The 112,913-nt window shown below is 43.2% G+C and overlaps 1 protein-coding gene and 1 long non-coding RNA gene across 12 annotated transcripts; one reads left to right on the top strand and one right to left on the bottom strand.

Annotated features, from left to right (window-relative positions):
- Positions 1–47,512: 47,512 nt before the first annotated feature.
- LOC308577016 lies at positions 47,513–68,646 on the bottom strand. 3 transcript variants are annotated; one of them, XR_014003336.1, is made up of 5 exons: positions 67,760–68,349; positions 66,154–66,236; positions 56,164–56,396; positions 52,886–52,995; positions 47,513–51,029 (listed from the first exon to the last, which is right to left on the bottom strand). It is a non-coding gene; the product is annotated as an uncharacterized lncRNA (long non-coding RNA). The 3 variants fall into 3 exon arrangements; XR_014003337.1 differs by having other exon boundaries at positions 56,164–56,292; XR_014003335.1 differs by lacking the exons at positions 47,513–51,029; positions 52,886–52,995; positions 56,164–56,396 and adding an exon at positions 68,615–68,646 and having other exon boundaries at positions 65,553–66,236; positions 67,760–67,975.
- A 1,843-nt stretch (positions 68,647–70,489) lies between these two features.
- Positions 70,490–111,467, top strand: SHOC1 (shortage in chiasmata 1). Of its 9 annotated transcripts, none has more exons than XM_081176064.1 (28): positions 70,490–70,711; positions 72,558–72,630; positions 73,852–73,981; positions 74,582–74,669; positions 77,372–77,544; positions 78,174–78,354; positions 78,666–78,777; positions 80,065–80,161; positions 80,334–80,438; positions 82,002–82,391; positions 82,575–82,679; positions 83,571–83,960; positions 84,225–84,692; positions 87,766–87,897; positions 89,175–89,351; positions 90,099–90,206; positions 95,270–95,451; positions 95,864–95,936; positions 97,090–97,159; positions 97,279–97,463; positions 98,212–98,329; positions 99,144–99,255; positions 102,788–102,909; positions 104,537–104,630; positions 106,301–106,432; positions 107,801–107,950; positions 108,676–109,615; positions 111,123–111,467. In XM_081176064.1, the coding sequence occupies exons 2-28, from the start codon at positions 72,586–72,588 to the stop codon at positions 111,224–111,226; spliced, it is 4,983 nt and encodes a 1,660-aa protein (XP_081032190.1). In that variant the 5' UTR covers positions 70,490–70,711; positions 72,558–72,585; the 3' UTR covers positions 111,227–111,467. The 9 variants fall into 9 exon arrangements, with proteins under 9 accessions (XP_081032190.1, XP_081032195.1, XP_081032193.1 ...); XM_081176067.1 differs by lacking the exon at positions 70,490–70,711 and adding an exon at positions 71,738–71,893 and having other exon boundaries at positions 111,126–111,467; XM_081176066.1 differs by lacking the exon at positions 70,490–70,711 and adding an exon at positions 71,741–71,893 and having other exon boundaries at positions 98,215–98,329.
- The last annotated feature ends 1,446 nt before the right edge of the window (positions 111,468–112,913 follow it).

Raw genomic sequence — 112,913 nt, 5'->3', positions numbered from 1 at the left:
TTAATGGGATACCCCAGCATTTGGAGGGGTAGGCGGAGACTACAACCTTCCCTCCGTCCAAAACAAAGGATTACCCCAATGCCCAGCCGCCAACCGAGCAAATGCTTGACAGTCTGGGCCCCAGGTGCTGGCTGCTTAAATAGGCAAGGGGTGAATCTGAGGGAAGTCCACCGTCAGCTCCGCCGGCTCCGCCCCTGGCACAGCCCAAGCCCCCGCCTGCACCCCCATTTGCCAAAGCAGGGAGCAGGCCAGGATATGGTTCCTGATAGGCCAATCAGGAAGGGCACAGCCCAGGGTGGATAAAAATAATGATTTTTAAAATAAAAAATTGGATTTTTAAAATTTAAATCGGATTTTAAAAACATTTAAATCAGATTTTTAAAATAAAATGCTTTTGGAGGAAAAATAAAGATAGTTTTCTATTTTGGTTAGAGTATAGTCCAAAGGCTATTCATCAGGAAATAAGGATTTGTTTTAAGTTTTTCATGTGTGCTAAAACTCAGTCTAAGGTTGTTGGGTTGTTTTTTTTTTTAAAAAAAACACCGTTTAACCACATCAGATAGATCTGCTATAATGTTATTGTTTTATTTAAATAAATTGTTTACATTATTATTAAGGAAACGATTATTTTTCTTCTTCCAATAAAGTACAGCAGAAAAGTTGTGCAAATACAAACAGTTAACTTCTTAAACATTGCAATAATTTCATAATTATCTGTCAATGTATTTCTAATTGTATAATCAAATCGGTTATTTTTTATATAACTGTAAAAACTACTCTGAAAATTTATTATTCCAAAAATGAAACCTTCATCTGGTTGTAAATATTAAGATTATACCAGCAAGAATGAGTCTTTCTGTAAAAAAAATAATAATATTTAAATCAAGTCTTACTGACTAGTGATTTAAGTCTTACTGACTAGTGATTTAAATTGATTTGTTTTAAATCTAATCCACCCTGGCACAGCCAGTTTGAATTCCCTCATCAGGGCCCCAGTGAAGCCTCCTCTGTCCTGCAATGCCGCCCGCATGAAAAAGGTGAGCTGGCTTCTTGCATTTCCTGATCATTTCCTTGCATTTCCTGATCCTTTCCTGGCTAAACCACTGTCCTTGTTTTACGCCTATTTTGTCTCTTTGGAGAAGACTTAGGGGGAAAGATGTGTGGCCACTACACTAGAGCAGTGTTTCCCAAACTTAAGTCTCCAGATGTTTTGGACTACAACACCCATTGGCCAGGGGTGGTGGGAATTGTAGTCCAAAAACAGCTGGAGACCCAAGTTTAGGAAGCCCTGCTCTACAGCTCACTCGCTTCCCTTTCATCATCATCCCATAACCACCTGTCAAGACAGGAAACATTGCTGAGCTTGTGAGCTATAGCTATTCTGTAATAGCACAGGTTCAGTCTCTAGCCTAGCATCTTCAGTTAAAAGTAGCAGCCGATGGGAAACTGTGGCTCGGACCCTGGACAATAACTGCCAGAGTTGACAGAGCTGGACTAGATGGGCATTGTTTGAACTGGTTTAAGTCAGCTTCCTATGTTCCCTTTGCTTCGTTGATGGTGGGGCAATGACATTACTTCACACAGTGTTTATGTCTAAGGGAGGGAACATAGAAAGAACATATATGGCGCAACAGCAGCTTTCTGCTTCTGATAGGAACTAGTTTAGCTCTGAGTTAGCAGCCTGAGTAAACTTGCGGGGTGATGTCATCTTAATGGTTCAGTGGCAGCTATGCAATCCGTCCAAGGAAAATACAGTTTCTGGAAAGGCCCTTAGACCTTCCTCCCAACCTTATTTTTGAATTAACTGGGTAGTAGAGATGGGAAAGCGTTTTTCATTCTGAATGTGTTTGAGTAGTTCACAAACTATTTTTTTTTAATAATAATGTTTATTAAGGTTTCACAAACAATAAAAAAATTTCCAAAATTTAAACATAAGAAAAACTACAAAAATACAAAAACAAAACACATAAAAAATACCCAATAGAAGACAAAGTTAACAAAGAAAGGGAAGAAAAAAGAAAGAATAAGAAAAGAAAAACCAAAAAACAAAACAGAGAATAGATTAGTGTTTTCAAATCTTATACTCCATTCACTAGTTTCTTGACCTCCTTGCACCGCCCATTTTGTATTCCAGTTCAGATATTGATTCCAGCAAATCCTTACCCTCTAACATTTATCCTCACTCAATATATTAACCTATTAAAATTATCAATTTTCCAATTATCAATCCCTATTTACATTTTCTTAAAAATCTTTTTACCAATACCACTTATTTTCCATCAGACATCATTTTAACATTCCTTAATTTTACAGTGCTTCTGCAAATAATCCTTAAATTTCTTCCAGGCTTCCTCCACCGACTCTTCTCCCTGGTCACGAATTCTGCCAGTCATTTCTGCCAATTCCATGTAGTCCATTGAGTAGTTCACAAACTAGTCGCAGATTATGCAAAACCCTGACTTTGATTATGTATAAACACCTTGGTCTTATTAAAAAGAATTCCATTTTTGCTCTTAGTTTGAATAACTAAACATTTGAAATTAATGGGGGGGGGGTGGAATCAAAGAAAGATGTAGATAAGTTTTGAGATTACCTTTTCCTTAAAAAGCATGCTAATGGGAATGAAGGTTCTCGTTCATCAAAATTGTGCATGCAGGGGAAAAATAGATATTAAACACAAGTGTATGCAAGACCCTCCTCCCTCCTCTGCAACCCCCCAGGACCGTGATAATATAAATGCAAATGTATAGTCTTTCTAAAAACCAAATGCAGCACATCCAGTACATTTGATTTCGAAATCTGACTCTACTCTTGTTTTCACCCTTTCTGATTTTTGAAATGCTTTTTCTTACAGCCTTTCGAGAATCAAATTCATATAAATATATTGAGTTTCCAGTGGAAAAATCTAAACCACAAACTCTTAATGCCTTTCCTTTCTCAAAGTCTACCTAGTAGTTCTAAAAGGCAACAAACGCTCGCTCAGTTTCCACCTAACCCTCTCACATCACACATATTTCTGGTGCCGCTCTTCCAACGGTTTCTACTCATCAACAGCACAGTTAGGAGGAACTGTGAGATCACCTCAGGAAAAAATAAGTGCCACAACAACACAAAAAGTGATGCTCTGAGCCCCGATGCCCACTTTCTTTCCAGAGCTTTTGTTGTAGTGCACAGCTTCTAGAGTTAGCATACCCGTGTGAGTGTGTGGAAATGCCATGCAGGTATCACGGCAGAGGTATGGAAAAGCGCAAACCAGAGGAGATTCTTAGAACAAAAATACTTAGATATTGCCTCTGCTATGAAGTATGATGTCATGTGGTTGGTCAAAAGGTAATGTTATCTTTGATAACATTATCTTAGAGAAAAATGAATAGCTTTGTGGGACACACTTTATTTTATTGGCAGGAAAACTGTTGCCCTCCAGAGCTTGTTATAAAAGGTAAAGGTAAAGGACCCTTGGATGGTCCAGTCAAAGGCGACTATGGGACTGTGGCTCTCATCTTGCTTTCAGGCTGAGGGAGCTGGCTTTTGTCCACAGACAGCTTTCCGGGTCATGTGGCCAGCATGACTAAACCTCTTCTGGCACAATGGGACAGCGTGATGGAAACCAGAGCGCACGGAAGCGCCGTTTATCTTCCCGCCACAGCGGTACCTATTTATCTACTTGCACTGGCATGCTTTTGAACTGCTAGGTTGGCAGGAGCTGGGACAGAGCAACGGGAGCTCAGTCAGTTGCGGGGATTTGAACCACCAGCCTTCTGATCAGCAAGCCCAAGGGGCTCAGTGGTTTAGACCACAGCGCCACCCGCTTTGTTATATTACAATTCCCATCACCCTTGACTATTGGTCATGCTGGCTGAGTCTGACAGTGTGGAAAGGGAGGGCTTCTGCTAGAAATCACACACACACACACACACACACAGAGAGAGAGAGAGAGAGAGAGAGAGAGAGAGAGAGAGAGAGAGAACACTTGATCCTTTCAATAGATTTGCATATCGACACCTGTGGTCCGGAGAACTGAAATTTCAGAAAGTTTTGAGTATGTGGTAACTTTCCACTGTGTATCTGTGACGCAAAGGAAATGTTACTTCACTTTATATATAAAAAAGACACAACTTGATGATGCTAATTTCATCACATCCATTAGAATGTCAAATCTGATGTGTGAACCTGAGACCTGCTCTCAGTCACCGGTGTGACTCACAACTAAGATGGCGCTATTTCTTCATCAGGTTGGCTTTGTATTGCACACCTGGCTCTCTCTCTCTTTAAGTTCCTCTTGTGTGTTGAGTAACATAGATTTCTCCTTTGATATATATGTGCCTTTCAAACTTTGAGATTTTCATAGAAACTTATTGTAATTGTACAATCACAGCATGTAGGTGACAAACCAAGGCTGCGTCCACATTAAGGTGATAATGTGTATGTGGGTCAATTTTTCATGTGCACCTTTGTGTGCTACTTTTATGCCTCCGAAATCTATTTCAATGTTTCCTGTCCACACTAGTGTTCGCACTGTGTCTTACTGTCCCCTCTCGTCAGTTAGTACTTCTTCATCCGCTGGAAGTTCTAGAAAACCAATCTCCTTCGTGAGCCTGTACCAAGATATTTGTTTACCTGTGCACGTGCACCCTTTTTTAAAAAATGTCAATGGATTTGCACAACAGTGAACTTCAAACAAAGCAAACATTTCAAGAATGTTTCAAGGTGTACAAAACAGTGGATTTTCTCTCTCTTTTTTTAAGAAACATGTTTTTCAATTTGCTGGTTCCATACAAAGCAACAGTTTCAAACGTAAGACTCTGTGTTACAGCTGGCTGAACAGCAACAGAGAGGCAAATAACAGCCAGTCAAGAGTAGGTGTGACTCCAATTTCTACACACTCACCCAGCACCAACAGTTTAGAGAAGAAAATCAAAAGTACATTTCTGTCAGGGACTGGGCAGAGGAGGAATGGTGGAGACCACATCCACATCCTCATGCTTCCAGGGAGGAGGAAGAGGAAGACAGTACAGTGGTACCTCGGGTTAAGTACTTAATTCGTTCCGGAGGTCCGTTCTTAACCTGAAACTGTTCTTAACCTGAAGCACCACTTTAGCTAATGGGGCCTCCCGCTGCTGCCGCGCCGCCGGAGCACAATTTCTGTTCTTATTCTGAAGCAAAGTTCTTAACTTGAAGCACTATTTCTGGGTTAGCGGAGTCTGTAACCTGAAGCGTATGTAACCCGAGGTACCACTGTATATATTTACAATAGGGTTTTGTGGGAGGTCATAGCTCAGGGGCAGACGAGGGGGAAAGTTGGGAAATAATGGGAGAGGAGAAGGAGGGGTGACAGCTGACAGATATGGTGTCTTTAGATAGCATTTCAGACCTTCCTCCCCCAGAACCTGGCAAGCCTTGGAAGTAGGAAAGCAAAGAGCTCAAAGACAGAGGGCATGTAACAGCACCCCGTAGAAGTGACGAATGAGGAAGTGGGAGAGACGGAGGGGGTGAAGATTCACGTGGGACAAGGCCATTATTCCAAGAGGCTGTATCCCCAAGCCTCTCTCTGTAAAGAATGAAATAAAAAGAGGACAGTAAGAAACCTTCCCTTGTCTTTATACTTTCCTGGGCAACCAGCCAGGAGCCACTGACAGCATCCTGACAATTTCTCACATAGCACGCATGTCCAAGGCAGGACAGGGAGAGCAAATGAGATGGGGGAACAGGGGCATGAGAGAGTGTTTCTTTTCCCACCTCCTATACCAGCTGATTCTTCCTGAAGTGTCAGTTTTATTTCCCGACTAATTGAAACTGGAAGTAGGGGGCGTGGTGATAGTACCCAATGAAAGATTGCCACATGTAAAAAAAAAAAAGACGGCCCACACAATGTGCTTCAGTGATACGAGATTTGAAAGGGGCTCTCTGTAGCTAGCGATCAGGTGATTGGTAGTCACAGGGGTCCTTCTTGACGGTGTGCCCCCAGTGCCAACCAGCTTATTGGTGCTGAAAGCATATCTGCAAAGGAGGTTGCTGTAACCTCGGTGGAACTTTGCCAGGTATCAGTCACTTGGTGTGACTGGGGTCCCACCCAGTGGAGTCACAATGGGGAGGCAGTGCGCCCCAGGTGCCATGTCTGGGGGGTGACAAGAAGGCACCCCGCAGGGGCTCATGGTGGTGCAAGCAGCCACCGCAGCCGCATGTGGAGGATCCTCCATTCACAGCTGCAGTCACGAGCAGAGGATCCTGGCCCTAGCAGCCAACCGCTATGTACAGCACATGTGTGACGTCACACGCATGTGCTGTATGTAATGACGCCACACATGTGCTGTACATAGCGGTTTGCTGGCAGCGCCACTCAAGTGCCGAACAGACAGCGGTGGGATCCCTCCGTCGTCGCTACAGCCGCGTGTAGGGGATCCTCCGTTCACAGCTCTAACGGCGACTGAGGGATCCCGGCATCATCCGCACAGCGCTGGAGCAGCACCACCGGCAAACCATTATGTACAGCGCATGTGCAGCGTCGCTATGTACGGTGCATGCATTGTACGTAGCGCCACAGCACATGTGCCCTACGTAGCGATGCCCTGCCCCGGGTGTCATGATGCCTTTGTTCGCCCCTGGTCCCACCCATCTGTCAACTGTGGGAGGTAGAGAAGATAAATTTCTCACCACTAGATTAGGCAGAATGAGGCAGTTGCCTTAGGCGGCAGATGCCGGGAGGAGGAAGTGAAAGCGTAAGCTGGAGTGCGGAACTGCCTAGCCTGTGGTGTGTCTCCAAAGCTTGATGCCTGCTCTCAAATTTTGTGGAAGACACTGTTCTCTCCCCATTGTTTAATTCAGAATTAATTCCAGTCTAATTTACCTAAGGACATGGAACGTGAGAAAGTGATATCCTGTACTTTGCCTCGGGCAGCAGAGTGCCCGAGCTGGCTGGTCCTGAATTTCCTTTCAACTTTCTCAGAGCGTAAGGAAAGCCATGGTGGATCAAACCAAAGGCCCGCCATGGTCCAACATTCTGTTCTCATTAGGTGCCTATAGGAAGCCTCTAAGCAGGACCTGAGTGCAACAGAATCTGGTATTCAGAGACATACTACCTCCAACTGTGAAGCTAGAGCAAAGCCAGCAAGGTTGTGTGCATGTGCAAGAGACTGCACACTGGCCATGCCCCCGAGCTGAAAATGGCTTCATTTAGCTTCCTTAATTTCCCTTGTGGAGCTTTCCTGCTTCACTGAAATAACTCCACAGCTTCATTCTTGGTCCTTTTGGAGTTTCTCACTATCCCTTTTTGTTTTAACTGTCCTGAACAATTCAGTATCCGGAGCACACTTAGCCAGCTCACTGCTCAGCCCTAACTCTAGGCCATTTATGAATCACACCCCAAAATAGCAATAGTTTGGAAGTGCCCTGAAAGCCAATAAAAGGAATCATCTTGGTTCTTTTGTCCTCCTTATTCCCTGGAGCCAATGCTACACAGGCTATTCAAACACGTGGAAAAGGTCACTCGACTTATTGCTTCTCGCTGCTCTTTTCTGGGAGCAAACTGCAATGAACACCTTAATTAAAGTGTCTTGACTGATGGCTCCTTAATTAAGCTGCTATATTAAGACTTAACTGTATAGGTAGGTAACTCACAATTTCAGAAAGGCCTCTATGCCTGGCAGTATACATGACTTTGAATGCAACATTAATGTTACACGGCGTGAAACGTTAATCGAAACCCAGTGTTCTTTATAGTACATTCCAGTGTACACATCATGCAATCAGGTCTTTATATATGCATACAACTGGAGCTTGCAGCATACAACAAGCACACATATTGGAGTGGCCCTGTTCTGTGTGCCAGCCAGCCAGCCAAGCCTTCATTCAAGATACTCCATTGCATTCCTTTTCTCCCCGTAGTTTTCCAGCCCCCCCCCCCATTGAAGACTCAGCGTTCTTTGGCCACTGAACAAATTCAGCTCTTATTAGACTGCTTTTTGGGGGGCTGGAGTTGCTCCCTTGGGTTGTTTTTTTTTTTTACTCAAACTTTTCAACTTCTGCAGGTAGAATGGCTTTGACTCGTCCCCCAGGACAGAATGTAGCAGTTGTAAGTGGGAGAAACAGCAGTCTGTCCCACCCTTGCAACCAGAGCTTGACACTGCAAACAATGGACTGTCTCATTCTCATGCAGGGATAGGGAACCTGTGGCCCTATGGAAGCGCTTGGACTCCAATTCCCATCCTCTCTGGCCAGCATGGCCAATGGTTAGGGATGATGGGAGTTGGAGTCAAACAGCATCTAGGGCCACAGGTTCTTCTAAGATGAGGTGGGCAACCTTTTCTCGGCACACAGCCAGGCTATTTCAATTCTCAGTCACAAATCAAATTTAAGAAGCCTAACTGGAAGCAAAATTCTAGCCAAATAATGTACAGTGGTACCTCAGGTTACATATGCTTCAGGTTACATACGCTTCAGGTTACAGACTCTGCTAACCCAGAAATAGTACTTCAGGTTAAGAACTTTGCTTCAGGATGAGAGCAGAAATCGTGCTCCGGCAGCGCAGCAGCAGCTGGAGGCCCCATTAGCTAAAGTGGTGCTTCAGGTTAAGAACAGTTTCAGGCTAAGAACGGACCTCCGGAACAAATTAAGTACTTAACCCGAGGTACCGCTGTACAGAAATTATGGAAATATACCAGGAAGGATGCTTGACAATCGTGATTTGCATAACACGCTGATCTGAAGCCTATTTGCTCAGAAGTGTCTCATTGTTTTCAGTAGAATTTCCACATGAGTGCTCTTGGAGTCACTGTGTTTCATTGCTGGCATAAGCAATGAATAAGTCTCCATGGGACATAAGCAACACATATCGAGTGCATCATCTTAGACGAGAGCCAAGTATTTCAGACTGTATCTGTTAGTGTCAAAGATTGAAAGCAATCACAGGCACATGTTACAACAGCGATGGATAACACACAATCGATTCCCATCATGAGGACATGCAAAAGCATCGCGAGGAGGAGAAATTAAAAACTGACTATGCTAAAACACGGACTTGGATGCACCAGGCAAACAGGGATGCCTGTAAGGGTTTGGGCTGGTTGCTCTTGTATCTTTTAATCTATCACAACAGCAATCTAGTTCACTCCCTGCCCAAGGCAGAACTGTGTTACCCACAGGCTCCTCCCGCCATCAGCTGCTTGCCATCCAAACCACAGCATCCCATAAGGCAAGAGCAGGAGCTTTGCAGAAGGATCTCTCCCAGAGCAAATGGCTCACGGTATTTAAAGTACCGGTAACTGTTTTTCCTTATTGGGATGTCCCCATATGCCACCATCCGCTTTCAGGCATGATAGGGCCCCCCCCCCCCCAATCTAGCTGCACCACTCTGAATTTTTTTCTTGGCTTGTGCTTGTTTCAGCTACCTTCTCCAGTGCTCAAACATATGTGTCCCCATAGTTTTAAGTGAAGTTCTGGGTTTTAAAGGGGGGGGGGGAGCTGGAATATCTGAGCACATCTCTCATCTTACTTCTTTTTCAGCCTTGAATACAGTTCAGAACTAGGAATTGATTCCAGTTGTCTCCTGTACTGTTCTGTTCAGCAGGTGCTACTGCCCAGCTGATTTGTTGCAGGGTAGCAGTAGTTGTCTGCTGCAAATTTGTACATGTAACTCACAGTATATACATAAAATTATTGCAAGGGGGCTGGGGTGGATAGAGGAATATTGGCAGCAAACAGAAAATAAAGACAAGAGGACCTTCGTTCACACCCAGAGGTACCATTCGGCCAGGGCAGGATTTGTTAATTATTTAGTCATACTATTGAAATCAACAGACTTATCTATCAGTATTAGTGGGTGTACTCTGAGCACGATTGCCTGTAGTACCACAGTTTTTTTGGGGGGGGCGTAATCTCCAAGCCTGATGCAGCAACAGGCTATTTCCACAATGGCTAGGGCCACTCGGGAGAGGTCATGTTTCCTGCCTTGGACATCCTGCCTTCCTCGCACCCCGTTCCAGATGTTTGGGGAGGTAGGTGTTGCTCAGCCTGTGAAGGAAGGACACTTTGCATATCCTGAGATCCCCATTCTCAAAACACATTCCAGTCACATTATGTTGGGAGCCGCCCAGAGTGGCTGGGGAAACCCAGCCAGATGGGTGAGGTATGTATAAACAAACCAACCAACAAACAAATTTGTTGTTGTTGTTGTTTAGTCATCTAGTCATGTCTGACTCTTCGTGACCCCATGGACCAGAGCACACCAGGCACTCCTGTCTTCCACTGCCTCCCGCAGTTTAGTCAAACTCATGCTTGTAGCTTTGAGAACACTGTCCAACCATCTCGTCCTCTGTCGTCCCCTTCTCCTTGTGCCCTCCATCTTTCCCAACATCAGGGTCTTTTCCAGGGAGTCTTCTCTTCTCATGAGGTGGCCAAAGTATTGGAGTCTCAGCTTCAGGATCTGTCCTTCCAGTGAGCACTCAGGGCTGATTTCCTTAAGAATGGAGAGGTATGTATAAACAAACAAACAAACAAACAAATACTAGAACCAAATTCCAGTGAGGAACTCCAGAACAAAGTAATTAAGCCCTTCTTCCTGTCTCTTTCCGATTCATCCCTTGCTGCACCTTGCAACATCGGCTTCTGAAATAATAGTCTGCTTTGGAAAGCAAACCCTCTGTTAAATGAGCACATGAAACAGGAATGATTGCAACTCTCTTAGGAATGATTGCAACTCTCTTGCTAACAGTTGCACAAGGGAGGGGAGTTTTGCAGCATCCTTCCCGTACGTGATACTTCATACCCTGATGCACCAGAAGGCTTTTGGAAACAGTTGTTGCAAGAGTCTTAAGTCACTTTGTGTATCTAAGAGTGAGTTGTACAGACTTGTTCAAAATACCAGAGATGACAATTACAATTGTCCTGTCTCTGGAAGCAGCACAAACACAAACATTGATTCCACACCTGGATGTGTCTAATCTAATGAAACATGAGTGCTCCTCCGCATGGTGCAAGGAAGCTTGTTGTCTTGACACCTGCTGCTGGACGAAGAACTTGGACTCCTGTACTCCCCCCCAACCCCAACCCCCCAAAAACAACAACCCCAGAGTCCTTTCTGTTGGGGATAATTCAAATGGAAATTCCCAGGTGTCAAAAAAGGTTATTTATGCATGCCACTACTGCGGCCCGAGTTTCGTTAGCCCCCAAATGGAAAACGAGTGAGGTCCCAACTAAAGAAGAATGGCAACTTAAGCTGATGGAATATGTGCAGTCTGCGGACTTACCATTTAGAATAAGGGGGGAGGACATTCATTTAAAGGAGATTGGAAAATGTTTATTGTATATATGGGGGGGACTGTGTACACTTGAAAATGTTGGCAGAATTAAGTTAAATTCAACAGTGTAAATAGGTCTTGATGGATATAATAATGGAATACCGAATGGTTTAGTTTATGTAAGATATGCAGGGATTTATGATATGCAAAATGAACCACAGAAGAAGAAGGGAAGTCATTGATATTTTAAGGATGTTTAAATGAATATTCTAAATTGTAAAACAGAAAATTTAATTTGAGAGAGAGACACAGAGACAGAGACAGAGAGAGGGAGAGAATGAACTCGGACTCCTAGTTTGGTTTCTGCCCAAGCCTTTAATGCCCAAATCATATCAGTACATAGACAAGGTGCAAGTTACAAGGTGCAGCAGATACCATACGTAAGAAGCACAATTTCCCCAGGGCAGACATTAAGCTTGGTAATTTCCCTGGGTCCCATGAAAAAAAAATGGTGCTATTCTGGCTATTTTCCATCCATGCCATCAGGACCTAGTGTATTGTCAGTATTTATTTTATCTATCAGCCCTAGAATTTCATCTCCTGTCACCACTATGGTTCATCAGACTCACTTTCTGCAAATGTTAGTTCAGCCACTGGGATCTGCCTTGTATCTTCTACTGCGAACAAAGATGCAGAGAATTCATTCAGCTTCTCTGCAATCTCCTTATCCTCCTTTAGCATACCTTTGACTCCCTTGTCATCTAAGGGTTCCACAGCCTCCCTAGATGATCTCCTGCTACTAAGATATTTGAAGAACTTCTTAGAATCACAGAGTTGGAAGGGACCCTGAGGATCATCTTGCCCAACCCCCTTCAATGCAGGAATATGCTGCTGCCCCATATGGAGATCAAACCCACAACCTTGATGTTATCAGCACCACACTTTAACCAACTGAGCTTGTCGTTGGTCTTAATGTTTTTAGCAATTTGCTCCTCAAATTCTGTTTTAGCATCTCTCATTACCCTGCAGTGTGTCCATTTGAAACAGATGTAGGTGGCTCAGGCAATGTCAGGTGTATCCACACCTGCCCAATAACACTGCAGGTGGACATACGGTATACCAGGACCCCAATGACCACTTCCTTATTCATTCCCCCTGGGTATGTGCAGGGAGAGTAGGGCATAGATAGCCTAATCGAGGGGAGGGTTTTCACACACATATCAAGTACCCGCACCCATCCTTGTGGACAGCAGGATCCAGTATCAATCTAGATTGAAAGTAGCATGTTGAGAACAATCATGGGTGATTCCAGATTGAGAAAGGCTACATTTATGTGCTACAAATGAATTAGTGTGTATGCAGCCCTGGACCCCAAAGCTATTAAGTCCTTCTGTACCTCAGTTGGTCATCATTCTTTGTCTAAAGATATAGAGAGCTTAAGCATTTCTGACAGGACACGTTGCTGTGTCTATATAATATGGATTAAAATCAAGGCTGAGGATCAGGCTGGGCCTCTAATGAGATTGAAGTAACAAGCGTCTAGTTTTCACTGAAGAGGCAAACATGCCTCTCCATAGTCCCACTTCAGATTGAAGGTATAAATAAGTATATACGAATATTTAGCAGGGGGAAGGGGTAGGGAGCAGCCCCCATATATTCTGTAAACTGCCCAGAGTGGCTGTGGAAACCCAGCCAGATGGGCAGGGTATTCTTCTTCATCATCATCATAATCATCACCACTGAGCTACAGTCCCCCACAACAGATTCAATTTAATATTTGGGTCTGATCTGTCTATTCCCCCATCCGCCGCAAAAAAAGTTTTGAGTGCTGTAGTCTGAAAATCACAACCAAAATATGGAATCTATTTCCCAGAAAGTACACTGTGAGCATTGTGAGACTTTGCAAAGATCTACCAGTCAGCCACTGCAAGTGCTTAGGAAGTAGGCGGCTGAATTTTGAAACGGCCGATGTTATCTCACAGCTGGAAGTGTGTTATTTAAGTAAACAAACAACTGAATTGTCACAACCAAGTTTGAATCCCGAAAGATTGTTCACTACTTCCCAGCCCCCTAAAGACTGACTACGATTTGGGGGAGGGTGTGTGTTCTTCCTGGCATGATTTATCTAAGAACTAGTTAAGAAAAGAATAAATAGGCTCGCTACATCAGACAAAAGATCCACACCCTCCAACATTCTGCTTTCTGTAGGTCTTGGAAAGATGCCTCTAGTGGTTCGCAAGCAGCGAATGAAGGCAGTAGCTCTTCCTGCTTTTAAATCTCAAGCACCCGCCAATCAGATGAATAAGTGAGACCTGCAATGAAACATTGTGAGTCTCTGTGACGTACCACCTGAATCAATCTCAGGGACCACTAGTGGTCCATGGACCACACTTTGGAAACCCCTGTCTTTAATCACACCAAAAGCTTTGAAGTCCACTAGAATTCCTCACCATGCTGGATGCTAAGCAAAGTGGGAGGGGAGAATATCTGCACTAGTCAAAAACTCATTTTTGTTTTATAGTTTTAGAAGGGGGTGGTTGTGGGGATGTGGCTATGGGAACTGTCATGAAAAGCACCTACACAACCAAATTTACTACCATTTCTTGTAAGGCATTTGCCTGAAGGACAGGTATATTTATGCAGGGTACTGACAGCTGCATTTTGGACTAATTGTAGTTTCTGGGTCACCTTCAAATGTAGCCCCACATAAAGCACATTGCAGTAGTCCAAGCGGGAGATAACCAGAGCATGCACTACTCTGGCGAGACAGTCCGTGGGCAAGTAGGGTCTCAGCCTGCGTACCAGATGGAGCTGACCTGCTGCCCTGGACACGGAATTAACCTGCGCCTCCATGTACAGCTGTGAGTTCAAAATGACTCCCAGGCTAAGCTTGTAAACCACCTTACAAACAAGAAAGATGAGTGAGAAGAGTTTTAAAGTAAATAAGCATGAAAACAAACATTTTCTGCGCAGGTTGAGGTTCACATCTTTTAAACTCCCCCTTGTATCTTTCATTGACCTCATTTATGGCATTTTGATCTCTCTGGACATGGTTTAGGCTTGAGGGGATAGCTGCAGATCTTGGCTGCAATCCTGCAATGCCGAGGCTGCAGTACAATTAGGTGCTATCAATGGGACGCGGGTGACGCTGTGGTCTAAACCACTGAGCCCCTTGGGCTAGCTGATCAGAAGGCTGGCGGTTCGAATCCCTGCAACTAGGTGAGCTCCCGTTGCTCTGTCTCAGCTCCTGCCAACACAGAAGTTCAAAAGCACCCCAATGCAAGTAGATAAATCGGTACTGCTCTGGCGGGAAGATAAATGGCGTTTCCGTGCGCTCTGGTTTCCATCACGGTGTCCCATTGTGCCAGAAGTAGTTTAGTCATGCTGGCCACATGACCCGGAAAGCTGTCTGCAGACAAAAGCCGGCTCCCTCGGCCTGAAAGCAAGATGAGAGCCGCAACGCTATAGTCGCCTTTGACTGGACTTCACCATCCAGGGGTCCTTTACCTTTTATAACAAGCTCTGGAGGGCAACAGTTTTCCTGCCCATAATATAAAGTGTGTCCCACAGAGCTATTCATTGGTCTCTAAGATAATGTTACCTAAGATGACGTTACCTTTTGACCAACCACATGACATCATACTTCATAGCAGAGGCAATATCTAAGTATTTTTGTTCTAAGAATCTCCTCTGGTTTGCGCTTTTCCATACCTCTGCCGTGATACCTGCATGGCATTTCCACACACTCACACGGGTATGCGAACTCTAGAAGCTGTGCACTACAACAAAAGCTCTGGAAAGAAAGTGGGCATCGGGGCTCAGAGCATCATTTTTTGTGTTGTTGTGGCACTTATTTTTTCCTGAGGTGATCTCACAGTTCCTCCTAACTGTGCTGTTGATGAGTAGAAACCGTTGGAAGAGCAGCACCAGAAATATGTGTGATGTGAGAGGGTTAGGTGGAAACTGAGCGAGCGTTTGTTGCCTTTTAGAACTGCTAGGCAGACTTTGAGAAAGGAAAGGCATTAAGAGTTTGTGGTTTAGATTTTTCCACTGGAAACTCAATATATTCATATGAATTTGATTCTCGAAAGGCCCTAACAAAAAGCATTTCAAAAATCAGAAAGGGTGAAAACAAGAGTAGAGTCCGATTTCGAAATCAAATGTACTGGATGTGCTGCATTTGGTTTTTAGAAAGACTATACATTTACTTTTATATTATCACGGTCCTGTACAACTAATACAGGTGGGGGTTGCAGAGGAGGGAGGAGGGTCTTGCATACACTTGTGTTTGATATTTATTTTTCCCCTGCATGCACAATTTTGATGAACGAGAACCTTCATTCCCATTAGCATGCTTTTTTAGGACAAACACCAGCTCCCTCAGCCTGAAGAGAGATGGGTGCCACAGCCCCATAGTCACCTTTGACTGGATTTAACTGTCCAGGGGTCCTTTACCTTTTTTATAGCTATCAGTGAATCCCATGCCATACCTCCCCATCTTATTATAAAGCACATGCATTCACAGCGAACTAAGGCATTTCACTCCTACATTTGGGACAGTTCCTAAGCTTCTGCATAGTGATAGCAGCAGTAGGCACTATATTTTCACTTATTTAATCAATTTATAGACTGCTTCATATTAAAAATCCAAGAACCTTGGACTTGGTTATCCACAGCACCTCTAGCAGCACAACAGGAGGGTTCCGACCCGCAAAAAGCATAAAACATCTCTTCTCCTTTTGCAAAGATCATTTCACTGAGACGAAACCACAAGGCATGCCTCAAATAAACATTCAGCTCGAGAACCTCAAGACAAACTCTGTTCGCTCCAAACGCTGTTTAGCTTTCTCCTTACGAAGTCATAACAAAGAACTTCACAAAATGCAGCCTTTCCTTGTGTGCACGAAAAAGTGCTCGTAACTGAGTGATGGATATGGCTGGAGGTTTATAAGCAAGCAACGCGTCTGCTTTTAAATGGGATTAACATCGACAGATTTGCAAACACACCATTCTCCCAAACCTTTATTGCCTTTTAAGCTTTTTTGGCATGTCAGCCTCCGATTCCTATTTCCTAACCATGACAGCTGAGGAGTCCTTCCCAATTTTACATTCATGATGAATTCTTCACTTAGTGGCTGAGAGGTGAGATAGGATCAGGTGCCTTTAGCACTGCAATTAAGGGAACATTCATCATCTCACCTGGGCAGCAAGTCTTTGACTTCCTATCTACAACTAAGGCTGCAGTCAGCTGTGTATGAGTGAACTCCCTGAAACACCCTGGAACTGACTCCTTTCTGTCTCAACATGCATAGGACTGCACTGCAAGACTGCAATCTTATGCACTTACTTAAGAGTAAGTTCCATTGAAGATAGTGGGGCTTGTTTTAGAGTAAAACGATACACAGGACAGAATTCAACAAATCTGTTGCCTATGTTGTAAATACAAAATATGCCCTTTTCCCTTATGGGGTATCCAAGAGCCCATATAGAGTCCTTACATAGGTTCCCTATTGGTAGGAGAGAATACCAAAGGCCAACCAGAGAATATTGAGAAGCAAAGCAGCTAGTAAGCTTGATCTTTATTGATCTGTTGCAACAGGGTACTCCCCTCACCTGCAGGAGAGAGGAGGAACCCAGAAAAATGCTGTGCAAGGGCTTATAAAGACTTTTGAAATTCCCATCCTGTAGATCAAGACCACCCCCAGAAACCTCATACATACATCACAGCAAAGGTGGTCTAAAACAGAAATTTGAATATCTCCTTGTTTATCTCTTGTCTGGCAGGTTACTTGATTGGATTGCCTGGGGAGCCTGGCCAGTCTTTTGTAATGATAAATACTTAGTTCCTGGGTCATGTCACAGGCTCACACCCTTATTCAAACACAGACATACCCTTAAGACAGGATTTGTGAAGGAAAAGACAATGGGGAGGCTTTTCCATTTTGACCTTGCAGAGAAAGCATTTGGTCAGTTTAGGAATCAAAATGGTTCCAGGTTGGTCTTCCTGTGCTGATCTATGTATGTGCGGTTATGAACATTACCATATATCTAAGACCATAAAATTCCTATCACACCTACATGGAGCAATCTCAACTCGACCAACAGAACTGTTGCCTCCCTCTCTTCCTCCCGCACCCCCTAAATCTGTCCTGCAAGGCTAGAGGAACCTCCTGAACGGGTCTAGGGGCACATGTAATAATAATATATAATAATGTAATAATATGTAATAATAATATATTATTTATACCCCACCCATCTGGCTAGGTTTCCCCAGCCACTCTGGGCGGCTTCCAACCAAATATTTAAAACAATACAGTATCAACCATTAAAGACTTCCCTAAACAGGGCCACCTTCTTTTAAAATAGTTGCTTATTGCCTTGACATCTGCTGGGAGGGCATTCCACAGGGCAGGCGCCACTACCGAATGTTGGGAAATTTCCATTCCACCTTTAGTTGCAGACATGGAACTGTTGCATGTCACATGTCTGTTTACATACCAGCACAGCTTGCTGGGAACTTCTGTTGTGTGTATAGCTTTTGCTTTAGACTCTCTCTCTGAAGAGACGGCAGTGAGAGACGACATGTTTTCTTTGTCCTGATTTATGCTGAATAAATCTTTAGCTGTTAGTGTGTTTTCGCAAGCCTCACGTCTGTTCTGTTTGCGCAGGATGCTCTGATAAGGTAGCGTGCTCAGGCTTTTAGAGTCTGAGTCGCTGATTTACATCGCACCAGAGATCGGGGGATCATCATGGCTGGAAGTGCATGATCCAGCTGGGGCTAGCCAGCTGGCATCTCAACCCCCGAAGGATGTCGACACCGAGAAGGCCCTCTGCCTGGTTTCCTGTAACCTCACTTCTCGCAGCAAGGGAACCGCCAGAAGGCCCTCAGCGCTGGACCTCAGTGTCCAGGCTGGACGATGGGGGTTAAGATGCCCCTTCACGTATACAGGGGGAGGAAAGCCCTGTTGCACCAGCGGACCTCATTCCCCACACAGATACCTCACAGAAATATGCTGAATTCCACCCATAGGATTGGTCTGCACATACCAGAGAGTAATTGTGGACAATATTTAAAAGGAATCTTGAGTTCCGCACCCTTGCTACTCCCACATGTGAAGTTTTATTCAACGTTATGCCAAGCAGGTAATCTTGTGGTTTTATTGCTTTATTCTATTTGAATGTACCTGCTGTTGGGAAGAGTTATAAATTACAGTCAACCATCCAATTACAGGCACCAGCCCATCAAAGTTAAGCGTTTCAAAATCCCATTGATTTAAAGGAAGGGTTTAGGGCTAAACTACACATGACATGCAAATACATTTAAGAAAGTCCTTCCAAAGAGAAGGGGTGCTTAACCCTCTGCTGCCAGCCATTTTCTCACTCGCCCCTCCAGCTATTTCCCTCCCCCTTGACAATTACCCTTTTAATGCAGGGTTACTTTTGAAAACACCTGAAATGGTGTGGGGTGGTGGTGAAAGCAACTTGGAAAGTGCAAGTTAAGTCATCCCTCTCACCCATCAATAATCTCTTAATAATAATAAAATTTATTTATACCCCGCCCTCTCCGGCCAGAGCCGGGCTCAGGGTGGCTAGCACCAGTAAAATTACAGTAAAAACATAATGGGGGGGGACCCCAATTGAAAATACAGGTTAAAATGCAATTTAAAATGCAGCCTCATTTTAAAAGTAGGCCATAGATTAAAACCATAAGGGGAGGGAAACGTAAGGGTCAGACTGAGTCCAAAACAGGTTGCTTTTCATATATACACACACACATACACAATACATATATATATATATATATATATATATATATATATATATATATATACACACACACACACACACACACACACACACACACACACACACACACACATATATCCATCCTTATGGAGCTTTGCGTGTTAAAATGTTGGTTTGCCCCAAAGCAACTTAGCAATTCCCCCAGCGCAGTGAAAGGTGCTGAAATATGTCAGCTTTATGAACAATAGTAATAGTGCCAAAGAATAATACCTGCTCAGACACTCCCCCTATTTTCACACAGGATGCTTGCTGTGCCAAAAAGCTTGAAGGGGGAATTTTCTAGCTATTCCTAGAAAACACAAGATATAATTAAATCTATTTATTTAAAAACACCCGGGGCTTCAGGTGTTGCTGGATCCAAGCTCTCATCAGCTCCACTAGCCTGGACAGTAGTCAGAATGATCAGAGTTGTAGTCTAGAAACATCTAGAGGGCCACAGATTCTGCATCCGGCATGTATAATGTCACTTCATCTGGAATTATTGACTACCCTGCAGTGCAATTTGATTTTCCTTACTAAAATTACCCCTGGCAGCATAATCCTCGTCCCTTCCAACTCTCCGATTCTATGACTCATTAAGCCTCAGATGCCCTTCTTATACAACTTCAGTTTTAACTGCAAGTGTTAAAAATGTTCTTCAGTCTTCAATGTAAAAAAAGAGAAATTCAGTTTTTAAAATATGTGGATGACACCTGAAATATCTGTGTAGCTTTTGTTTGTTTGTTTCAATTGGTCTCTGTGGCTATATTCAGGTTGGCTCCTACTGGAGGGCAACAATCATTCACTACAAAATATGTTCTCATTGAGACAAGCAAGGCCAGATTATGTCACGCCTGTGTTATTCAAGGTCATTCACTCCTCCTAACTGGGAAAAGCTCCCATTTCACTCTGACAGAGCTTCCTTCAGATATGCAAATAGGAGACACACCAAAGCATCTAACGCTGGGTGGATCAGCAACTCTAAGATTATTTCCAAGCTACACTGTGGTAATTTAATTAGGAAATGCCGGGACTGAACCTGATATTTTTTGCACGCAAGGTGCATTGTATAGCCCCTCTCCAAGTTGTCCTTAGTCACATTCATGCCACTATTCTTTGCCTAACCTGCCAGCAGACCTAGCCCAGCCATTAGGCAAGGCGAAGATGCTGCTTCAGGCAGCAGAAGCGCCCCCCCCCCTCGTGTGCTCCACCACTGGCGGAAAAGTACTGCTGCAATTGACACTGATTTGGAGCAAGATCGCATCCATTCTGGGCAAGATCTCAGCCCAAATTGGGACGACCTTCCCCCAAATGGTGGTGCTGCTTCTCTGACTGCAGTGGATGCAGCACGGCATGCAGCTGTGGCAGAGCAGGCGGTGGCGGGAGCAGGCGGTGGGAGCAGTGGCAGGGCAAAGCCACAGTTCTCGTTTTGCCTCAAGTGGCAAAACAGGATGCATGACCCAGGTGGGGCTGTTCTGAAGGCGAGATGAGATAACACCCTGTATGTCACCCTGCGCTCTTTGGAGAACGGGCAGGATACAAATTTAATAAACAATCTTCCATTACATGTTGACAATCCACACGTTCCTAGCGCATCAAAGAGAACACTTTAGTGCAAGAACCTTTTGCAGACCAGCGGCTGCATCCCTGCCTGAGCAACTGTCGGGGGGCTTCATGCCAATGTAGTGGTTTGCAATGGAATACTGTTTATTCAATTTGTATCCTGCCCTTTTCTCCTAAGAGCTCAAAGTTAAATACAGTGGTACCTCGTGTTACATACGCTTCAGGTTACATACGCTTCTGGTTACAGACTCCGCTAACCCAGAAATAGTGCCTCAGGTAAGAACTTTGCTTCAGGATGAGAACAGAAATCGTGCTCCGGCAGCAGGAGGCCCCATTAGCTAAAGTGGTGCTTCAGGTTAAGAATAGTTTCAAGTTAAGAACGGACCTCCGGAACGAATTAAGTACTTAACCCGAGATACCACTGTACATGCAGCTCATCTTCAGAACAACCATCTCTGGCAGGCAGGGGCAGTGCATTCCATTTTGCTGCTGGAGGAGAAATGAAAAGTGTCACTTCACACTTTTCTCTTGCTGCCACCATGCATCATGCCCCTTGCCCTGCTCATAGGCCCACCTGGAGAGGCCGTGAGGGACGCATGTGGCCCTCGTGCCTGAGGTTCCACACCTCTGTCTAGTGCAACCCTTCACCCCGGATGTTCTGCTTTACTACATGTCAGGAGTTTCTTACAAAGAAAATATGGCAGGCAGCCCGTTTACTTGCATCGTGAAGTGGTATAAGCAGAATTCTACCATCACCCCCTTGATTTCTGAAGTTCAGAGAGAAGTTCCATTACTTATGTATGACTAAAATGGGAACACCCGTGAGGAAGATCTCAGAGAGCAAGAGGGAAACCACTAGGTTTGCAGAAGTACAATCTGAGAAGGAGCAGTCAAATGAATTCTGAGCATGCTCAGTGTCGCCAGGAAGTTGACCAACTGGGGGACAGGGAATAGAAAACAAGATGGGCTGGGGAATTCAACCAAGTTTTGGAGAGAAAAGCATGGATTGCTAGCTGCCTGGCATAGGGAAGAGCAGCCAGGTCTCAGTTGCCCTATTCTATTACAGTGGTACCTCGGGTTAAGTACTTACCGTATTTTTCGCCCTATAGGACGCACTTTTTCCCCTCCAAAAATGAAGGGGAAATGTGTGTGCGTCCTATGGGGCGAATGCAGGCTTTCGCTGAAGCCTGGAGAGCGAGAGCGGTCCGTGCGCACCGACCCCTCTCGCTCTCCAGGCTTCGCGGACCTCTCCGCAAGCAACGGGAGCGCTCCCGCTGCTTGGGGAGAGTTGCCGGCATCCCGAAGCCTGCGCGTGCTGATCTCAGCACGTCCAGGCTTCGCGGACCTCTCCAAAAGCAGCGGGAACGCTCCCGCTGCTTGGGGAGAGTTGCTGGCATCCCGAAGCCTGCACGTGCTGATCTCCGCGCTCAGGCTTCGCGGACCTCTCCGCAAGCAGCGGGAGCCACCGCTAGGCTCCCACGGCTTGCAGAGAGCTGCCTGTTTGGGGGCTGGGGTCGGGGGAAGCTCGGGCCGCCCCAGCCCCGCGCCTGGGGGGGAAATAATTTTTTCCCCTTTATTTCCCCCCCAAAAAACTAGGTGCGCCTTATGGGACGGTGCGTCCTATAGGGCGAAAAATACGGTAATTCGTTCCAGAGGTCCGTACTTAACCTGAAACTGTTCTTAACCTGAAGCACCACTTTAGCTAATGGGGCCTCCTGCTGCCGCTGCGCCACCGGAGCCAGATTTCTGTTCTCACCCTGAAGCAAAGTTCTTAACCTGAAGCACTATTTCTGAGTTAGCGAAGTCTGTAACCTGAAGCGTATGTAACCTGAAGCGTATGTAACCCGAGGTACCACTGTACTGTACCTGATTCCACAAAATGTGTGGAGTTGCTCAGCTATTGCTCAGCAGAACTGTAAAACTGCTGCTGCCCTTAAGAAACACGCCTGCTATTTCTTCCCCTAGCAGTGCCTGTTTTTATCTGACTCCCCAACTAGGGTGTTGTTGTTGTTGGGTTTTTTTTAAAAAAAGAAAAGCAAGTCTGACAAAGCAAGAAGCCTCACCTGCAACCTGGAAAGAGGGCACCGCATAAGAGAATTTCTGCGAAATGGATGTAGGAAGGAGGAAGGCAGGTTTGGGAGCATAAAAGGAGAGGGAGTGAGAATGGGAGTCTGGATGTTGTTGGAGATTATTATCAAATATTTGCCCTAAATAAAAAACGAGACCAGCTTGGTGCCCATCCCAACTCAAATAAACCCATCCCACAGTTATTTGATTATAGGTCTCAGTAGGTGGCAACCCCACACGTCCACCCCTGGCTTCAAGCCACTAGTTAAAAGTTGTGAGTGGATCAAAGCAGCCTTCTCCCCCCCCCAATCACAATTTAGTCTTGCATTGTCCCTACATGATGAATATCCATGTGTTTCTATGCCAGTGGTTTTCAACCAGTGTCCCGTGGCACCCTGCGATGCCTTAAATGATGGTCAGGGGTGCCACGGGCAACACTGGCTTCTGTCCCTCTTTCCTTCCCTCCCTCCTCTGATGCCTTCTCATGCCTCTGCTTCCCAAAGGTTTGCACAGCAGCCCTGGCTATAAGGGCTGTGGGGGGGGGCAGCTCAGAGCCCAGGGATGGCTGCAGCAGCTGCCCGGAGACTCTTAAGGAGGGGAGAAGAGGCTGAGGGAACAATCCACAAGGGTGGGTGTTTGAGGGTGAGGGGCTGCTGGCTCTGTAGGCAAGGGCTGACATAACTGGGCTCCTGAGCCCCACAGGGATGCTGCAGAAAGAATGTAGTTGGTTAAAACCTCTGATCTATGCCCATTCAAACTGCCAGTCATTTCATGAATGGCAACTTCGAGACTGTCAGTATTTCGCAGGACAGATTCAGCTGTATGCCAGGAAATTAGGTTTGCACAGTTAAGGTGGGTTAAAGTGTTCTGTTGCCCCAGCTCAGTCAGTAGAGCATGGTACTCTTAACCTATGATTTAAATCCACTTTTTTAAAAAAAGAAACTGGCTTTTTGCTGTTAGGAAAGTGACAGGAACATGCATTGAAGAGTGTTGAATGTAGTAATGGTTAATGGCAAGACTTATAAAAACCATGCAAGCAAATCATTGTTGCGTGGCCACCCTGCAAATTTATCAGAACAAATGAGCATTTGTTCAAGCAAATCAGGATGATATGCAGGCTGTCTGTAGAAGCCCTATCAATGTTTTTAATGTGTCTGCAAACACAAGTTGTCCCAAACATGTATAGAACCAGCGTCTAGATCTTGGAGACACCTGCACATCCACCTTGGAACTCTAAAATGGTTATCTCACACAGGAGATGTCTTGTTCATAACTAGTAATATCAACTAGAAAAAGTGGAGCCGGAACTCACCATGAATGCCTCCCTTGTTCTCTTATAATGGCAATGGCACCCACCTGAGAGGTGCTGGAACTGAGTCCCAATGAGTTCTGGCTGGGGGGGGGGAGCCCTGGATATCAATACATCCCCATAACACTTGCACAACTATAGGACTAGCAGCGCAACAAAGGAGATAGCTGGAAAGAGCATTTGATTTTCCCAGGGACAACATGCAGTTTTGCATACAGTGGTACCTTGGGTTAAGTACTTAATTCGTTCTGGAGGTCTGTTCTTAACCTGAAACTGTTCTTAACCTGAAGCACCACTTTAGCTAATGGGGCCTCCTGCTGCTGCCGCGCCCGCCAGAGCACGATTTCTGTTCTTATTCTGAAGCAAAGTTCTTAACCTGAAGCACTATTTCTGGGTTAGTGCAGTCTGTAACCTGAAGCGTATGTAACTTGAAGCGTATGTAACCCGAGGTACCACTGTATTGTGAAAACACCAGAAAGACTTCCTTGATGATGAAAGTTATTGAGTGAGTAAGGGACTAGATAACTTAGGACAGGCGTCCCTTCAGGTCTGGCATGCTCACCTGCTCCTAAGTCTGTCCCTGAAATCTGGGACATACTAGTAGCTGTCATTCATCACTCTGTCCCAACGAAGCAACATGGGACCCACTTGCCGCCTCTTTTATCTGCGTGTTTCTCTCTCCTTCCTTCCTTCCTTCCTTCCTTCCTTCCTTCCTTCCTTCCTTCCATTTCCCTCGTTCTCTTTTTCTCATTCTCTTTAAAAAAAATCAACAAAAATGAAAACAGTGATCATAGGCGCCAACTCTTTGGTGCCCTGGGTGCCCGAGCACCTACAAAATTCCCCATGAAGGGGCCAGGCAACCACAAATTTTTGTGCCAGGGCCATGCACACTGCATGGCACCCACGGCCCTGGGTACCCACTGTTGCGGGGCCAAGTTGGCACTCTTGACAGTGATGGTGCAGTTAGCATGATACCACCACATGTCAGAAGTTGACCCACTCTGCTGCTATTCCATTGGAGTTGGGTGTCACGTGTGCACAAAACATTCCATCCAGAAGATTCCTTAAAAGGCAAGTGCAGGTTTCCTGGTGGGTGATCCTGATCTCCCAGCAGCATTTCTGATCAAGTCATGTGGCCTTGTCTATCTATGTTTGCCTGTATTATATCATAACGAGCATCAAATGCTTGTCTCACCTGAGCTTCCCAAATCTTGCACACCTTTCCCCAACTGCTAATTATACAATGTGCCTTTAAAAATGTTCTTTAAAGAAGACTGATAAATCTTTGGTTGCCTGGGTGTGCATGTGTGTGACGTTTATTCTGTTACGCTATGTTCAATTGCAAAATAAAATGAAAGCCGGGTGCATTACTCACATCCATTTGATGAAAAGGCATTCTCCTCAGCATTTCAAAGTTTCTCAGGCTCTTATGTAACAATTGATCGCAGGAACTGGAAATTAAGTGCCAAGCCCTAGTCAAACACAACAGACTGGGTGAAATGACTGCTTTGCCTTTCAGAGCATTGAAGGAAGCACGTAATTGTCCACTGCCTTTCCCCACAGTAAACTACAGGTAGGAAAGGACATTGCTTGACATGTCTCTTCTTGCCTGGTGATCAGGAGGCGGGGGATGGATGGACCCATAGCGTCTCAAGTTCTTGCTCAACAAACATAATGGAATTCCATTCATTTCCACAACAAGTTACAATCTCACACCCACTCACCTGGAAGTAAGTCCCATTAAATTCCATGGGATTCACACTTGAATAGATATGCATGGGATTTTCTCTCCTGTCTCTCCCCCCACCCCGGCTTCCTTTATATTTTATGCAACTGCTTCCTTCTCATTTCAAATGACTCAACTGCCTTTTGCCTTGTATTCTTTTCCTTTTCATTCTTTCCATGTTCCTTTATGATTTTGCTTTTCTTTTTCCTTTTGCGTTCTTCTAGCCCTCTTCATTAGGGACGCGGGCGGTGCTATGCGTTAAACCACAGAGCCTAGGACTTGTCGATCAGAAGGTCAGCGGTTCGAATCCCCACAACGGGGTGAGCTCCTGTTGCTCGGTCCCCGCTCCTGCCAACCTAGCAGTTCGAAAGCACATCAAAGTGCAAGTAGATAAATAGGTACCACTCTGGCGGGAAAGTAAAAGGCATTTCCGTGCGCTGCTCTGGTTCGCCAGAAGCGGCTTAATCATGCTGGCCACATGACCCAGAAGCTGTACGCCGGCTCCCTCGGCCAATAAAGTGAGATGAGTGCCGCAACCCCAGAGTCGGTTACGACTGTACCTAATGGTCAGGAGTCCCTTTACCTTTAGCCCTCTTCCTTATTTGTCGCTCATTCTCACCCATTTCCTCTGGAACAAGCCCTGTGGTATGGTCTCCCACCTGATATTTAGAGGATTCCCCTTAAGAATGGAGAAGAACTGAGAAAATAAGAGGCACATAAGTGGTGCAGCCTAATTCCATTACATATCAATTTTGCATGCATTCAAATAAAACCCATGCTGTTCCTGTTTTTGTGAAAAACTTTTAAATAGCATGCACTGTTGTACACATTTCCTCCTAAAATACCTCCTAAAATTGGTAGAAATTTCTCTGTAACACATGTATTTTTGAACTGAAACTGAATCACAAAATTTGGCAAAGCTGATTGTGAGCTGCATTCTGACCCACATATACATCGAATTAGGTTGGTTCACTTTAAAGTGTGGACGAAATGAAATTCTCCTCTATTAAGCAATCAAGATGTTCTCAAACTACAATGCAAAGTAATACTTTCCTCCTCCACTTTCCATTTCACCTTCCCTGCCTCTTTATTGTTTTGGTCTCATGTTTTGTAGACCATACTTGGTGCCAGATTTACATATAAACTAAACAAGCTGTAGCTTAGGGCCCCACTCTCTTTGGGACCCCCCCCAAAAAACAAAGAAAAAAATGGGTGTACATTTCCAAAATATAAGATAAAAAACAAAATAAAACCTACATACAGCAACAGTGTTTTGTGTTGTGTAGGCTCCTATTTTGTTATGTGCAAATGGCTTTAGATACCTATAACGTCTATAAATTACCATAAAGCATATGTTCAACACAAAAAACAGCAACAATTTGTTGACAACATAGGGCAGCTGGACATATACCGTAAATGTCCCCATTACCTTCAGTAGCTTAGGGCCTCATCAAACCTAAATCCGGCCCTGACCATAATAGGCCTGCAGCTGGCCTTTGCCCCTAGTTTGGCTAAGGAGCCCATCCATCAGACAGCATGGAACTTCTTAGGCTTGTTGAAAACAGCTCACCTTCAAGGGATCAAGTCTGAAGGAAGACCCAGTTAGGTGTGTGTGGGGGGGGGGGTTGTCCAGGTCAAGTGGCCTTACCTTCACAGTAGGGCTCAACAACTTTGAGTCTCATTTCACCTCAAAAAACTTCTAGAAATATGGCAACCCTAACTTTATTATTTATACTCTGCCCATCTGGCAAGATTGGCCAATCTCGGGCAGGCGTGGAGGCAGGGTCCCCCCTGGGGGTGGGCCTGACAGAGCAGGGTAAGGTTTCCTTACCCTGGCCCTGGCCCCTGATTTCTTCCTTGTTAGCAGAACCCAGACCCGGGCGAGGAAGGAGGAAAATCATGCAGTATGATGACGGATCCTGCTAATGAATGGCTGCGTGATTCAGCACCCAAATATCACTTTTGATAAAGAGACTCTTTTCAGGCCCAACAGCATCCTTCTCTCAGCACAAGGAAATGGAAGGAGGCAAGTTCAGAGCAGTGGCTCATGAAAAACATAAGTATCTTCTTAGTGCAACTACATCTAAGGCATCTATCTGAAGAAGTGTGCATGCACACGAAAGCTCATACCAAGAACTAACTTAGTTGGTCTTTAAGGTGCTACTGGAAGGAATTTTTTTATTTTGACTATGGCAGACCAACACGGCTACCTATCTGTAACTACATCTAAGGCAGGTATGGAGAACTTGTGATCTTCCAAATGATGTTGGAGTACAATTCCCACCATCCCAATGGCCACACTGCCTGTGGATCATGGGACTTTATGTCCAACAGCATCAGGAAAATCACAGGTTCCACATCCCTTGTTTTAAATGTTTCTAAGTCAGGAGAAACTGAATAATTCAACCATGTGATGGATTTGATACCATGTATACAACTGGTCAGGGACGCGGGTGGTGCTGTGGGTAAAACCTCAGTGCCTAGGGCTTGCCGATCGCATGGTTGGCGGTTCGAATCCCTATGGCGGGGTGAGCTCCCGTCTTTCGGTCCCAGCTCCTGCCCACCTAGCAGTTCGAAAGCACCCTTAAGTGCAAGTAGATAAATAGGTACCGTTTTATAGCGGGAAGGTAAACGGCGTTTCCATGTGCTGCGCTGGTGCCGGCTCGCCAGAGCAGCTTCGTCACGCTGGCCACGTGACCCGGAAGTGTCTCCGGACAGCGCTGGCCCCCGGCCTCTTAAGTGAGATGGGCGCACAACCCTAGAGTCAGACACGACTGGCCCGTGTCCTTCACCTTTACCTTTATACAACTGGTCATCCTCTTGCTGGATCAACAAAGCTGGATGGTGTGATCCAATATCAAGCACAGATCCAGCCTACATTAGCAAATGATATCACCTAATTTGCCCTAAACCAGATGAATGTGCAAGAAGATTTGAGTGCACAGAGACTAACCTGATGGATAAGGGCTATAGTAAGGATAATGGTGTACAAGCCAACCTTTTTGTGCAATGGCGTGCAGATATAATGATGGAAAAGAAAAAGGAATGCCTCATATTCACATTTCACAAATAGAAGACATTTGAAAGGTGTCAAATAAATGACTTGTGCTGTGACCCAAGAAGATCCAACACTGTGAGAGTAATAAAAATCCTTGAAAATAAAAGGATTTCCTTTGAAATAATAATAATGAAAAAACCTGACCTGCTAACTTTTCAGAGGATGGAGCAGAATTACAGGAATTTGTGAACAGGAAATCACATGAATATATAATTGTGAGGTTTCACAAAACAAATAATTCCATCCTGTTTCATTTCTTAAGAACTTGGACAAGTACATTTACCTTGACTTTTGTTTCCTCGCTTATCAGCTGCATACTGATGTAAAATCTGTTTCCTAGCTTTGATCACCATGACATTTAAACTAGTGGTTAAAAATAGCTGCTTTGAACCTTCCTTCAACCCTTTTTTCCTAACAATATTTCTTAACTTTATTTTTGGATTGCTCTAGTCTAAACTGCAATCAAATTCCTTAACCTGGACCTTTGCACTTTTATTCATCCTGTCCGGAAAAAGGTGAAAACAAGAGGAGAGGAAAGGATTTTCTAATGAATTGCAGCCTTGCTTATGAGCTCCAGAAACAGGCTGCTAATTATAAAAGTGTTTGATTATTTAACAACATTATATACTGCTTGTTTGAAATAACACCTCAAAGCGGTTAAATGAAAAGATAACAGTATCAGTAAAAACAGTTAAAAGCAAGTATTTAAAACATTTAAAAATAATTAAAACAGACCCTCCAAATGTCCCTATTTTCAAGGGATGTCATTGATTTACAGAAGCCGTCCTATTTCTGATTTGATCTCGGAATTTCTTACTTTTACTTAGGATGCCCCTATTTTCATAGGAAAAATGTTGGAGGGTATGAAGTTATCCGACCCCCGAGCAGTCTGAAGGCAGTCCTGTATAGGGAAGTTTTTTTCAATGTTTAATGTTTGGCTATGTTTTTATATATGTTGGAAGTTGCCCAGTGTGGCTGGGGAACCCAGTAAACTGTGTAGGGTATAAATAGCAAAATTATCATAATGGATGTCCCTATTTTCATCGGACAAATGTTGAAGAGTATGATAAAATAGACTGAGAAGGGGAATGGCCTGTGCAGAATCCAGATGGCCAAATAGGCTTGAAAGGTGGCATTCAGACACTAGGCTTGAGTTTCTACATCCCTGCTTTAGATATTAATATACCCCATTATTTCAAAATGGGGTAAGGCAGCCCTGGCACAGCTCTGGACCTCTGCTCCAAAGTCCTATCTAACTGCCCCACAGATTTGGAAGAGACCTGTTAATAGTACAACCGAAAGATGGGGGAAAGAAGACTGGGTAAGGTCCAAGTCTTTTTGAAATTTTGCATATTAAATACAGTCGTACCTCAAAAGTCAAACGGAATCTGTTCTGGAAGTCTGGAAACCAAACGGTGGCTTCGGATAGGCTGCAGAAAGCTCCTGCAGCCAATCGGAAGCCGTGGAAGCCCTGTTGGACATTCGGGTTCCAAAGAACGTTTGCAAACCAGAACACCCACTTCCGGGTTTGCGGCAATCGGGAGCCAAAATGTTCGACTTGCAAGGCGTTTGGGATCCAAGGCACGACTGTAAACAAACCCCAGCACATTTAAGAGCATTTATTTTGATGTGATAGTAGCCCACAAGAATTACAACCGAGTAGCACCACAAAGATAGACATCTTTTTCTTCTTCTTTTCTGTTATAAAAGGAAGAATTTCTGTCTTTGGCCAAGACGCATACCTTGCATGTAACCCTACATCATTAAAACAAGAGCCACTCGGGGCCACACGAAAAAGTTCCGCGACAAACGATGCCTGTGATGAGAGTCTCCCTTTTCATAAGCAAGCAAACAAAAACGAATCCAGCGGTTGCTTTTAAGATGGGGAAGGGAATATGACTCTCCAAGGACCCAGGAAAATGCAGGGAAAGCATTCCAAGGCAGAGAATACTTTAGCATCAGCAAGGATTTGAAGTCAAGCCTACAGAATATTTCACGGCTGCCTGACCAGGTTCGGCTTGTGCGTTGGAACGACTCCATTTTCTGATAGGTTAGCACTGCAAGAAAAACATGGAAATTCTGGGTTGATGAGGGTCTGACAGGAATGGATCCTAAACAGGAAGAAAGCTGAGGTATCAGAATACTCGGGTTTGCTGAAGTCTCTGGGTTTATATAAAACCGAATGGGCAACCCCCCTCTCCCAGAAAAAAGGGAAGAAAGAAAAAATCAGTCCAATAAGGACTGAGCATTTTCAATAGCTATAGACTTTCCAAGTGTCCCTATTTTCCAGGAAAGGTCCCAGATTTACAGAAGCCGTCCTGATTTGATCCCAAAATGTCCCGCTTTTCCTTAGGATGTCCCTATTTTCACTGGAGAAATGTTGAAGGGTATGGAGTTATGCAACCCCCAAGCCAAGTTTCTTAATACAACCCTGAAGCCTCTGAAGGAAGCCCTGTATGGGGAAGTTTCTTAATGTTTAATGTTTTATTAAGTTTTTATATGCTGGAAGCCTCCCAGAGTGTCTGGGGCAACCTAGTCGGGGGGGGGGGGTGTATAAAAAAATAAGATGATGATGATGCTACTGATGATGATGATGATGATGGAACAGGATGTCCCTATCTTCATCAGAGAAATGTTAGAAGGTATGTAGCTGCAGAATGTCAAATAACAGTTGAGAAAGAAAAATCGGATGGAGAATGGGACTGACCTTTTAAGGCCCAGGATGGGAACATTTGGCAAGGGCCATCGATGCCACTTACGGAGAGAGACAGAAAGAGAAAGTGCATGTGTAGGATTGCCCCCCCCCTTTAAAGATCAAGGTAAAAGTGAGATCCAGCAGAATTAATCTGAGCCTTGAGAAGCTCTGTGCACTTCTGAAGGAAGATAAAGGTCACAACCTTCAGCATCTCATGACAATGGACACAATGAGGAGGAGCGGGGCTCAGAGTCTTCATGGACACCACCAGGGAGATACCCCAAGGGCAATGTCGTGCCCTTGGGCTGCAAATTGGGGACCCCTGCCTTATGGAACAGAATATCCCGGAGGAGGCAATGGCTGGCTGGCTGGCTTGGAACCCTGAACATGAACATTGGAAACAGCCTTATACTGAGTCAAAGCCGGCTGTCTACACTTTCTACACTGAATGGCAGTGATTCTTCATGGTTCAGGCAGGAGACATTCCCAGCCCTAGCTGGAGATACCAGGGATTGAAGTTGAGACCTTCTTCCACTGACTTATGATCCTGTTAGGCGTGATAGTTGTTGTTTTTTGCTGTGTCCCACCTGTGGGTTTTTAAACATCACAGAGTTGAGCTCTGGGAGTTTTGAGTCCTTTTCTCTGGAGCCCTTTCCTCAGTCTAAACTGGGGTGTGGACTCTGGGGCCCTCTAGGTGTTTGCTGGACTCCAACTCCCATCAGCTCCAGCCAACAGAGCCACAGATTGTCATCAGGGATGATGGGAGTTGTAGTCTATCAACACTTTGATGGCTTCAGGTTCCTCACCTCTGATCTAAACCCTCCACCTCCCACCGGCTCTATTTAGGGAGGGAGAGAGGCACAAACACATCTCAGTGCGTAAGAATAATAATTAACACATAAGACCGTTTGACATCAGAACTGACATAGTGGAATATGATTTTTTGGGAGTTTTCGTTTCAAGATGTACCAGAACACTTGTTGCTGACAAACAACAATTCATTTTTTATTGGTTTTCCACAATTTATATAAACACAAACAATACACAATACAAACAAACAAACACATAAACAAACATGTATAATTTCCAATCCTTATTTCTTAAACCTTACTTCGCCGACTTCCCCATACCTCCCCTTTCTGCATCCCAGTTTCCAAATTAGTTTCAGCAAATCCTCCCCCTTAAGTTTATCTAATTTTCCCTTGTTCTTTTCTTTTACTTAACCTTTTACAGCTGTAATCCCCTTTTTTCTATACCCTCAACATTTTAGCACTCATTGATTTTACAATATTTCTTAAGATAAATTTTGAATTTCTTCCAATCTTCTTCCGCCGTCTCTCTCCCTTGGTTTCGGATTCTGCCAGTCATTTCAGCCAGTCCCATATAGTCTATCACCTTCATCTGCCATTCTTCCAGAGTGGGTAGATCCTGTGTCTTCCAATACTTTGCGATGAGAATTCTTGCTGCTGTAGTAGCATACATAAAAAAAGTCCTATCTTTCTTTAACACCAATTGGCCGACAATGCCCAAGAGAAAGGCTTCTGGTTTCTTGGGGAAAGTACATTTAAGTACCTTTTTCATTTCATTATATATCATTTCTCAGAAAGCCTTAATCTTCGGGCACGTCCACCAAAGGTGGTAAAAAGTACCTTCAGTTTCTTTACATTTCCAGCATTTATTATCGGGCAAATGGTAGATCTTTGCGAGCTTGACTGGGGTCATGTACCATCTGTAAATCATTTTCATAATATTCTCTCTTAAGGCATTACATGCCGTAAATTTTATACCGGTGGTCCACAACTGTTCCCAGTCAGCAAACATAATATTATGACCAATGTCTTGTGCCCACTTAATCATAGCTGATTTAACAGTTTCATCTTGTGTATTCCATTTCAGCAACAAGTTATACATCCTTGACAAATTCTTAGTATTGGGTTCTAACAGTTGACAAACAACAATTCATGCCCATTATTGTTAGTGAGCAGGGCACTAAACATTTTGAAGAGGGAACATTTATGAACCTACCATTAAATTTATAGATATTTAGCACCTTAATTATGGCAGAACAAATGGAAAGATTGAGGTGAAAGTGGTGCTGTGGTTTTGTAGGCAGTTATCATGCTCAAGTATAATCATGTGGTGCTCTTACGCACAAATATAATTGAAAGTGCTCATTGGCCGACACAAACACTTTTAAAAGTATGCTGGGGAATATGTTAAAAGGATGTTGCCAAGTGAGATACCCTAAGATGGGCTTCCATGGAAATTAAATTATGAGATGCAAAGATGAGAAAGTTAAGTGGTGTATTTTCTTGTGCTTAATTTAGGTCAGGAGTCAGGTCAACCACTTTGGGCCTATGGGCACATTTGGGAATTTGAGAGGATGCTATTTGGGTGCGTCCCCGCCACTGGTTGCTTCTTTCTCCCCGCCCAGAGCCACTCTCTGTCTCCAAGACAAGAGAGAAGTGAGTGAAGATGATGGAGTTTATGGATCTGGCTGATCTCACCGGGAGAATCCGTGACCAGAAAGAAGAGAAACATCAAGAAGACTGGAAGAAATTTAAAGACTATTTGAATAAATATTGCAATAGTAAAGATATGTAACCACTTGAAAGAAACAATTAGGCCTAGGATTAAACTGGAATTAAATTTATAAATAAGAAAATGTACGATAAGGAAAGTTATGTAATGTGATTAGGACTGTGATATGGTCTTTTGAAACACTGATATTGGAAACTGCTACATATAATTACTAAGTAATTCGGATGGAAGAGATTCGAGGAAGTCAAATACTATGTAAATGAAGATGGAAGGTACTTAATTTTAATTAATTAAGTGGTAATATGCTGTATGTATCTTTTTTCTTTTTTTCTTTGTTTTTATTATTGTTAATCTTTTTTTTACTATGTTTATCTACTGAAAATAATAAATATTATTTGAAAAAAAAGAAAAGAAAAGAGAGAAGTGAGTGTGTGTGAGGGAGAACATGCACACCTTTGCTTTGGATAAAGGTTGGGCAAAGTAGAATTAAAATGCATCCTGCACCCTGTCTTTACACAAGGTTCCCCGCCACCTACCCCAAAACCTGCCACCATCAAATCAAAACTTATTTTGGTAGATGGCACAGAACAATCACAACCCCAGTGCCTGCCACCATCACAATAACATTAATGAAAGTCATAGATCTTCAGGGATCTTCCACACAAGCTGGCTGGCACCTGCCTGCTTGGGAGACAATGGATGAGTTGTTGGGACTCCAGCTCCCATCAGCTGCAGCCAACATGACCACGTCAAAAGAAAGTTGGAAGCTGAAGTTCAACAACATCTGAAGGGCACCAGCTGAGCAACCCCTGGAATGAAAGCTGAAACAGACATGTTTTAACCATTATAGCAATCAGATAGCACGCACACTTATCCAGGAAATATGACCTTTTAAAAATAATAATAATAAAAGAATTGTAAACTTGTTCTAAATCAGTTATTTAAACTGGTGCTCTTTCTGGCAATCTAAATTAAATAGCAGTTAACCACACAGTAAAGGGAGTTTCTCGTATCTACTAAACAACATACCCGTTTCAGAAACACTGTTTTTATTAGCAGACTCTGAAGATACCCCATTAAGCATTCTTTTTTTTTTTTTTTTAGGGAAATAAAGGCCCTCTCCCACTCTTCCTTATTTACATCCTTCCACAAAGTGAGCTGTTTTTTAAATAAGGACAATAGTGGCTTAGTCCTAGCTTTAATACTAGTTTTCAGAGGATCAACAGGTACTGCAAGCAGCGTGACTTTGCGTAATAACTTGCTCTTATCCGACTTGTTTGTAAAGGTTCTCAGATTGATAAGATCCAGACAGCTAGCATTATTCCATGGGCAGTCCCACACAACCTTCAAAATATAGTCCCCGATCCTGGTCAAGGAAGGGCCAGCATACACATGTCATTAAATATGTTTTTGTAGCTAATATGTAGGTTTTTTTTAAAAAAAATGCACATCAGCTGGCGGAACTGACAATTAATGGAATCAGAGCAGGCCTGGAGAGAGAATATTTCCAAACGTGGAGTTTTTCTCAGCTACTCTGGAGGAAAAGGTTTAATCCCTCCACCACACCTACTCTGGTTTTATTAATTATCACGCACCTCCCGGTTGACGCATAAAAACATTGGCACATCGAAAATAACATTTAAAAACCTGTGCATTAGATGCAAATCCATATTTCTATATTCCTGTTAAGATTGACCCTGAGACTTCTGCTTAGAGGCAATGTATCTTAAAAACATTTGAGCATAATTAAGCCATATTAACTTTTGTGAATAGGGAATCAAGAGATAAAAGGAACAACTGGCAAGTTTGGCCTTGGAATTCAAAACGAAGCAGGGCAAAGGCTAATAGAGTTCTGCCAAGAGAACAAGCTAGTCATCACAAACACTCTTTTCCAACAACACGAGAGACGACTCTACACATGGACATCACCAGATGGGCAGCATTGAAATCAGATTGATTATATTCTCTGCAGCCAAAGATGGAGAAGCTCTATACAGTCAGCAAAAACAAGACCTGGAGCTGACTGTGGCTCAGATCATCAGCTTCTTATAGCAAAATTCAAGCTTAAACTGAAGAAAGTAGGAAAAACCACTGGGCCAGTAAGATACAATCTAAGTCAAATCCTGTAATGGTTCTAGGGGTAGCTCATGCGTAAATCGGCGCCACACCTGGCTGGGTTGCCTGAGTGAACCCTTTCTGTCTGGACAGCCACTCGCCTGTGGCTGTCTCAATCGCTGGCAGAATCTGTCAGTGGGCGTTTCTTGAACTTCTTTCAGCAAAGAAGCTCTTTGATGCCTAGTCTCCGCCTACTCTCCCTGCACGGAAGCCTTCTGCGCAGGGAGGGTGTGGGCAGCGGAGGACCCGTGCTCTCCCCGCTGATCCCCGGCGAGGAGTCATGGAGCCACCTCGCCGATTCCCCCATCTGCCCCCCTTCTCCACTGGTGCTACGCTGATTTCTTTCCCCAGAAGATGTGCTGCTTCTCTCCCTCCCGGTACGCTCTCCGGAATCCCTCTGGAGCCCTCCCTCTCCCTCTGGCTCCGATGGCAGCTCCCTGACAAATCCCTTATGAATACACAGTGGAAGTGAGGAACAGGTTTAAGGATTTAGATTTGGTGGACAGAGTGCCTGAAGAACTATGGATGGAGGCTCGTAACATTATACAAGAGGCAGCAACTAAAACCATCCCAGTGAAAAGGAGATGCAAGAAAGCAAAGTGGCTGTCCAATGAGGCCTTACAAATAGCGGGGGAGAGAAGGTAAGCAAAATGCGAGAGAGATAGTGAAAGATATAGGAAATTGAATGCAGATCTCCAAAAAATAGCAAGGAGAGACAAAAAGGCCTTCTTAAACGAGCAATGCAAAGAAATAGAGGAAAACAATAGAATGCGAAAAATCAGAGATCTGTTCAAGAAAATTGCAGATATGAAAGGAACATTTCGTACAAAGATTTCCATAATAAAAGACAAAAGTGGAAAGGACCTAACAGAAGCAGAAGACATCAAGAAGAGGTGGCAAGAATACACAGAGAACTATACCAGAAAGAAATGGATGTCTTGCATACCCCAGGTAGTGTGGTTGCTGACCTTGAGCCAGACATCCTGGAGAGTGAAGTCAAATGGGCCTTAGAAAGCATTGCTAATAACAAGGCCAGTGGAAGTAATGATATTCCAGCTGAACTATTTAAAATTTTAAAAGATGATGCTGTCAAGGTGCTACACTCAATATGCCAGCAAATTTGGAAAACTCAGCAGTGGCCAGAGGATTGGAGAAGATCAGTCTACATCCCAATCCCAAAGAAGGGAAGTGCCAAAGAATGCTCCAACTACCACACAATTGCACTCTTTTCACACGTTAGCAAGGTTATGCTTAAAATTCTACAAGGCAGGCTTAAGCAGTGTGTGGACCGAGAACTCCCAGAAGTGCAAGCTGGATTTAGAAGAGGCAGAGGAACCAGAGACCAAATTGCAAACATGCGTTGGATTATGGAGAAAGCTAGAGAGTTCCAGAAAGAAATCTACTTCTGCTTCACTGACTATGCAAAAGCCTTTGACTGTGTCGACCACAGCAAACTATGGCAAGTTCTTAAGGAAATGGGAGTGCCTGATCATCTCATATGTCTCCTGAGAAATCTCTATGTGGGACAAGAAGCTACAATTAGAACTGGATATGGAACAACTGATTGGTTCAAAATTGGGAAAGGAGTATAGCAAGGCTGTATATTGTCCCCCTGCTTATTTAACTTATATGCAGAATTCATCATGCGAAAGGCTGGGCTGGATGAATCCCAAGCCGGAATTAAGATCGCTGGAAGAAATATCAACAACCTCAGATATGCAGATGATACAACCTTGATGGCAGAAAGTGAGGAGGAATTAAAGAACCTTTTAATGAGGGTGAAAGAGGAGAGCGCAAAATATGGTCTGAAGCTCAACAATAAAAAAAACGATCATGGCCACTGGGCCCATCACCTCCTGGCAAATAGAAATGGAGGCAGTGAGAGACTTTACTTTCTTGGGCTCCATAATCACTGCAGATGGTGACAGCAGTCACGAAATTAAAAGACGCCTGCTCCTTGGGAGAAAGGCGATGGCAAACCTAGACAGCATCTTAAAAAGTAGAGACATCACCTTGCCAACAAAGGTCCGTGTAGTAAAAGCTATGGTTTTCCCAGTAGTGATGTATGGAAGTGAGAGCTGGACCATAAAGAAGGCTGATCGCCGAAGAATTGATGCTTTTGAGTTATGGTGCTGGAGGAGACACTTGAGAGTCCCATGGACTGCAAGAAGATCAAACGTATCCATTCTTAAGGAAATCAGCCCTGAGTGCTCACTGGAAGGACAGATCGTGAAGCTGAGGCTCCAATACTTTGGCTACCTCATGAGAAGAGAAGACTCCCTGGAAAAGACCCTGATGCTGGGAAAGATGGAGGGCACAAGGAGAAGGGGACAACAGAGGACGAGATGGTTGGACAGTGTTCTTGAAGCTACAAACATGAGTCTGACCAAACTGCGGGAGGCAGTGGAAGACAGGAGTGCCTGGCGTGCTCTGGTCCATGGGGTCACGAAGAGTCAGACACGACTAAACGACTAAACAACAACTTTTGTGAAACTTGCTTCAAACGAACATGCTTAGTGTAGTCATATAATTGCAGACCATGCTGAATTCCTCAGTTGAATACTTTTATCTCAGATCCTTCAGCTAGGGATGTCAGGAATTGAATAGGAGACGGCTGTGCCAGAAGAATATTCTCTACATCAAATGCAGGTGAAAAACAAGGCAGTATATTTCCTAAGCTCCATTTTTGAGGTAGGCCTTAAATAAATGGAGAGAACTGCTGTACTATGGAATTTTGCCTTTATTATTGTGTTCATTTCATTAGCTCCCAGGATTTATCTATGAACACAGCTTTGTTGTACTAGCTACCAAACAAACAGTGCAGTTGATAGTCCCTTCTGAATATATTTGTAGTGTGCCCTGACACGTAGAGAAACACAGTGTACACATAGATATATTAAAATCGAAGGCACGAGAATACCTTGAGGAAATAACATGCCTTTCCCACAAAGTAGCTCTTGCATTTACTAAAATTGAATTCTGATCACTCTCCTAACCACAGCATACTCAAGAGTCTTTCTTTAAGGGATCCAAAGTCCACACGATGTTTTTCTCCAGGTTTCCTTAGGCTTAGATTATTAGTATTTGCTCAGCTGCCGGAAAAATCAATATACAACTCAATAACCTTATTCCTCTTGGCAAAAGCAACAGGACTCCGAAAGAGCTTACTGTAAAGATGGCTGCCTACATTTACACACTTTGGATACCAGCTGCCATCTTCTTTCCTTCAAATGTGGACGTTTTCAAGCTAATATTGCACTTGCTTTGATTAAATTTAGTGTATTGGGGTTGTGGGGTGATTGTTATGACCCTATGATGTCGTTGCTGTTAATGCTCCTCTGCCTGCTTTTGACTGTTAAGAATCCTAAACAATGTGTGATTTGCTGTTTTACTGTGTTTTTGTTATTTGCTTGCGAATGGCTTTGAGTGGACCAGCCATCATGAAAAGGAGCAAATGATTACTTAGCAAACAAACGAGTGCATTTAAAAGCCTGTTTCCTCCTTGAAGTTTAGACCTCTCAAACATTCAATTCCTGAAAGTGAGACCTGCTCTACGGAACAAGAAATTCTCAAACTTCAGGTGAATTTTTGCTTCCAAAAAGTGTTCCATTTTATCTAAAGGTAAAGGGGCCCCTGACCATTAGGTCCAGTTGTGACCGACTCTGGGGTTGCGGCGCTCATCTTGCTTTATTGGCCAAGGGAGCCGGCGTACAGCTTCCGGGTCATGTGGCCAGCATGACTAAGCCGCTTCTGGCGAACCAGAGCAGTGCACAGAAACGCCGTTTACCTTCCTGCCTGAGCGGTACCTATTTATCTACTTGCACTTTGAGGTGCTTTTGAATTGCTAGGTTGGCAGGAGCAGGGACCGAGCAACGGGAGCTCACCCTGTCGCAGGGATTCGAACCGTCAACCTTCTGATCATCAAGTCCTAGACTCTGTGGTTTAACCCACAGCGCCACCTGGGTCCCCTCCATTTTATCCAGTAGGTCATTTAACATTATTTAGCCTGTCTTAGGAACGTAAGAAGCAGCCTTATACTGTATAAGACCATTGGCCCATCTAGGCCAATATTGTCTACACAGCAGATGGAAAACCTGTGGCTCTCCAGATACTGTATCAGTAGACCACAGTCCTCACCATTCCCGACTACTGGCTGTGTTGCCTGGGGATGATGGGAGCTGAAGTCCAAAACTTCTGGAGACCACTAGGTTGGTGAAGACTGCTGTATATACTGTACATAAAGGTAAAGGGACCCCTGACCATTAGGTCCAGTTGTGACCGACTCTGGGGTTGCGGCGCTCATCTCGCTTTATTGGCCAAGGGAGCTGGCGTACAGCTTCCAGGTCATGTGGCCAGCATGACTAAGCCGCTTCTGGCGAACCAGAGCAGCGCACGGAAACACCGTTTGCCTTCCCACTGGAGCGGTACCTATTTATCTACTTGCACTTTGAGGTGCTTTTGAACTGCTAGGTTGGCAGGAGCAGGGACCGAGCAACAGGAGCTCATTCTGTTGCGGGGATTCAAACCGCTGACTTTCTGATCAGCAAGTCCTAGGCTCTGTGGTTTAACCCACAGTGCCACCCGCGTCCCTTTTCAGTACAGTACATACTTGGTAGCAAACCTAATGGAACTCAATGGGGCTTAGTCATGAGCAGCAGTGTATAAGTTATTTCAAAAGTGCACAGTCCCTACATGATGGCCACCCCTTTCTAAGATTATACAACCTTCTGATACAATCATAAGAAGCTTCTACTCTCTTTTTTCATATAAGATATATCTTTTTGAGAATCAGCAAGGAGACAATGATAGAGTAAAGGCTTTGCTCTTGTTTTTGCAGCCAATAAATTACAGCTCACAGAAAGCAAATGACACAGAGAGAAAGCGCGCACAAAAGGGTTGTTATTTTTTCTCTTCAGAGTGTCCTCAAGGTCTTATGATATTCTCTCTAAAAGCTGAAAAGCTACAAGAATTCCAGATTGTAGCATATTTCACAGGAGGCGTTTAAACATTATTAGAATACATGAAATCAATTTTTGACATAGTTAAAAAATTGAACATTTTTGTTGTTTGTCATCTTGCATACCTTAATTTTGATGAGTAAAATTTTCAGCAATAACTATGGACCAAATTTTACTATACCATAAATTCTTAGGTAATCCTTCCACATATTTCACTTTGCTTGTGATAGCGACTCTGGCAGCTAACCGCAAATAATCAATTCTTTTCCAAACTATCTTCAGCTGGCCTATTAATAAAGGGATTGGTATCAATTATTATTTTGTTGTTAAATTAATTTCCGAGAAAACTATCTCCCCAAAAGAGCTGCCACCATGTGTGGAACCATGTGTGTGTAGCCAGCATTTTGGGGAACAGATTGGGATTAATATGCAAAAAAATCACCAATGTATAGCACCACCTAAAAATTATTTTGATAGTAGATTCTTGAGTCTTTGCTGACATTCAGCTCCAGCTCTTCCACAAATAGTGTCTACTCAATAAAGTTCTTCTTTTATTTTACTAAAACATTTCTGTTTCAGATTGCAGCGACGTAAAAGCTCAAATCAGCAAGTCAGAGGGCCACCAGGTAACTTACACCTTTGAAGGTTTTCTCTGAGGCCCAAAAAGGACAAGGTTTTTAATTCCACCACAGCCACCCTCCGACAAACATTTCTGTAGGCCAATATTGTGTCATTTCTGTTTGCAAGATTTGGCAGCATTGATACTATACTGTGTAAAGTAAGGTCAAGTTATTTTCCTAACCCAGCCTTCAACATTTCTTAGGGCAAAGGTATGTAAGAGAACCCCAGCTGATTTTTGTTTTGAACAGGAAAAACACCCCTTTGGGAAGAGGAGATTTTTAGAGCTGAGAAGCAGTGGGGAAGGAGGGGTGGCTAAATCTTTCCTTGGCTTCCCCAAGCTACTCACCCTCCCCTATGGCATTCCAAACATATGTTTGTTCTGTTCTGTATATTTGGGTGTAATGTGCAGTTAGGCACTTAGGCTCATGTTACGTGCCAGACAGCATGTACACGTGCACAAAAGCAGGCATGGTTACTTAACTCTCAAAGCGAAGCTACCGTATCTCCAGACCAGGCATGCTGTGTAAACATCTGCAAAGTTCACGCTTTGGCTTGTTACCTGTTTCCATCATGCCCGACCTTCATTTTTATCTCTCTCTCTCTCTCTAGCAAGAGTAACAAGAAGTCAACAATACAAACATTCCAAAGATATTGACCTAAAACAGGTTTACATCCAGACCATACAAGTCATGTAATAGAAATCAGTTCTCAAGGACCACTTACCTTCAGTTGATGGGGAGTGGCGATTGCAGTCTGGCACGGGCCATGGTGGCGTCAAAGGTAGTCTGTTGGCTTCCACGTGGCTGGTAGAGGACATCACTTCCCCCATTGGCGATTTTGGCTGCCGGGGCTGGACCCAGCACTCATTTGGCAGTTGGATTCCCCACCAATTCTGAACATACTCCAGGGCATGGTCCTCTTTCAAAAAAAGTCTTTAGGTCTCAGGGCTGGCCCACTCCCCCCACCCAGGAGGAGGATGTTCTGAAATACATGTCCATTAAGGAACAGGAGTTAGCCACCAAGACCATGTCCTTGCATGTAGTTGCTACCACCTTCTCCAGCAAATTCCAATGGTTCCCCAACTCCTGTGATTGCTTCCACATGTGCAGGCTGCTAAAGGGCAGCCTTGGCTTCCATCACCAGGAAGCCAATTACAGGCCCAATGGAGTGCACCTGTCACCAATGGGCAATGAGGTTTGGTTGCTGCATAAGTGCAATGGTCTTCAGGACTGGTTGCTGACGTGAGTGGTTTGGCAACGGGCTGGCAGGGATGGACCGACTCAGGTGGCCGATAAGTCATTGAGTGGGATCCTTAGTCAAGGTGGACAGAGGGGCTTTGGGAGCTCTTCCAAGGGATCAGGGTACCTGTCAGGGAACTGCCATCAGAGGCACGGGAGAAGGAGAGGGTCTCTGATTCTGCAGGGGAAGGTCCAAGCGCCACAGGGAGACTCAGCCGGGAAGAAGGGGAAGAGAATGAGTGTAACACCAGGGATCCAGAGAGCAACGGGACAGGGAGGTGCAGGGGCTCCAGGACTCTTCGTTGGAAGTTAGCGAGGAGAGCCCAAGCACCCCGCTGCCCACGCCCACCCTGCGCAGGAGACTCCCGCGCAGTGAGAGGCGGAAACGATTGGGCGTCAAACAACTCTTATGTTGGCAACGCTTTAAGAAACGCCCACAGACAGATTCTACAAGTGACTAAGGGCAGCCACACTAATATGGGCTGCGTAGTCCGGAGGGTTTAACCAGGCAATCCGATACTCAAACGGAGCAGGATTACGCACGAGTAACTCCCAACCACTACAGTACCCCATTCAAGAAGTCCAGAGGAAGGTACTCCTGTTGGGATGCCCAGGCAGGGACTGACAGGCCACAACAACCCCCAAATGGTGATCTTGGAGGGGCCATTCCAATGTGATGATCCTTAACCTAGGATTAGCCCTGCCCAATAATCAACCAGCAGACAGGTTGGATGATTCAGGGTACACACCTAATGCTCACGCCGAAACCTACTGACATCTGTCATCAGTAAAGTGGCCCATTTTAATCCAAAATTGATTGGCCTATTATTACTGCATCTTCTTGTGTTCTGTCCCCCACCATTCGTATCTTCACTGCACCTGGGGCTGCAAGATGGGTGCTGTACATGGCGACTCCTGGTAAGTTCTTCATTGATAGAGCCTCTCCACAAGCATTCTTGAGGAGCAGGAGAAGGAAACAAGCCTTCCCCTTTATTGACGAATGCAATGAGAGGTGGCCACAGCTCACCAAAGTTATCTCTTTTAGTGACCCCTTTTGCTGCTGTTCTGTGTCTTGCGAAGCGATCTGATATATCCACTTCCCATGCATTATTGATCTGACTGCAAAAAGGAATTTTGGTTTTCAGTTTCCAATGCTGTGCAATTACAAGACGAGCAGTGGTCAGTAAAAAGCATAATAATTTCTTGTGCTGAAGAGGGTTATTCATATCAATGTCTAGAGAAAGAAGTGCAAGTTGCCAGGTTGGGTTTGAAGGACTGGTTTGCGATTTTAGCAATTGTTTTAAATACATTGTCCCAGAACACACCTACTATCTTGCACCCACAACCAGGCACAGAGAAATAAGCCCACGTCGCCATATTCTGCCCAGCACATAGGGCAGATGATATTGCTAATTTTAGCAAACCTAGATGGGGTCCAGTGACACCTGAGAATGACCTCAAGGGATGCTTTTTGCAGTCTCATCAAGATCATTCTCATGGGGGTGGGTGGGGGCGGGTTGCCTAGCCAGATCCCATCCCATTTGTTTTCATCAGTGATTTCACCAATGCCCACTTCCCATAACTATCTGAGACCTCCAGGGTCCCCATAGCATGATCTATGACAGTATTGTATATCACTGCAACTACCCTGTTCAGGGTCTATTATAGAATGAATTAAAAAATATAATGGGAGTTGGTGCTATCTCTCGCTAGGTGTTTTGCAAACCTTAAGCAAGCTGAAACCAGCCAGTGCCTCTTAGTTTCCCCTTGAAGTCCTGCCTTAGTGATAGCTTTACTGTTGGGGAGTAGTTCATGAGTGTGATAAAACCCATTTCTTTCCCATTTTCTAAGCCAAGAGTATATCATGCCCAGCTTTTGAGAGGAAAATGTTTTTTGAATGTGCATTACAGATAAAGTGGAACCTCGGGTTAAGTACTTAATTCATTCCGGAGGTCCGTACTTAACCTGAAACTGTTCTTAACCTGAAGCACCACTTTAGCTAATGGGGCCTCCTGCTGCTTCACCACCGGAGCACAATTTCTGTTCTCATCCTGAAGCAAAGTTCTTAACCTGAAGCACTATTTCTGGGTTAGCGGAGTCTGTAACCTGAAGCGTATGTAACCCGAGGTACCACTGTACAGCATGTACACAGCATTGGGACTATGAAAACAGGGCAGGGGATTGTCAAGGTCATAGTGGGTTTCACCCTGAGGTTGGTTGGCTCCATTCAGTTTGATGAGTCACGATTTGTGGCAGCCTCATCTATGGGAATAGAACCTTGTTGGTACTACGTAGCAAGTGGATGGCAGAGCCAGTGTTACTCAGGACTTTGACCTTGTATCAGGTGATATCAATGCATCAAGGCAATATAATGCCTTAGTGGCATATGACATCAGGTGCGGGGCAGGCGGAAACGCAAGGCTGCAAAGGAACTCCCAAGTACAGCTGATGCCAGCAGGGCTTGCTGGCTGGTACAAGCCCTGCTTTTGGCAGGGATCAGCTGCCAGGAGCTCAAGTGGAAACACTCGAGTGCAGTGGAATCCCAGCAGAGCTTGCAACCAGCACCCATCAGCTGGTCAATGCTGGCTGCCAGCCTTGCTTGCCAAGGAATAATCAGGAGTGCATTTTAAGGCTCCTGATTTTGCAACTGCCGTCATGTATGGGGCAGCTGGACTTTGGACTCATGGGCCAAATTAGAACTGCATCTGGGCCTAATTTGATAGCTCTTTCCTACCCCGACCCTGTATATTGGTGCTGCTCTTATATAGGGTAGGTGGGACTTTCCCCCCTTCATATTATCAGTTTGGCTAATGAGAATGCCCCTGAAAATGGGAGGGGTGCTGTTCCTTGCTCATTTTCTCGTGTTCGTTTATTTATCGATCTGTCAGCTGCCCTTCAGTTTAGTTAAACGCCCAGGGTGGTTCACTAGGCAAATAAAAACTAGTACCTATTGAGTAAGCACAGCTAGGTCATGTGGTATACTAAAGACGGCTTTGACATGAAGTCCAAACAACACTCACCTTTTTACAAATTAAATGGTGCCACCACTCCTGGGCGGTTGCTTAAGGCAATATAAAACAAAGTGTGGCATTTCCGGGGTGGCGGCAGAGGAAGACTGACTGCTGTGAGTAGCCCTACTGTAAATGTGAGAGAGCTAAGCTACAGAAAGACCCACAGAGAAGGGTCCTTTTAATTTCTGCGGCTGCAAACAGAGGCCATTAAGAGCTAATGCATGTGAAGCTCTTTTACTTCTTGCTTTTGAGGCGGTGCCAAAGCGTCGTTTCTTAATCTACATCTCTGGCATCCTTCACATACTGTGCAGCCCCCTTTCTGAAGCAATATTTGGTTTTGCTTAGCACGGCAGGAATGGTGGAAAGCCATGTGCTGCATAGCAGCATGTTGCCCTTCAGGCAAAAAGCTACTGGCAATTATATGATCTCAGTGCTGAAAGAATCCAGGCGTTTGAAAGCTCCCCGGTACTAAGAGCCACCAGGAAGCAGTTGCTCGGCCCTAATCTGGTATCTGCAACCTGAGTATTTGGGTCCGTCCCATTAAGAACACATTAACAGCGCAGATTCCCGCAAGAGTATGCCAGGCTCCCTTCTCTGAAGCTCTTCCTCCTGAAGGTCTTGCTTCTTGTGGCAATACAAGAAGCTGGTTTCAAATGTAATTTTTCACATTCTCACTTTTCTAAGGGAGTCAGTGACATTCAAGGGTTTCAGTCAGGACTGACAATTTCTGCAATGATGGCTTATTGTTAATAGCCACCCATGCTGTAAGACAGAGATGACCCATGGTCCAGATGCAGCCCCAAAAACCACTTTAATTGGCCTCCATGTCAAACTTTAAACAAAGTACATTTTTTAAAAAGCTTTTGGAATAAAGCTTGGTCAGTAGTAGCCATTGTGGTGCCTTCCGTATGTTGGAGACCACAAACCTCATAATCCCTGGCCGTTAGCCACAGCTGGTCAGGGCTGATAGCCCAAAAAATATCTGGTGATTACCATATTGTTTACTCCTGTACTGGGTAATAACCTAGTATATGCTGGTATAGAGAGAAAGAGAGAGAGATGCAGCAAAGTAAAGTATGGAAATATAGACTGTAAAACCTTTAAAATGTACCATTCCAAGTAAGTTCCAAAATGTCCCCTTAAAAAGTTCCTTTCCAAAGTTTTCCTCTTCCTCCAGCACAGGAAAAGACCACATGTTTGGAAAGTTTAAAAATGGTTTACTTACAAACTCTCCAAAGGTCAGATTCATGTGCTTTTCCATATACCAGTAAAAAAAAAAATTGCACAGGCAGTAAAACTTAGCAAAGTTATGTTGGCAAATTGTGTTTTGGAAGTTGGTGTTAACTATGGATAGCAAAAAACAGGAAGCAGAGGAGAAAAATCCTATGCATGGGAGGGATGCATACAAAACCATAGTTCAGGAGTGTTTATCATTGACCAACATTCTACGGGCTGCAGGACAGCAGTGTGTGTAACTACCTACATTCTGTTACATGTGAACCACTTTGAGGGTTTCCCCCCCTCTTTTTTACAATCACGTGGTATATACATTTTATGAAATATAAAATAAATATGCACACATAAACAGGCACCCACTCACCGAGGTAATCCATGCAAGCCAACTAAGGGAAAGGGGTATACTCCCCTTGCTGGTCATCACATAATACGGGCTTCCTCAAACTCGGCCCTACAGATGTTTTGAGACTACAGTTCCCATCATCCCTGATCACTGGCCCTGCTAGCTAGGTATAATGGGAGTTGTAGGCCAAAAACACCTGGCGGGCCAAGTCTGAGGAAGCCTGATATCATATGTCTGTCTGTTGAGGTTCTTTTGCCATTGACTCTAAATTTGGTGGGGTCTGGGGCAGGGGCTGATCTGGCTCCAATGCCTTGGGTTTAACCACCTCTGCCATAGCGGCACTCCAAATTGCCAAACCACAGTTTTGCATTATACATAGAGCCATAGTTGTCACTGTCACAGCTCTGAAATGCATATACAGTTTCTGTTGCTTGCGCAGTCTTTCAAAAGCGAAGCAAAAGCCACGCATCTATATTTAACTCACATTATAGTAAATGCGGTTTCCATGCTAACCTGATTTCAATTTTCTTTCCTGATGAGCTTTTTAAAGCAAATGTGTCAGCCTCTTGCACAGAGTATTGGGAAGGATAAAGAGGATTGAAAAAAAACACTCAACAGAAAAAGTAACATGCGGTAGAATACTTTATAATATAAATGATTGATTTACATAAAGTTCTTAATCACATTTTCTGTATGTGTGTGTGACACGGTGGTGGTATTCTTATCACTGTAAAATGCCCCCCTATGGTTGAAAACCTCCCTCTCACATGTATGGATCATGTGCATTCTTCCCAAAACAATTCCACCTCTTAATCAAGTCCACTGATGCTCACAGAAGCACATACCTGATCTTGTTCATCCACATAAGGAGCCATTTTCATATTGTGATGTGGAAGCCAGCCACAGGGCTTAGCTGGTAGCCAAACCACCAATGAACCAGGCCAGTGAGGGGTTTTCAACACTGGAAGACTTGAATTACATTGTCTAGAAATTTGATGCAAATGTTGAAACAAAGAATATTCCGCTGTAGTTGTACATCTAGATTTTTGGACTACAGTTTTCTTCTAATCCCATGGTTTGCACATAGTACTAAACCAAATGAGCAAACATTTGGGCGCATGGTGTAAAAATTGTGCCTGCTTCACTTGTCCTCCAACCTGTTGCTGACATTGTACCCAGGGCTAAACCTGTATACAACTCCAAGTCCATGGTTTGTTGCGCTCCAAGCAACCCATGAGCTGTAGCAAAACATTTGTTCATGGTTTACATTTTGTAGTTTTCTTGGAGGAGACAAACCAAGAGCCCAAGTTTGCATGTAATGATAAATCAAACCATGGTTTAGCTATGGGTAGTGCAGTGGCAGCGGGAACGGGGGAGGAGCAAAACAGCTGTGATTCTGGCTCTCTGTCCACTTGTCCACTCACACCTAACCATGGTATTTCTCAATGTTACCTGCAAGCAAGACTAGTGTTGTAATGTTGCCTCAAGGCTTTATTTAATGACCTGCTTCATATGATTGTTGTGAGGTAATTTACTGAGTCAATTTTGGAGATAACATTACCTTCAGTCTTGCAAAGCTGGAAAACTATAAATCTAAATAATTACTCCACATCTTCCAACAACAGCCAATACTTGAACTGTTTTCTATTTTTGTGCGGGAAGGAACTGAAGGGATGAAACAAATATCTGCAACCCCCCCCCCCCAAAAAAAAATGGGTTTGAGTGTGGAGTAAGTAAGCCCTAAGTTAATTCCTGTTAATGGTTAAGGGCAGAAAAATGTTTTGCCTTGTTATTGTCCATCTTTTGTGGAACTTTTGAATCCTGCTTTTATTGCAGAGCTCATGGCACTGGCCAAAGATTTATAGTGATGAAACACAGAATTGAAGACATTTGCTTATGTAACAATGCAGTAAAAAGCACAAAAGCAACTGTAAAACTTCACACCAGAAAACTTGGCAAATAAGTCCTGAGACCTGAAGAACTGAGCAAGCTTTAATTTGGGACAATGGATGGAATTCAGTTTCTTGTTATGACACTTATTCCATCAGTGCAAGCATTTCCTCCCCCCACGTGCTGTTTTGGGGGTTCTCTTGACTCTCCAAAGCAGATCTGGAGGACATACAGGGAGAGGAGTGGGGCGAAAGCACCACTGAGTTAGAGGAAGTCTTTGCACTGGCATAAATTCGTGACCCAAATCTGGTCCAGGTGACTCAACAGCTCCAGAACCTATTGGCTGAATTAAGGCCTGGAACTTCTTGCCAAGGCAGTTCTTATTTCAGAAAAGCTAGAATGACCAAGCTTGGGCCAAACGACCCCAGATTTTGCAGCACTATCGCTAAACACATCATGAAATAAGCATTACATAAGCTGCTACAGTTTTCCGTCACAAAGTCCATGGGGGCAGACTGCCAAGATATTGTCATTTTGGATGGCACTCTGCACATAATCAGGTTCATGAAAACGAAAATGGATTTATAGCCAGATATCAACAGGGCCAGATGGTTGCACTTAGATCTTTATGGTGCTTCCTGCTACATTATCTGTCTCAGATAATGGCTTAAGACTTGGCTAAACATGATTTACACTTCTGGATTTGCTCCTACAGTAACCTCACACACAGCCGTTGAACATTTCAGGTGCTTTCTACCCTGCTGCAATCCCACAGGGAATGCATGAAGATGACGCAACCACATGGGTAGGGCTCCTCCCACAGGTTTTTCTCTATTGCCTCACTATTGCTTCCCAGAAAGGTGCTGATCATGCATCTCTGTGTGTGGTGGTGGGGCAACTACATTATCTGCCTTGGGCAAAGGCAGCACTCAATTGTACAGGATTGCACCATAGAAAAAGTAGGTATCACACGACGGCAGCTCCTTTCTCAGTCATCTGCACTGAATTCCAGCTCCAATTGACACACATTAATGCTGATGACATACCAAACTTAGTGCAGGTTGAATTTTTTGCCCCAAGTTGCTGCCAAACTATCTTTTTGAACATTCTTTCATTTTGAGTGGAGCTAGGAAGGGGAATGTTGGTGTTATTAATGGAATGGCAGTTCAAATATGGGCAGAGAGCTGGAGTCCTGGGCAAGAAAAGAAGGAAATTTTTATGTTTTGCTTAGCATCTTACAAAATGGAGGAATTAACTATAAACCAACTGAGATTGGTAAAAATGTTCTCTCCTTCTAGATGGAGAGAATTGTGGTAAATTCTCTATTACAACATCTCCCTATTACAATTTTTCTTCCGCTGCTTTTATCTCAAATCCTGCCCACAATTTCATTTGACTATAGTATTTTTCTTTTAATAGTCCACAAAAGGCCTCTATTCTTCTATAAAAAGTTCATCGTTTTGATCTCTTAATTTTGCTGTCAGCTTTGCCATTTCTGCACAGCTCATTGCTTTCAAAAGCCACACTTCCTTTGTTGGAACTTGCTCTTCTTTCCATTTCTGTGCATATAATGTTCTAGCTGCTGTTGTCACATACATCCATAGGTTGGCCATCTTCTTTGGAAGCTCTGTCCCTATTATGCCTATAAGGAAATATCTTGGTCAGGGAATGGGCAGAGGAGGAATGGTGGGCAGAGGAGGAATGGTGGAGACCGCCTCCCCATCCTGACCCTACCAGGGAGGAGGAAGAGGAAGACAGTATAGATTTACAACAGGGGTTTGAGGGCAGTCACAGCTCAGAGGCAGATGAGAGGGAAAATTGGGAAATCATGGGAGAGCCAGAGCAACACCTGGCTGACACGTTGTCACTTGAAAGCTTTCCTGACCCTCCACCTCCTAGAACCCGGTGAGCCTTAAAAGTAGGAGAGCAAAGAGCTCAAAGACAGAGGGCATGTAGCAGCACCCGTAGAAGTGACAAATGAGGAAGTGGGAGAGACGGGGGTGGAGATTAACGTGGGACAACGACATTATCCAAGAAGCTGGGTTCTATAGCCTCTCTGTAAAGTTTGGGATAAAAAGGACTGTAATAAACTTTTCCTTGTCTTATTCTTTCCTGGGCCACTGACAGCACCCTGACAGTTTTTTGGGAAGACGGGTGCATTACTTTCTGAGGGGAGCAGCATATGCCAGGGGTGGGCAAGGCCACAGGCAAATGTGGGGGGAGCAGCAGATACAAATTTATATGGTAGGCTAATTTCATGCATGCTCCATCCAGACAAGCAAGATAAAACTATCAGAGTCCAAGGGTGCTTTTCAGGCAGGCAAAAGCACCCAGCTGAATGTATGAAGCAGGGCTGGGAAAGGGTGTGAAAGTCACAAAGGCCACAAGGAGAGGCGTGGAGAGTCAGTGGAGGGTCACATCTGGTCTGTGAGCATGGGGTTCCTCATACCTCCTTTGAAGCACCACAATATTTCTTTTCTGACTCTGCTGGAACTGACTACAGCACAGCTAGTGGGAGACAGACTTTGCATTGTTATTGTCATCACCACCACTGTTTTAGTTTAGGATTCATTCAGCCCCTCATTCAACTTCCTGTGGCCCTTACGAGCTATGTCATCATCAGTATGCTGATGACAACAATCAGCCTTACTTCCCATTGGTCCTAGATAAAGCTCTCTCTCATTATTTCTGCAGTCTGGCAGAAATAGACCCCTGGATGCAAACCAGTTGGCTCCAACTCTGCTCCAGCAAGATTCAGGGAGATGGTGGCTGGAATAAAGAAGCACTCTAAGGAGCTGGGAATCAACAGATGTGGCTTGCCATCCTTCAGTGCTGCTGGCTGCTATCTTGGAAGCATGCTGGCTGCAGCCTGACTGCCCGTTAATGACCACAATGAGAAACACTTTTCAGCATGTTTAAGAGAGCTGAGTGCTTTCCTGGAAGCGGCAAAAGTTCCTGCCTGTTTTTTATGTCCAGTGGAGTCCAAAATAGACGTCAGCAAAACATTTTAAGATAAAAAGAACTGGGTAGCATACCGCCACTTAGAGATAGCAGAATATAGCTCTCTACCTCCTAAGACATCTCAGCAAGCAATCCCCGACATCAACAAAATGAAAACAAATGCCAAATTCAGAAATCTGGCTTCAAGGACCCCCAGTGTGGAGATCATCAAAATTAGCACATGGCAACTCTGGGCGCCTACCAGGGTCCCAGTGACCTGTTACTTCTCTCTATCTTGTCTGGTGTTCCAAGCAGCAATAGACTGATGCATCTAGCCACTCTTGATTTCCTATAATGCCCCTGACTTAGTATCATTCTGGGGCATTCTGGGAAATTCCAAGGGACTTTACAATGGGTAAAGTTCACTGAACACTGTTGCCATGTAGCACTGCTTCACTTCACTTGAGTTAAAGGACAATGGGAAGTAGCTAAAGTCAACGGAACTCTGCCCCTTCGCTAAACCTGGCTCAGGTTGACATCCCTTAAATATTGACTCACCAGGGACTTGCCACTTGTTTACAGTTTACATTTACATTCCCATGGGTGAGGTCCCATTTGCATCTCCTCTTGGATTGTCAGGAAAGTCACATTCTTGTAGGGCGTGAGAACTATGTGAAGAAAGAAACATTTGTCTTTGGACTAGGCAACCTACACATCACACACTGTTTGCAATGGAGAGTGTTCACCCAACACAAAACCATAGCTAGTCTGCCAAGAAGCACAGCACTACCTGAAGCTTGTATGCAGGCATTTTTACATGTCACTGGAGGGGAATTATGCTACTCCCTTGGCAAAATAGAAAGAAAAATAGATAGTTTCCACCCCCTTCCCTGCAAATGACTGCCAAACAAATGGAGTCAGGAAATTCAAAAGATGGTAACACCACACCACTGACTTTGGCCTTACTAGATGTGACAGGGAAGAGAAACGGAGGAGACACAGGATTCTCTGGGGGCACACGGCACCTATAACCCTAACGTATACCATAATTATATTACAGAGATTTTACTTTTTGCTCATTGCGAAAACCAATGGTTTGCTGCTTACAAAAAGATATGGCAAGCACTAAAAGGGCTAGTTATTTTGACAAGATTTTGTGAGCTTCTGTTGGCATGCCCACTCCCTTCCACCCCCCCCCCCCAAAACAGCACAAGTAGTATATTTGACAATGAAAAAATGTGATACATTTGGCAAAAGTGTGTGTGTGTAGGGGGCTCCGTCTGGTTCAAAAGAAGCTGTCTCGGGTGTCCCATGTGCACTTTCTGCACATCTGTGTAAATATACTCAAGGACAGCAAGCACAGACATCTGTTTTCCTGCATATACACGCACTAAGAACCCCTGAGTGTCAGTTTGTGGATATGCAAAAGAATGGATAGACATGAGTCTAATAACTGTATATGAGATCCAGACAGAGGCTGTACCTAGTGTCAGTCCTACTCAAAGTAGATGCATTAAAAATCAACACGTCTGACTTAGGTCCATTTAACTGCTGTTTTAATTGCTGTGTTGTTTTAATGGGATTGTTTTATTGCCTATTTTAAACATAGTCATTTATGTGCTAAAGTTTTAATGTGATTGTTTTATTGTGTATTTTCACTGTGGGGTATTTTTAATTATTTTGTATTTTAACAGGGTTGTACAATCAGTTTTTATGTTTTGTAAACCACTTCAAACTGGTTACACTCTCAGTAGAATTTAGTTGTGTACAAAGAACAGTATCAACATTTTTTCCTAAAACTCTGTGATTTTCTGACATTCAAAATTAAGAAACAAAGGCAGGAATTGGGATTGTGCTTACAGACTGTCCCCCTGACCTTTACACTTTCAGTGAACCATTTGCACAGAACCTGTGATCATACTACCCTGGATATGTATGGGTTCATATACATACAGTCCATATCCTAACCAAAAAAATGTGTCCATGGGAGCTTATGACCCAGCACCTGCCAGTTTCCAAAGCCTGAGAGATGGGACTTTCTTGGAAGAGGTAAGGGAACTGGAAGGAGTTGCCTCTATTCAAGGCAGCTGCTACTTAGGACACTCAACCACTGGACCTCCATGATATATATCTTGCCACAGGCTTCCTCTGTGCACCAGGACACCCCACCACCAGTTATCATCTTCTGGATCCCAAGAACAAATATGATGAAACACTTGGATAGAAGCCACGATAGAAAGTACAGTGTTTGTATGACACATTTCACTACCTTTGGTCCCAAGGATGAGACCTGATTTATGTACCTCTGGGATCAGAGCCTCTAATAATTTATTAGAAAGGGTATGGCTGCAAAGTTTAATACAGCAACCCACAGTTGCTGCCTGGCTGGTGCAGCACCCAATCTATCCAGTTCTTGGTCTGTGCTTTAGTTACCTTTGTGGGCAGCACTACTGACGTTTCAGCAATGGTGTTGGGGACCCTGGCCTCAAAGCTAGCCTTCTCTCCTAGTTGGACAGCTCCTTTATGTCACATATAAGCCCATGACTTCAGGCCTACTACCTTGTGTTTTGACAGGAATGGGGCAATGGTGTACATGTGCCGGCTCTGTGCAAAAACAGCCTTTGCAGGCACGGGAAGTGAGATAGGTGGGATCAATGGGCTTGATCCTGAGCTCAGGTTCCACATGTTTCTACCTTAATCAACGCCTGAAGTAGGCAGTAATGTGTCCGGAAAAGTTTTCTGTGTGGAAAACTCAGTGCTTTCTGTGTTTAGGTAAAAAGACGGGCTTAAAAAAACCTTTCTCATAAATAGCATTTGAAGCAGACAATGCTCATCAGAGCACAGTTTGCACAGCAAAGGTTGGGAGCCCTTTTCCATTCAAGGGCTACATTTCCTTGGAGATAACTGTCAAGAGGCAACATGGCTGGAGCCAAAGGGAAAAAATGAACAGGTCATGCATGTGATTCCTACCTTTTTACAGGAGGCTGTATTCCAGCCATTGGGGGGGGGGGGGAGAGATCAGAGGTTGATACATGCATACCTCCACCCAAGCAAACATTATCACAGTTGATAAGCAGACAAAAGCAAGAGAGCACCAAGCAGAGCCAGTAAAGGGGTAGCCTGGGAGAAGGGGCATGGCCAGGGCAAAATCCTGAGGAGGAGTGGTAGAAGCCGCCTGACCAAGATCCCCTCAGGGCAAGCACAGAGGGAGAGGAATTGGATCCTGGCCCCTGGTGGTGGGAAACCGGCCACACCCCAGAGGAGGGGAAGAGATGTGAAGTGCTGGAGGCAGGGAGCTTGAGAGATAGTGAAGAGGCAGAAACAGGCAGGTGCCCTAACACAGAGCAGGGACAGGAATTAGACTAGGCAGTTCTACCACAGAGCCACTCTCATAGCTTCTCTGCTGACAGCTTGCAAGCCCCCCCCCCCCCACTCCTAGAACGAGGCGTTTATTGCATGATGCTGAGCAGAGAGCCAGGCAGACACAGAGAGGGTCATCTGGAGCTCACCGTAGACAGAGGGAGGGGCCTGACACAGAGGGCTAAGGAGTGAAGGGGGAGCTACAAGCCAGTCCAGATAACTGCTTCATTAAGACAGAAGCAACCTTTAGAAGTCTCATTGTGTTCTTGTTCTGCTTTGCTTAATAAAGAAACTAACTGTAAGTTAGCCAAGTGTTTCACTCTCTTTCTCTGATCTGTGAGCGACCTTTTCTCCTTGCCAGCTCCCTGGCATAAGGTGTTCTGGAAGCGAGGTTATTAGACTCCTTCTAATATTACCTTCAGCAGTTTGGGGCTTTCTGAGGTCACACAAGGAGTCTGCATCAAGGTGTTACTTACCTCTGAGTAAGTGTCACTCTAACCCCTGGGAGAGGAGATGCTGCCATGGGAAGAAATTGCAATGTTGGACTTCTTGCATGGTCCTCCTTGGGTTTTCCATGTTGGTGAGCAGTAGGAGAACGAACCATGCTGCAGTGGTGTGATATCATTAAGGTAAGTTTGAATGGAACTTCCAGAGTCAGGAAGAATTCCCATGCTGAGAGCATATACAATGGAAGTATGCCGACGAAGCACTAGACAGAGGAATGTATTCTAAGTTAGGATACAACCAGACCTTGTACTTTACAACCTTGTACTTTACAAAAAGATGGCGAAATGTGTGACGTTGCACATTTTAGATGGCGAAATGTGTGCTTAGATGTATTATTACAATCAAGCAGTATATAAAATTTGTTAAACAAGATAAAGATACAATCTACAACAGAAAGATGGCTTCCAAAGTGGCATGCATGTCAGCCAGTCAAATGGCCAAGTGACAGTCAATCTGGAACCACCATTAATATTGTGTGAACTTTAACACATTAACACTAACACACACAAATACACGCTCATTATTTCTAACTACTCAGGCCATGGCACACTAATTAATGGGATTAGTAATACAGATAGTCATTTAATTAAAGACTATCTCCACCTTGCTAGTCTGCCAGATGGAATGTGTTGGCATTTTCTCTTCATTATGTATATACCACATATTAGTATTAACTTGATGCTGCAACTATGACACACATTCAGTCTCTCAGAACGCAAGACACATGTTCCCATTTTTATACTTAATCAGTGTTGTTGGAATATGTTTGTGTTATCACCTGAGCCTGACAGAAAAAAGGACACCGTTCCCAGTTTTGGCTTCAAAACATTGTTTTAAATACGTAGAAATGTCACAAAGCAGCTATCTATCCTTTTCTATTGCCTTTTCTTCAAGAGGGGAAAGTTGCATGGTTTCCACCCTATTATTTACTGTTTTCTCCCCCTCCTGCCCAATTATTGGTAGAGCCGGAATCAGCTGTAGAACAAGAATGGACTGTGAATTCCTCTTGCATAGTTCTAAGGCTGCTCTATGCCTTGGGTATCATTCCATTGGCTTTAGGACCAGCCATGCATGCCTCTGCACACCTTCAAAAATGTGTCTAAAAGAACAGAACAGAAATGATAGACATCCAGGATGGCTGTCAGGGACTGGGCAGAAGAGGAATGGTGGAGACCGCCCCCCAACCTGACGCTTCTAGAGAAGAAGAAGACAGTTCAGAATTACAACAGGGGTTTGAGAGAGGTCACAGCTCAGAGGCAGATGAGGGGGAAAGCTGGGAAATAATAGGAGAGGAGGAAGAGGAAGAACCAGGAGGGCAACAGCTGATGGACACAGTGACTTTAGAAAGCATTCCAGACCCTCCCCTCTCCCAGCGAGCCTTGAAAGTAGTAGAGCAAAGAGCTCAGAAGCAAAGGGCCCTCAGTGCCACCCACAGGGGAGAAGTGAGAGAAAAGGGGGTGGAGAGTCACTCAGGGCAACACCATTATTCCAAGAGGCTGCATTCCCAAGCCTCTCTCTGTGAATATTGAATAAAAAGCAGATGGTAAAGACTTTTCCTTGTCTTATCCGTTCCTGTTGTGGGGGTTGGTTCCTCTTCTGCCTGACAGTGAAAATCATGAGGTTTCTAAGAAGCTATGGTGAGCTGTTCTCTTGTACAGCCACCTGCAATTGAGCTTCAGATACCACTGCAGTGCAGCAGCTGTCCCTATTTTTCACCTCAGTAGAACAGAAAAGAGGTGGACTGTGATGGACAAATGGTCCAGCTCTGGTCTACCTTGCTCTGATCCAGCAACATACTACTTCTCTTTTAATGCAAGAGTGCCTTTGCAGGATCCTTCAGCTCATATTCATGATGCCTTGCCTATTATGAAATCCCAAGTGTGCAGTCTTGGTTTGTAAATCTAAACATGTTGGTAGATCATAGCACACCTAGGATTTTTTGGCAGGGGATGTATGTTTTTTTCTAAAGGTACATGAAGCAACAGAATACCTAAGCAACAGAATACCTAATGCCTAAGACTGAAGGATGACTCATGCTGGAAGAATGCATAAGAGTCAGGGATGTCTGGCATTGGAATGCATGGTGCTTGAGCATTTTTGCTTCCAAACTGCAAGAGAAGCTGCCTATACCTGGATTCAGATTTCTTGTGCAGCCATGAAATTTACTTTGGTTGCCTCAAGTGAGAACTCTCTCTCTCTATCAGCCAAACCCACTTCACAGCAAAGCAGGTACATGGATTAGGCACCTCAGTCAAACAAATGTAATACAGATGACGAGAACAGTTCCGGAGGTTGCATATATTGCTCTAAAAATATATAAATCTCAAAGTAATATCAAATGCTGGTGCCAAGAAGCAGAAATCTGTGAGGTACGGCTGAAATTCACTACCACAATGCACCAACTTGGGTGGATTTAAAAGAGGATTAGACAAATTCATAGAGGATACTAATGACTACTAGTCATGATGTACTGCAGCAGCAGTTCATTGTGCACTGAGGCTCTGCCCTCTGCAGGCCACTAAAGGTCTGCAATCAAAACATCTATTGGAAACTGCTCAGTGCATTCTGCATTTCAAGATTTCACCAGGCATTGCCCATACCATCTTAAAAGGGCCTGAAAAGTGTCGTCCCTTAAAATGTTTCATAAGGTATCGAGGGCTGTTAAATACTAGGTTTTGTCCTTGCACAGTGAACCTGTGAATGGTAAAAACAACAACAACCTCCCTATGTTACTGCAGCTTGATCAAATCTTATCGTAATTATTCCTAAATATGTTTGAGCTGATACGGAGCACTTTTGAGCCTCAAGTGGAGGACATGTAGACAGGCAAAAGAGCATTGATGGCTTTTCAGCACTGGTCAGACTGTTTTGTTCTCCCAGGCCTTTAACGTCACTTTAATATTTTTGACATCTTTAATATCTTCTAAATATTTACCGTAGCTTAATATTTTGGTCTCTGCTTTTATGGAGGTTGGGATATGTTTGCTCCCTTTGGTTATTTTACAGAGCAAGCCAAATGCCTGGTCCACTGTGAAGGGCAATTTGGATGCGGTCTGGAGGGGTTCCTCTGCCCTGCCCGGCTGTAGCCAGCAAGGAATGTCACGGCTGTGACCAATGCCCAGCCGGAAAGCAAAGTAATTTCCCAAGACTTGGGCCCTAATTGGCCCATTTGAACCCAGCTTATGGGCCGGGAGGTAATGCCCCTATGGTTGTGATGGTTGAGTGGAATTCCCCATTGGCCGCCAACCATGTGGGTCCGGCTGACCGGGAAGGAGGCGGAGAGCAAGGGTCTGCAGCCGGTGCCCACCGGGGAAGTGGTGAGTGTTTAGTTCATAGTCCTCCAGCTGAAAGCATATTGTTTCAAACAATGCATGGTTAAGCTTAATCACAATTTGTCAGGTTGAGACGAAATGCAAGCTGCAGCGAATTGAAAATGAAAGTGAAAGCTTCCAAACTGCTTCTCTCAACTGCACTGCTGTGTGAGCCAAGGCTGGCACTGGCTCCTTTTCTTCATGATAAATGATAAGAAGGATTTGTTTAAAACAAACAAACATCAATAAAACAATCTATTTCTGCATCACTTCTGAAAACAACCTAAAGCTTGTTCCTACATACTGTATAAAGCAGATGCTATATCTACCTATAAAGGCTTCCAAGCTGTTAAACTGACATAATAATGCTTATGGGCTTCCATTCTTCTTCCCATTATTCTACCGCACTTTAGAAATACTATTTATCCCAATTATTTTTTTCTTTAAAGGTCCTCTTAGTCAGCAACACTGAGTAAGCTCATGGTGCCCAGGGCACTTGGGGGGGGGGAGGCACATACACCGGGGTGTGTGTGCACAGGGTGAAGGAGCCCATTGCAGCACCTCAGCTCCCGCCGCTGACATCGATGGAGTGACACCGCCCCGCACCGGAGCAAAGCAGGGCTCCACTGCACCTTCTGCCTGCCCATACAGGGGGAACTCGGCCAGCTGGCACAGCAGGTGTGAACCAGGTGCTCCCACAACAGTGTCCCCAGTGCAGCCTAGCCAGATGCTCCTCTCTATGAGCCTTGGTTTCCCATTACACCTGCCTGGGGGTGCCAGCTTTGTGTCCCCTCAAAAGTCCACACCCAGGGCCGGGGGCCCCTCTGACACTCCCCCACTACGCCCCTTCTCTTAGTACACTTCTTTAATAAATAATTTTCAAGAAAATCACATCTTCTGAGGTTTACATTTAGCATGGACTTTTAGCATGGCGAACCAGAGCAGTGCACGGAAACGCTGTTTACCTTCCCGCTGGAGCGGTACCTATTTATCTACTTGCACTTTGATGTGCTTTTGAACTGCTAGGTTAGCAGGAGCAGGGACCGAGCAACGGGAGCTCACACTGTCGTGGGGATTCGAACCGCCAACCTTCTGATCGGCAAGCCCTAGGCTCTGTGGTTTAGACCACAACGCCACCCGCGTCCCTGAAGGATGAGTAGCAAATCCAATATAATAATAATAATAATAATAATAATAATAATAATAATAATAATAATAATAATGGCCAACTACCAAACTAAATAACTATGAATATATCTACACTCATCCATTCTATTCTTGTGTATGTTTTTCTTTGCATTTCTTCTCCTCTGTCAACTGCTTTGACCCCAGAAATGGTATTATTTATTCATTATTATATTTATATCCAGGAGCAACTCACCTAGTGGGGCGGAGCCACAGCAGTACCCTGTGGGCAGCCCAACTGTGCATTTGCACAGCCCCAACCTCACTGCTGTTACCTTGCTTCTCCCAGGAGGTGGCAGTGATGCTGCTGCTGGGAAGCTCACTGTGGCTCTGACTGACAGGAGAGCTACTCCCAAACCCAGGTTCATGGTTTGTCTCCTCCAGACAAACCATGATCTATAAACCAGAGAACTAACTTTGCTTTGTCCAGAGTTGCACAAGCCCCTGAGTCAAACCATGCCTTAGCTCACTGCAGCAAAAGCAGCAGGACTAGGGGAGGAACTCAGTGGTGACAATATTTTCTTTGGGGACCTGCATGTTCTCTCTGAACCATAATTTGACTTAGTGTTATCTGCAAACCATTTCATAGCCTATTACAAGCTGCATAGGTGAAATATTAAATTGAAAGGTTGGGAATAAATACTACAAACAATAGATATCGTCCAGATATCATCTGCCCCACCCCACAAAGTAAATAACAGCTTAAGGGGTCAATTTAAAATAGAGGGGAACTTTTTTTTGCTTGGTTTTTTTAAACAACAACAACAACATTGCAATGCAGAAAAAAGGGAGGCTTCAAAACAAATTATTTGCAAAAGCACTCCAGTTTTCTATTATTACGCCTAAGGCATTCTGAATGTAAGAACTCTTCTGTTAGAGGCGATACGCAATTCTCGATTCCTGAATTTTGTTTTAGGGAACCAGACAACCTTTAGGGAACCAGACATCCTGACAGGATGGCAGAGAGATTATTTGTCACTGAAGGAGCATTCATTCTCATTTGTTGTTAGGGAGGTGAGATGGCATTATGTCAAAGCAATTATTACCCCCACACTTGCCAGTGCATTTTCCTGTCACTTTCCTTACACAAAATGTGTGTGGGTATGTTTTGGGGAGGAGAGGGAAGTTTTGTGGCACGAGAGGGCCAAACCAACCTTAATTGCGCAACCTGAATTTGCCAGCATGTGATTGAATCCCACCTGAAAATAGCAACCATCTTAATTGCCACAAGCTGTTTGCTTCCCCTGCCATCATCTGCAGATAGCATGAGAGCAGTGGACATTACCGGTAGTTGCCTGTGTGCCCTGCTGGTTTAGGGGAGCACAGCTTAAAAATAACAACCCAGAATTTTCCAGCATGCTTGAGATCTCCTATGTCTGTAGGGATTCCCTCCTGCTCTGTCTTTTCCCCAGTTTGTTGCCCTACACCAGGGGTCGGCAACCTAAGGTCCGCGAGCCACAAGCAGCCCACGGGGTCATTTAACCTGCCCCTGAGCCGCCCCCAAACCGAGCTACCAAGCTACTCCGCAAGTCCCCATGTGCTGTGCTAAACCGGCACAGCGCAGTGTGGGGACTTGCTTCCGCGGTGCCAGAAATCGCATCTGCGCAGACTCTGGAAATCACATGCACGCACGAGATCTGGCCCGCGGAGGGATCTCCGCTGGAGTGAACTGGCCCATGTGAGGTAAACCTTGCCGACCCCTGCCCTACACTTCCATAGGTATGTCTACCACTTCACTAACAGCAGCAACGAGGAAACAGCAGTAAAAGCTTATGCAGATCTGGAAAATCAATTTCCAGACATCAAGATGCTGCCCAAGTGATAAGTGATCATATCAGGAGACTTCAGTTTAAGATGAAATCAGCCAGACCAAAGAACGTGTCAGAGCAGTAGGTCTTTTTTTATTAATACAAAGAGGACAAAGCTCATTGGAATTCATGTATCTACATAAGATATCTTACTGCAATGTGGAAAAGGGAAGATGATAGGACACGCAATTGTCTCTGCTAATACTGATTTAATGAAAAAGAGGGATTAGCAAGCTCACTGAAGCCTGGGCAGCATTCTAGAAATTTAGTATTATACAGCAATTGATACGAACAAAGCAAAAAGCATTCTAACCCTGAAACGCTAATGACATTTGCATGTTTACTTATCGCTGTAAGCACGAGAGATTTAAAAAAAGTTTGCTTATAGTGTATAGTGGTGATAATAAAAGTTTATATGTGTAGGTCATATTTGATGCACACTACACTGAAACCTAGTTATCACAAAAACTTAACCTAGATCTGTCTAAAACTTAACATAGAATTCTTAGTGTAGAACTGCCCTTGAACACTACAGTATTAGGAGACATTTTGAGAAGGTAGTTTGCTAGGAATACTTTACACCTGTGTTTCGGTATCTGCATTACTTCCCTGGTGTCTGAACAGAACTTTGCTTTAACAGGACAAACAGCAGCTGAGGAGAGAATTAACTCTCCTCCCCCAAACAATAGCCCCAATCTAGATTAGAGTTCCCATTGACTGCTTTTTATGCAAGTTTAAAGAGACAAAAAGATCAAATCACCAATGTCCGACCTTTCAGGTAGTTTCGGCAGTTTCAGCCCTTTGTTTACTGCACAGAAGAACCTAAAAATGGAAATCTGGAATTGTGATTTCTGCTACAAAGCAAGATAGTACTGAAAAGCAGCCAATGGGTTTGGCGTAGGAAGCCATTTTGGAAGACACCAGACTTTGCTAGTCCTTCACACTGTTAATTGGGAATGATTCAATATCATTGTGGAAAAGAGAATGGTTGGCACTATTTCTCCGCAAAGTAATGAGGCAAAGGTCAGCATAGTAACGCACCAAGTTCTATTTTGTCACAAAACAAGGTATCTTCTATTCTAAACCATTTCATTGACATTAAATAATTCTGACAAAAACAGCTGTGAGTCTTGTGTTTCTCATTTCACCCCACACCCAACATATTTAGAGTGAGCCAGCAGGCTTCGCTGTAAAGAAATTAAAAGTGGACTGTACTAATTCAATTCAATTACAGTCAAGCAAATGTTATGGTGGGGGGGTGGACAGTCATGTGAATGGGGGGGCTGCTTAGACTTTTAAAGCTCTACAGGACAAAACACAACTAAGATGACACCACATATCTAGACACCGGACATTTGAGTTTGTGAAAAAGAAACATTCTGGACTTAAAGGGGTGCAACCCTACAAGAGGAAATAATGTACAATATGCTTTTGAACATCCATTTTCATGATTGCAACCCTCAGCACTGAACTTCAAACCACTTTTAATCTCTTGAGCATAAAAAGTAAACTTGACCGTTCAGCTAACAGAACTGCAGACAGGGAGATAAAATCCACAGAAATTTGGCACACGCAATCATGAAAATTGCACCCAAAGGTGTGCTGCTGCTGTTTGGGTTTTTTAAAAAACAATTCAAGAGACTAATCCAGAGTTGCTGATTTGTGAATAGTCTAATCTGCTCAAGAAAAGACTATGAATATAGCATAGTTTTTTGCAGCTTTTATCCCAGAATATATTAGTTCTACCCCAAGACAGCTGTTATCTGTCCCCTACTAGGTCAATGCCATCGGAAACAGAAAAGCTATAGTAGTTAGCCATAGTAAACTCTTTTCCCTCTTCAAATTATAGGTAACTGCAGCTTTCTGGAAGTAATCAAAGCTGTTATATTTCAAGGAATAAGGCATACTGCATCTACAAGATTGAAGACTCCCCAGAAATGCACAATACTCAAAGCATTATACTAGGGAAAGCTTCATGATAGTATAATAATTTAATACCTGAGGTTCTGAAAGCTTTCACACTACAAGTGACGATTCTTGACTGTATGAGCTGCCTTCCAGTGACTTGTATGTTCGTTTCAGTTGGTTTATGAGATAAGGTTACCAGACGTCCCCGTTTCCCAGGGACAGTCCCCAGGTTTATAAATCAGTTCCCTGACAAAATCCATCTATTTAGTAGGCAGTTGAAAAGTGTCCCCGGATTCACTGAAAAAAATCTGGTAACCTTATTATGAGAAGAGAAAAAAAATGCAAGCCCTTCATTTCGAACTCATAAAACCTATGGTATGTTGTCCACTGTTGTTCATCTTGTGCATGCATTTAATTACGTTTTTATCCTGCCCTTCTCCAAGGAGCTCAGGGCAGTGTACATTGTTCTCCTTCACAACCATCATGGGAAACAGGCCACAACAACCCTGTGAGATGGGATAGGCTAAGAGATGGCAACTGGCCCAAGGTCACCTAGTGAATTCATGGCTGAGTAAGGATTTGTACCTGGCACAACCAAGTTGTACTTTGACAGTAATCATTACAGCTATAGCGTGTCTCAAGGCGACTCAAAATGCAATTTTAAAGTCCATTTTAAAAATGGAACTAATAAAACCAGTGCAAAAGTAAAAACAAAACAGAGCAAGACACATACAGTTTGCACAAACACAAGCATACATGTGAATCTACAGCTGAAATGTACTTAAGAAAATATATTTAATACAGTGGTGCTCCGCAAGACGAATGCCTCGCAAGACAGAAAACTCGCTAGACGAAAGAGTTTTCCGTTTTGGAGGTGCTTTGCAAAACGAATTTCCTATGGGCTTGCTTCACAAGACGACAATGTCTTGCGAGTTCCTGCTGGGTTTTTTCCCCTTTCCCCCCCTTTTTCTAAGCCGCTAAGCCGCTTATCAGCTGATCCGATCAGCAGATAAGCCGCTAAAAGCCACTAAAAGCCGCTAATAGCGCTAATCCGTCAATGGGCTTGCTTCGCAAGACAAAAAAACCGCTAGACGAAGAGAATCACAGAACGGATTCTTTTCGTCTTGCGAGGCACCACTGTACTTTAAATTATTCTCCCGAAGTTGTTGTACAGGCTGCATTCCCCCCCCAAAAAAAAATTCTGGCTTGTATAAGCCTAAGTGTGGCCTAAAGTAAAGGTAGAGAAACTGTAATGTAAGATGAGGACTCAGGAACCATGCAGAACTTTGATATACTTCGGTTGTTTTTGTAAAAGCATCACCCATCATTCTTGACAGGCGGCACTAGTTGCCTAGTGAGTTATTCATCGTGTGAGGTAGCACATGTTTTTAGATAATAAAAATATGGGTGTCCATGTCAGGGGAAAACATCTATCAGTTGGGGGCTGAGATGGGACAAATTTCAAAATGGCAGTTATTAACTATGCTGAAGTGACAAACAATAGAGAAACAGGAAGGAAATATAGTGCTGATGAAAAGAATGTGCGTCATTGGAGATCAAAGAAGAAAAAAATCAGAATCCCATCTCCATGCAAAAAGCATTTCGAGGGCTTAAATGTGGTCGACGTTATGAGGTTGATGAGTGTGTACTTTCCATTGTAAAAGAACAAAGAGAAAATGGAATGCCAATCAGCTGCAAAGCATTTGAATTGGTGCCGGGATATTTGTGCAAAGAAGTGGCTTCTTACTTAAATGTGGGACATCATTTGCTCAGTGGTTGTCTTCCAGTTTCAGTGAGATGTTTGTCCAATACCAACGGCATGTCCTTGGCCTGAGGAGAAAACGCAACCATTATCTTAGCCAAATTAGAAATGCTGACAAAATGCCATGTTCTCTGATATGCCAAGCAGCATGATCATGAAAAAGAAAGGAGTGGAATCTGTCCATGAAGAATGGGCGAGTGGGGGGGGCGGCAATGCACCTTATAGCAGTGTTAGCTGTAATAGTTGCATGCCACCCCAATCTCCGAGGGGTGTGATATTCCAGGGGTTACACAGGATTTGTGTTTCCTTTGGAATGAGAGAGACTGTGGACAGAGACTTTGGACAGGAGAAGCTGTGGTGTCTTCACAGCATAAATACCCCAAGAGGGATTTGCTTCCGCCATAGTCACAGCCATGAATCCCAACACAAATCAAGCATAGCTCTGTCCAGCCTCCAGCCTGTCAGCTTCTAGTTCACATAACTCAACTGTCTGCTCTACCTTTGTCTTTCTACCTACCAGTGAGTTGAGGGAGGAGGGCCCACCCATTTGATATCTGGCACAGAGCCACTTCCTTTGTTACCTTAGTGGCCCATACATTACTTCACCAGGAAGCTAGCCTGCCTGTTCCAGGAACTGAATCCATGCTGGATCCAGGAATTAAGCAGGGCCCAGGCATGCAGCCTACTCCCCCGCCAACTCATCGCAATATGTTATACTGAGAGGAAAAATACTTCCAAAAGAAACACTCCCCACCAGAACAGTTGTGGGATGCCCAAAAATAGGGTGGATAGCGACTATTCTGTAAAAAGTGGGGGGGGGGGCAATGCTAGTGGTAGATGCATTTAGATGGCATCTTCCCCCCCAAAGTTAAGAAGATGGATAATCAAAATCAGATTTAGTAGTTGTTCCATGTGGAACGGCATCACAGCTACAAGCCCTTGATGCGGTTGTGAATAAGCTCTCCAAAGGAAGGGCTCTGATTTGTTTTTGTCAGGAAATAATGCCGTCTCACCGAGCATAAAAATTAAAAAAACCATTGGTGGATTTGCTATGCCACTGGATTTTAACTGCATGGGAAAGAATACCTCCTGAATCTGTGGCTTCAAAAAGTGATGCCTTTTAATTGCAGCGGATAGTAGTGAAGGCGACATATTGTGTGGAAATTGGGAAGACAGTGACAACTAAAGTGACAAAGATGAAGAGAGCTGTAATAATTAAGAATCTCTATTTGACATGAAAAAGTTTAACAGGAAATATTTTTTTAAATATTTTAAATTATTTCTCAGTGCACACTTATATCTATTTTTTTCTTTCTTTCAAAGAGCTCTCATATTTGGACCAATTAGGCTATGCATAATTTAGTAATAATTGTCAGGAATTACAGTGTAAGGCAAAAACTACCTATGAGAGGAACGAATATATGCTACCCGTGAAGCATATTGCTGAGATCATATTTGTTCTACTTGCTTTGTTTTTCTGCATGGTTAGTCAGCTTTTTTTGCAGAGTTGCCTCAGAAGACTAATCTGCTTTTATATTCGATGTATTAAGCCTGGTTTGTGCACATGATGAATTACTCATAAAATATTTACATATATTCACGCTTCGGTGGATGTTCTAGTTAACTTGCATTTGGACAACATACAAATCGAGGGAACAAATCAGGCGTAAGTCCTCTATATGCTGTCATATCTAAGGAAGGCTTTATGCAGATGTTCGCAATGTGCACGTGGTCCAGAACTGTGATCAAACTGGTCCACCTAATCAGTCCATGATCTCACTTGATGATCACATGTTTTCATAGGAGCCTGCAATGAAATCAGTTGTGAAGAGTGAAGAGTTTTGGTGGGAACTCACAGCACAACCCTAACCATGTTTACTCAGAAGTTAAGTCCCACTAAATGCAATGGGGCTTCCTCCCAGTCCACATAAATGAGTTTAGCATTACAGCCTATGTGCAAACAATTTAATCTGCATCCAACTCACAGAGCCGGCATTGGTTACACATGATCTACAAAACCAAAGTATACCAATGGTGTGGATCTACCTGATCTGGGCTCTGAACATGCTGGCACCCATGTAAACATAATATATAATGTACAAAATTGGGCAGGAACACAGGAAAGGGGAGGATCCTGCTCTCTCATCAGTCACAATGTCTTTATAGGGATAAAGTAGATCTTGCACTCAGTGGCGTAGCGTGGGGGGTGCAGGGGGGGCCGGCCGCACCGGGCGCAACATCTGGGGGTTAGGGTTAGGGGGCGCAAATCCACGGGTTAGGGGGCGCAAATCCACGGGTTAGGGGGCGCAAATTACTTGCCTTGCCCCGGGTGCTGACAACCCACGCTACGCCACTGCTTGCACTGATATCTTCACTCAGTAAAATCTGTTGAGAAGCTTGTCCTAAATTACAAATTATGCATATGATCCAATCGATATTAAATCACCTGAAAGACTTAAGACTGCATACCAACATGCAACTTGAATATTTAGCCATGTTCAAATATATAAAAGGATGTCACATAGAAGAGGGAGAAACGTTGTTTTCTGCTGCTCCAGAGAAGCGGACACGGAGCAATGGATCCAAACTACAAGAAAGAAGATTCCACCTAAACATTAGGAAGAACTTCCTGACAGTAAGAGCTGTTTGACAGTGGAATTTGCTGCCAAGGAGTGTGGTGGAGTCTCCTTCTTTGGAGGTCTTTAAGCAGAGGCTTGACAACCATATGTCAGGAGTGCTCTGATGGTGTTTCCTGCTTGGCAGGGGGTTCGACTCGATGGCCCTTGTGGTCTCTTCCAACTCTATGATTCTATGATTTATTTATAAGTGCTCTTGAACTCAATAGATTTATCTCCAAGAAAACATACACTGGAAGAATGATGCTCCATGCAACAATCCCCATTCCACACATAAATGTGCACTGAAAGAGTGGCGGCGCGGGGGGGGGGAGGGGAAGAGTCATATACAGTACAAAAGAGTCAAGAAAACTTCTAAAACAGCAACTAATCTGCACACTTTTACTTAGATTAGGCAATCCATTTAAAAAAAAAACCTGTTAGGAGTGCTAGGTGCTAGCTTTCCCCCCATTTTCTTCCTCTTTCCATGGAAAGAAGAACAGCATTCATCAAAGAAAAAGTTTGTGTATAATTTATGTTCCTTAACTTCTCTGTACAGGCCGCAGATTGTGGTTGTAGGGAAATGACGGTAAACCCTGAGAGCAGGGCCTGTCGCAGGCTGCAAAGGCCTCTGAATTGCTGTGGTTTGGGGTTTTAAATACTGTATAGACATCACTTTGCAAGTGTCATACCTGCACGCTATGCAGACAACATCTGTACACACAGAGGATGTGTCCTCTGCGGCTAGTGTGCATTAAGTTTCCTTCCTGCCTCCCCCTTTCAACACCCACCATACTCCTCGCAAAAATATAAAATCATTCAAGTTTCTTGTCATATCACAGGTACAGTTACTTATCTTGCACTCTACATATGCCCAGAGGCTTCCTTCCCTTGTACCATGCAGGCGATGTCATGATGACGTTATTGCTTTTCTTTTGCCAAGGAACTCCCAAGTATGTTCAGAGGCTGCCTATTCTGGTGTGATGCATGGCTAATTACTGATTGCACCGTCTGTTTTATTGCATTCATTGTACTCGATGCTGAGAATCCCTGTGTGCTGGCAACAGGCAGGCAGGGAACAACACAAAAGTTTAATTTATGGAATCCAGAGAGTTGTTTTGTTTTTTAAAGGCACTTCAAGGTTTCAGAACATCTATGTTATACCAATTAATTCCACTGCAGTCATGATGGTTTCTGTAAAGGCAATGCACCAAACTCATGTACCGTACCTCTGATCTAAACACTGCCACCTTAGCAGATCAGATGGTTCTTGGTGGGAAAAGCTTATAGCAATTATAACAGTAAGTTGGATCCAAGCTTTGGGATTTCAATAAACTGGAGGGGTTACTTTTAAAATCATAATAAATGCTACAGTGGAAGCCAGCCCCTTTCCCAACTGTGTTCGTGTAGAGACAGAAAGAGTTAACGGTGAGGCTATTTTGTTTAAAAGAGCACAAACATTTAATGGAGGCTGTTTCTGCAAAAACATTAGTGATTCCTATGCAACTCTCAAAAAACAGAAATATCAGTATACTGGTGAGATACAAGGATATAATAAAGTAGAATATACTCTATTATTTTCAAGTTGGTGTGGAACATTAAATAGTGATCATTGCCAAATCAAGTGAAAACAGCCTGGTTTTCCTTGACCTTTTCTGACCCCCCCCCCAAAAAAAACCATGGCCTGGGAACTGTAGTTTACCCCTCATGGATCTACAATCCCAGCGTCCTTCGCCAGATAGTTCCCAGGATCCTTTAAGAGAAGCCATATGATGTGAAATGCGACTACTGGCTGAGGAGCACAGAGAGAAGCCAAACCTCTGGCATTATATGACTACAGAATAATTTTTTTTTACTCAGAAAGCATTTTGGCACCACTCTGCAGGCAGGGCCGGATTTAGGTTTGATGAGGCCCTAAACTACTGAAGGTAATGGGGCCTTTTATATGTCCAGCTGTCCTTTGCCAACAGCAAATTGTCGCTGTTTTTTGTGTTGAATATATGCTGTATGGCAATTTATGGACCTAATAATAGGTATCTAAAGCCATTTGCACATAACAAAGTATGTATTTAATCAAAGTAATTGTTGAACTGAAATACAATTAAGAAGAAGTATATTAATAGTGAAATAATTATTAAGCACTAACTTAAAATGATTTTTTATTCAGGACAAACTTAATAATGCAAACACACTGGCATTTGGCAATAACAAAAGTTCCTTTAGAAACACAGTTTACAAAGACTCATAATCTAGTTTCTAGAAACTTGCTATAACATGAAATAATAATAGGTGATATATGGCGCAAAGTACTAATAATTATAAATAGCTCTTTTAAAATTGAATTAAGTGTTATAACCTGTACAATGCAATTGCAGTTAATACAAGCAGGCGGGGCCCATTACTTACATCATAGGAGCCTACACAACACAAAACACTGTTGCTGTATGTAGGTTTTATTTTATTTGTTTTTTTATCTTATATTTTGGAAATGTACATCCAGTTTCCCCTCCCCCTTTAATTTTTTTTGGGGGGCCCCAAGGGAGTGGAGTCCTAAGCTATAGCTTTTTTAGCTAATACGTAAATCTGTCGGCAAGTATTGGCCAGCTGTCTTGACCAGGCCATTTCCACCTTGTGTTGCTTCCTGAGAATTTTTACATAATAATAATAATAATAATAATAATAATAATAATAATAATAATAATAATAATAATAATAATAATAATAAACAAAATCCCTCTTCCCCTTCTAGAAGAAGAAGAAAAAATCCCTCTGCTGAGGGAAATTTCCTTCAGGCTCTAACATTTACCTGGTTGAACTCAGGTGCAACAGATAAGTGGATGAGCTCCCAGCTTACGGTCAAAAAAATAAAATGGCTTCTGCTTTCAAATCCCACTTAATTTGAGACGACACGTTCCTGCCTGGTGTGAGGGAGGCTTCAAGGTGGCTCAGAAGCCCCCTGTTGGCCTTTTTGACTAGTTAATAAAGAAAAAGAGCATGCTGGGGCCTAATTTTTATTCGTTCGCTGTGAGGAAATTCACCCACCCATTTGTGCTAAGGAGAAAAGGGGTGAGGCGATGATATGAAGGTCCCTTTTCAAAAGATCGCAAACGGTATACGCTCCACTATTTCTCTCAGTAATACGAATCGGAACAAGGAGATTTCATTCGGTCATCCAGGGGACGGGATGGGAGAAGCGCTGCTCTTGTTCCCGTGTGCAAGAAGAGAAAAGGAGAACTTTGGTCACCTTTTACAATATGGCGGACATTGGGCGCTCCAAAATGGTTGTGGTTCTTCTCCATTTTGCACCCCCTCAGCTCTGCACCCTCTGTGGGTCCACAGCACCCAATATCCAGCTCTGAGAAAAGGAGGCCGCAGGGGTGGAGATTGCAGCGTTGCGTGTTCTTTAAGGAATTGTTTTGCTTTCCATATATATATATATATATATAATTTTTGTTTATTTTCCATTTAATATTATACATTCACATCGTCGTTATCCACTATACTGCCCTGGCTCTTAGAGCCTATCAACTTCCTTCCCTCCCGCCTCATGGCTTTCAAAATTAACCTTTATATCTTTGCATTTTTTACGTTTTCCAATTCTAATTACACTCATTACAGAATGACTCAAAATTTAAATAAATATAGAAAGATAGGAAATTTCTCATTACAAGTCTTTCTGAGTAAATTTATGTGATATCTGAAATATTATTGTAAGCAATTAACATCACTATCAGAGCTGTCTGAAGACTTGGACTTGTTTTGTTTTGCTTTCAGGCAGCCAAACATTTGACCAGAAAACATCATGTTTTCAGCCTTGAAGTACCATGCAATAGACTACTTACATGAGGTACAATGGCTAAAGCTTGGCATTTTTTGCTCTCTGGGTAGTGTGATAACTGCATTTAAATATAAAGACCACTTGTTAAGTCACAGAAAGCAAGTATTTGGACTGTTTCGATTCACTTTTATTTTATTTTGACAGCATGGATTTAAAAAAATAGAACAAAATCTGGCAAACAAATAACTGCTCACATTTCATACTGTGAGGAAGAAAAATATTGCTTTTTCAAAAGGTCGCAAGGTTGCAGCGGCTAGGTAACCGCAGACTTGCTTAATACTTATATTTAGAATGGCTTGTGGGTAGAACGCTCATTAATAGGGCAGCTTGCAACTGAAATATGGCTTATTATTATTCTTTATTGAATTTATATATTATCTGTATGCTTCAGCAGATGTAGAACTAAGTTACACCTGCTAGTGGTTAGGATGTGGTTTTAACGCTTGAGTCAAGGCATAAAAATAACACAATTATCTGAAAAAAACCAACAGTCGGAGGCAGTTTACTGATTATTTTTTATAGATTCTTGCGTGCACATAAAATCCATTTTTGCAAAAGGAATACATTTTTGTGGTTTAATATGTTTTATAATTCACTTAATTTGACTCTTAATGTGCACATAGTGGTGTTGATTGTAATAATAATAATAATAATAATAATAATAATAATAATAATAATAATAATATGCCGCCCATATTGCAAGAGCCACACTCCATGACTCCCAACAAAATATTAAAAACACAATAAAACATCAACCATTAAAAACTTCCTTGGCATAAGTGAATGGATTTGCCAGCAGCATCTGATGTGGTTTTTGAAAACTTTTCAACCTATTTTAACATGTTTCATTTCTATTGCTTTATTACAGTGCCCCACTATAGCATTTTGCAGTGTTTAATGATTTGAAATGAGTAAAACAATCCAATTAAGGTTAAGAAATCCCTATAAAATTCAGTAGGAATGTTTAGCATGTGCTCAGGTCTCTTCTATTTAAATCAGTGAATCTTTGCTTGAGTTTTAGGAAAGTAAAATTTGAAAATGTAGGTGTTGGGTTTTTAATCAGTTTAAATGTGCATGCATGTAAAGAGACTGTGTACTAGGGAAAATAGCATGAACTCCAAATAAAACCACTGAATAGTTCCAATTGGGAAGCAGGGTACTACTTAATATGAGCAAAAGTGGAATACTGTAGTTGCACTCATAATGATGTCGTACATTTCTCTTGTGCAGAAAGTGGCTAGACAGAGATTTTCCTTTGAATTGTTCTCAATTCACATCCCTCCTGGTTTATATCAGGATAAAAATTATTGTCATAACAGAAACTTGGCTGATGATACATATAGGAGACCCTGGACAAGAGGTATGTTGTATCTGGCTTTCACATTTAAATTAAATTTTTAAAAAATTAAACAATCAGCTACAGATGAAAAAGAAGGATCATGAGAACTTGGCAAAGTTACAAAATGTATGTGAACAACTTTCTTGTGTTAGAAATACATTAGCCATTTTAAGCATCCTTTTGACTGATCACAGCAATTCAGTACAATCAGATGATCAAAATAATTGTTCGCACACCATAGACATAATAGCTATCATACCCATATTGTGTTGTATTTGTGGGAGTGAACACTGATTGATTTAGCTGACTGAATGGCACAGAATGCTATTCACAATCAATCCAGTTATTCAAATAAGGTTTATAGTCCAATTACTGTGTGTGGAGGGAAAAGTCCAAGTTTGTCCTAAAGCAAATCTTACACAGGCCCTAGGGATGGGGTAGGTTTGTGGGCAAGCTGAAGACTGGGCATTGTTCCATTGGGTAAAGAGTCCAATTAACAAGGTGACTGAAGGAAAGGGCCAGAGCAGAATATGAACTGAGAAACTGGAACCAAGAAACCAAGGATTTTTCGCAATGATTTTCATACTGTTTCTTAAGTATTTTTGTTTTGTTTTGCCGTAGTTACACCTGATCTCACTCAAATTGCTATGGATCGTCCTGTGCTTGATCTCTGGAATAAATATCTTGGCACAGAAGACTTCTTGGAGGAGTGAGTCCTCTTCGTTTATCATTACGTAGTTGTTGATGTGCTTGTATCCAAGTACAGTGGTACCTCGGGTTGAGTACTTAATTCGTTCTGGAGGTCTGTACTTAACCTGAAACTTTTCTTAACCTGAAGCACCACTTTAGCTAATGGGGCCTCCCACTGCTGCCGCGCCGCCGGAGCATGATTTCTGTTCTCATCCTGAAGCAAAGTTCTTAACCTGAAGCACTATTTCTGGGTTAGCAGAGTCTGTAACCTGAAGGGTATGTAACCTGAAGCGTATGTAACCTGAGGTACCACTGTAAATGTGTTTAAGATGGGATGCATGGGCTTTAAAAACAGAAATAAGAAATTCAAGGTGGTCTACATGGCTCTACACTTCCTCATTTAATCCCCACAACAACCCCCTCCACACACACACAGAAGGCAGGATGAGGTAGATAAAAGTAGGAAGTGTGAGGAAGAAATAAACCAGGTTGGCTCCTCCTCCTCGTTCATCACATTTGTCTTCCTGCAGTCCTGTCCTTCATGTGCATAAGGACTGAACTATATCCTGTTTTGCTGCTTTGCACTGTTTTCCTCGAGAATTTATATCATAAGTTTTCCACAGAATTTTGTACAAAGAAAGCAAACCAAACCAATGTACATTCTCTTATGTTATAGTATAGTCCAAAAAATAAAGTGAGACACCACAGAAGTAAACATTATTATTATTATTATTATTATTATTATTATTATTATTATTATTATTATTATTATTATTATTATTATCCCACCCTTCACCCTAATGTCCTAGAGCACATTACAACATTAAAACAGTTTAAAACAATTCCACAGGTTGACTTTGTTCAGTGAAATATAATGAAGATATATTTAATGAATGAAATGAAGTTTTCTGAGATGGGGGACAGAATCTTAATCAGTATGTTAAAATTACATTACAGAAAGGTGCATTAGGGGTTATCCAACTTTGTCATTCATGAAAAAGCCTTTTTATGTCTTCAGGTTGATACCTTTTAGTTTGATATATGAGAGACATGTTATTTTATAACATTCACATAAGAGTCAGTTAATGCTTTTCATAGGATGACCTTGTTCCTTTTGTCTCCTGCATTTAGTTAATTCTAGAGATTGTATTGACTTTCTGCTGACACTATTGTTATAAAGCCAAGAGTTTACTCAGAGAGCCAAGTAAATTAAGTTTCAGACATACAGTGATAGAAACAGGCAAAGTCAGTAAAAGAGGGCAACTTTAAAAGGAAGAGGCGTAGTCTTTAGATCAGATTCTTAATTTAGAAAACGCAGAGGCAGAAAGGCACATTAAGTCATCACTACTGTGGCCCCATTCTGTGCTGTGGGGTTATGAGACACATACATTTTTCCTCTTCAGCAATTTGTCATTGGTCTAATGTCCTTAAAATAACTATGGACAATGACTTAATTCTGTCTTCTTGCTGTGTGTCACCTGCAGTCTCTACTAGCACAAGCCTCAATGAATGATCCAGTCGTTGCAATAAAAGCCTGTGCTATGCATGAACATAGGAAATCTTACCCTTCTCTGAAATACACATCCTAGCTGGAACCACTATTTCCCCCTTGCACCTTTCTCTGGACTAAGGCCATGGGAACATCCCTAGCGGTAAGATAAGGTAAAGGGACCCCTGACCATTAGGTCCAGTCGTGGCCGACTCTGGGGTTGCGGCGCTCATCTCGCTTTATTGGCCAGCATGACTAAGCCACTTCTGGTGAACCAGAGCAGCCCACGGAAACGCCGTTTACCTTCCCACCAGAGTGGTACCTATTTATCTACTTGCACTTTGATGTGCTTTCGAACTGCTAGGTTGGCAGGAGCAGGGACCGAGCAATGGGAGCTCACCCCGTCACAAGGATTCGACCTTCAGATCAGCAAGGAAACAATAAAACCAACAAAACTGGAGTACTACTGGCAACAGTCTCCAACTGCACACGGCTATTCGCAAACACAGTCAAGCTGTTGATGTGAAAGTCCCAAGTTTGTCCTGATGAGACCCCTTTCTCCCTCTAGCCCCAGCAGAAAAGAAACAGTGACCACAAAGTATTTCAGACAGCCCGCCCTCTCCTCCTCCCACCAGGTTCCCATATCCTGAGTAGAAAAAGGGAAAGCTTATATTTATGATAGCTCTCCTTCTGGATGTCTCAAGGCAGGAACCTAACAAGGACCTCTTGACAACTGATCAGCTTGCTGCCTACCAGAAAAACCCCATAATTGGTGTCTTATTATCACAAGTGACCATGCACAAGGTTACAGTCGTTTTTCCTGTATGTCTCTAGATAGAGGCTTTTTTGGCTATTGAGATAATGCCTAGGCCAGTGGTGGCCAAACTTGGCCCTCCAGCTGTTTTGGGACTACAATTCCCACCATCCCTGACCACTGGTCCTGTTAGCTAGGGATGATGGGAGTTGTAGTCCAAAAACAGCTGGAGCGCCAAGTTTGGCCATACCTGGCGTACTCAGAAGGACTATCAGAGCCCCCCTTCTACTAGTTAAGACCAAGTGACCTTATGTGAAATTACTATGCTGCAACATGGAACATGTGATTAGTGCAGCAGCACATGACAAGTGTTTGGGTCCCAGCCCCTTCTGTAGCAGGCCATAGTAGCTGATCAGTATGGATATACCGTATATATATTTTTCCATCAACAAGAAAGTATTAACTTTCCACTTTTCAGGAAACCCACTTCAAGCACTCTCTTCCATGTCCATAATGAAGATATTGAAATTGTTCCAAGTTCAAATCCTGGTTCGCCTTTTGACATAGAAGATGCCTATGTGCTTATGAAGAATGAAGACAGTTATTTAAATCCTAAATATGCTCCAGTGGAACTTGAAGAGCCGGAAGAAGGTAAATGAGCATTCTGTACTTCACATTTCAAATACTGCGTTTTTTTCGACTATAAGACGCCCCCATGTATAAGACGCCTCCTATTTTGGGGGGACTCAGATTAAGAAAATGGGGAGAGATGGCCCAGAGTATAAGGTGCTCCCTAATTTTTGACATTAATTTTTTAGGGGAAAAGCCTAGTCTTATACATGGAAAAATATGGTAATTATCAATACAGTGCTATCTGTTGCAGAAATGTGAAAATTGCACATGCCAGAGAACCTGCTCGCCCATGTGTTATATATCAGTTACTATGTGGCTAAAAAACCGTGGAGCTACCTGTCTCGAAAGCTACTGCTGTTGTGTAACTTGCCTTCTCTTTTGCACACCTCCCCTGCCCTGATTTCATGCAAATCCAGGGTTGTGGTGAGACAGTCAAAAGTCTCTGGTGGGGGCTGCACTCTGACTTTATGCAAATCCAGGTATGTGATGTGGCGCTACAAATCCTACAATGGGGGCTTCGCAATGATGAACTAGTGCAAATGCAGTATAGAGAGATATAGATTTCTAAGACACTTTTCAGAATATGAATTGATCTGCAAAGGTATCTCATTACTTACTATTGTATATTTATTTCCATTTCTAAAAAGGTTTTTATATTGAAAATGAATTTGTTTCGATGGACTATTTAGCCCAATATGCTAAACATCTACCTACCCCGCATATGCTCTTGAGCCGAATAAACAAATTCCATGTACAGAAACCTTTCAGTGTACAGGAACCCCATTTCAATTTTCAAGGAGATAAGATAACGGAAGAGGACATCTTCAGGTACTATGTAACTAGATGTTGTGCAATAGGTGATATACATGATTAATATCTTAATATCTGGCCACAAATAATTTTTGTGCACATTTTTATTATTACTGATTTTGATCTTTTTAAACTAAGCTCTGACTTACATAAGCTTAATTTTATCTCATTGATCTTTCCACCCTTAATTCACCAACTTTTATAAAAACTGCCAAGAACAAACTGGTTTTGCATGCTTATCTGGTTTTGTAAGGGGGGAAATGTGTATGTGTTATTTAGTTGTAAAACAGAAAACTAAAAGGCATTTACTTGTGCTTTGATTTTAAAAGAGAGTGTTTTGCTTTCAAAATGAATGTGACATCTGAAATGAATATGAAATCTGAAGCAAAAGAGAAAGTACACCAGGACAATTTTGGTAAAATTTCCTTAAAGAATGAGGAGGTATGTAAGTTACTTTATTTAATCAATGGCGTGTTTATCATCCTTATCAAACTGCTATGCAATGATTTTGAAATTTACTCATGCAAACTATTTTAAAGTCATTTGCCATGCTTCCAAAGATACCTTGTTTATATATGGCTTCTGCCTGCCTTTCATTAACCTTAGATAATAAAAAGGTTGCATTGATAGAGTAGTAGAAGAGTAGTTTATAAAATCCTATGTGCTCACATATGCTAAAGCTCGGTGTGCAGCCAGAAGCTGGTGATAATGTTGAGCTTCACAGCATATAAAGCAGAGGTAAGGAACTTTTTCATCCTGGTGGATAGGATCCTGTGTTCCTTCATCCCTAAGGTGGCGTTGAATCAGCTACACTCCTCAGTTGCCTACTGGAAACTCTGGAGTGAAGCCAATCCCAGTGGGGCATGAAGTCTCAGCTGATCAGCACTGACATTAGGCCCTGGTTTTGGTGGGGGTTGGCCACACTCTGTAGTTACCTAATCCAAACAGAGCTTGCATTTGGATTAAAATTTAAAAGCTGCAGGCACAAGTCCCACTTGCTAAGGGACAATCTAGGTTGACTTTTAAGATTGTTTGCAGCTGTGTCTTTACCTGGCCAATATGGGATGCCATAAATGGTGTGAGATGTAGGATGTGTGGGTGTTGCTAGGGAGGAAACGACCTTGAAGGCCAAATTAGGACCCCTGATTAGGCCTGCAGTCCAAGGCTGAAGGGAGGGGTTAAATCCTGCATTAGGTGCATGTGACTGTTCCCAACAGGGAAAAGGCTCGCGCAAACCAAAGCAAGCAAGATTTCATCCCCACTCATCCAGTTCAGTTTAAGCAGCCCAGCATTCCTGTTTGAGCTCTTGACAATTGGGACTTAAAAGGAGAGCATATCCTGATGTCATAGTGATGTCAGATGATTAACAAGTAGGTGATTCTACCCACCAGTTATATTTTGCCTGCCAGTGGATGAGGAAATAGTGATCTGGGCTACAGGCCAGGAAAGGTTTTCTACCCCTGGACTACGCCACTTTTCCTGGTCAATTGGCACCCATTAAAGGTACTGAGATCTATGTGCTGAGGCTATTAGATTTGTTTTACTTCTGTGGTAAAACTAATAAATGATGCTTTTATATTGAGGTACTATATAACACTATTAAATAATTTTATACTTATCCAAGATTCTTTTAAAAATACTTTGCTAGTTCAAATATAAAACTCTCCAAGCTGCTTTGAGAAATATTATGTATGAAATAACTGTTTCAGGTTTTTTTAATCTATCTAGACAAATAGTGAGAATCTCACATGCTTGGAGCTAATCTCTTCAGAAATTCAGGAAATTATAGGAAATGAAAATGAGAATCTTAAAATAACCAGCGAAGGTAAGGATACAGAAAATGGTCTTCTAGCCCTAGTTCTTGGGTTTGATATTGCCTAGTTTCATTATTTTGTTGCTGGTCATTTTAACTGGTGAAAACAAAATAATCAATTCTCATTCTTTGTATTCTACAGAGAAAGACAATTCTTTCAATTTCATGATAATGTCTTTTTCAGACCTTGAGGTGAAAATTACTCCTGAGACAGAGAATTTGGAATCTTGTCCCCCACAAGAACTTTGTGCCAGTCAGAGCAGAAGTGTACTGGAACTCAGCAGGCCAGGTAGGACTTTCTAGACAGGCAAATCTGAGACGGCTGAGATATTTTGGAGAATAGCTATAGATCTATAACAGGGACGTCCAACTCCCAAGAGACTGCAATGTGACATCCCTGATCTATACTATACCTATATCTATAGTACATCTGAAGGACCGCCTGCACCCCCTTCATTCAGCCCAAACACTGAGGTCCAATTCCAAGGGCCTTCTGGCAGTTTCCTCACTGTGAGAAGTGAGGCTACAGGGAACCATGCAGAGGGCCTTCTCGGTAGTGGTGCCCATCAAATGTCAAGGAAATAAACAACTGACTTTTAGAAGATATCTGAAGGCAGCCCTGTACCAGGAAGTTTTTAATGGTTTGTGTTTTAGAATTTTATATAAGTGGTACCTCGGGTTAAGTACTTAATTCGTTCCGGAGGTCCGTTCTTAACCTGAAACTGTTCTTAAGCTGAAGCACCACTTTAGCTAATGGGGCCTTCTGCTGCCGCCACGCCACCGGAGCATGATTTCTGTTCTCACCCTGAAGCAAAGTTCTTAACCTGAGGTACTATTTCTGGGTTATTGGAGTCTGTAACCAGAAGCGTATTTAACCTGAAGCGTCTGTATCCCGAGGTACCACTGTACAGTGGTGCCCCGCAAGACGAAAAACTCGCTAGAAGAAAGGGTTTTCGGTTTTGCGTTGCTTCGCTAGACAAATTTCCCTATGGGCTTGCTTCGCAAGACGAAAACGTCTTGCGCTTTTTTCTTGAAGAGGCGCAGTTGCGACGGACCATGCTTCACAAGACGAAAAACATCGCAAGACGAAAAGACTCGCAGAACGAATTATTTTCGTCTTGCGAGGCACCACTGTATATGCTGTAAGCCACCCAGAGTGGCTGGGAAAACCCAGCCAGATTGGCAGGGTATAAATAATAAAAATATTATTATTATTATCTTTTTTTATTTTTGCATTCTGAATATCTGAAGCAGGGTTGACAGAGAAATGTAATTTAGAAATCAAATGTAACTATAAATAGTGATTGTTCTCAGATATTTTTTGTTCCTGCTGCAGAGTGATCTTAGCTTCTCTTCAGATTTTGCAAGGGAGAGAGCAGGTCTTCCAGGACTCACAGCAAAGATGGTTTTTATATACCTTTGCCTTTATTTTAAAATGTGCATTCTTTTCTTTAGTACCTTTTTTGGCTGTGGCTCCGATCTGGTGGAATGCTCTGTCACAAGAGACTAGGGCCCTGCGGAACTTGACATCTTTCTGCAGGGCCTGCAAGACAGAGCTGTTCCACCAGGCCTTTGGCTAGGGCACAGCCTCACTCCCTCCTTTGGCAATCTTCACAGAACTCTAGCCCAATGGTTGCCATCAATTTGATTTGAATTAGTTTTATAATGAAATGATTTTAGAATGTTGTATCATTTTATTGTTAGCCGCCCTGAGCCCAGCTTCAGCTGGGGAGGGCGGGATATAAATAAAATTTATTATTATTATTATTATTATTATTATTATTATTATTATTATTATTATTCTCCTCTTGTAGGAATTAATGCGAAATGCATGTTTTCCCATTTTTCACAGAGCATCAGACTTCCGTACCTAAATGTCAACAGCTTTCAGGTATAGAATTTCAACCCGACTACTTGCAAGGAGGTAACACCCCCATGGGTGAGACGGCCAAGGGAAATTCCCCCTTGGCTGGTGACCATGTGGGTCTGGCTGGCCAGAAAGGAGGCAGAGAGCAAAGATCCACAACTGACGCCCACCAGGGAAGCGGTGAGCGTCCATTGTCTGCACATGAAGACATATTGGAGTTCAGCCACCTGGAAAAAGATGACTGCACTAATTTAACAGAAACTTGTGCTAGACCATGTGTTTTAGAAGAATTGAACACAGATTTAAGCACTGGAGACGAGGTTCTTCATGCCAGTGTAGAAGTGGTCTCAAAAATGTCTACCTCTCAGATGGACAGTGAGTAATGGGCATTTTGTGAGCTGTTGTTTTTTCCCCCACAGAATGAAATGACAAAAAAATTGACTTAATAGACAGTCTTACGTTTTGTAGTTGATAGTAAAAACAAAATAATCAATTTTCATTCTTTGTATTCTACAGAGAAAGACAATTCTATCAATTTCATGATAATGTCTTTTTCAGACCTTGAAGTGAAAATTACTCCTGAGACAGAGAATTTGGAATCTTGTCCCCCACAAGAACTTTGTGCCAGTCAGAGCAGAAGTGTACTGGAACTCAGCAGGCCAGGTAGGACTTTCTAGACAGGCAAATCTGAGACGGCTGAGATATTTTGGAGAATAGCTATAGATCTATAACAGGGACGCCCAACTCCCAAGAGACTGCAACCTTCTCACAGAATAAAAAACTGGCAGTGATGTACCCTGGGGGGGGGGGGGGAGAGATCAGGTCAAAGTTGTTGAGCTTTTTTTTAGGGAGGAAAGTAAAAGGTGTTCACAAACTTGTTTTCAAAGTTGGACATCCCTGATCTATAGTATACCTATATCTATAGTACATCTGAAGGACCGCCTGCACCCCTTCGTTCAGCCCAGACACTGAGGTCCAATTCCAAGGGCCTTCTGGCAGTTTCCTCACTGTGAGAAGTGAGGCTACAGGGAACCATGCAGAGGGCCTTCTCGGTAGTGGTGCCCACCCTGTTGAACATCCACCCATCAAATGTCAAGGAAATAAACAACTATCTGACTTTTAGGAGACATCTGAAGGCAGTCCTGTACCAGGAAGTTTTTAATGTCTGGTGTTCAGCCACCTGGATAAATATGACTGCATTAATTTAACAGAAACTTGTGCTAGACCATGTATCTTAGAAGACCATGTATTTTTGCATTCTGAATATCTGAAGGGGGGTTGACAGAGAATTGTAATTTAGAAATCTCTGGAGCTCTGCCTGTGGAACTCTAAGGCTTCATATAAATGTAACTATAAATAGTGATTGTTCTCAGATATTTTTTGTTCCTGCTGCAGAGTGATCTTAGCAAGGGAGAGAGCAGGTCTTCCAGGACTCACAGCAAAGATGGTTTTTGTATACCTTTGCCTTTATTTTAAAATGTGCATTCTTTCCCTTAATACCTTTCTCCTCTTGTAGGAATTAATGCGAAATGCATGTTTTCCCCTTTTTCACAGAGCATCAGACTTCCGTACCTAAATGTCAACAGCTTTCAGCTACAGAATTTCAACCCGGCTACTTGCAAGGAGGTAACACCCCCATGGGTGAGATGGCCAAGGGAAATTCCCCCTTGGCCGGTGACCATGTGGGTCTGGCTGGCCAGGAAGGAGGCAGAGAGCAAAGGTCCACAACCGACGCCCACCGGGGAAGCAGTGAGCGTCCACTGTCTGCACATGAAGACATATTGGAGTTCAGCCACCTGGAAAAAGATGACTGCACTAATGTAACAGAAACTTGTGCCATACCATGTGTTTTAGAAGAATTGAACACAGATTTAAGCGCTGGAGACGAGGTTCTTCATACCAATGTAGAAGTGGTCTCAAAAATGTCTACCTCTCAGATGGACAGTAAGTATTGGGCATTTTGTCAGGTGTTGCCCCCCCCCCCCGAATAAAATGACAAAAAAAATGGCTTAATAGACAGTCTTACGTTTTGTAGTTGATAGTAGCAGGCAACAGGGCTGGCATCCATGGGGATGTTGGGTACAGGGCTGGTGCTTGCCTACATTGGTTGTTGAAGCACAGTTGAATGAACATCTGGATAGAGTTACAGATACAAAATATGGGAAACACGGAGAAAACCTTTATATATATATATATTCTTCTTTTTAGAATGCCTTGAAGAGACAAGTTCCTTTGCTAACAATAGAATGGAGTCTTCTAGTGTCCCTGATTGTAGTGGAACAAAAGGTTCTTGTTTGTCTCCTCAAAAGAAAGAGAGACTTCTTCCAATGCTCTTGGAGCAAGCATCAGGTGTCGATCTACAGCACACAACATCTTCTGTAGGTGACAACAGTGCACCTACTGAGAAAATCAGAAAAATGAAACCGCAGACTGAGACAAGAAAACCAGGGCATTTTGGAAACCCAGAAGAAGAAAATGATCAAGTCCAACTTGTCAGTTACAAGGAGGCATCTACTGACGCAAAGAATGCATTAGGAAATAACATGCCTGATGGATTTGATCTGCCTAGGAAATGTAGAGATGATTTTGACCTTTTGAGCAACTTTATCATGCTGAGGTCTCAACATATGATCATGCAAAACGAGGAACCAAACAATGTGGATATTCAAGCAGAAGGTAGCTTAAGGCAGTGATCTGAAGGTTTTGGGCTGGAGGGGGGACCAAGGTGGTTTAATCACCTCATTCAACACCTTGCAAGGCTCTAATGGCAGAGCAAAATTAGGTGGGGAGAATGTTCCTCCACTGGTTTCTGGAATTCAAAAATACTTTTTAACAACTTTCCTTCCCATTGTTTCCAAGGGAAGAAAAGGCTGAGGGGCAGACTTAGACACACTCAGAAGTGTTTCTAAATTTTCACCTGCCTTGGGAACATGACAAGTGACCCAGCGACTTTAGGATGCCTGACTCCTCCTGGCATTTTCCCTTTGGGAGGGTCAGACAACCTGTCCCAATGGGAGAGAGAGACTCCCAACCTTCTCTGATGCTAATGCTCTTTCTCTCTCCGATGGACAGATCTGATCTGTTCTGTGACCCCTGGGATGCCCTTCCAAGTAGCATAGGATTGCACCCAAAGTGCTCTTTCACAGAAGCCATACTTGACATAATTCTAGGTTTTACATCTTTTCCATCAACTGAGAAGTTAGTATATTTCTACAGAAGAAGAAATAATTAAGCAGCAATCCTATAGCCACTTATCTGGGGTGTACTTCTGAGTTGGAAAGGATTGCATTTTTACATAGCATACACTCTCTATTTTTACTTTAGCTCCTCTTTTCCCAAAAAAGTTGCCCTGGGTTGAAAAGCCACTGTAAAAATTGAGCTTTCTAATCAAGAATAATTACATTTTCCCCCTCCAAGTTTTAAAAATATTTTCATTTATTCAAACTTAGCAAAGTTAAGCATCCTTTATCTAATAAAGCTACATCTGGGTATAGCCTGTGTGAGCCAGCATATTCAGAAAGAGACATACAGTAATTGGAGGCAGATACCACTTAGGGCATATCTACACTACAGACCGAAACAGCCAATCCCTCGCCAGAGGAAACCCTTCAAGCTCTAGTTCTATTTGGAGGCAGGGGAATTAGGGGTCTCTAACAAAATTCTCAGTACCCCAGCAAAACTACAATCTCTGAGAGTCTTTTAGGGGGTGGGGGCAGGCTAGTAGCCATGAGAGTTATTCTGATATTATCCTGTACGACTTCTTGCTGTGTGCCTGTGTTGGGAAACCACAACCAACCACAACTTTCAGTGGCATGCACACCAAATGAAAAAGCTGTGCATGTGATTATCACATCTCATCACTTAAATGTGGGTCACACGTCAATTCCAGTATGAAAGTGTCTTAAAATAATACTTTTTTGAAAGGGGTGCAATGCAGTCTCTGCCCTATATCTGTCGTTGTTGGGCACAGTCGTGCCGTTCTGACTGGATCTTGTGGGAAAGCAATTAATGAATAATAATAATAATAATAATTAATGAATAAGGCCTTTCACCTTTAATAACTTACAGTTTGCTTCCCTTTAATGCTTTGCAAGAATCTGCTGCCTGAAGCAGCCTGCCTCACTTAGTCTAATGGCAGAGTCAATCCTGCCCTCAGCAGCAGGTTGGGTGTGCATTCCCATTCAGATTATTCTGATGCAAGCCTGAAATTTCTCCATTGATCTCCTCCTCACCACACTTAATTCCCATTAATCACAGCTTCAGTGATTAGCCCAGCTAATAACCTTATCATATGACTGGAGTGGACTGGCTTATAAGTGCATTGGGCATGATGCACCAGTTGTGACAGCGCATGCTTTACAGGAATTTGTAACAGTTGATTCCACAGAATAGTGAGTTCGGGAACTTGAGCTGGATCATAAGATCTCTTACTGTGTCATTACAAGCCGCAAGGAAAGTAGGCAAGGCGTTATGATAGCATAGAGTTGCACTAATCCTGTTTTTTCTTTGCATCAAAAGGCTCTGGTGCAATGCCATATCCATCCTACTCTTTCCTGCCCTGTGGAGCCTTCTCTGAAACACCCTAACAAATAACACTGGCATAGACTAATTCCTGTTATTAGGTGTTGTCCTGCCTAGATGATAAGATAAATGAGTGTATATAAAAGTGTAAAGGGAGATTGCTCACAAAATGCTAACTACCTCTTTGTGACCTAGTTTGAAAGTGGGATTAGTTACCGTAAGTATGTGTGCACATATGCCATTTTAATTAAGATCTGTTAACATTCAGAATCAATTACCATATTGCACTTTCGTTATTTTGTTTTCCTGCTTTTTAAAACATCATTAAATGCAGAGTCACAGGAACTGATGACCTCTGTTCTATGCATACCAGAGTGGAACATCTGTACTTGGTTACTGCATTACCACCTAGCGAGCTCAAGCTGAAGCAACATATGCATATTGATTGCTGCCATTGTATCAATGTTTTAGAACTTCTTAAGATGTTAAAGACAGGGATGCGGGTGGTGCTGTGGTTTAAACCACAAAGCCTAGGGCTTGCCGATCAGAAGGTCGGCGGTTTGAATCCCCGTGACCGGGTGAGCTCCCATTGTTTAGTACCAGCTCCTGCCCACCTAGCAGTTCGAAAGCATGTCAAGTGCAAGTAGATAAATAGGTACCACTCTGGCAGGAAGGTAAACGGCGTTTCCGTGCGCTGCTCTGGTTCGCCAGAAGCGGCTGCTACATGACCTGAAAGCAGTCTGCAGACAAACGCCGGCTCCCTTGGCCTATAGAGTGAAATGAGCGCTGCAACCCCAGAGTCGTCCATGACTGGACCTAACGGTCAGGGGTACCTTTACCTTTAAGATGTTAAAACCTTCCTTACATGATAGGTGTCCTACTATATATAGTGCGTGGGGAACTTGCTGAGCGCGATCTAGTCTGTTCTTGTAGTCTGCCAGTTGGATTAGCATAGATCAGTCTGGAATTCACCATAGTCCCCATGTGGCTTTCCAGATTTAAGGTATTTTGAATCGGTTCACCTGACAACTGCACCTGGAAGTGTTCTCCAAGAGTAGGCTGTTCAGAGATTACAGTATGATTTTAACAGGAGGTGGGAGGGGAGTTGCCTTTTTGCTCAATTCCTGAATGTGAAATAGTAAAGTATTCAAGGTAAGGGATTGAATTGTCCTCTAGCTTGTCCTATAACACTTGTGGGGTTTTTCCCCCTGTTGTTGTAATTCTTAAGTTCTGGATGCTAAGGAGAAGAGCCCAACACTGGAAAACAATATCAGTCCTCTTACCCTTAACGAAGCAGTTCCTATGGAAAAGCAAACAAAGGAAAATGAAGAAATAGTTTCCATTCAGATTAAAGCATCAGGTACTGAATATTTTAAGACACCTGGTAGTTAAAAGATTCTTTTATGGGTGGTATTTATGCTGTGGTTTTCAGTGTTCCAAAGAATTAGAAGATCGACAATGGCAAGTTAAGCTTCCATGAAAAGTAGCTTGCTCATCACTACCAGTCTTTAGATACATACTTGGGTGTATTCTGCTCAGTAGGGTTGCTATATATCAGGAAGTTGTTGAGCTTTTTTTAGGAAGCGCCTCCTTTTGGAAATCTCCCCGGACATCAATTCCGCCTTTGAAATCCAGGTGAGCTCCAGGAAAATACTGTTCAAGCTACTTAGCAGAAAAAAATCAGCATAGAAATGGTTCCCAGAACGTAGAAAGACTGAAAACCATTGCCACACTAGTATATAATTCACATTTATGAAGCACCGTAATTGCTTGTGCTGATTAATGCTAGGAAGCTGGTGCTCCTATGTGCATATTTTATTAGACAGTCAAAAGGCGTCATGATGGTGATGTTGTGAAAGACTTAAGAGAGAACAAAGCTTGTAGAAGGTAGAATTGCCATTTTTATGAGTTAAAAGAATATGGCCATGTGGACATAGAAAGCCCATAGAGGTGTGGATAAGCCCTTTGCTTACATGTAGCATGTGTAACCTATGACATTTTGCTGCTTGAGGCAAAGGACAAGATGGTGTGCCCCTCATGCCACCTACAGAAGCCCATCAGACTAGAAGTTGCATCTTACTTCCACACTGGCAGCAGCACAGTACACCTGCAGGCAACAGGCTCACTTAAGACTTGCAGTTGGCTATGTGGCACCAATAGCTCTATAGTCCTCCAACTATAGCAATAGTCCTCCAACACTACTGGTGCTCTCCTATTCCCACAATCCCCTGCCTGAGGGGGCAGCTTCCCTTTGCCTAATGGTTGGGCTGGTTTTGACGCAGAGCCTGTAATATCTGCATATGTCTAAAGTGTCTGCATCTGAAGATGCAAAGTGAACTTTGGCAGTCCTGGCACAAAGATAAAGATAAAACTGAAGCAAAATATTTCTACTGTAGAATGTTCTACATTTGTTCTCTAAGAAGGTAACAATGATGCCACCTAGTGTTTATCTACAACAAAAGGCTTATTTGGAAAATACCGTATTCACTAAATACAACATTAGAAAATTTAAAAAGTCTGTGATTTATATTCTGTATTGTGGGCTGTTAAAACATTTTGTATTCTCATCAGACTGTACATTATTTAACCATGTGCTGCCAACCTGAAGTTTTTTTGTGCGGGATTTGTTTTCTCCAGAGAGTCAATTTCAAGCATATCATATCCTTGAAGCTGCAGTGACTCCAGTTTTGAAAGAGCTCATGAGTTTTGGCATGCCTAAATGGAAATTTCGCACCCTTAATTTTGACACCACCAGATATTTTTTAAAACAGCAGGAGAAAGTGATCAGTGATGCTTTTAAACAAGGTGTGACTGGTAAGGACAGATTCATGCATTGTTTATGACATTAGCAGGGTTCTTTGTATTACTCAGGGATAAATGTAATAGTTTATAGCTTAGCAGACAAGGATAATTGTCCTGGCAACTATTATTCGGGGTTTCTTTCTCAGAATCTTCTACACACAATCATTTTAATTCATGGTATTAGGAACTGAATTGAAATTTCCAAGGATGCTGTAATAGCCTCTTTCTTCAGAATGGACATCATTTGTTCATTTGGCTTTTAGAGAGAATCCAAACGATGTTGCTGCTAAACTGCATCAATCTAGTGTTTTCTGTATTGTCTTTTTCACCAGATCTGGAGTCATTTTTAAGACAATTGCAGTCATATTGCTGTTCATTGTTGTTGTTTTTAAAAGTATTATAGAAATACTGCAATTGCAATAATACCAAAAAAGATACAATTACTCTAAATGCAAGGAGGAAGCAAGTAATGAAAGCTCTTACCCACTGAGTAGGAACTGACTAATGAAAGGGGTGTATATGAAATGCCATGTGGAACCACCATTTTAATTCTTCTTCCAACTGCAGAAATGTATTGTAATGACTCGGTAGCACTAAAGAGCTCTAGTGTGGAAGCAATCTAAGGGCCTTAAATGCCCCCCATATAGAGCTGTGTCATTACAAAAAGGTAAGAAATGCTATTGCCTCATTTACCAAATAATTCTAATATTTATGGGAACACTCCTATGTAAACTGTACATTTCTGTGCCTTTTTAATAGGTATCAAAGAGGGGAGAGAGATTGCAGTATTCAAACATGCTGTTGCTCTTCATTTACTGGTAACAGTTCGAGACCTGTTATTAACATGTAACTTGAACACTGCATTAGGTTAGTTTTTTATATAAATAATAATAATAATCCTTTGTAATTTTAATAAAACACAGCATGAAAATACCTGAACACTACTGTAGATCATTGAGGCACTAGTGACGTTGTAAAAATCCATTCATATTTTATATCATTTTGTTGACAGATCTGTATGAGAATTCAGTTCTTCATTATTGTTCCAATTCCTCACTTTTAAAAATTGTAAATATTTGGGGGGGGGCGGGGAATTGCTGTGAAAATGTATTGAATGTAAATTCTTTTTTATTTGTTCATTAATGGTATCATGGAAAAATTATATAGGTGGTGGAAGTCTAGTTTCCTGTTATTGTGAGTAGAAATCTAGCTATCTGGAATTTGTCTTTTGCATGGATCTGTGGCCTAATCTAGCTGGTGGCAAGGATGCACAACCAGCTGGGAAGTGCCCTGGAACTGTGATTGCCTTGCCAATTACTGCTCAACTCCTCTTTGCTTGCTGTTCAGGAGGGAATAAAAGGGAGCCACCATGGGGAAGGAGAGAAAGGAGCACTTAGGGGAGCAGGTCTTCTAGTCGGAGAAAAAAAGCAATGGGAAAGGGGGGCTACAGCCGCTCAATCTCCCGATAAAGCATCACTCCTTCAGATTGTCCAAAGATAGCAAGGACAATCTGCTGAGAACTGTATTGGATGGGTGAGCTATAAGGTGAGGTCCCCATCTTCGCTGCAACACCTAGAGACCTGGTGAAGCTCTGGCTGTCCAATAAGTTTTGGCAATAAGTTTAGGACTTTGTTCTGAAGCTTTCCGGGACTTTGCCCTGAGACTTTCTTCATTAGCCCCACATCCCAGTTCTAATGAGGGAGGGGCCTAGCACATCCTTTGCAGAGCTAGCCCTGTATCTTCTTCTAAATACGTTTCAATATCATATTCATTTCATCAGAGCATGAATTAACTTTAGGCTGTTACTCGTCACAGAAGTACTACATTTTGTCCTAGCATGGTACATTTCCCTCCTCCAAAATATTTCTAAAGGTTGAAAGGGAAGAGTTAATATACCGGTATGTTGAGTCTGGAAGATTTGGGTGAGGGTGGCTGGTTCAGCATTACAGAATGCAGCCTTTAAGGGAAACATTGGCCAATCTTTAAATTACCAGTAAAACTATCGTGGGCCATAACAATGTTAAAAGTCTGTGGCAGATGCATACATTGTATTTTTGGTTTATTTTTACAGCATTACAGTGTATGGTTTTTATCCATGTATTTTTATTTTGTTTTTTATTTTGGGTTGGGGTGCGAGGGTTGTTGAGTGGGGTGGGGATTGGTTTTGTTTTGGGGTAATTGTTTTTTGTTTGTTTGTTTGTTTGCTTTTATATTTTGTAAATGGAGGCGAGTATGAGGCTTGGGATTCCTACTGTGGAGGGGCGAGGGAGGTATGGCGGTGGGGGCAGATGTCATAGGCGAAGGGGATCGAGATACGGATATGCTCGTACCCCTTCCAATCTGCGCCCCATCCCGAGAGACGAGGGTAGGGTGAGCAAGGATTACTCACCTCCGTCACTGGTGTTGTGCAATGCCAGGTCTGTAGGCAACAAAACCGCCACCCTGCGAGATTTCATCATCTCGCAGGGGGTCGACCTGGCTTGTGTGATGGAGACCTGGGTGCGCGAAGGGGATACTGTTACCTTACGAGAGATGGTGCCCCCGGGTTTTTCCGTCCTCCACCAGTCACGGACTGTGGGCCGGGGGGGAGGGGTGGCATTATTAATCCGGGAAGATTGTTCTTTCAGGGCTCTACCACCGCCATCGATCCCCGGCATTGAATGTGTTGGCCTAGTGTGGGGGTCCGAGGTGAGCTTGGCTGTCTGGCTGGTGTACCGGCCACCTAGCGCACCAGCAGCCACCCTGTCAGGCCTGCTGGAGGCGGTGGCCGGCTGGGCCTTGGAGTTCCCTAACCTATTGGTATTGGGGGACTTCAACATCCATGCCGATGCCACTCCCTCCTCTCAGGCTCTGGACCTGGTGTCTTCCATGGCGACGCTAGGGCTCTCCCAGTTTGTTTCGGGCCCCACACATCAAGCAGGCCACACGCTGGATTTGATCTTTGGTGTCGGTATAGATGTGATCATGTTTCCTTCGATCAAGGTGCCATGGTCTGATCACTATGCTCTGAAAGCCAGGATTGATGTTCCACCCCCACCCTGCTTAGGTGGCGAGCCGATTTGGGCTCGCCCGCGGAGGCTGATGGACCCTGATAGGTTCCATCAAGCCTTGTGGGACCTTTCTCCCCCTGGCGACTCATTGACAGAGCTTGTTGAGGGCTGGAATACCCAGCTCCTGGCAGCCATCAATGAGATCGCACCTAAGCGCCCTCTGCGACCCTGCAGAAACCGGGCTCCCTGGTTTACTGAGGAGCTCCGGAAAATGAAGCGGGACCTCAGACGGCTAGAGCGAGTATGGCGGGGTGCCCGTGACGGAGCCTCAAGAACATCTTATAGAGTTTTTATGAAAACCTATGAGATGGCAGTGAAGGCCGCTAAGAAGTCCTACTTCTCGGCCTCCATTGCATCCGCTAGCTCTCGCCCGGCACAATTATTTAGTGTAATTCGGTCTTTAACGTCCCTCGAAGGACAGCCAAATTTCAATAATAATTTGACACACAGCTGTGAGGCATTTGCGAGCTTTTTTGCGGAGAAGGTCCTGTCGCTCCGCCATGACCTCCCTGCCAACTTGGATACAATAAAGGAACTGGAGGCCCCTCGACTGTCCTCGGGTCCAGTATTGGACCACTTTGACTGGATATCCCCAGCCGATGTGGACAGACTCCGAGCTGGAAAGCCCACCACTTGTCCTCTCGACCCGTGCCCGTCTTGGCTGATTAGAGCGTGTCCAGACGAGGTGCGGGCCCCCCTGGGGGATATCATCAATCTGTCCCTTGGCACCGGGACATTCCCAGGGGAACTGAAGGAGGCAGTGGTGCGTCCGCTCTTAAAGAAAACATCATTAGATCCCTTAGATCTATCCAATTACCGCCCAGTTTCGAATCTTCCATTCCTGGGTAAGGTGATTGAGAGAGCGGTTGCTGAACAGCTTGGTAGGTTTCTGGGTGAAACATCGGCTCTGGACCCATTCCAGTCCGGCTTCCGCGCTGGTCATGGGACCGAGACGGCTCTGGTCGCCCTAACAGATGATCTCCGCAGGCAGCTGGATCGAGGCGGGTCGGGGCTGCTGATTCTTCTAGACCTGTCAGCAGCCTTCGACATGGTCGATCACGAACTCCTGGACCACCGCCTTGCCGACATGGGGATGCAGGGCACAGTCCTTCAATGGCTGCGCTCGTTTCTCTCTGGTCGGGGACAGAGGGTGGCGCTTGGGGGGAACTGTCATCCCGCCACTCCTTGGTGTGTGAAGTGCCCCAGGGTGCGATACTCTCCCCGATGCTTTTTAACATCTTTATGTGCCCCCTCGCCCAGCTTGTCCGGAGTTTTGGGCTGGGCTGCCATCAGTATGCTGATGACACCCAACTCTATCTGTTGATGGATGGCCATCCTGACTCGGCCCCAGACACACTGATCAGATGCTTGGAAGCTGTAGCTGTGGCTGGATGGTTACGTGGGAGCCGGTTGAAGTTAAATCCTTCGAAGACAGAGGTCCTCTGGCTGGGACGGGACGATATGGGATTGAGGGGGCAACTCCCATCTCTTGCGGGGGTGCAATTAGTGCCAGCACCGTCCGTTAAGAGTTTGGGTGTAATCTTCGATACCTCCCTCTCCATGGAGGCGCAGATTGCAGCTATAACAAAGGCGGCATTTTTTCATCTCTGCCAAGCTAAGCAGTTGGCTCCTTACCTCTCTCGCCCTGACCTAGCCACTGTGATCCACGCGACGGTCACCTCCAGACTGGATTATTGTAACTCGCTCTACGTGGGGCTGCCCCTGAGACTGACCCAGAAACTCCAGCGGGTGCAGAATGCCGCAGCGAGACTCCTTACGGGGTCTTCACTGCGGGATCACATTCATCCGGTGCTATACCAGCTGCACACTGGCTCCCGGTGGAGTACAGGATCAGGTTTAAGGTGCTGGTTTTAACCTTCAAAGCCCTATACGGCCTAGGACCCTCGTATCTACGGGACCGCCTCTCCTGGTATGCCCCACAGAGGAACTTACGGTCTTCAAATAAAAACATCTTGAAGGTCCCAGGCCTCAGAGAGGTTAGGCTGGCCTCAACTAGAGCCAGGGCTTTTTCGGCTGCGGCTCCAACCTCGTGGAACGCTCTGTCACAAGAGACAAGGGCCCTCCAGGACTTGACATCTTTCCGCAGGGCCTGCAAGACAGAGCTGTTCCACCAGGCCTTTGGTCAGGGCGCAGCCTGACTCCCTCCTTTGGCAATCCTTACAATACTTTAGTTTATGGTTGCCATCAATTTTGATTTTAATTAATTCTTTGATGTTTTTATAATGTTGCACTATTTTAGTGTTGTTAGCCGCCCTGAGCCCGGCTTCGGCTGGGGAGGGCGGGATATAAATAAAATTTATTATTATTATTATTATTATTATTATTATTATTATTATTATTATTATGTCACCTCCAAATGAATCAAGTATTTATATGGTTTGAGGGAATATGTTTATTATGCTTAGGGCTGTTTCTGTGCTATATACAGTGGTACCTCGCAAGACGAATGCCTCGCAAGACGAAAAACGCGCAAGACGAAAGAGTTTTCCGTTTTTTGAGTCGTTCCGCAAGACGAATTTCCCTATGGGCTTGCTTCGCAAGACGAAACGTCTTGCGAGTTCTTGCGAGTTTGTTTCCTTTTTCTTAAAGCCGCTAAGCCGTTAATAGCCGCTAAGCCGTTAATAGCCGTGCTTCGCAAGACGAAGAAACCGCAAGACGAAGAGACTCGCGGAACGGATTAATTTCGTCTTGTGAGGCACCACTGTATTTTTCTTTTGGTGTTGTTTTAATGTTAAACTTGACAGTTGCTTTGTGATTGTTTCGTTCTGGACAATAAAAAGAAACAAACTACTAGTTTGTTACAGTACTGTTAATGATGATTTTGTAAAGCATGTGATTGATGTAATTAATTTTAAATAGGATATTTGTTCAACGCAAAAGATAGATATAAGGACTTCCTGGACTCCAGGCTGGATAATATTTGTAGATTGTTGGAGATTGTGCAGATTTCCATGCAGAAGCAAGAAGTCAACCCCAAGATAAAAGAACTGCATCATCAAATGTCCAAATGGGTGCAGAGTAATATGAATGATCAAAATAAGGTAAATAATATCAAAAGCTGGCATATCTGGTGAAAACCATGACTGCAATTATTATACAGAATTTTTAGCATAGCGTGAATTGCCAGGGAAGGAAAGTTCACCCACCTGTCAAAGTGTTGGAGAAATAATTCCCCACCCTTGGGGTAGGGGTAGTCTGCTCAGCAAAGCCTAGGACTGAGCATCTACAAATATTAGTTTTTCCATTGCCTTGTTTCTTATTTTTTCTACATCCATTAATCTACTTTCATATTTAATCTAAATTACTCTTGCTTCTTGCGATTAATCCTCAAGTCCTGAAAATATCTTCCACTATCTCAAATTATTGTCAAATATTTTAAATATCAAATACAGTCTGATCATTGTGTTGTTGCTTTTAAAATGCATATTTTATAATTTTTTTATGATGTGCCAGGTAGTAATTGTGACTAGAATGGGTTTTGATGAAGAAACAGATGTACTAATCAACACCATCAGTACAGTGCAAGGTAAATGTTATTTTTCGTATTGCTTGGAAACTGTATATACCCTAATGTTTGCATGCATGCTTGCTTGCATATTTCAATTCAAAAGTCTTGGATCAAAATCTCAAACTCTCATATTATTATTATTATTATATATTCTGTAGTTCTCTGAGCAATGATGATTTCTCTGTTTTAGTTTCCTTTTGGACAAGATAGAGACACCTGCAGTGATTTAATGATAGGTGTTTATTTAAAAACAAGCACAGTGAGCATTGAGAGCCAGGTAGGACTACTAGAAGATAAAGTTGCATCAGCTCCTTCACAAGCAAGTGTGATCATCTCTTGAAGCCCCACAAAAGTCTTCCTAACTAAAAATCTCAGTCTTTAATGTTTGCTTCCCTCGAATCTCTGCAACTTTCTCCAGCCCTCACCTCAGGTTGTGGAGCATGTCCCAGCCACCAGCTATCAACGTTCAATTAATAAATCTTTCCAATTCAAGCAAAAGCCATTGAGCAGGCACCTCTGAATTGCTGTAGAAACATTAGATGGTCATTAGGAAGCAATCTGATATACAGATGATGGTCACTTCACAGTCATTACAGCATGATACTTTCTGCCTTTGGATGAAATATGAATGAGACTTTTCGTAGGAAATACAGCCCCTTTGCATGAGCTTTTCTATAGAACTATAGAACTATAGTTATCAGCTTCAGAAGAACCAGGATATTAAGCTATGGTTTGAAGTTGGCTTAATATCCAGACTTGTTCAGAAGCTGCTAACCAGAGTTTCCTGGTCCAGAGGAAATTAGAAACTATGTATTGTAAATGGAAAAGCTTCCTATTTATTTGCTGTCTCACATCAAGGGGCTGAATGTATGGAAAACAAAGGCTCATTCATATCATTAAGACAACAGATGATCATCTGAAGTTGCCCTTTAAAGATTAATAATAACTTGGTGCACAAAATGTAAAAAGAACAGAAAACTTCCCAGTACATTTATATAAATATTAAAGATAAAGTAAATATCATTACTATATGCTGGTATTTTTCACGCTCTCTTGTCTGATGGAACCTGACAAATGTTATTATTGGTTATTATTGGCCGTATGACAATTTCCACAGCTTCAAATGAACCTTTAACTTGAGTCACTAACTTGCAGCTCTGTCTTCCAACAGGCTTGAAAATTGTGTATTTAGATTCTGAGGAAAGAGGGACTTTTCTAGAGAGCCAAGATGTAATAAGTAGGTGAGTATACTTCATTATTAGAAAATAGACTGGGATCTTGCAATTATTACAGAAAGGATTTGTAGGATGTAACTGAAGGTAGTCATACTAAAACTCCCCCACCTTTGCTTCGTTTGCAGTTTGGAAAGATCCTCTTGTGTGGTTGTATATAATCAGAACATTGGACCTGATTTCCCTTGGACTCATTTTTCATTAGTGGTGGAATATAATTATTCAGAAAAATCATGCTGGTTTGATATTTGCAAAAATCTGAATGTTTCTTACATAACTTTCATAACCACTGTTCCGGAAACATTTGGAATCGGTAAGTGAATGTTTAAATACTAAATAGATGATAAAAGTCAAATAGGTTTGGGCATGCTTCATAAAAAGTGATCCAATATCTTTTCAAATGGTTACATAAAATTGACTCCCGGAAATGAAAGTCGCATAAAATCAGATGGTGCCCAGGGTTTCCTCCCCCAGCTATACAGCTGTAAAGGCAGAAAAGAACTAGTGCTGTGCTCTGATATAATGGGAAAACTAATATATAGTGTTAATATAGCATTTTTTAAATATATTGTTTTGTGCTAGTCAACTCTAATGGGGTTTAAAAAAAATATAATTCAGCAATCTTAATCTTTTACTTATACATTAGTTCAGTAATCCTTACAGCAACCTTGTAAAGTATGTCAGTATTCATAGTACAGATTGGTAGCTGAAGCTGAAAGATTGTAGTTTGCCTGAAATAACTTTATATAGATTGAGAGGAGATTTTATTCCAGGACTGCCTGACTCACAGTTCACTTAAAAGCAGCATGATCATGTGCATATCTATGGCATCTCCATTATATATCTTTAGGTGCCAGGCAATAACGCTCTTCTTCAACCAGGGCTTTGGCTGATTAATATTCTAAAGCATTTTAAATGTGTTTGTGGGAGGGGGGTTGTTGTTTTCTGTTTTAACTACTCAATTGTGCTTTTATCTTGTGTTTTTATGAACTGCACTGAGACCTTTGGATGAAAGGTGGTATAGATATCTTAATAACAATAATACTAATAATATTCTTTAGTAGAGGTTTCTCCAGATAATTTTGGGTGTGTCCTCCTGGAACTGCCAATTCCATATGTTTTTCTGACATCTGAGGGCCTTCTCAATACCCCAGAAATCCTTCAGTTACTGGAGTCCAAGTAAGTAGTGAGCATCTTGCATTCTCTTTGCGTTTCCATTGTCATAGCTTGCAATTCCTCCTCAGCCTGTTCTCTATGGCTGTTAATAAGGATTGAACATTAATAATCACTTGCAAGCTACTTCTGAATTAAATGTGGCCAGTTGAGGATGAAGGAATCTGTCAATTTAGGTTTCTCACAGCTTCTCATTTTTCCAAGGCTAAATTCACTTTTCCACAATTCCTCAGCAATTTGCATTTTAAAACATTGCCAGCGTTTGGGTGCAAATTTATCCTAATAAGCACATTTTCCTATCGATTTTTTTCACTAATATACACATTTTTGCAAGCAGTTACTAATAATATAATGCATTTTTGCATGTTATTTTCACTAATATATGTGTTTTTATGCACATTTCCCCGTAATATATGCAACATGTAGGTTGGTTGTATTGCAAAATTTGGCAAATGTCAATTTCAGATGATGGCTGTTGTCTGGTTTGCATATTGTTTTTGGAAGTGTGAATTAGATCCCCCCCCCCTAAAATACAAGCAAAATATAATTTCTTCCCGTTGGGGTGGGGTGGGGGGTTGTATGCCCTAGCCTTTTGTCAGGTAATTCAGTAGCAAGCAATGAACTGGCAGAGGTGTGCGATGCAGGAGAGGTGAGCAAAGTCCTCTTGTAATTTATCAGGGCTGGATGACATGGGCAAAGAAAGACTACCATGAGAAATAATGCTGGGACATTCAGTGCAGGAAGAGCACAATTTTAAGTATTTCAGTTGGGTTACTGAAATGTACACAGCTGGTCTACTAACAGGGACTAATCTGTACAGGTACAATATTACATTTATTGAGAGGAAGTGCTGTGAGGCATTACAGTTCTTTGGAAGCACGGACCGTTACATCGTGATGACTGTAGATGAATGCACTGCTATCGTTATTCAGGTAAAAATATGTGGCAGTTAAAGATTTTTCCCTTGCGTATATGCAAAGTTTTATGCTGTCCTGGACACTGAAGGGGTCTAAGATGTTTCACAGCTTAGTAATAAGTTAACATGAGAATATGTCAAATAATACGTAAATCTTGATAATCTGTTAGCCAAGGGGGATTGTTCTGTTGTATACCTACTAAATATATTATGTATTTTGCTCTATGATCCTGTGCATATCTACTCAGAAGTGAACCATATTGAGTCAGTAAAAATTGCTGCTGGATAAGTGAGTACAGAGATGGCCAATTACCCTGCTCTGGGTTGACAGAGTTGGCAGCCCCTCACAGGCTGTCCTCCATTTCCCTCGTAGCAAGGAATCACGTCCCAACAGCCGACAGTTGTAAAATCCCCCACTGGCCACATTACAGGGCAGAATAGCCCACCAAGGCTAAAGTTTAAATTGCCCAATCATGGGCTGCCAAGGGGGTGGAGCCTGGTTGGCGGGCTTGAGCGCAGAAGTTCTCACTCTGGTCTGCCAGTTAAGCGAGTACAGAAACACAGCTTTAGATCAAGTGGGTGATTGTTACTCAAGGCATAAACTTTATAAAGTGAATTAATGAAGGTTGTCAAGCAGACTTTTGAGCCTGTAAAATTACAAACCTCAGATAAATGGAGGGGTAATAAGTATAAGACACCCCCATGTATAAGCCGACCCCTATTTTTTTGAACCCAAAATTAAGAAATCAGTATTTCTTGAGTTGTTGAGCTTTTCTAGGGGGAGCTTACCCTTGAGTTGTTTAGCTCAGTGTTTCCCAACCGGTGTTCCGCGGCACAGTAGTGTGCCGCGAGACGTTGCCTGGTGTGCCGTGGGAGGGAGGCGGGCGAGTCGGGCGGCGAGAGGCGGGGCGGCGGCGGCGAGGAGGGCTTTCACCCACTCTGATGCTCCCGGCAGTCATGGCTGCAGAGACTGGCTTGGGAGCCCCTGGCATCAAGGGCGAGGAAGCGAGTTTCTCGTCCTTTTTACTGGTCCCGACCCAGATTTTAGGATCCTCACTCCGGCGGAGGCTCTCTGCCTTTCTAAAAAGTGACCCACGCGAACAGCCTTCCCTGCCTGCTTGCAGACAGGGCTCCCCAACCGACTCGCCCCGTCGGCGCTGCCTACCGGCCAGTCCCGCAATTTTCGCCAGCCTCGCGGGCCGGGCAAAGAGGCTTTCTGCTCGCTCGGTCCAGTTCAGGGCTCGCTGCGGAGGAGGCGGTCCCGCCAAGCCGAGCTCAGAGCCGGCTGCCTCCGCCCCTCGGAGCCTCCCAGGCGCGGCTGCTCGAGGGGGCGGGTCGCGCGCGCGGCAACTTTTGGAGCCCGAGAGAGCCGTGGAGGCTGGCAGCGAGGGCAGGGAGCGGCGGAGCAAGAGCCACACTTGGGACGCCGCTCGCTCGCTCGGGCCGGAAGAAGAGGCCACTGCGGCGCTGCAGCTGGCGAGGAGATGGCCGGGGGCGCGGGCGGCGGGGCCAGGGGCTGGCTGGGGGTCGCCCTGGTGGGTAGGTAGCGGGGCCGGCAGGTGGGGAAGGGAAAGGCGTAGGCGAGTGGAGAGCGGGGACCCGGCGCAGGTCCTGCCGCAGGCGGCGCGCCCGGGCTGGGCAGGGAGAGGCGAAGCTGCTGCCGGTTCAGCTGCGCAGAGTGGGGTGGAGGGAGCCGGGCGGGCGGGCGGTGTGCCACACCGCAAAGCAGGGGCGCCTCCCACCCCGAAGAGGACCGCACCGGCATCTGGGTGGCTGGAGCAAAGTGGGCGCCTGCCAGCAACTTGGCTGCGGGAGCCTGGCTACGAAATACCGCCCCCCTCCCCGCGCCAACACACCGGCTTTCTCCGGGCCCGGAGGACTAGCCCCCTCCCCGGGAGCAACTGCAGCAGCTCGGGGCCCCAGCAGGACATCCTGGCCACCCGCGCCCGCAGTGCCGCTGGGGCTCCCTTGCAAGGAAGAAACTGCTGCTGTCCAAACTGCAGCTCCGTATCCTCCGACTCCTGAGTGCGGCGGCAAGGCGGGGGGAGGCAACATTTGCTTCTGCTCTGCTCTGTTGGGACAGGCTCCTGTCTCCTCCCCGTTGGAGCTCCAGTCTGCCTGGAAGCCCATCTCGTCATCTTTTTAAAAAAATCATTATTATTTCTTCTTCTATTTTTATTTAAAATCATACTGGAATAGGTATATTAAATAGTGTATAGTTCAAGACAACACACACCAGTGCCTAAGGAAAAAGAACTTTGATAAAGGGTGCCTTTAGTTCAAAGCAAAGGAAAACTGGCTCTACCGCTCTCCCATCTTGTGGTTGTGGGGCAAACCTGCACCTGCTCCTTATCTGAGCTCCCTGCTATTTGACCCATTGGGACCTGGGAACAGCGAAGTCCCCAGACCCAAGACCAGGCCACTGGTCATTAATTTAAGCACAATGGCCCTACTCTGCACCCACTTTCAGAGTCAGTTTCAGAACATTAAAAATGCTCCCTGCTGCTGGATCTGGCCAAGGGGGACCCATCTAGTTCAGACCACGTTGGCCAACCAGATGTCTCTTCTGGGAAGCCCACAAGCAGGACTGGAGTTTAACTGGTATTCAGAGGTGGAAGTGGAACATAGCCACCACCAAGCCCACTGATGGCTCTCAATGGGGAGGTCAGCAGGCAGTGCCTGCCTCCCTGTGCATCTGCTCCGAGGCAGCACAAGTCTGTGGGTGGACAAGTCAATGGAAACGCAATCCAGAGATGGCAAAGGTCTTCCATGCTCCTGGTCAAGTTGAATGGCCAGTCCAGGGACCAGAATGCGACCTGTCTTGAATGGGGTTAGCAGCAGAGTAAGTTGACCCAGAGTAGTACCAATTCACATAGCTGATGGGAGAATGACAGTGCTGAATGCTTTCCCATGTAGAACAGTCCCTGCAAATAAAAACCCAGCATATTTGGAAGAGGGCCTAACCATTACCTTCTATGCTGTTACTATTTTTTTATTTTTTTTTTACATAAGTAAAAGTTTATATATAGTCAATATAGGCACAGAGTTAATTTTTTAAACATTTTCTAATGGTGGTGTGCCTCGAGATTTTTTTCATGAAACAAGTGTGCCTTTGCCCAAAAAAGGTTGGGAAACACTGGTTTAGCTATCCATGTATAAGATGACCCCCAATTTTTGCCTCATTTTTTAAAGGATAAAACCATTGTCTTATACACGGGAAAATATGGTAATACTCATGTGGAAGCAAAAATATTGGTGGTTCTTTTTTTCTTCTAATCCACACTTTAATCCTGCATGAATTAGTTGCAGAGTTTAAGAGATTCATGACATCTTAAACATTTAAGGCACACTCACTGATTCTGCTATAATTTAATAGGCATCTGTAATTCAAATCTCAAAACATACCTTAGCTTAAGTATCCTTGTTTTATAGAAAGTGAAACTCACTTTCCAAATTAGAGGTGAAATCCTGTGCTTCAACCACTTCCAATGATAGCTATAGTCTTGCATATACAATCAGCTCCTTGCTTTATACTTATTTTGTTGCAGAACATGGAAGAACTTGGTTATGAAAAATCTTCTGATAGCATTGTGTTAAGGCTTGTGGTGCTGTCACTCCAGTACAGCTCCTGTTGGATTATTTTCTACTCCCAAGAAAGATTAAATTCAGAGTAAGTTCATATCTTTTGTTTGACCCTAGTTCATGAGGTTTAGAAGAATGCCATCTTTTTTTAAGAAGTGAAAGCTCAAATTTGCAATATTTCTCCCAAGGCTGTAGCTGTAATGGAGGAGATCCTCTAGACCAGGGATGTCCAACAGGTCAATTAGCTCCTTTTCCTTTGCGTTGGCCTAAGAGCATCCGGCCCCTCCCCATCCCTCCATTTTCACATAACTGCTGGAACGGAAGACAGAGTTTTTACTTGTCTTACATTTTGCTCTCAATAACAGGGCTTTCCTCCCTAAAAAAAGCTCTTTGACCTGAACCCCTCCAAAATGGAATTGTCCTCCCTATAAAAAGCTCAACAACTTTGATCTGAACCTTCCCCAAAAGGGGTAGATCACTGCCAGTCCCCCCACCCCATGAGTAGATCACAGTCTCTTGGGAGTTGGACGTCCCTGCTCTAGACCTTTCCCCTGAATGTTCAGTATGGAAACTGTAGTTTACCTGTTTAAAACATACCTGTTCCTACCTTCCAGCATTCTGGCAAATGACTGCAAACACTTTGATATAGCAAACACTAGACACTTACTCTAAAATGTTTATTTTATTAATATCTCATACAATGGAATAACCTTAAATATATTTAACTATGTTATGGTTAAGTTATTTATCCCAGTCCTGTGTATCCTGAGTTGCCCTCACCACAAAATTGCTGATTTTGGGTCTGATTGCTGCACATGCCTTAACAAACATGCTTTGACTGCTGCTGTTCAGGAGCTGGATAGCAGCACGTTAAGAAGTGCAGGCCTCTTAAAAATGCTGCAGCCTAGCCAGTCACTATAAAGATGTTATTCCTCACTAATTATTTACAGGAGAACAGGGTCATTTCTGCATCCACATTCACTTTCCTGGTGCAGTCTGACTTTCTTCAGATCACTTTCCTGGTGCAGTCTGACTTTCTTCAGATCAGACAGAAATAGCTACCTTAAATGCTCTTTCCTTGTGAGGTTATGGAGAGAAGTCTGGGTTGTATGAATACTACCCATTCTGAGATATCTTGCTTTGATTCTTGTGGATGGAATCCAACTAAGTTTTACTGGGAATTGACCTACTGAAGTCAGTGGACATAACTAATTTCAGCCGGCCTGCTCTGAGTAAGATGTAGTTAGATACATTTGTCAGTTTTGCAGTTACTGAAGTGTCCTACATTTTTAACTTTGTTATTTTTTACTGTATCATGTAGTTCTGCCTGTACAGTTTTTATTGCATCCTTTCTATAGGTTAAGAAGAAGAATAACAGTGAATCTATATTTGACCGTACACCACTTAGAGATTTTATTTAAATGGTATTAAGTGGTATATACTGTAAATGTTTTAAAATAAATACATATATCACAGAAAGGGAAAACATTGGAACAAAGTAACGATACATAGGGAAAGAATTCTGGCATGCAGTGTAAGCCAAATATATACATTTTATAAAAAGAGATAAATCTAAAGAATATTAATGTTGTATGTACTTTATCACACTGTTTCCCCAGCAAATGTTCAGGTAACTTAATGTTCAACATTTCATAGATTTTGAACACATACCCTACAGATACTGACTAAGTGTAATGAAATACTACTTTATTTAGGTATAGTCTAGCTGGAAAGACTCTATATCACCTAACCTTGATTTATGGAGCCTTGGTTTCATTTGCACAGAAGTCGGAAGACTTTGACGTAAAGGTAGTTTTTGTAAAATATATTCTTTAATGTTGCTGATGAAACTCCATTAGCAGAATATTTGGTCCTTCATGCACAGACAAAAGATAGGAAATTGGTTAGATTTTAATATCTGCTGTAAAGGAATCTCAAAGGATGTGTGGGATCTGGCAGTAACTTGGTTTGCATGAAATGCTAAGATAAGGTCTGTTTGCACACCGAAACCTATCCTCACCAATGAACTATGACTTGCTAGTGATCAACAAATCGGAATATAAAACCACTGTTTGAAGTTGGCTTATGAATTGCAGCTTGTGTCAACCATGGCTTCTTGTTGCATCTAACCCCACTATGCAAGCATAATCCTGGTTAGTGTTGGTGCCCCGCCTCAAGATGCTCACCTGTCTAGAGAGAAATGCGGCAAAAGTGATTAGCAAACAGAAACCAACATTAGATGAAACAAGACTCCAAATATTGACCCTGCTTTGTTCAACAAACTATAGTTAAGACAAACCATAGCTTTGTGTTACAAGTGAAAGTGGCCACAGTTTTCAATGGAGTCTGTATAAAGCTGTGTTTCTTATGTCATCACTTGGCTTCCCCCACCCCTATCATTTGGTTCTCATTTGCGAGGGCTGAAGGCTTAGAATGAGAGTACCTGATTCCTGGAGTACTGGATTTCTCACTTTTTTACATAGCCAGTTGGCACCAGTGCAGATTGAATTTTCTTGTGACATACCCTACATTCCCAAATGTGTGCTACAAAACACAAGCAGAAGTGCAGGAAGAAGGCGCAGATGCAATCCAAAGGTATACTCACTCAATAAGTTAAGGTACAGGGCAATTCTAAGCCCTGCTCCATGCTGCTGGTGGGAGTTAGAATGTAGCAGAGGTGACCTCCTGCCTTGATCTGCTGGGTTCTTCCACTGATGTACTTGATGAAAAGGCAGTGGTGTGCACACTTCTGTTTGTGCTTTCCTACCAGTAGCAGCCTATGTAAGGTCCCCAAATAGGGCATTTTGGAGTTGGGGCAGGAGCCAAAGCTCGCCCGTTTCCTGAGTGCGGGGGGAGGAGGAGAAAAAGAAGAAGTAGAAGAAGAATTGCCCTGTCAACCATGAGCCACGGCCAGTATTCTAAAATCACTGTACTGAGTAATCTTGTGGCAAATTTATATCACACAAACCTCTGCTATCTATTGTCACAAGTATTGCTTGTTTGCACTGCCCATGCTCTGTCCATTGTAGCTGGCACATGATAAGTTTCAAATAATTCTGGCATGTGACAGTAGGAAAAAACACTGTGGTCTGAACAGAAGTACCTAATGCCATGTTACCACTAGAGGTCAGCAAGCTCAGTTATCACAATTAAGCAATCCATTATTAATGTAAATTCTCTAGGTTTTTCTTCAACTTTTTAAATCCTGATTAAGCTCCTGATGTTCTGCTTGGAAAATAAATGAAAGCAAATGTAAATTCTTAGTTCAGGCTGTTGCCTGATATAGCTGGGGTAGAATTTTTTAACCGCATATAGAGCTTATTGGAAAATTGGTAACTGAGGCCATGATTATCTTAATGTTGTGTCTAGGCTGAGATTGTTAACATGCAGCATCAACCTGGGCATTAAATTGCCAAGGATTCTTGTTGTTTTGTTCCATTTTATGTAATCTCTGTTCTGAATGTATAACAACATTTTAGGTGGTTCTTACACCAGGAGTTGAAGAGACAGCCCTTTTGGTTCGTCAGATCGCTGACCACATTCTGATGACTTCTCAAAGACATCCTCAGGAATGGCTAGACAAATCTTGGCTTTCCGTCTTGCCGTCAGAGGTGTGTTTCTCTTAAACAAACAGGGAACCTGTGGCCCTCCCAAATGTTGCTGAAGTACAACCGCCCACCCTCCCATCATCCCTGACCATTGGCAATGTTGGCTGGGGCTGATGGAAGCAGCAGGTGGAAAGCCATTGGTTCTCTTCTCTCCTTACAAGGGACAAGCAGTTCCTGTTCCATTGCATTTCTTTTATTCTTAATGTGTGTAGGCTACAATAGCAGGAAACACTATTCAAATGCAGCTGTTGCACATGAACGGATCCTCCAGAGGATAAGGACTGCAACCCACTTTACATGGTAGGCTGCGGTCCTTCCTTGCTAGTGGGTCTTCCAGATGGAAAAATGCAATCTGCCCATCTCTTATCAAAGAAAGGAATGAATCGCTGTATGCTGCTGGCTGGCTAAAAGCCATCCTATTCGTAAATAAATGTATGTTTTATATAATGATGTAGTTACTTTCTGGAAGGAAAATCCTGAAGCAAAACACACATAAATGAGAGAGGTGACCAGACTGAGATGTTGCCTGCCTTACCTGATCTTAGTTGATTCTCCAGGAAAACATGGCTGGAGGCACTGGCACACACTGATTTCTCACGGCAAATGAATCTGATTCATCCTCTTTCATTACTGTTGCTTTCAACATGGCAGATGCAGGCAGGGCAGAAAAGGAGCAAGCTGTTTTTAATGCCTTGTTGAAATTGTAATTTATAATGTCTCTTTCACAATGCCAGCTTCCTGGAAACTGGCTTAATTATAATATTGTTATGCTTGCCCCAGTTTCCTGAGTGGTGAGAAGTTCCAGGAGCTCAGCATGCATCTGGATTTTGGTTTCCTTCTAAGTGGAGGGACTTAAAATATTTTGTAATATTTGAATTTATATTATTTTGGGCATAGGCAGAGGTGCAGTTTAACGCCTACAAATTGTAAACTCTGCTGCCCTACATCAAATTCCCATAAAGGCAGTTTTCAAAAGACACTTTCTAAAAACTAGCCCTTTGCTTCTTTCTTTGTTCCATTCAAAAAGCCCAGTCTTTGCTTATTTCTACTCACAAAGGTAGGTAACATCAGCTTGAGCAGCGGAAAATAAAAGGGATTGCCTTTGCCAAAATGGCTCTTGCCTTCCAGAGGCGTCTTCAGCTATCTTTTTACTTGTAGCCTCTCTAACAGCAGATGTGCCTGCCAACTTGGTCCGCTAACCATTAAGGTACATTTGTAGGCATTCTGGCCCCAGGAAACCTCTTTTATCCTACTTTGCAGCAATCAGTTAGCGAACGCATAAGCTATGACCTTTGAACTCAAAACAAAGTAAACATCACTTGCAACTGTCCTTGAAAATATAACAAAGTTAATTCTGGTTTTTCCCCTCAGGAAGAGAAATCCTTGTTTACATTTCCATGCATGAATCCTCTAGTGGCTCAAGTCATGTTAAAGAAAAGCTCTTCACTGGAGTGGCTTCTGTCAGCAACTTTTGACCAGCTTCATGAGCTTCTGCCTGAAGTGCCTGAGAAAGTTCTGAAGGTCAGATATTCAGAATCCCAGCATCTCCTGTGTACCATGTGTGACTGTGTTTATATGTGTTTATGCAAGAATCCAGTACTTTAGGTTTGTCCAATCAATGGCGTAGCGTGGGTTGCAGCACCCAAGGACACCTGTATTGGTAGCCCTTATGTACCTCATTTATTACATTGTTTTTACTGGGTTACGGATGTTGCCATTACAATGTGGGTCTTCATCTGCGATTTTCCAGTGGCAACTATACCACAAAGAGATGCTGCCATTACAGATGCAACCAGTGTTTTATCCTGTGGCAGCTATACCAAAACTATACTATTTTAGGCCATGGTTTTAGGAATCCTGCAGTTGTCTTGCTCTTTTTCTCATGTGTGAATGTGTAATGCGATAATGCTGTGTTGCATTTGCCAGGCAGCTGCCACCCTAGTGTTACTGGATATTTCAAGCTGAAATCCTGCTTATACCACCTTAAGATGTTCTAATACACCAGCACTGTGTTCAGCATGCCATCCTAAGACTTGATTTGATAGCCAATAGAATTTTATACTTGAACTAAAGCATTAAATCTTCATATAAACTCAGTTTCCCCTTTAAGGTTTTGATGATTATGTCATTTTTATGCACATTCAGATTGGCGTATTCCCTATCACTTAATAGTTGAAAATGCTGTGGCAATAAAAGCTTCATGTCTTTCTAGTGGTGTAGACTAGAATTTGCTTCTTCCATTCCAGCACTTTAGTGACATCACATCACTGTACATCTTGAACCCTCCAGCACAGCCAAAACTTCCAGAAGAAACTGTGTCACTTCAAAAAAACATAAAGGGCTCGATCAGGTCTTGCTCTGAAATTCCCTTTTCCAAGGCGGTGTTATCTGGCTTTCAAGGACACAGTCCCTTTACTGAATATTTTGGAAACTATGGTGAAGTACAGAACAGCAAAAATTGTTTCCCAGTTTACTACCAAAATGAGTCCTATACTCCTCTGAAATTAGGTGGAAAGCACAGCCGCTTAATAGCACCTTCAGTACCATACCAGGAAAAAGTTTGTTTCTTTCAGGATAATACAGGCATAGAGCGGCAACAGTACATCCCATTTGCGAAAAAAATGGAAGTGGAAAAAAGAACAACTTCATCACTGCTACCACCAGATGATCTGAAAGGACGTCCCCATATTAACTTTGAAGCTACAATGCCATATTTAGCGTACAACCTGGGTGGAACAAATACGTATCTTGAAAATAGCGCGCAAAACAGAATGTACCGTTCAAAAGCTGCAGGCCAAATGCTTGCTCATCAAGATATTGAAAATGTACTGGAGGTGAAAAAGCAGTCACTTGTAAAGCAATGTGAATCTAGCAAGGATTCCAAATCTTCTTGGCATCTTGTCTCTAGCAGAGAAGATTGTCCAATCCAGCAGAACTCTCAGGGTTTTCTAGGAGAACTTGGTGCGACAGGATATAGTGGTCCAAAATTTCAGTTTGAGGAGACGTTTTGGGGTAACCAGTCATCCGTGCTAGCAATGGATTCATCTCCCCAGGATTCAAGTTTCAGCAAAGAATTATCTAGCCCAGATAGATTCTTTAATTTGGACTTTCCAATAACAGGAGAGTACACAAGAAAGAAAAATCCCAATGTGTTATCAACTAATCCAAGAGAATGCGTTTCAGCAGGTAGAGTAAAACCATAAATCACTGTTTGCTGCCACTCTTTTCTGATTAAGTGAAAAATAGCTTTTCCTTATTTTTTTTTCTTACAGCTACGTGCCCTTTCACCTGCTATTGCTCAAAATTACGGAAATATTCTCAGAACCATGAGCAGTCCTTTTGTTTAATGGGATATTTGGCCATTCCTACAGAATGAAATGCTGGACCTAGTCTTAACTCTTAACCTGAATGTGTTTGATTCTGTTGCGTTGATGGTTTAGGGCCAGCTCTCAGTTTACTGCTTCAGGCTTTCATTAAAGGAAGCTTCCTCTGAACAGAGGAAAAGTTAATTGAAATCTTTGGTGTTGCTCATATTGTTGAACCTTAGGGAAATTAGGGTGATTATGAGAGAGTTGTAAACAATGCTTTCAACTGGCCCTCGTGGATTAAAGTTGAGATCTGAGTAACTATACTTTTATGTACAGTGGTACCTCAGGTTACATACGCTTCAGGTTACAGACTCCGCTAACCCAGAAATAGTACCTCGGGTTAAGAACTTTGCTTCAGGATGAGAACAGAAATCGCGCTGTGGTGGCGTGGCGGCAGCGGGAGGCCCATTAGCTAAAGTGGTGCTTCAGGTTAAGACCAGTTTCAGGTTAAGAACAGACCTCCAGGACGAATTAAGTACTTAACCCGGGGTACCACTGTACTCTCTTCTTATACTTATTTTCTACCTAAATCTACTGCTTTGTTGAGCATTGAAATGCTCAATTAAAATACACATTTCTTTTTTTAAAATTGAGACCAGGCATTAATTAGGTGTTTAACCATGGAAAATAGCCTCTTATGACAAAGCCTTTAAGGATTCAGCCAGTCTGACATTCTTACTGTGCTTCACTATTTCCTTGCTTCTCTGGGCATATTAATCTTAACATGTGAAGCTGTAAGCTTCATTTTAAACATTTCCCCCTTAATAATGTTGAATTTGTGCAGCTGAACACGTTAATAAATCTGGTTAAAAACCTTTTATTTACAAAGGAATATATCAGTTAATGCCTTAGAAACACTCAAATGCTGCATCATTGTTGAAAATTGGCAGATGTGGGAGTCCATGTAAGCAGCTCTGAGCTTTGTAAAGGAAGAGAAATAACTTAAAGAAATAAATAGTACGGTGTTAAAGCCCATAATTACACAATCCAAGATGCCATTTCAATGTTGTAACCTTGTCTCCATTTTAAGCTCTTACACACCATTGCTTTAGCAAGCAATTAATTCCTTTTTAAGACAGAAATTCAGGGCACCATGTAGCCAACAGTAAGCACTTTAATTAATCCAATGGGAGTTAAATAGAAGCTAAACCCTCTCAAACTGAAATAAATGGAACTTAAAGTGCTCCATTTTGGCTAGATCACTCCTTTAAATGCCTAAGCATGCAGACTTTTTCTTACTGCTGGATGGCATTACCGTAATGAGTTAGATCTGCATAATGCCTACTAGGTAATTGCTCACTTCTACACATTTTTTTTCCCTACAGCAGGTTTAAAATGCACCCAGTTACCACAGCTGAAAAAAAGACGTCTAACCTATGAAAAAGACCCTGGGAGAAGCGATGGTCAAACACGTCTCAAATTCCTTTAAAGGAAATGCAATCTCACCTTTCACACTTCTGTTTATATGTGATATACTTTAAGCAGTTTTAAAACAATGTTATAATATATTGTATACTTACTTTTAAACAGTTTTTAATATTTTCTTGTAGTGCTTGTTCGAGGGTGGTTTTTTTTGGAGATTGTAGAAAATAGGTTAGATAAGCCTGGAAAATTATTACACAAAGATGTGGTATGACGATTAAAATAAAGCACTGCATACTTAAATTATACATCATCTTTATAACTCCTTCGGAGCATCTCTAGAAGGGGGGGGGGCTATATTGTCAACTCTGCCTGCAGAATTTGGAACATCTGTCAGGGACAAATGGCAGTTGTCCTGATTTGAGGCCAACAGACCAAGTTGTCACCCGTAGCTACCAGTGGATTGCTGCTAAGTCCATATTTCAAGACTGGACAGGAAAGGGGCACTTTCTAGGTATCCAGGAAGAACTAGAGGAGAGAGGACGCTCCCAGTTGATGTAGACCTCCTCCCTTTATTTGAGGCTGAAGGGGAGATGTAAAGTGGTGGTTGTCATGAGAAACCAGCTTGTCACTCCTGCCCAGGGCAGTCTCTTTATTGGGCCATAAATAAATGGTCTTAGAATATGTCAAATATCTCGGGGGAAATTCAGTGTGGCACGTTGCCAATTGTTCTGACAGTACAGGCTTTTCAGCTTGCCAGATGGAATGATCCTCCCTCTTCTACATGATCTGGTACTTCTCATGCCCTCATGCCCCCCCCCAAACCTGAGCCAATTTCAGGGTGGGGGGAGGGGGGGAAGTCCCATTGCTTCCGCTAGCAGCACTAGTTACAGTGGTGCCTCAGGTTACAAACACTTCGGGTTACAAACTCCACTAACCCGGAAGTAGTGCCTCGGGTTGAGAACTTTGCCCCAGGATGAGAAAAGAAATCATGCGCCAGTGGCGCGGCAGCAGCGGGAGGCCCCATTAGCGAAAGCGCGCCTCAGGTTAAAGAGCGGTTTTGGGTTAAGAACAGACCTCCAGAACGAATTAAGTTTGTAACCAGAGGTACCACTGTAATTGAATCCAGCCTCTGAAAAATATTCCTATAGATCTACAGTATAGGGATCATTGCTTTTAAAGGCCATTGAAGTACAGTCATACCTCATGTTATGGCCGCTTCAGGTTACGTGTTTTCAGGTTGTGGACCATGGGAAACCCAGAAGTACCGGAACGGGTTACTTCTGGGTTTTGCCGCTCGTGCATGCGCAGAAGTGCTAAATCGCGCTTCGCGCATGCACAAAAGCACCAAATCACACCTGCGCAGATGCGGTGCTTCAGGATGCGAACGCTGCGGGTTGTGGGCGTGCCTCCATCACGGATTACGTCTGCAACCCGAGGTTCCACTGTAGTAATAATAACCATAGTAACTTATATTTACAAGCCTGGAGGCGTCACTATTTTGAGTCCATTTTTGTGGTCTCTGAACAGCCAATTTTCCATTCCCACAGATTTGGCAGGGTTCTTTTGCTGATCTGGGGAATTTGCTATTTCAGAGTTAAGAGATACCAAATATAATCATAACCAGCCACAGGGCGGGAATGTTTCAGCTTTCTTTCTTTCACAGTTTAAGAAACATTCCTGCTCCTTTTCCTTGAGTTCACCCTTATTATGCACATATCAGAATTGTAGTCCAAACCTATAAAAAGTACATG

The sequence above is a fragment of the Podarcis bocagei genome (assembly GCF_964188305.1).
Source record: "Podarcis bocagei genome assembly, chromosome: 17".
In the NCBI taxonomy this organism is placed as follows: Eukaryota; Metazoa; Chordata; class Lepidosauria; order Squamata; family Lacertidae; genus Podarcis; species Podarcis bocagei.
The sequence above is the reverse complement of the archived record's forward strand: the minus strand, read 5'-3'. Positions and strand labels throughout refer to the sequence as shown.

Excerpts from the sequence above, each read along its gene's own strand:
- SHOC1 (XM_081176064.1), top strand. The coding sequence starts at position 72,586 with ATGTTTTCAGCCTTGAAGTACCATGCAATAGACTACTTACATGAG. Across the intron at positions 78,355-78,665 it reads ACGGAAGAGGACATCTTCAG|AGAGTGTTTTGCTTTCAAAA; the intron begins GTACTATGTAAC and ends TGATTTTAAAAG. Across the intron at positions 99,256-102,787 it reads GCACTGCTATCGTTATTCAG|AACATGGAAGAACTTGGTTA; the intron begins GTAAAAATATGT and ends ATTTTGTTGCAG.